This window comes from Furipterus horrens, unplaced genomic scaffold, assembly GCF_987537825.1.
Source record: "Furipterus horrens unplaced genomic scaffold, mFurHor1.1.pri manual_scaffold_10, whole genome shotgun sequence".
Lineage (NCBI taxonomy): Eukaryota > Metazoa > Chordata > Mammalia > Chiroptera > Furipteridae > Furipterus > Furipterus horrens.
Window position 1 is genome coordinate 581470 of NW_028327180.1, and position 114614 is coordinate 696083.

Below are 114614 nucleotides of genomic sequence, written 5' to 3' on the forward strand. Positions count from 1 at the left end.
AGTAAGTACCAGGAAAGCGTCAGTCCGCCTACCGTACACCCACTAGCAACAATGCCTACGGGACACGCCGTGAACACGGAGGTGCAACGAGACAGGGCTGCGCGTGGCGTTTCTGTGGGAAGTGCAGGCGTGGGGGCGTGTCGCTACGGGGGCAGCGAGAGGGGCCGGTGCGCCGCAGGGCGTTGGGGGCCGCACAGACACGGAGCGACGGCGGGTGAGGCCGCAGAGCGCCAGACCCCCAGCTGCCACAGAGATGGCAGAACCCTAACTCCTCGCGGGGACGGGATGTCGCTCTGATGAAAGGGTGCTGAAAAGACCAAGTCACAACCGTCAAGGTCAAAACATGATGCGAGTGGAAAGCCCACGGCTTCTCTTAACAAGGAAAGCAGCCGTGTGGGGGCGCCCTGCCCCGGTGGCCGGCACAAGCCCCTCACGGGACAGGGCTGGGCGCCACCGGTCCCCACAACGGGGCTCCGTGTGCCAGCTCGGGCCCCGGAAAAGGGGAGACCTCTACAATCCTGACAGCGCTGCTGGGGGCCTGGGCGGGGCGGGTGGTGGTCACGCAGTGGGCCAGCGACTGCCGGCAGCCTGGGGGCTGCCGCACCCCCACCATGCCTGCTGCCCTGCTCTCCCTCATGACCGGACAACGGGAGAAGAGTAAAGAGGGGAATGGGGAGAAGTTAGGAAAAAACGGGGGAAATGAAGAAAACAGCAGACTTGAGAAACACAAAACTCAGTCCACCGAGTTCCCCGCAAGTGACCCAACTCGGATGTGCTGTGAACCTGCCGTTTCGCTGGGCCAGGACGACGTGACGCTGGGGCCACTCCTTCCGTCTGTTGGAGGCTCTGCCGCCCCCGCCCCAGCCAGGGCCACACCAGGAAACAGGACGTGCGCAGCCCTTTTGTTAAACAAGCCAACACAGATAAACAGCAAAGAGTTTTTAAAAAATTTACATTTTTCTTATGAGCCGCCCTCGGGGGAGCGGCCGCGGGAGACGGTCTGATCTTGGCATCAGCAGAGACGACGAGCAGGCCGGAGGGCCGCGGGCCGGGCGGCCCCCGCGGTCTGTGGGACGTCCCGTGGCGAGGCGTGAACGTGGACAGGAGGGTGCCGGCGTCCGCAGGCACCAGGTCCGGCCTTCACGCCTCGCGCCCTCAAGCAGGCAGGATGGCCGGTCCCGTCCAGGAGCCCAGAGACGCGCTGCCGGCGTGGCGCTGTGGACGCTTAGCTGTGGACGAAGGGGGGACACCAGTCAGACACGTGAGGCCGCCGTGTGCAGGACAGCTCAGCCTGCAACCCTCGAAGGGGAGACATGACGCTCAGGGCGCCCTGGTGGGGAAGGGAGCCGGCAGGGGCTGTCTGTCCACCTTCCACGCGGCACTGAGCTGCCAGCAGACGGACCAGGCCCCACGCACAGTCACTACACAGCCCAGTGCACAGGGGAGCCCGCGGACCACGGACAGAGTGTCACGGGGGGACGCAGGCTAACGGTTTACGTTCAGCCCCAGCCCCGGCACCCCTGAGCTCCTGGGGGTCACGTGAGCAGGAACGTGGCCCTGGGCACGGGCAGCTTCTGCGGGAGAGGCTGACGACGGGCGCGCACACAGCCGGGCCTTCCCGTGGAGGGAGAAGCCGATCGACAGGCACAGGGACGCCCGGAACTGCAGCTACCGCTCCGGTCCCCGCACAGCTGCCCGCTCGGGACCCGGAGCCGCGGCCAGGGCGTGCTGGACCCTGCAGGCTACGGGGTGGGGGTGGGGGTCCCGGAGCCAGGCCCCGGGAGATCCAGACGACCAGAGCTGTCCGCGCAGCAGGGTGGCTCTGCCGTGCGGACGCCCACGCGGGCTGGAGCCCTTCTGCAAGGGCCGTGCGGCAGGCCCGACCTCACGCCACGATGCTGCCGGTTCGAAGCCCCGCTCCGGCCGCCAGGGCCGTGAAGGGCAGAACAGACGCTCGGGGGGAGGAGCAGCACGCGGCTCTCTGGTGGTCACCCCTCCGACCCCACGGTGCCGCGGGCACGGTGCTACTTACAAGACCACAGAGCAATGGTTTTCGCGCCTTAGATGTTTTGCCACAAAGAGGTGCTTCCTGAGAAGTTGTCTTTGCCATTGGGGGTACAGGGCGGCCTAGTGAAAGAAGCCCCACTTAGCCTCTGCCTCTGGGGTCCTGTGCACTGGGTCCGCCCCAGGGACCCTCGGGCCCTGTGGGACGCTGCCCTGGCCGCATCACGGGCCACTTGTCCTGCTCCTTTGCCCTCCTCTCGCGGCTCCGCTATTGTTTTCAGACCGAATTTCAACCTCTTGTTATTTCTGGGGCCCCGGAAACCACGCTAGTTACCGAGCCAGGAGACCTGGACGGCTCTCCGGAGGGAGCCAAAGGGCCGCTGTGGGCCCTCCACCCCGACCCTCCAGGTATCAAGGGGTGACCCTGGCAAGGTGGCCGGGCGTGAGGGCAGCAGCGGCCACACCTGTGCCCAGAGTCACCCTCACCAGCCATGGTCCTGGGGCCCCCGCCGCGCCCCGCCGCCTCTAGCCTTCCCGAGTGCAGCCCGCCTGCCCTGCATCTTTCTGCCTCGTCATCTAGGAGCTGCTCAGGAGTCCACGGGGACCACACATCACAGCACCACATGGCTACCCCCTCCCCCCACTGCACCCAGGCAGTGTGGGAGGTCACGAGCTTTCTAAACCAGAGCAGAGGCGCCTGGCACTTGGGCCAAGTTCACAGCTAGTGGGCAATGCATGTCTGTCCCCTGATGGGCTGGAGGGGGGCAGGGGGGCCCCGGGCCCAACTCCTGGCCTCACCTACTGTGCTCACACCTTCCTCCCGACACCTGGGACTGAGCTCGGCGGGGCGCCTGGGACCCAGGGCTCCTGACCTGCAATGACCATTTCAGAACCTGCCCCCTCTCTTTCCTCCCATGTCCCCTCCGACTGCAGAGCGTGACAGTGATGCCACAGTCTGCGCTCTTCCATGGACCCCGACTCAACCCCGGGAGCGCTCAGCCAGGCCGGGCCCCGCGAGCCCGTCTAGACTGCGGGGAACTGCTCTCGACAGACTTTGGCCCACAAGAGGCCGGTCCGGTCGACCTTCCCGGAGAACTATTGGCTGTCCTCACCGGGGCGACGGACCCCACGCGCCACGCTGGGAGCGGGGACTGCGGGGCCCAGGGACACCTACTTGGTGGGCACCGTGGGCGACCCCGAGCGGTGGAAGTGCACGTTCTGCCACTTGCCGTCCCGGCGGTGCCACACGCGGGTCTCCTCCGACTGCATGGTCCTGGGCAGGCCGCCGCCGTCCAGGTACTGCGTGAGCCGCACGTAAGCGATGCAGGCGGCGTCCTCGCCCAGCAGGTGCACGTGCGGGTTCAGGATGATGGTGTGCACCGGCTTGCTGCTCTTGGACAGCGCTGGCGGGAGAGAGCGGCACTGAGCACCCAGAGCCAGGACTCCCGCTTGGAGCCACAGACGAAATGCCCCCCCCAGCCCCCCAGCACCTGCACGAGCTGCATGCCCGGCACAGCCGCTGATCCCTTGGGTCCCTTGGGGAACAGGCCCTGGGAGACCGACTGACGGCAAAGCGGACGGACACCGTTCTCGTCCCCAGGAAGGGGCAGCACACAGGCCACAGCACACGGGCAGCCCCGTCTTTCCGACAAAGGAACCGTTGGGTGGCGGACAGGACCCCGGGGTCTTGCTGGGTCCTGGTGGTGACGGGTGTGGGACTGGGGGGGTGGGTACTGGGGACTGGGCATGACAACCACCGTCTGGAGAAGCGGCGGCCCCGCATGCGTGTGCCCCTCGCCCTGCCCTCAGCCCCTCCATTGGTGGGGCCGACTGCGTCAGTGTCTCACCCAGCGAGAACCCCAAGTCCTGCGCTGACCCTCAGTGTCGCCCTGGACAGGGCAAGCCCACAGGTCCAGCCCACGCTGCCCGTCCCTGTTCCTCCAGGACTAAGGGACGGCGAGTCTGAGCAGGGGCCGCAGGACGCTCTTCCAGGTTCCCCGGCGGCCGAGTGTGGGACCCGCTTCCCGTGTGCAGAGGTCTGAGCACGTTGCCAGGGCCAGGCTGGAGAGAACGCTCTGCACGGGGAGCGCGTGCTCATGCCGGGGGCGACCGCGGTGATGCTGCAGCCGGTCAGAGGACCGGGGGTTGGCTGTCAGCCCCTTCCCCGCAGACAGCCGCTGTCAGTGAGTGTGGAGCCTCCTGCGTGAGGACACCTGCCAACCCTTTGCTCAGGTCACCCGGCCACACGATGACCCTCCCTGCTGGCGGATGCCCAGTGCACGTGAGGAGAAGTAGTTCCCTTGACATCACTTAAGGCCCCACGGCAGGCACATGTTCCGGTCACCGCGGGCGCCACGGGGCGTGAGTCCGAGGACCCTGGTCACCGTGCCACCTCCTCACTCACTGAGCCCCACTATGGGCCACACTGCCCTTCCATCCATCTGTCTGTCCGTCCGTCCCCACGTCTGTCTGTGAGGAGAGGGTCGGGCCGATGGGTGGCTGGTCTGCACTGACTCGGGGCCCTGGGTGTTGCTGCAGCGGCTCCTTTCGCCACCTCCCCGGGGACGTGGCTGCTCCCCGTGCCTGCCCCTGGCTGAGCGCGGGCACGAGTGGCCGGCGAGCGCTCCGCTCTGCCTGGTTCCAGGGGCCGGGAGTTTTAATTTTCCCCATGCTTTAGGGGAACTTGAAATAACACTTCTCTTTGCAGCTTACATCACACCTTTACTGGGACTTCTTTGGGGTGTATTCAATCGACATTGCTTTTTATACAAAATCAGATATTTTTTCAAAACACACCAACACTTTTAACCCTGTCAATATTTTTCAATTCAAATATTAACAACTCTCACTGCATAAAAGAGCCAAAGAATCGGCAAACTGGGGAGAAATTCAAAGAGAAATTGGAAAAGGCACGTTACTAAATTTAGCATAAATGTACCATTTTCAAAGTAGAATCGATGGAAGTCCATTCCTTCCACCAAATTGCCCAGAGCTTCAGGTTCAAATGCAGTTAGACCTGGGTCACAGATTTTTCTGTAGGAAGAGAAATAACAAAAACGGTCAGTAAGCGCCCATGTGCTCTGCGGTCTCACGCATATCCAGGCCGGCTCACCCAACAGTCAGGGCGGAAAACGGCCCTAAAACCATGAAAAATACCCCGTTCCCATCACAGGCCTCGGCCGGGTGGGCTGAGGAGCAGGTCCCAGCCAGCAGTCCCCAGGGAACTGCGCGTCCGTGGCCACGGCGCACGCTCTGGCCTCCCCAGTTTCTCCCACTCGCACCTGGCGCTGACTCTGTTTTAGACGCTGTCCCAGGCCCAGTCCCTCCCTGAGCCCCGTGAAGCCAGCTTCGGCTCTGAAGCCAAACGCCTTGGCACGGTGTCCGCCACTCCGGCTACGACGGGCTGGTCAGCAGGAGCCACGCCCACAAGCTCGTCAGCCGCGGCTGCAGCTTATTTAACGTAAAATAAATGTGATGAGCAGATCAAAAGCACGGGTTTTCTTTTTAATCCTTGAAACAGGATTAAACAAAGAAATTCAGCATTTTAAACACACCTTCAGAGAAAGCAAATGGACTTCCTTTGTATAAATTTATTCAGCGAAGAAGCGCCCAGCACCTGTTTATGGCAAACAGTCTCTGAGACAAACCACTGCAACCCGACAGCTCGGACAGAGGAGGACGCTGAGCGCGCTGAGCGGGGGGCCTCAGTGCGAGGCGGGGAGACCCAGGGGGGGAAGGAGGTGGGGGCTGGGCTTCAGGCCTGCAGGGGTTTCCCTGGCTGTGTGTGCATGTGTGTGTGCATGTGTGTGCATGTGTGTGCGTGGGGGGGGAGGGGCGCGGCAGCCAGAGGCCCAGGCCGTGTGCTGCGGAGCGTGTGCGGGGACAGCAAGGGTGACCGCAGAGCCCCTGGGGACACAGGGTGGCAGGGCCTTGGGCCTGTGGGGTCACGGGAGGCTTCTCAGAGCAGGTGAGGTGAAGCCTGACGTCGAAGGTGGAAGAACAAGAGGTTCAGAGCAGGCAGAGGAGCACAAACGGACGGGTTTAACCTGCTGGGTCTACACCTAAGTCTCGTATGGAGTATGGAAACTCCCCGTCCGGACGGAGAAGCTTTTCAACTGTTCAAGAGAAAGTCTCCAAAGGCCGACTCACTGGTTCACAGAACGTGGAACGGAGGTTTTTCTAAAACCCTTTTTAAGGAGAACACGCTTTCAAAGGGAAGACTCTCAGTGGGTCCCGATGTGGGGAAGGAGGCGTTCAGGGCGGGCGGGAGGGGGGGCGCTTTAAACTTCGCCCCGGACTCTGCGGCGGCTGCTGGTTCCCGACTCCAGGCCAAACACAGCCGGCCTCCCGCAGGCACACACTGGGGACCCGCCGTTGGCGACGGGTGGACTCCGCCGGGGCTGGGCCCTCCCCCTCGACGTGACCTTGGTGGCGACGCTGGCACCTCCGTGTTGGTGTCCAGCATCGTGGGGCTGCGATGGAGCTGTTCACTCGGCCCCCAGGAGCCCCTGTGTCTGGAAGCCCGTCCATCTCTCCTGTCCCACGCGTGTCCCCAGTCAGCGAGTCCCCTCTGAGCGCCCCCTTCCTGTGTCTGTGCGGAGGCGCGGTGGCCACGCAGACAACCCCAGGCCACCCCGAGGGCCCCGGCTTGCTGAGATCTGGAGTATGTTCATGTCTGTCCTGGGGCACCTGAGTCCTTTATACCCTGAAATAAAGCTACTGCTGACCTGTCCACCCTGGGGTCAAACACACATGAACTCAGTGCACCGGAGGAGATACTCATGCGCACAACACCGCCACACGTGCCCGGCCGGTCACGGGCGTGCACTCACGTGTAGGCCTCGAAGTCTCCGTTGTTGATGGCTTCGATCAGCTGCTCAGTGACTTTGATGATCTCCTGCTTCCGCGCTGAAGGCAAAGCAGAGGCAGTGAGAACAGGGCCACACCGGGCGCAGCGTCGGGGAGTGACACGCCCAGCTCGGGGGCCGGCCTGGCCGCCGTCGCTGTCCCCCTTCCCCCGCGCGCCCCCAGAGGCCAGGACGGCCCACCTGAGCCTGTGGGGCCTGCACCGCCCCAGGCACTCCGGGGACCCCAGGACACGCAGCCCCGCGAAGCCCATGCTGGGCTCTGTTTCCCATCAGTGCTCGTCCCGGCGGCGGCAGCTTCACCTCAGTATCTGCCCGTCTTCCTGGTCACCCCCACCCGCAACGCAAGCGGACGCCACCCCGTCGCTGCCCTGGAGAGGCTCACTGGCCCCCCGTGAACCGGCCCCTGGCCCGGCGCGTGGCCGCAGCAGCCGCCCAGACGGCGCCCTGGCCAGACCGCCGGTTGCGAACAGGCGGCTTGCCCAGACCCCACCCGGGGCTGCACCCCCGACTGCTCCGCCAGCGTCCGTCCTGAGCCTGAGGGCCCGCGGCGGCCCTCACCCAGGCTGCGGCCCACGGCCGCGCTTCCTTCAGTGAAGGGCGCCGCTGCTTCAACTGTGATGGAGCTCTGCTCGCTGTGAGCCCGTCTCCCCCTCAGGGCACAAGCTCCCGGAGGGCGAGGGTGGGCAAACAGCGGGTTATTCCTGTGTGTCCTCCAACAGTTTCAGCCGACGTTTAATAAAACGGATGCTAGATAACCGCCCGTTCCATCGACTGACGTCTACAACCTTCCCTAGAGTTCAGAGCACTGTTCTCGTACGGAGGAAACTGAGGGATGCAGCGGCCCCTGGAGTTTGCCGTGAGAGCCCAGAGGGCTGGGGCCGCCCCACGTCTGCTCTGACGTCATCACCGTCAGTGCATCTGATCTTCGTTACGCAGACTTTTTCCCACAGACTGAAATGTTTCCATTCACTTTCAAAACTGCAGGAGCCCAGGTCTGGACGTTCCTTGTTTACAACCAACGTCTGTATCACTGACGTCACATGGGACACCTCACACGGTGGTGACGTCACGCAGCAGCGTCAGGGCTGATGACAAAGAACCATCGCCATGGAGCTCAGAGGAGAGGAAACCGCCCCGCTCGCTGCTGGACATGACGGCCGCCCGCTCGGGGCCGTGGGGCCATCCGAGGCCGGGCTGCGCTGTCCGGGCAGGCGGCTGTTGCCTGACCTGCGTGGCCTCGGAAGGGACCCTGGGCAGCAGCGCAGGACAGCCGGCCCAGTCCCCGGACACAGAGGACGCCTCGGGGCGCACAGTGGGGACACTGGGGTGCCCCAAACCGCCCCCCGGCGTTCAATCCCGTTCAAGCTGAACAGACGGCTGAGCTCGCTGTGCGGCGCTGAGTCAGCAGCGTCCGTCTGTCGCACAGACAAGTGAGCACGCGGCTGAGCCCTGGGGTCGCTCCGTGGGTTCAGGGCCCCTTCTCCTGGAACGGAGCGTATACACTCCCACCCCCACGTGCCTCTCTGCTCCGCAGGGGCCTCCAGCCTGCACAGTGGCAACGACCCCCATCCAGTGGCCCAGCCAGACGGAGCCCGGCATCGACTCCCTCGCCAGTCTCCCAAGTCCCGTGGCCCCCACCTTCCGGACGACACGTGGGTCTCCGTCCCTCCTTCGCCATCGGCACGAGCACAGCCTCTCCCGCTCGGAAGCGGACGGAGGAGGAGAGGCCCGGCCCCGCACCCGGCTCCTGCGGCGCAGCGGACACCCGGGAGGCACCCGAGCGACCCAGCCGCGTGCTCTCTGACCTCCAGCCCCCGGCCTTTGCCACAGGACACCACGTTACTTTGGTGATGGTCAGATCGCTGTTTAAAACTCTGCCCTGACAGATGGAAACGCCCGCCCAGCAGCCGGCCTTGTTCACGGACGATGACAGCAGACACTTCTGGCCGGCCGGGCCCTTCTCCTCCTGATGGTGTTTTCTAATGGAACCCCAATTTGAGCGGTTTGCTGGCTCTCAACCCCGAGTTCCGTCCGGACCCCACTCCCTCCTCCTGCGCCCGAGCCGTGGCCACACAGACGCTGGGCGAGGTGGGCGCAGACCCACTGAGCGCTCCACGCTCTTGCAGGCAGGCCAGCAGGCAGGGACACACCACTGAGGCCTCTTGTGGTGACAGCCGTCCTCGGTGACCAGAGGAGAGCCAGTCCGCGTGGCAGCCGGGTGACGGACAGGGGTCCACAGCCCTCCCGTTTCCCAAAGGGCCTCCCCGTCTCCCTGGCCCGACACCTCCAGGGTCTGTGCTCCGCGGCACCTGTGGCTGCTGCCCCGTGGGGGTCACACCCACGGCCACGCTGTCAGGAAGAGCGGCTCTCCCGGGAAGCCACCACGAACTGAAGGTCACTGACTCTGTCTGCCGCACACACCCCCTTTTCCTGCTCCTGCTCTGAACACCCCTGCGGCCCCTGTGCGTCCCCAGACTAGCTCGGAGGCAGGCCGCCAGCGGAGACGGTGGCTGCCACCCCGAGCTACGAACCGAGAACAGAAGTGCAGAGGGGGGCTGCCAGCGAGCCCCCACGAGGCCACGGGCGCACCCTCGGGGGGTTGGGGCTGCACGGAGACGGCCGCCGCGGGTGGCGGGGACGCCTCCACCGCTGAAGGACCTGGGCGTCCGCGCCCCTTGGGGCCGGGGAGGTGTGAGGCAAGCAGACGAAAGCCCAGGATGGAAACACTGCCACGTGCAACCCCCCCCCCCCACTGGGCCCCGTGACGGTCTGAAACTGTTGAGACTCTGCCCTTGAGGAGCAAGCGTTTTCTAGGAAGTTTTGTGAGTGGACGTAACACGCATCCAGTGCCCAGCTCCCCTGACCCCCACAGTGGCAGCGTGGTACCATGTTCCCAGACTGCCGTGCTAGTTTCAAGTCACAAGGTGCTGGAAGAGCCCACCTCGTCTACTGCTTAAAACACAGAAAAGAATGTGGTGTGAAAAAACCGGACAAAACCCACAGATACAATCAAAATACTAATCAAATACCAATAAAGGAAAATTCCGGCTGGGAGCCGGGGCCGGCATGGCCCCCGTCACTGCCTCCTGTAACACGCGCACCCCTGGGCACGGGGACGCCCGCGCGTACCTTTCACGTCCTCGTCCTCCATGGTGGTGTTGGAGCTCTCCGTGGACTCCTGCCGAGAAAAAACACGCTTCAGCGCAAGCGAGGGGCAGCGGGGCTCTGGTTCCGAAACCGGGCACGTGACGTCACATCATGCAGACCCTGCAGCGGGCCGCGTGCGCATCCGACATGCAGGTGGACAGAGACGCCGTGGCGGGCCGGTGAGGCTCCCTGCACCGCACGCGCAAGGGGCTCTGGCTGCCTGAGCGCTGAGCAGCCCGCAGGTGCCTCTTCTTTTGAGAACTGTCTAAGGACGCGCTGGGTCACAGTGTCCTGTGAGCTGTGCCTTTCTGTGTGTTTATGAGAGACTGACTCTAACAGCCGCACGAATTAGACCTTCAAAGAGCAGTTTCTTCTTCACCCAGTCAGCAAACCACCCCCTCTCTGTGGGAGGGGGTCCGCCGGGCACTGGACCGCGCGGCCTGTCCACCTGCCTCACCCTTCCCACAGCGAGAAAGCCCTTCCCGGCGCCGCCCCACGGGGAAGCGCGGCAGTGCGCTGAGTTCCGTGAAGGCGCCTTCAGGCACGTCCATGTCTGTGATCAGCACGGGAGTTTGTGAGTCACTGACGTCCAGGGACAGCGAGGGCTTTTCACTCCCTTCTACGCCTGAACTGTGCGTCCCTGAGAAGCGCGGCGGCTTCTGGAAAACGTGCCACGCGGCTGGTGGTCAGGAAGGACACCTGAGAGGACACTGTGACCCCGGCATCGAGACACGCTCCCTACAACGGCCCGATGAGGTTTTCCATCAAGAATGTACTTTCTAGCAAAGAAATTTATTAATATTCGTAGGACACAATTTTCTACTTAGAATGATTAAAGGCCAGAGGCAAAAAAGGTGGGGAACGAACTTCCAATCAACAACTATGCGCTCAGTGACGAGGGCCAGATTTGGAGCATGGTGCGAAGGCCAGCGGCCTTTTAGAGATTCAACGTTCAAAAAAGCCCTCAACGTATGGAACTATTACACGGAATGTTTAAACCAAAGGGACAAGTCAGTCACATGTCAGAGTCTCCGTCCACACAAAACCAGAGTCTTCATGCATTTAACACGGCCCAGAGTTCACTCTTCAACTCGCGATGAAGTGGCAGGCACTTACGGACCGACCGGTTCATGCCGGCCAGGGCTGCAGCCCCGGAGGGCCCCCCGACTCACACGGCGGATGCTCCTGGGGGCTACGCCTCCCTAGGTCAAGTCTTTAGGGACCTGTACCAGCGATTTCCAACCGATGTGCACAGTAATGTTTAAAACATGCAATGCCCGGCCCCTTCTCCTTAGATTGTCAAATGAAACACGACCGCAGTCGGCACAACGGCCGTCCGGTGTGAGAGAAGCAAGAGTACGCTGTTTTGTGTGCCAGACTGGCAGAAAAACACACTTGTTGGTATGCGGCAGAACTTTAGTCATTAGCTCACGTGGGCCGTGCGGTGGGAAAGGCTGAAAATCGCTGACTTGGCACATCTGAAGTGTCATGTCTATAAACCCTAAATACATCTCATAGTGAAGAATAAAACTAATGCTTTGTGCTTTTTACTTGAATGACTTTAATATCGGTCAGCTCAATGTTCAACCAGGGAACACGTGTTTCCTGACTGAAACACTGCTGATAACGGGAAGGAGAAGACAGACCTGGAACTTGCCCGTGGGTGTCTGGGAAGCGCCCCTCCGCCCACAGAACCACAGCGGCATGTGAGGGGCACACGGGGCACAGGCGTGTGCTCAGGGAGCGTCTCCGCCCCTGCAGACATGCACACAAGCCCCGCCGCTCAGTGGAAGTGCTGAGCGAACAGGCGACAACGGGCCGGGCATGCCACGGGCTCCCCACAGCGCCACTCGCTCAACGTCTGCTCCTGGAACGCGCGTCACTCAACAAGACCCTCGTCCACAGGAAGTGACGCTCCCTGTGGCCTCCCTGTTCATGCCAAACAGAGCAGCACCGACAACGGGATTGAAAGAAAAAACACGGTAACAACAGCATCAATCAACTCAACGCAACACGAACAGACGCCCCTGGGCTCCCGCTGGTGCCCTGGAGCCGGGGGGAGGGGTGGCGTGCGGCGGGCGCTCGGCCTCTGCGCGGGGCCCACGTGGGCGCAGGGAGCGGCGCTGCCTCTGGCTCTTGCCAGCAGCAGGACTCGTCTCCCCTCAGGCCCAGCCCCTTTGTTTGGAAGGTGCGCGAGGCCCAGCGTGTGCAAGGCCAGGGCGAGGGCGCGGCCCTGGGCTCCGGCCACGGCACGGGCGTGCGGTCCCGCGAGAGCCAGGCCGCGGCCCTTCTGCGTACCTTGTTTCCGTCAGGGTTGTGGATGACAGTGGTTTGGGGCTCCTGAGTGAGAGCAGATGGAGAAAGAAAGAGTTTGCACAGTAAGAACATTCTGGCTGGCGTGGGCAGAGCGGGGAGAACAGCTCGCGCACTGACAGGGACAGAGCGGAGGCCGTGGTGCCCACGGCAGAGGCCACAGCCGGCGGGTCCCGGACGGCGGCCCCTGGGGCCCCGAGCCGAGCAGCAGCATGCAAGGACCGTGTCCGACCCGCGCACAGACCCGGCTCTGGCGCCTGCAGACCTCGGAGGCAGCCCCTGCCTGGCGCCCGCCCGGCGCTGCCCGTGCCCCTCGGTGAGGCGCCTGCGCTCGCGGCCAAGGGCACTGGAGGTCGGGGCGCTGCGAGGGGACTCACGTTCTTCAGAGACACTGTTTCAGCCGCGGCGCCTTCAGAGTTGGTTATGGCGCCTCGCTATCGTTATTCACAGCACACGCCCGTGGGCCACGCCGACCCCCTGGGCCCTGCTTAGAAAGGGCTCTGAAGAAGGCACTTGGGAGTCCACGAGACACTCTAAGGAACGTTTAAGAGGTTCATTGGAAGGATTCGAGAACCAGCCCGAGTCACAGTGGTTTGCTGTCCGGTCCTGCGGTAATTCCTACCAGACAGGTCTCTGCTGCGGGGACTGTAACAGAAGGTCTGTTCGTAAGGCCCTGCTGTTCCATAAATAACTGTTGTTCCTATGTTTCCCACCGGAGAACTGAAGAAATATTCAATAAGTGACACGGAAAGGCAGGCAGTACCCGGCCCCGGTGGCCGCATCAGCTGGAGGCTGCGGTGGCTGCGAGCCCTTCCCAGCGAGGCTGCGGGGACCCTCCGAGCTCCCGCTCGGCCTGGGCTCTGCACTGTGACCAGGAGCTGGCCTGCCGCCCCGACGTGTCCGTCTGTCCTATACACATGTCCAAAGGGCCTTGCTGAGTAACTCCAGGGAAATAATCCCCGAGCCTCGAAGATGACAGCACGCAGCACAGTAAAAAGTCCCTTTTCTGAAAACCCAAACGTGGAGACCTTGGGGAAGACAGTGTGACACCCGGGGCACCCCGACCTCCGGGTCAGCAGTGCGGCTTCGCGGTGTGGAGCCGGCCGGGTGGCCGTGAGGCGGCAGAGAAGCGACAGCCCCGGGGCCGGGAGGGCGCGGCGCGGGGCCCCCCTCTCACGGGCAGGTCTGACAGAGCCGGGTGTCTGCGAGGGAGCGGGCGGGGCTCGGAAGAAGGTCTGCGCTCCGAGCTCGGCGACGGCCCGCAAAGCGCATTCGCGGCACGTCCCGGCACATGCAGGGGCCGGCGGCAGGGCCCCCAGCAGCCAGTGCGTGCTCAGCGGCAGAGCGAGCATCGCACGTGACACACGCAGCCTGGCAGCCGCCGCCACAGAACAGAAGACGACGACGAGCCCGTCGTGAGAGAGCAAACCGGACAGACAAAGCCCCACGGAAGCAGCGGGCGGCAGGGTCCGCACAGGCGAGCACACGGGCCAAGCAGAGGGCAGGGCAGCGCGGGGAGGGTTACAGAGTCCAGCTGTACCAGCGCCGGGGCAGGGACATTCTCTTTGGGGCTAGTTACCACGTTGGCTTTGCTGTTTATCTGTGGGTGTGCAGAAAACAGAGGGAGACACCTTAACGCCCTGGCGGACGTCTCTCCAGCGTGTCTGCCGGAGACCACGCCGCACACAGGCGGACCTGCGAAGGGCGAGGCGCGCGGTGCCCGGCTGCCGCGGAGCCCGGAGGCTCACACCCCCCGCGCGGCCCCCATCGCAGTCCCGGCCGCGGGAGCCCGAGCCTGCGTCCCCTGCTCCCCGGAGCATGAGCTCCCCGCTGCCCCGCTTCCCCGGGAGCAGCGCCCCTCTGTTCAACGGGCAGTCGATTAAAAGCTTAGCTCTTCCGAAGAAATGGCAGGCTTTATAATACGTTTTCAAAAATGGTAACTCCGGGTGCCTTTTAAAAAATATATTGTCAGATATAAATGGGCAAACTGACCTCATTACTACATTCTGGTTGCAAATAACTACTTTCCATTAGGTTTCCTGTCAAAGTACTGCCACTGTCACTGAGGGTCACACCTGGGCTCGCCGCCCCCACTCAGATGTAACTGGTCCGACCTCACAGAAGAGGTCGCTGTCCCTGTGGAAGCCCCACTGTGTGTGCGCCCGGGGCCGGGAAGTCCCCCTGGGCCCAGAGGAGACGGCACACAGCGGCCACCTGAGCCTGCACACTGCGTCTCGGCTCACAGAAGTGCAGACTGTCCTGGCGGCTCACGCTGCAGTTACCAAACAGGAACAGAACGGCACACGCACCTTCTTGCGCCCCGTTCCCCAGGCACGTTCTTTGCCTGTCAGTATCTATGGGAACACACCCCACACTTCTGGAGTAGATGCACATCAGGACTTAAGGGGAAAAACATGCCACCCTAAAAATGAACACCAAGGAGTATCGATGAGCAATTGCACCAAGGAACCGCTCGGACTCCGGGAATTCCTGCCCCACCTCTGCGCACCAGCGGCCACGCTGAAGCTGGACGGGAGGCTCTGGCCGGCGCGGTGTGAGGCCCCTGCATTACCGTGTCCCGTCCGTGTGACAAGACGGCTCAGTCACCCTGCGCTCCGTGACACGCAGGAAGAGGGAGAAGATTTCAGGGACTCTGCATGGAACACCTTTAACTCCCCATCTGCCTTTGGCAGGTATGTGCCTGATGCTTTTCTTTATAGAAGAGTGCACAGACTTTAACAGCAAGTTTGCACAGCAGCCAAAGCGAGAGAAAACCGAGTCTGTGAACAGGGGCGGCGCTCACGTCTCTGCGCGCGCAGAACACGGGGGAAGGGGTGCAGTCTCCCGCACCTGGTCGGAGGGCTCTGCACGTCACGTCAGCGGACGCAAGCCACGAGGGGGGTTCCGCGCTTTTGTTTCGAGATAAGAGAGTTCACCCCCCAGGACCTGGACGCCAAGAGCCGCTTTTGTTTGGTGGGAATGTCCCACGGGCACCCGTGCGTCCACAGCCGAGCACACGCTTACGCACACACTGTGTGACTGTGCACACGCTGCTTGGAAGCCCTGCCCTCGCCCCGGCCAAGGCCGGGGACTGCCCGGTGCGGCCCCTCCCTGGGTAGAGCCTGGCAGGCAGACCCTGGCCGCCCCTCCCACGGGCGAGCTGGACGTCCTCTCCTGCCCGGAGCGGCCGGAGGAAGGAACACACAGGCCGGCCAAGCGCTCGAGCTCGGCAGACGCTGCCTGGAGGGAGCCTGCTCTGGAAGAGTCTCTGCACAGGGGACGACGACGGTCAGCGCCTCAGTGGGAGCCGTGAGCCCCGTGTCTGAACCGCGCTGGGAGATGGGGACGCCACGCTCCCACCACTTTAGCTGGGAAAGAGGCAGGCGTCCCACGTGGTGCTGGGACTCAAACGGAGGCCCCGAGCAAAGGGAGGTGATCGCGACTGCAAACCCCGCCACGCAGATGGGCAGCGAGGAGCAGGCGGGCAAGGGCACGCGGGACCCACCGTGTCCTACGACCTATTTTCAAAATGAACTGAGTGCCCGGCTTTGGGCCAAGTTCAAATGTGAGAACAGTAACTAATCCCAAGAACGCTGACGTGTTCGTGAGGAATGTTTGCATCTGCCATCAGAAGAGAAAGAAAAGTATTAAAAGAAAACATTCCGGTAACACTCCGGAAAGATAAACGTGGTGCAAACATACGGTTACATTCAAGGTAAATTTCCATGAAACAAAATGGAATCGATAGAAAATCAGCTGGATTGTCCTGCTGGGAAACTCAAGGAAGTGAAAATATCCCATTTCTTGCTTGGGAATTCTGTAAAATGTGTTCTGAATATTCACCTAGAAGCATCTCAGCACCTCAGAGAGAGGCCCAGTGGCAACAGAGGCTCCAGAAACACGGCCCCGGCCGAGGGACCCGGCCACCGGGCACCGACCTCCAGACGCCACGTGTGACCCCCCGTCAGGCCGCACAGTCGGCAGCGTCCCTGTGCGTGAAGGGCTGGTGTCAGCTTCCGACGACCAGGATAGTTTGGGACTGGAAACCAGAGGGGATCCAGACATTCCGTTTTCATAGCAACTCCATGTAAAAGTATTATCTGTCACGATTGTTTCATATGTAATAAAACAAAAAATACAGCTGCTTTTGGTATAAATATGACTCATCTTTTGTGTGAGATCAGTTCACACTGCACCCTGACTCCCTGTGGGAACTAGAGACGTGAGCCGCAGAAACCTGGTGTTACGGGTAACAGTGTAAACACCAGAGGGGACGCCAGGAGCGCGCGCTGGACCTACCTTCACTCCGTCTGGTTTCTTCAGCAAACTCTTGGCTGCTGCAGAACGAGAGGGGGACCCTGTTAGTGAGGCACACAAGTGGCGGTCCCACGCCTCCCCCGGCTGTGCTGACTCGGGGCCGCGATGGCCGAGCTCCCTGGGCACAGGAATGCGGCACCGCCGCACACGGAAGCCAGAACCCAGCCCCGGCCCAGCTCTCTGCGCGGCGCCCGCGGTGGTCAGCCTGAGGGCCGGGGGCCGGGCCTGCCTGCGCCTCTGCGCCCCGTGTCAGCGTCCCCCTGGCGGCCCCTGCCACCCAGGACGGTGCCACGCGGGGCTGCAGCCACGTGAAAACTGGCTCTGGCTGAGGAACATCTTTTTAAAAATATATACTTTTGAAATAGGACCATTTCATTTTTACAAACGATATTAACAACTGACTTAAAATGAAATGGTATATCATTGGCCTGGAGCAAACACTTTAAACCCTCAGCATATGACCTTTAAGGAAATCAGGGCCACCAAGGCGTCCTAAACAGAAGCCTTTTACATTGAAAAACTAAGTCACGAAATTTGAGGTGAGATATAAAAAAATAAAATCTTCCACTCAAACCGAAGGACGGTTTCCTGAGAAGCTGCACCTCTGCTGCTGGGTCTCAGCATGCTGAGGGGGTGGGGCTGTCCTTCCGGGGGGTGCACGTGGTCACGCCGCCTGGTGGCGGGGGTGGGGGTGGGGCGGCAGGCCGGGCCCAGGGCCAAGCGCCCACGGGTGCACGGTGTCAGTGTCCGGAGCGGGACGTGGCACTGGGGACAGACACTGGCAGATCCGCGGGAACACGGAGTCCCGACAGCCTTTTGACTTGGGGTTGACGTTATTCTGATATTACGTTGGTGTAGGTTTAAATTTATTTAAGATACAAAACTTAACTTTACCTCATCCCTAGCAACACAGCTACTAATTTGGGATTATTGGTGGTAAGAAATCACTGACTCAGCGAGGAGGCTATCTGCCCGGAGCTGGAGCAACACGCAGCAAAGGCGGGCGCTCCCGGGCTGGACAGCAGCCTCTGCGCGTGGGAACGTGGCCGCAGGCGAGCGCGGCCGGGGCCGGGGCCGACACGCGGAGAGACGCCGGGTCCCGCTCGCCTCACCTCACAGCTGCGTTCCAGGTGAGGGGACAGGAGGGAGAACGGAAGCAGCTCTGAGGCCCAATGCCCGAGGGAGAATCGCTTTACGGGGCGCGTTTGGCGACAGGACAGAATGAGGGCAGCACTCATTACCAAACCTGAAGGCTTCAGGGACGTACAGAGCCCATGTGTGAGCTCACGGGTGAGTCCTGAGCGTCCCGCGTACACGATGCTCAGAGCGACACGCGAGGTAAGAAGCCGCGGTTGTTACATGTATTCTGGGCCCTAGCTGGGCCCTTCAAGACTTGAACAGAACCCACAGCCTCTATTCTGAAATTTTCTTGAGTGCGTCATTCACAATATTTGCTATATAAACGCTCCTACGTTGAATGATTCACTAGTTATTGAGCCGCCATGAAATAGTAATTTATCTGAATAAAGTCGGCATTAGGTAATATTTAATGAGGGGACTGAGCTCGCCCCTGTGACTGTCAACCATGAGAATCAACAGTTCACAGAAGAAGTCCCCTGCCGGGGCCGGACTGGGGCCTCCTGACCCCAAACACGTGGGTCAGACACACCGCGCGTCCCTGCCTCCGCCCTACACGGCTCTGGCTGCTCCTCAGCAGCCGGGATACACCTCTCAAGCCTCTGGGGGTCACACCGTGGACCCCTCACTGCGTGGGGCCAGCACTGCCCCTGCGGCCACCGCGGCTCCAGGCTCCGCAGGAAGCAGGCACGGAGCACGCAGCTCCCGGGCAGTCGGAGGCCACAGGCCCGTCCCGTGTGACCAGTGAGCCGAGGACAGCGGCCTGGAGTGGGCACAGCCGTCTGACAGCGGTGCCGAGTGTCCAGGGCACGGGACGCTGACCCAGCAGGTTCCGAAATCTGACTTGGAAAGCGGGTCCCCTGAGGCGACCAGGAAGGACAGGGGGCCTGAGGCAGCAGACACGTGTGTGTGTCCGGGGGCATGAGCCCTGCAGTCGGAGCCCCGCACCCCGTCTGCCTGCGTGTGCCCGACAGCTCCTCTCCCACGGCCCGGAGGCGAGCGTGCCGCCCAGAGCTGAGCCCCTGGGAGCCGGCTCCGCTTAAAACCCCACTGACTGGGGCTCCCTCTGCACGAGACACACACCTCATGGAACCGCGACGGACGGCCCCGGGACAGGGCCACACCCTTGGGCAAGCGCAGCACGGCTCACGTCCCGCAGCGCCCGATGGTGGTGGCGGCGGCGGCAGCTCCCGAGGGCTCCCCCCACGGCCGTCCCTGAAAGCGCAACGGCGTCTCCCTCGTTCCCACGCTCCCTCCACTCCAGAGACACGCGTACCTGAGAAGTTCCTCGTGGCCAGCATGGTTGTCAGGATGGCGCCCTGCGGGGCAGGAGAGCAGTGAGTGCCGCCTGCAGGCCCCGCCCCGCCCCGGCCCCCTCACCCCGCCCCCGGGAGCGCCCCTCCGCACCTTGAGCTTCCTGCGGGCGTTGAACTTCTTCAGGCAGTCCACGGTCTCCTGCCTGTGCATCATGGAGGCCACCGTGGAGCGTTGCTGTGGGGGGAGGGGGCGTTCACGTGGCGCGCAGCTCTGCTCCCCGCGAGAGGCAGCCGCGCCCGCCCCGCCCCGCTCCCTTCAGCCGGTAGGCGCGGCCTCGCATTTGCCCCCCACGTGGGACCCTCACCGCCACCGCTCATCCCCGTGCCCCGCGGCGCCCACGCGGGTCTCTGGCCATGTCTGGAGTCTGCTCAGCTGCCAAGCGCCCGTCTTCCCTGCAGGGAACCTCCGGCCTCCGAACCCCGGGTTTCCTGCTAGAGCTGCCTAAGGACCCGCAGTCACCACTGCCTGTTTGCTCCCAGGTCACAGCTAACCTGGCGCCACCTCCCTGGCCTCTGCTGGGACTGTCATCGGCCCTGGCCACCTGCCACCAGAGGCGTTTTCACCGTGACACAGTCAGCTCTGTCAACACCATGAGTCACAACGCACGCATGCACGTCAACTGTCCTGCAAGTGCCCCTGTAAACCCGGGACGAAGTTCACAGGTACATGTGCACAGGCGCGTGCCACTCACGCAGATCCACGGGTGCTTGAGCGCCTCCGAGGCCGTGATGCGCTTGGCGGGGTTGATGGTCAGCATCTTGTTGATGAGGTCCTTGGCTTCGGGCGTCACTGTGTCCCACTCAGGGGACGGAAACTTCAAAATACAAACGTATAAAGAGTTTTAAAATTAGATCCCCCAGTTGAACAGGGAAGAGCCAAATATGCGAATGACTTCCTTCAGCGGTGAATCTGCTTCTTCATAAAGTCACGGTCTCTGAGTCACGCTGTATTTAGACCAACTGACGCAGACAGAACACCTCCCACGCACAGATTTACAGACCGCATACGAAGAAGAGTAACCGGTAAGGGAGAGACACACGTACCAAGCTGCACAGTGTATGTACTGAGTAACTTTAGAGAAATAAACTTAAAAATCTTCTAGTCCTGAATGTGAAATCTCACACGCTCCTGCGCACGCTCAGCAGGCGGCCGCGGTGAGATGCATCCCAGCCAGCGGAGTTCAGGGAGGACCAGCTCCCACAGCTGCTACTGGCAACCCACCCGCCGCCAGCGACCTCACGGTGAGCGTCTAAGGCCCGCAGCCTCCTCTCACCCAAGCAGCACACTCGGCAGGAACACGCCAGGTGAGAGCTCAGGACTGACGTCTCATCCCTTCCTAGACAGCACCCAGGAGCCGGGCTCCTCCCCAGCGCGTGCGGTTTCACAGAACGTCTTGGAAAACGCTGTTGTAACTGTGCGCAGGCTTGTTACTTTTTGTACGAAGGGGGCAGTGGGTGACCCACTGGCAGACGGAACTTGAGAAAACACTAACTCTCCGACGCCAGCACATTCTGCCTGTTCAATGACTGTCGCTTATGCGGCCGTGAAAACTGGGGGTGGGGGGATTCAGAGTGATGGAGCTCCAGGCTGCTGGCCAACGGCAGCAGCAGAGGGGGGGCTCCCGCTGGCCTCCTGACCCTGGTCAGGCAGCGCGGGGGGCCCTCCCACTGGGGCCTCGATCCCGCCTGCAGGGACGGGCAGGGGCTGCTGTGGTGACTGAGGTAAGTCTGTCCAGTTATGCGTCTGCCCTGATGGAACACGTCAACACGGAAGAATCATTTTAAATTCCCGTGATACAAATGTCCATCTAACAGAAGGCACTGGGGAGTTCATGAGAAATGACAGAATATAATTCAGGCTTTAAAAACTATATACTTATTTATTTATTCTAGAGAGAGGGGAAGGGAGGGAGAAAGAGAGGGAGAGAAACATCGATCCGATGCCTCTCATTTGCGCCCCGCCAGGGACCAAACCCACAGACCAGGCATGTGCCGTGACCGGGAACCGAACCGGCGGCCTTCCGCTTTGCAGGACGCCGCCCAGCCCACTGCGCTGCAGTGCCCAGGGCTGATTCGGACTTTTTACGGTCGTCCTCCCACTTCAACACTGAGCTCTTACTCTGTGCAGAGAAAGTGGACCCTGTACCACCTGCTCCCCAGCCAGCCTCTCCCTGACACGGGCGGCACCTGCAGACCCCGAGCGCTGGGGGGGGGGGGGGGGGTGTGGCGTCCCCGACAGACACACCGAGCAGAGGAAAGAAACTGTCCCGATGAGCCGCGTTCTGCCGAGGAGGCACGAGAGGTCGGCCTGGCTCTCCAGGTTCAGAAGTCAACTCACGGGCACACGCATGGGCACATACACACGTGCCCGCTCTCCACGGTTCTAACCGTGAACAGGACGGACTGGGAGTGGGATGTTCAATTTCATTTCAACTGGGAAGCCTCTTCTTCAAAGTGAGAGCTCAGACGCCCCCGAGGTGAGTGAGACAAAGGCCACACGCCCGGGGACAACGGTCTTTCTGTCGCACGGACCACTGCAAAGTGCCGCTGGCGCATGATTTAGCGTCGGGCGACAGCACTGGAGGGTACGATTAAAGTCAATGGGCGGGAACCGTTTCTTAAGCATTTTTAGGTGTCAAAATGCCCTAAGATCCAAACGTTCCGAAAAGCCAAGGCCTTCCTCAGACCGCAGGCTGTCCTCCTTCTGGCCGCAGCAGGTGTGGGCCAGGAGGGCGCCGGGTCCCAGGCTGCACTCCTTCCTCCGCCCCTCCCTCCTCCCCTCCCTTTCCCTCCAAGAGGAAGACCCCCCCCAGAGCCCGTGCAGAGCTCTGAACCCCATTACGTACGTCGTAAGCACCGGCCTTGATCTGCTGATAAAGTCTGTGCTGGTCCTCGTCCCAGAAGGGGGGGTACCCCACCAGCAGGATGTACAGAATGACCCCTGCAGGGACAGGCACGTCAGCACAGCGTCAGGTGGCGGGGCTCGCGGGGCCACACCCACAGGGCACGCAGAGGACTGGGTGCGGGGCGTGCGTGGGAGCACGTGAGCGAGGTCAGTGTCCGGCCCTTGGACCGAAGCTGCTGACCAGGCCCAGCGTGTGCGGCCTGGCCCCTGAATGTTGCTCTGCGGGACCACGCTGCGAGGGCTGCGGGCCTCCCCGTTTTGTACGCACGGCCGAGCACCATGGCGGTATGTGCTGGGCCAGGGCTGCAGGGCTGGGGAGCTGGGCGGCTCCCCCCAACCACCAGGGGGCCCAGGGCAGGCGGGGAAGAGGAACCCAGGGACTTGGTGAGAAAGACAGGGCGGGTCAGGCAGGGCACAACCTCCGCCTCCAATGAACAGCCAGAACTGTGGGTCACTGCCCGCCTGCAGCCCTGTCCCCCCACTCCCCAGCACCCAGGCCCCCAGGGCCGTGCCCCAGCCACGCCCGACACCCGGCAGAGCACCCATCTGTCAGGGCCCGTTGGTTAACGCAGCGGCAGGGGCAGATCTGGTGGGGCTGGCTTGGCAAAGAGAATATCCGAGCTGTTGCGGCCAGCATGAGGATGCCAACGAGGACATCTAGGGACAGTGCACAGTGAGGGCCGGGCACGAACACCTGTCCCTGGCCTCAGTGCTGCTGCGCACCTGCAGGTGGCACTGCTGCCGCCCACGCAAAGGACAGCAGCCTGAGGTCGCGGAGCCTGCCCGTGGGAGGGTCCTTACCGCAGGCCCACATGTCCACGGGCTTCCCGTAGGGGTCTTTCCGTAGGACCTCCGGGGAGAGGTAGCCAGGCGTGCCCGCAAACCCTGTGGAGACAGGCCTGTGAGTGGGTGGGATAGCGGGCCCCTTTCTGGCTTCTTCCTCTGCGTGTCTGCCCCGTAGCCCCAGCCACAGAGGACGGCAGGGGCAGAGGGAGCCCCCTCGTCTGTGCACGGCACCGCCAGCCTGTCCTGCAGCGGCGAGCAGCAGCCCCTCTCTGCGGGGACTGGGACAGCGTATGGAGAGGTGAGGACGTGATGTGCCAGCACGCCACCAGGGCCCGTGGGCGTCTCTGAGGCAGGCAGCTGAGGAGCGGCCACTGCAGGCAGGACCCCCGTCTCCTGAGAGGCAGGCGGCCTCCCGGCAGCCGGAGGGGGGCCGCCCTCGTCCCCAGCGTGGGAAGCTGAGGCTGAGGTGAGCTCACACAGGCCTGTGGGCCGAACCAGCTCCGCGCTCCTGCACCCCATCGCCTTGTCACACCCCACTATGGGCGTCGGGCCCAGGCACCGCCAGGACCTGTGTGTGGTTGGGGCCATGAGGGCCTGGGCACAGGGAGCACAAGGTGCTGTTCATAGCGGCTCCGAGAAGAGCAGTACGAGTGAAGGGATTTAAAAATGTCACCTAATCCCAGAACGCTGCAAGTCAGGAAGGAAGGAAGACGGGCCTCAGGAAGTGGCCACGTTCCGCGCCAGCGTCTGAGAAGTGGGGGAGCCGTGGGGACCGGCAGCAAGTCAGTGGGTAAAATGATTTATTCAGGCCAAACGCTGAAGCAACGCATCAGCCTGGTGAGAAATACTGTAATTTAAACTTGTTTTGAAACAAAAATCTCATCATAGAGATATTTCAGAATGATCAAAATTGTAGAGGAAACCGGTATTGGAGGAAAGCTGTGTAAGGTGCAGCACAGAACGTAACCCTGTGTGTGTAAATACCAGTCACGAGGGCCTGTGAGACCGTCCGTGGTTCCTGCGTGCCGGCTGCTCTCACAGCTGTTCTGAGCGCTGAGCGAGGCTGTGCGTGAACAACCCACCTTCTCACGAATGAGACATGCGTGCGCGCCCTGGCCCTTGGTCGCACACAGCTCGTCACCTCGCTGTCCTTTTAGGAAAAGCCTGCGTGCCCCCTCCCCTCCCGTCACTGCTCCGCGCACCTCCTGAACGCCCTGCAGTGTGGGGGATGGGCTCGGAACCGACAGCCCACTGTCCCGTCAGGAGCGGGGATGGGCAGCGAGGGGCCACCTACTCACCAAACCACGCCTGCTGGTCTCCTTGAACTTCTATGGCCAGGCCAAAGTCCGCCAGCTTCACAGCCGCACCCTTGGATTTGCTGGCTAAAAGCAAATTCTCAGGCTTTATTTAGAAACGAGAAAAGAGGCTGGTGTGAGAATCTATTTTAAGTGACTCGTCAAGACTAATAACATTCTATAAGAAGAGGGCGAAGCCATGCACTGCCCTCTCTCCCGGAGGCTCATCCGCCAGGGAAGACAGGGTCAGAAACGTTAGTGCTGCCACCTGTGCAGTTCAGGCAGAGGCGGGAACACCCTGGACAGGCAGCGGGTGCACGGGGACAGGTCCAATGAACGGCCCCTGTCCTGAGCGGCTCACACGCTCCCCGGGGCCACCTGAGGTCCAGGCTTGGCCATGACAATGACTGAGAAGCACAGCCACTCTCAGCAGAAGGAAACCTGGCAAATGATAACAAGCGTTGGACTGACTTACAGGCATTTGGCAAATAAAACTGAGCAAATTAAATCCTAGTGGATTTCAAGAGTTTGGACCCAAATGTAGAGATTCTGATGCCTCAGTGTTTCCAAACAATTTCTGTACCAATTTTGGAGTCTTACGCTGAATTATGTATTAAAATTGCTGTCTTTAAGAATCTGTTTATCCTTAAAGGCAGGAAGAGTGCACTATTTGCCAAATGTGATTGTCAGCTTTTTCCTTTACAAGCCAGCTTTCTGCAACAGAATTTACGTGTCTTCAGAGTGCGATTCAAAGCTTTACTCCATCACGTCTTGGGACACACTGGGAAGAAGCCTTTTTTCTCCCGGGTCACCACTGTCACTCCGCGTTGGAATAAGGCTGTTCCTACCCCACCGCTTCCCAGCCAGAGCCCGAGACACTGGGCACTTGTGGAACACGCGCAGGCCACCCGCGGATTGGAGGGAGCGGTCAGCGGAAGGGCGGCCACGCCACACGCTCAGTGAGGGGGGCTCTCTCCCGCGTCCACAAATAGACACAGCTTGGGAGCGGCTCCATGTCTGCTCCCTTGGGGATAGGACCCAGCCAATTTAGAGGTGTGTCCCAGACTGAAAGCTGGGGAACAATGGACCGTACAAGAGCCAAAAGACTGTCTGAAAATCTAAAAATTCAGTCAAATTGGTTTTGTTTAAATATTGACCAATATAGCTCATTTCATATTTTTTCATAAAATTGGGTCCTTCTTTTTTTTTTTTTTTTTTTTTTAACTGAATTAGTCAATTCTGTTGGGTGTTTCTGACCTTGGATTAACACAGCCTAAACCAATATGGAGTTGATCAGCTAAGCAAGCCACGCAAGTCAGCACCAGCCCCCTAACCGCCCCGTGGAGAATTAGGGCAGAGCTGCGGGAGGCGGGGGCCCGTGAGCCCTCGGCTCAGCCCCGAACACGCGCTGGCGGCTGGAGGCAGACGCGGCAGTTTGGGGGCTGAGAGGACTCCGGATGACCACACCCCACACGGGACAGTGCGGTCTGGACGTTGGGATGAAGATGTCTCGAGGACACAAACGACCCCGCGCTGGAACAGCCGCTGGCAGGCCCGGCACCCCAGCCCGCCTGGAGCCCCGGCACCTGACCCAGAGGACAGCGTCGCACTGCACGGGCCGTCGGGTGTGTTATCCTCACAGCTGTCCCCAGGCCCCCAGTCAGCGACCGAGGGGACAGACGGCTGGGAGAGACATGCCACAGGTCACAGCAGTTGGGAGCACTGAGGTGCCAGGTCTGCGTGACCCATGCTGTCCTCACTCGGCACGGCACACCCGCCTCCGGGAAGACCCGGGACGGCTCTGGAAGTCGTGGCCGTGTCGGGTCTGCGAGGTCGAGAGGCACTGAAGTTTGCTGAGCAGGTGCCAGTGTCGCCATGAATCAACTTCTAAAACTTTGTGTCCTGGCAGGTGGGGCTCAGGGGATCGAGTGCCGGCAGCAGACCAAAGGGTCGCCGGTTCAATTCCCAGTCGGGGCCCAGGCCTGGGATGCGGGCCAGGTCCCCAAGTGGGGGTGTAGGAGAGGCAACCACACAATGATTTTCTGTCCCTCTTTCTCCCTCCTTTCCCCTCCCTCTAAAAATAAATAAAATCTTTAAAAAAATTAAAATTAAAAATATTTTTAAAATAAGTAAAAATGTACTGTGGTTTTACTCTTAGCACTCAGTCGAAACGCTCTGGGCAATGCTGTGCACTTTACGCTCTCAAACAGCAGCCCCCCCCCCCCCCAATGCAGCTGTGGCGCTGCCCTGGGCTTCATCGCACGGGGCCTCTGAGGGTCAGAACGTGCGCCCCGACAGACCCGGGGCTCCCCGCATGCTGTGGCCACACAGGCAGCCGCAGCCCCGTCCGCACGGGCCTTTACCCCAGCACCCACGACGACTGTCAGAGGCAGCCCCGTACAGGAAAGGCGGGGCAAACCTAAACTACAGAATCAGGGAATGCAACCCGGAAGATGAGGATGATTGCTGGCTTTATTAGGAGAGTGTTTGCTTCACACAGCGTTGCATCAGGAGACTGCTTCTGATTCACGGCCAGCTTCCACGAAGCATTAAGCTCGTCACACAAACCTGACTTAGACATCGGCTCTGGAACACGTCGGCCTGAACACTCCCTTGTCATGTCCCACCATTCACACAGCCTCCCCCTTGCAAATACACTGCACCCCCAGAGCTGAGCGGTGAGGCGGGGAGCGTGGACCCTGACTGATGACAGGATGGAGAGGGGTTACCTTCCAGGCCGAGCGGAGGCGGCGAGGCTCTCAGCTCACGCGTCCGAGGCTCAGGAAGGGCGCCCCCGCCCCCGTACATGCTGCTGCCCCACCACTTGGCTTTCCTAATGGGAAGAGTGAGCTCAGAAGCACCGGTCTCCCCGGCAGCTGTGGGTGAGTGCGGCCCGGCCCGTGGTGACCCAGACGAGGATGCGGGCCTGCGGGTGTCTCCTGGGCTTGTGACTAACGCACGGACTCCTGGAGCGGAGCGTTTGGTTCCTTCACCTCTCCAGCAGACTGTCTGAGTGGCACCGATGTCTCCTGACGCTGCACACGTGACCACGGCCCCTGGATCTCCCCCAGGACTGTCTGCTGGAGCGGGCGATGGAGCAGCAGCGATGACAGCCGCCATTTCAGTGTGCGGAAGGGGAACACCTGCGGGGGGGGGGGGTGGCGCGGGGAGGGGGGCCCGGGGCCTGCGGTCCTGAACGGCACGCACCCTCCTGTGTTGACCTGTGTGGCTTCTTACAGTGCAGTCCCCCTTCAGGTGGGTTTTTAAACAGATGCCCTGGATCACACCCAGGCTGCTTCCCCGCCGCGGCTCCCTCATGGCGCACGTTTGCCGGGACGCGGGTCTCGGTGCCAACACATCCGCTGGGCTGAGCAGCCTCTCGGCAAGTGCTGTCCTGTGCGTCCACATGGTCACAGCGGCCACTTCTCTCCGTGTGAGTTGAGGTTTTCCTGAAACTGGTCACGTGTGTCACTGCACCGGAGAGGGGGAGACACAACCACTCGGAGCCCAGAAAGACGAAGCAAAGGCTGAGCCTGACGTCTTGGTTCTCCTCCTAAGATGCCCTCGGAGGGTCTACAAACAGTTCATTTTCAAAAGGCGACCCGCTCAGCGGATGTTCGTAGAAGAGTCTGAAGTCCTCCAAACACGCACGTTCAGATGAAAGAGGGCGGCATCGTGAAAGACCACGTTTTGATGTCAAAGTCAGTGTGACTTTCACTCGGCCCCTGGCTCGGGCAGGGACCTGACTGCACGTGTGTGCCCACCATCCCCAACGACACCCATGCTGGGGACATGCATGTGCACGTGGGTTGTGGGTCCACCTTTTAATGCTTTTTTCTCCACAAGCATCATAAAAACAGCAAGTTAGTTCTATTATCCACGTGATTAATTCCCGCACACCCTCGAGTATCAGCTTTTAGGGGGTGAGCCTGTCTTTTTAGATTTGCTTACCCACCCCCCCCCGCCCCCGAGTCTCGGCATTTCAATGTGACGTGAGCCATACGGTGTGGTGTGTTTGCAGCCACTGTCCCTGTGCCCAAGACGCTGGGAACACGGCGCCCAGGGGCACAGAAGCCGGGAGCTCGCACACCAAGCTCACTCAGATGCGCGCAGAGGTTGTGCTGCTCCCACTTCCACAGCGGGGCGCCCACGTCCGTGCTCATGTCCTGTTCTGCCTGCGTGAGACCACAGCGTCCGCTGCCCTCACCATGCGCACCTGGCGGGTTCCAGCATCGCCCCGCCAGTCCTGCGTCCTGACTGGCTGGCACACTGTCAGCCCGTGTGGTCCACCAGCCGACAGGCCGACAGCCGGCGCCCCCACACTCGACACCCACAAGGTGCCCCACGAAGCAGCAGCGGAGCAACTGAGCGAGGTGTGGGGCTTACCGCGCACGTGGGCTGCTTCTGAAGTACCCAGACAGAAGCGGTACACGAATGACAGGCTCTTTAATGGTTTCACGTACGTGCGATTCCAAGCAAAGGGGAGCAACTGTGATTTCGGAATTGTTCAAAGTATGGAATTCACAAGTTGGTATGAGTAACACCGTAACCCTCCCCAGAAAACGAATCCCTTTCCTTTCTGGCTGGGCACAGAAAGCATGACAAGCCGGCCCGGAAGCTCACGCCTGTCCTCCCCTGAAGCCTTCGCACAGGACGGAGGGAGCAGAGGCGGTTCCCCTGGCAGGAACGTGCGTGCTGCCGCGGCCTGGCGGGCAGCCTCCCTGACGTGCCCTGCCTGAGTTTTTAACGAGTGACTTTAGCTCATGTGTCAGAAAATAGCTTTCCTCCCAGCGCCCAGCGGGGCCCGCTGCCATCTTGGATTAATGTCCGGGTCTGTGACGGCAGGCGGGGCGTCCGCGTCACGAGCCCGGAACACGTCATCCGAAGCCGCCGAGGAGAGCTCCTCTCCCCACGCCTGGCCCTTAGAGGACACCTGTGATTACATGACAAGCAGCGAAACACCTCAGACGGTGACCACATTCCACAGAGGACCTGGTAACTGGCACGGAGAGGGGCCTGTGCGTGTACGGTCACGGGAGGAGGGGCGAGCCCTGCGGGCTCTGAGAGGCAGCAGGGGGGCTCCATCCGTCCACGGCTTCAGTGGCGTTTCTGAGGCGATCACCGAAACACGGATTTCCAAGGAACACGTGGCTTCCCTTCATCCTGACGGGCCCACTCGGTGAGTGCCGGCCGGTGTGCGTGGTCCAGCGGGAACCTGTGCTTCCGACACGGAGCGCTCTCAGATCCAAATGGAGACAAGGACGATTCCAGAAAACGAAGGCAACGCTTTGCTTACGAATCGCAGCTGTGGAGCTTCAGCGATAACCCTTCCAGGACACGCTGAGCGAGCGGCCGCTATGGATTCACGCTAGTTACAACCAGAGCGTCTGCACGTGAGGAGCCCGCCGAGGCCCCCACAGGACGCACAGCGGGGCGCTCGAGCCCTCGCCACCGCGCGCAGACGCCGGGAAAGGCCGAGTCTGCAGACGAGGAGCCACAGCTGTGCGCGCGGCGCCCCTGCGCTCGGGCTGGCTCGCCGCCCTGGCTTCCTCTCGTTTACTATCCAGGCCTTCCCCGCTTCTCGGGGCCCCCAAGGGGAACAGACGCTGAGAGGGGTCTCCTAGTGCCTTTGCAAACGACCTGGACGCTGTTCACGGCCTACGGTATGAGAAGCTGAGTGAAGTCTTAAAGTCTGTCTCACTTCCCTCCATCGGATGTAAGAGGCACTCGGGCCACAGCCCCGAGGACGTCGGTGGAGAAGAAACCAGGAGGCCTCCGAGTTCCTGGGGCTTAGAGTCCAGCCCAGTGCAGGGATCTCTCGCGCCCACGCACACGGGCCGGAATCGACCTAATGACCGTATCTCCACGCGCCATGCACCGTGGGTGAACCGGTGACAGCGGGTTAGGCCCACAGAGCAGGTTCAGAAGGAGGGCATGTGGTGCGCTCCTGCAAGCCCCACCCAGGCTCTCTGCTCTGATTTAGGAAGCTATTTCTTGCTGAAGGAAGCGGGACGGAAGCCCCGCTGCAGAGGGAACGCGTTCTGTCCCAAGCAGAGCGAGCGCACACCGCTCTTGGGGTGGGGGTGGGGGGTGCCTGCCTCCCGGACGCTCCGCTCTGAGCAGGGTGCGGCTGGTCCCACCTGCCATCCCGGGACCACGCGCACCTGACGGCCGTGCAGGGCGGCCTCCAGGGGCTGCACGCGAACACCGGGGGCAGAGTGAGCCCCGCGCGGCGCGGAGACGGGAGCCCGCCGCGGCCGACTGCACGTGGTGCTGGGACGCCTGCCTCGAAATGGGCGGGGCCTGCCTGCCGTGACCCCAGCTCTGGGCCCACTTGTTCTGGAAAAGCCCTCAGAGACCCTCACGAACGCCGGAGCTCCCTTCCAGGCGCTCGGAGGCAATGAGCCGGGACACCAGCAGAATTTCAGAGCCGCTGTGCTCCGCCCCCAGCCCCGCCCGCGGTTTCCTGGGTGTCCCTCTGAAGCCACAGCTGAGCGGCCGGCACCGTGGGGTTAGGGCGGAGCGTCACGGGCTCTGCTGGCACGGGCATGGGGGCCCCGCCTGAGGGCTCGCAGCTCCGGAGCAGCGTGCAGCCAGCCTTTGTGCCTCGGCCACACGGCCCAGGACAGAAGCGGGGTGCAGTCTGCAGGCGACACACATCACAGGCCAGGTCTCCAGGCCAATGTGGGACGTCGGGGAAAACCTGCCCCCAGAGCGGCTCTTGGTTCAGCGCGTGGACAGACGTGTCCAGCATGCTCCCCTGTGGCCGTGATGTGCGTCTGGCCCGCAGACAAGCAGCGGAAGAGGCCTCATGCATCGCCACGTCACTAGCCAGTCAGTGCAGTGGGGGTTGGGAGCAGCGAGGGACCCCCTTCCAGGACCCGCCCTCCGCCCTCCCCGAAAACCACCCCCTTCGATTCAGACGTACGGGCTCCGATACTGACCTTCAGGTCCCTGTGAACTATGCCATTCAGGTGACAATGATTTACACTTTCTAGAATCTGCTGTATACAGTGACTGCAAAGATACAAGGGCAGAAGGAAGGGACGGTGTGAGGCACACGGTCACGCGTGACCTGGAGTCCCCCCAAAACAAACACAAAGTGACGTCTCCCCCACCGTTTAGCTTCACAATGGGCTTGGCATGACGCTGAGTAACACGGACCCTGGCGCCAACACAAGTGACGCCCAGCCCAGAGTCCACGAGGCGCTCACACAGGACACCCGAGCTGCGCTCCGTCCGTCACAGCCTGCAGCCCCTTCACGGGCGGACACAAGTCCAGATCTCCATCCTCACGGAGAAGCAGGGACACCTCTCCCACGCTGTCCTGGGAGAACTCCTGAGCTGTTTACGGCCTGAGCCCACAAATGAACGCAACGGCTGAGGCACCAGGATGAAGGGGTAGGAGGAACAGGGTCAGGCAGAGGGATGCGGCCCCTGCTGCCGCGTGTGTGGCGCGTTAGCAGGAAAGGTCACGTGGGTCCCCGGTAACGGAGAATTCCAAGTCCCCCACGATGTGAGCCGCCCCGCTGCAGGCAGGCTGGACTCTGGGGAAGGGCTAGGAACTGGGGGAGACGTGACGCTCAGGCTCCTGGAGCGCGGTTCATACACGCTTGCAGGTCGCCTGTCAAATGCACAATCCATGCTCTTCCTACTACAAGTCCCTGATGCCAAACAGACCGCGCATTGGCCTGGAGAGAGGCCCCTGCCTGGCAGCCCTGCCGTCCGCGTCAGCTGACAGCTGGCACGAGGGCGCCCGCCCCGCCGTCTGGCCGAGCTCCGCGCGCCCCCACTGAGGGTGCAGAGCAGCAGGACTCCAAAGTGAGCTCCTGCGTGACAGGGGAAATCACCTTCGGACTCATCGGCGCGCACACGCCACAGACTGATCGGGACGGGAGGCTCCCCGCAGGAGTCGCCGAGACACCCCCACATGGGCCCCTTACGGGCCGACTGCTGCTCAGCTCGTCTGCGAGCGGCAGGTACGTCCTTAAGTGACATGACACCTTCCCTCCCGCAAGCGCGCCACTGCTCTGCTTCAGGCATCTCACTCCCTCTTCTCCAGCCGCGGGCGCCGGTCCCTGGGCCTGAGGGACGGCAGGGAGCAGAGAAGCGAAGGCAGTTCGTGCTGAGGGACTGTCCCCCCGGCTCACGCGTGAGAGCGGACAGCGCGCTGCTCTCTGGGACAAACGCAGACCCTGGCAAATGTTTGCAGAGTGTGCTCTTGATGCGTGGGGTTGGGAAGAGAATGTTTTCTCCTTAATTTTGTGTGGGACGAACCCTAAAAACACCCTACTGTGAACTCCAAAACTTCCTGTAAACCCACCGGGTCCGCCCTGTTGTCTGTGGGCCTCTCCACAGGGAGAGTCTCCGCTCTCGTTCCAACAAAACTCTCGGCCGCAGGAACAGCCTGCAGGCGGCACTGTGAGCGACCCTGGCGGGGACCCCTCCCGAGAGCGCGCAGCGTTTCTCCCCGGGCTGCTCCGAAGCTCCTTCGGGGGCCCACGTGGGGACCTGCGGACCTGAGTTGGCGTCAGTTCACTCATCAGAATGTAAGTGACAAGGGACTTCCTACTTGACTTTGGCAGTAACAATTCCATTAAAAACGCAGAGCGTAGTCACGCACAGAGAAGATCCCCAGGATGCACAAACAACGCCTGAAACCAGAGCGTGAGCTGGAGGCTCCGAGGGAGCTGTGCAGGCGTGGGCGCCGCTGGGGGGAGCCGGGCCGCTGGGGGCAGGGCCGGCACGTGGGCTGCATGTGCCTGAGGAAGCCCTGGGAGCACCCGAGGCTCCTCTGAGGGTCCTGTTCTCGTGGCTAACAGCGAGCCTGGCTCCTGGCCAGAGCTTTCCGAGGAGGTGCTGACCACGGCCCTCGCAGCGGGTGCGCAGGAGAACCGGCGCTGCCCAGTCTCAGCACCACCCACGCCCGCCTGGGTGCAGCCCCGGCGGCTTCATGTCAGGCAAAGCGGGAGCCGCTCTGAACTTCGTGCAGCTCGGACCACTGACAAGACCGGAAAGTCCCCTGAAATACGCAAATAAGCATTTCTCCCCTGGGGGCTCCGGGCCGTAAGGAACCTCGGGCCAGGGGGGCCCTGGGGCCGGGCTCCTGCGTCTGCCTCTGTGGGAGGACGTGCTCAGGACCCGCTCCCCAGAACCAGCCCGCGGTCTCGCTCCTGCGCAGGGAACTGCAATGGGATCGGGAGCCGGTACGACAGCGGGCACCCTGGGCCGCCCGGCACCCAGGGACCAGAGGGGCCCGTCTTGGATCTCCACGTTTGCTAAGAAGGCCTGTTTCTTTAGTGGAAGCCACTCCAGTTTCGCTTTAATAAAATAAGACACGCACTCCCACTACAGACACTAGACCCTAACAAGGTTCAGACCAGATGCACAGGCTGCTTCTGAAGACGCAGAAGCGTCCGTCCCGGTGGGAGAAGCGGGGCGGGGCCGCGGGGCTGGCACTCACCTGGCGTCGGCCTCGCTGTAGTACTCCCGCGCCACGATGTCCTCAAACAGCTCGCCCCCGGTGACGCTGCGGAGGAAGCACAGTGAGACGCCCGTGGGTCTGTGCCGAACTCACGTGCAGCCTTTGCTCTCGGTTTATTTTAGAAATTGTTACGGAAACAAGAAGTGCTTTAAAACACCGGAAGAGCGACAGCCCGTAACAATCCGCCTACGGAAGGTAAGCGTCTGCATCTCGTCCACCCGCCCTTCTTCCGCCAGACGCGGGACACAGGGCTCCCTGCGCCCGGGGACCGTCCGGGACGGTCTCTGTGAGGGTCTCTGCTTCGGGGGCTGGGGGGGCGGGGGCGTGTTCTCAGCACGCGGAGCCCACGCGCGTGAAGGCAGCAGAGGGTGCACTGGCCGTGTTCCCCTGAGGCTCCTCGTCATCTGTCCCAGAGGCGGCCGCGCAGACCCAGGGCCCCGGCCTGAGAGCCTGTCTGTCCCGACAGCACCCAGGTGCCTTTGCGTCCCGTGGGCCTGCCAGGGAGCAAAGGCTCAGGGCTCTGGGCCATGTCCTGGGAGGCACGGGGACCCCGGCAGCCAGGAGGAGCGGGGCCGCCACGCCCGCCACTGGGCCCCGCTTCCCAGGACGCTCATCCACACCACGCGGTTGGGCCCTGACAGGACACGTGACTGGCGTGGGGTGCTGTCTCTTCTCCAAAAGGCAGTGCTTTGGGCTAGGATGCCCCAACCAGTGACGCTCTGGTTCAGGTTTTTTCTTCCCCCTAAAGTAACAGGTTTTTAAATGTCAAAGTAACACACTTCTGCAGTCAAAAGTAAAAGAATAAGGAAGTGTACCAAGTAGTCCCCGATCTGTCGACCTCGATCTGACTCTCGGGAACAAACGAAGTGTGCGGACCCTTCAACCTTCCGCACATCTTAAACATTCACGTGTTTCCCCTTGAAGAAACACACAAAAACACACCTTCCTCACAGCAGGGGCGCGCAGCACACGGGAGCCCCGGGCTGCAGTGAGGCCTGTCAGTTCACACTCGGCCTCGGGCACTGCCTCTCGCCAGAGCCATCGCCCCAGCTGAAGTAAGTGACCGGACACACGCGCGTGTGCGCCCACACACAGACATTTGCCGATTTCAGGGAGTTTCTAGAAGGTAAATTCTTAGGCGTAGGATTGCTGGGTCAAAGAGGACCCACGTTTGAAACCTGGGGGCAAACAAGCCTCCCCGTCGCCACGGTGCCGAAAGGCCCCATCACTGCTCGTGACGTCTCTTGGCAGCAGACACAGGGCCCACCTAACTGGGAGGAAGCTACCGCAGGTGACCGTGGATTCCCAGCGTCAGTGACGGGGCCGTTCCCTCTGCGGGGACGGTGTGCGCCCCGCTCCCGGGCCTCGGGGTCGCTGACTCTCTCTCTGTTGCTGACGCAGCGGTGAGACAGACGACAGAGCTGCGGCCCCTCGGCACGGGCCTGGCGCCCAGCAGGGTCCCCACATGTCACTTCTTGCTGCTGCTGTGCTGGAAAGGCTGGGCCCTGCGTCTCACCTCTGACCCTGGGGGCAGCACAGCGCACGCAGCGACCGGACCCCCGAGGCCCCCCCCCCCCAGCCTCATCCTTCCCGCGTGCAGGGGCCGCGCCGGTCCACGAGCCCAGGCAGGAGGCCGAGCGCATGACCCCGGGCACACAGCCATGGGCGCGGCCGCTCACGGCCCCCGTCCTGCACGTCACACACATCGAAGCTGCGTCTCGGTGTACGAGTGGGGGAGCTGCTTCTTCCTTTCCAACACCAAGCCGCTGTTAGGTGGTCCCTGACCGTGTGCCCTCACTGTGGGGAATCCGGGAAGCAAACAGGCTCCAAGCCTGGAGAGGCTCTGGCCAAGGGTGTCACAGACACTCACTGCGGACCCCAAGGGAAGACCTGCCGGCCCTCCACTCTGTCAAACGCTAACTGCGTGTTCTCAAACAGAGCACACTGTACACGAATCCAGCCACGCTTCCGTTCACCACGGTGGATGTGAGAATTCTGGAAGGTTCTCATTACCCCTTCCACCAGGAAGTCCTCCTTCAATTCATCAACTGCACGTGGCATGACCCACGGATGGGCCCAGCTGGAGAAACAAACGCAGCCCCGTAGGCTCGTGTCTCCCAGCTTTGGCAGCCGGTCAGGCTGCTTCCGCAGGACTCCCAGACGCACAGATTCAGGTCACAGGGGCAGCCGTCTCCTTCCGAGCACGCGGGCCGCTGACCGACACACGGAGGGGCCCTCGCGGTCCTCAGGCACTTACGTGCCACTCCGTCTCTGCGAGCACCTCCAAGACCACACACGCCTCGCTGGCCCCCCCGCCCGCCGCGCAGTCACCAGGCTCCTGGCCGCTTCGGGAACTAAGCCGTCACAGCGAATTGCAGGATGTAAGGCAAATACGGAAGTTTATGGATGTCCTGCATGCTATAAATATAAATAACCAAGTGAAATTAAAATAGAAAAACACTTAACCATTTACGTGACACCCCCAAAATGAGATACTCAGGGGCAAGTCTAACAAGACAGACAAAAGATCTACATGAAAAACGACAGGACTGATGGAAGGTCTCAGAGGAAAACCACATAAATGGGGAGATTTCCTCATCAATAAACAGGAAGTCTCGTTATTGTCAAGATGCCAGTCTTAACTCAACCTAGAGATTCGAACAATTCCCACCAAAACCTCAGCAAGGTGTCTGTGATCCTGAGGACCTGACCCTCAAGTTCTCACGGAGGCCCAGGCCCAGAACAGCCCGCCCCGTGCAGAGGCAGCGAGCAGGGCGAGGACGGACGCGGCCCGACGCCCGCCAACCACAGAGCGGCAGCACGGGGACAGCGCGGTGCTGCTGAGGGGACGGACGCGCAGGCCCCGGGGACAGACAGAGCCACACAAACGCGGTGGCTGCTCTCTGACCGGGGGGCCTGGCCGCACCCTGGAGCAGAGACAGTGTCGTCAGCACATGGTGCTGGAGCCGCTGGACCGTCACACACGAGAAAATGAACCCGCACAGTGAACTCAAGACCTAACGTAAGAACGCAGAGCTCCACGGCTTCTAGGAGGAGACACAGGAGCCAAGGTGCCCCCGGGCCGGCCGGCAACGGCGTGTGACATACGACAGCCTCGGCCCGTCCAGGAAGGCAGGGGCGCACAGGACGCGGCGTGAGACGTATGTCTGGTGCCACAACATGGTTTCAGGATGCGTAGAAATAAAAAATGCGCACAGTAAGTACAGAACACGCCCCTTGGCCCGGCCTCTGCGTGGAGGGGCGGGCGGCAGTCCCGGCGCCCCCAGTTCTTCTCTGAACTTATCCCAGTGGGACATCTGTTCAGCGAGTTAGTCTCAGAAACACTGCCTCGCCCCTGACCCCCGGGCACGGCGCCTCCCACAGACGCCCACGGCACGCGTGTAACAAACAGAGTGCCCTGCAGGGGAAAAGCACACACACTTCAGGGAAGAAAAGAAGTGCTTCATGTACCAAGGTGTGTTTTTGCTAAGGGAAAAAATGTTCTTTCTGGAGACGCAATAATAGCTTTTTTCTCTAATAGTTTAGAATCCTAAGAAGTTTTCTAATATTTAAAAATGACATTAGCCCTGGCGGGTGTGGCTCAGTGGGTCGAGCGCTGGCCCATGAACCAAAGGGTCGCTGGTTCGATCCCCAGTCAGGGCACAGGCCTGGGTTGCTGCCAGGTCCCCAGTTGGGGGCGTGTGAGAGGCAACCACACAGTGATGTTTCTCTCCCTCCCTTTCTCCCTCCCTTGCCCTCCCTCTAAAGATAAATAAGTAAAATCTTAAAGAAAAATTGCAAACATGACATCAGCAGCCTCGCCACTCCTACAGGAAACTCAAGCTGATGAGAACAGCATGCAGCCTCGGGGGATGGAGAAGGACCTGGGGGACAGCGACCGGGGCCGCTCGCCTCCCTCTGTGCAGACGGACGCTCAGAGACGGGCCGTGGGAGACGGGAGGCCCTGGCGGCTGGCGCTCAGGCCCCTCCTTCCAGGCAGCACTCTCCCCAGGAGGCCCCGTCTGCTCCGTCCGCCTCACCCCCCACCGGGATGACGGCCTTCGGCCGAGTGGCATGATGGCACACGTGTCCTTGGCGGGCATCACGCCCTGTGCCCAACCATTGACGGGCCAAACTGACAACGTCTAGTGCCCACTCACACCGCACGGCATGGCTTCTCCCCCTGTTACCAGAATGTCACTGGAAAACCGGAGACGAGTCCATTCTATGGATCCACTGTCATCACACGCAACTGCTTCTCTCTCAGGGGACCCCTAGGCTGGGCTGCAAACTGGAAAACGCATGTTTCATTCAGAACGGCCTCCCCACACGCGGGTGCAGTACTCACAGGTCGAACACCAGGTAGTGGAAGCCTTCTTCTGAGATGCTGTCGTGGAGCCGCACTGCAAGAGAGGACAGAGAAGACGTCTGGGTCACACGCGCGCCAGGGAGCCCCTCTGCACGCACGCCGGCCGCGCTTCCGGCCTCAGCCTCCTGGGCCGCGGGCTTGGGGGCGGAGATCCAGGGTTAGGGTCACGCCCTGACGACGACTGACTGTGTGATCGTCATCAAGTTAGTTAACTCGCAACGATCCCGGCACCACCAGGTCATAAGGGGTTGAGAAGGTTAAACGGGACAAAGAGAAACGGCCGGTGTCCTGTGGACCACGTGGGAGTGAAGACCCTGGCAGGGCCGGTGAGAGCGGTGCTGGGGGCCCAGACGCAGCCCCTGCCTGCCGTGGGGACAGCACGGTCGCAGCCCCGGACCCCCAGGGCGCATCAGACGGTTAGCTCTATGTCACAGCCGCCGCCACCGCTGGCCCTTCCGTGTCGTGGTCCTTGGCTGATTTGACAGACACTGGTGTTCATGGCCTCCACCGTGAGAGGCCGATGGCACCACCGAGAGGGAAAGGTCAGTCGCCACGCCTGCGGGCGCCTTTGTGCCAAAGCCGGTCACGTCCGGAGAGAAAACGCAGCCGAGTGAGACTGAGATTTTCAGGAGACGGGGCAGATCCGCGCGTGCGCTTTGCTGTTTCTACCAAGTCCCACAGGCGCGCAATGGCAGCAGTGTTCCCGCCAGGGCCACACACGCTCGTCAGGCTGTGCGCGTGTGCAGTGACCTCTGTTTCTCCGAGACACGGTGGACACACAGGCAGGCACATGGGGTCCCCCGGTTGTTGTACCGCTGCCACAGTCAGCAGTCACGCAGCCATCACACTTCCCTTCTCTTTGCTTGTTTTAACATAACATGTTTGGCATTTAAGCATAAAAACTTTGGGAATCTGGCTGAGCTGGGGAAGGCATGCACACGGGTCAGGCAAAGACACGACAGTCTGTTCTAATTTTAGACACGTGAACACAAATTCCTGAAGTGGCTTATGGGATAAGTCTTTCCACAAATACTTAGCCACTAGTTCCATTAATCAATGACAAATAAGCCGCTATTCAGTATTAAAAGTTAAAATAACTTTATTTATTTATTCATTTATTTTTCTATCCACCAACTTCTGCGGACGGCTTTCTCAGAGCGAGCACCGGGCCGGGACACTGAGCACTACAGAGACCCAGAAAGCAGGGTGTCTGCCCCTGACGCACCGGCAGAACAGAACACAGACCCAGAGAGAGAAACACTGAATAAAGCAATGGGTGCCGGTACCAGACGAGCTGTAAAAACAATATCTCATAGATGTGCAGATGCGAAGTAGATTTCTAAGAAGCGGTTTCCTGCACTGCTTTAATTTTATTGTCTGTCACAGGTGTCCCACTGTCCCCCTTTGCTCGCCCCCACCCACCCCTCTCCCTCAGTCGGTCCCACCGCGTTACCCCCTTGTCCGTGTCCACGGGTCCGTTGTACCTGGTCCTTGACAAAACCCTTCCCCTTCCTACCCCCCTTCTCCCCCCTCCCCCTCCCCCGTCACTGTCAGTCTGCTCCTTGTTTCCACGCTTCTGGTTCTGTTTTGCTTGTTTATGTTGTTCGTTAGTCTCCTGTATTAGGTGAGATCATACGGTATTTTTCTTCCTTTGCCTGGCTTATTTCACTAAGCATAATTCTCTCTAGTTCCATCCACGCTGTCGCAAATGGCAGGAGTTCTTCCTTTCTTTCTGCTGCATATTATTCCACTGTGTAAATGTACCACAGTTTGTGATCCACTCATCTACAGACGGGAACTTGGGCTGTTTCCAGCACTTGGCGATTGTAAACAGTGCTGCAATGAACATAGGGGTGCATAGGCTCTTCTGAATTGGGGTTTCAGGATTCTTCAGGTATAATCCCAGCAGTGGGATCACTGGATCAAAATGTTATCAGAAATAAAAACTTAAAAAAAAAATTTAAATGAATTGGGGGTAACATTGGTTAATAAAAGTTTACATATTTATTTTTTCCTTTAGTGTAGTGACAAGAAAACCTTCTTTTTAAACTTAATATTAATGAACATTAAATTATATTTAAAAGCAATTCATTGTTTATACTTAAGAAAAAGGAATTAAAATTAAGCGCTTTTTGAAAAAACAAATATAACTGTAACGTGAACACTCAGTAGGGAATGTCATCCGTATTCGTGCTGAAACTATCTCTAAGTACCCAAAGAAGAGTCTGCACCCCAAGATCGCAGGGTCCCCAGAGCAGGGCACAGCCTGGTCAGCGTATGTCTCTGGACTGGGATGCAGTCTGTCCCCAGGTACAAGGTCAGCGCCACAGATTCCTGAAGGCGACCGCGTGTCCCGCTGCCGCTCTGGACAGAGGACGGGGCTCGTGCGGTGGACCGGGCAGGGGCACAGGGACCTCAGCCCGAACGAGGACACGAAGTGCCGGCACCAGGGGGGGGCGTCCTGTGTCGGGAGTTCTCACCTTCCCCCTCGTTTGCCTGCGTCTGCCAGTTTTCTGGGCGACGGCCGAGAGGTGATCCCCGCCGGGCAGGTCTAGGTGTCCCCTCGAAGGCCATGTCATGGCAGCTGCACAGTCACGTCCTCTTGAAACGTACCTTCCGAGGACGTGCCTGCAACAGCCTAACACAGAGGCACTGGCAGCGCGGGAGGACACACAGGAGCATCGATGACAGCAGGTCCCGCACGGGCGGCCACAGCCCGTGTCACGTGCAGAAATCAGATACCCCCTCACGTTACCAAATGCAATCACATCACCCTTCCGGGGGGTAAATGTCATGGCACACTGGGTCACCACAACTGTCACTTCCAAGAGGATGAACAGCAATCCCAGCTGTCCCAGTGTCACCGAGGCCCGGCGGCTGTGGGCCGAGCTCAGTGCAGGCAGGGAGCAAGGCAGGACCCCCTCGACGGCATCCGTGTGGACAGACGTAACAGCGCGTCGGCCCCACGCACCATCACTGCCAACGGAAAGACACGCACCGGCCCTGCGGCATCGTGCTCAGCACGGGATGGGCACTCACCACATGCTGGGCAGTGGTCACCATGTTAAGAATCAGATGACAAACGCACAGCGACCTGCGTCAGACTGTGTCCGGACAGGCTCTGCCCCGCCTGCAGGACGGAAAGCACAGGCAGAGGGCAGAGGGCGATGCGCGGCAGGGCTTTCGGAGCGGCTCACAGAGCAGTGGTCCAGCGTCCCTGTCTGCCCCCCGTGCGCCGGCCCCAAGAGCCGCCACACTCCCACTGTGAGACCGGAGACAGTCATCCAGGCTCGCAGGACAGACTGGAAGAGAGGGACCTGAGATTCTGCCAAGAGGAGACAGCGAGGGGCAACCGACCCAGCCCCGGTAGAGAGATGTCTGGTCGGGAGAGGGGGGCAAGTCGGGGCCGTCGTTCCTATGAAGAGCGGGAAGGACAGCGGCACGGAGCACAAGAGGGCACCACTGCGGACCGGCAACGCGGCGCTGCCTTCAGAGGACGCCGCACCCAGGGAAGCACGTGGGGACCCGGGCGCAGCTTGTTTCCATGTAACAACCGAACAGACACTTTGGAGCAGGTGCCGGGAGCTTCCTAGACGGTCTGACCTCACTGTTCCATCCGGGGGCAGCCCGGCGACTCCCACGTGCCTGGAGCAGAGGCGCACTGATGACTGCGATGCAGGGGTTGTCTTCCAGGGTTCAGAGGCCTAACCGTCCCCTACTCGGCCCCCATGGCCTGCGAGTCTGGCCCTTGTGCAGGGCTGCAGAGCGCGGAGCCAAACACGCAGAGCCAGGGGATTTGGTCCTTGCAGGAGCGCACCGGCGGAGGGCTGGGCTCACCACCACTGCGAAGGAGTCTGCCGGCCACGGCTGCGGGAGGAAGCACTTTACCCTGGATCTCCAAGTCTGCTCGTGAGGAAGAACCGGCCCGGCCTGGGTCCCCTCAACGGCCCCTTACACGCCCCTGCTGAGGGCCTAAGCCCAACAGCTCTGCATGCAGACCAGACCCGAGGCCACGCAAGGGCTCAGCTGTTGTCGTGACAACCCGACTGCTAACTGTTGGAACACAAGAGAAGGTGAGGTCCCGTCAGGCCCTGGTCAACGGGCCTGTGAAGCAGAGCCCACGGCGACAGGTCCTCAGCCACGCCATGCCACACCATGCCACACAGCCCGCGTGCCGCTCCAGCTCAGCCCCCTGAGAGCCCCCCTGTGGCCAAGCCTGTGCCCGCACTTCCTGTGGGCCAGGTTGACTCCACATCCGAGCCCCCACCCACTGTCTCTGTCCCAGCCGCAGCCCCGGAGGAAAGGCAGCAGGAGGACAGGGTGGTGTCCTTTATACGCAGGTGTCTAGAGGACCCAGCGTGGCAGCTACTCAACAAACACGCGCTCACAGGTGAAGGAAGGAACGCGGTGGGTCTGTAGGTCATTTACACCTGCAGTGATTCCCTCCAATTCCTGAAACACTGCCGCATGCAAGCTGGAGCTGCCCTCGGCATTATGTTTTGTTTCTCAGAACAACATAAAATAAAACACATCAGGTAGAAAGAGAAAGTCGAGTGGGAGGGAGTCACAAAAGGGGTATTTACAGGCCAATGGCCAGGCATGAGCTCGGGAACCCTTATCTCTCTCCCCGTGGTTTCGTTCGCGTCTGGTTTCAGAATCCTCGCGGAAGCAGCTCAATGTGGTCCTTTGTTTTGCTCTGGGCACCCCAGGAAGACTCTGAGCAGCTCAGACACAAGGATGTGCCCGCCGGGGCAGGCTGGGGCTGGCAGGGCCCCCGTGTGGAGTGAGAGGCCGCATTCCGACCGCTGCCCTCCTGGGAGCTCGTGACCTGGGCCTCCCTGAGTCAGAAAAATGCGGACTAACATCAGGCTGCACGCTCAGTTGTGAGAGCCGTCCCTGTGGGCAGGTGCGGTTATTATGCCATGGTCCGGTGAATGGCCAGCGGGGACTGGTCCCCAAAGATCAAGTGTGAACCGAGTCCCCGAGACCGAGGAGCTCTGCTTGGGGCGCCGGGTGCGTAAACGGGTCCCACGGAGCCCCGGGCCCCTCCCACGTGACAGGAAGGCTGCGGGGCATCCGCAGAGATTACTCCCGAAAAGGTGAAGGCAGTGAGGGCCACTCCCCACCAAGGCTGTGACGGAAAGGCATGGAGCGAAGACGAAACCTGAACATGGGGGGAAGGAGGGGCTGGTGTGCAAGGCAGCGAGGAGAACAACCTGGAGCTGAACCGGAAGGAGTCTGCCGGGCCAGGGTTTCAGAACTCGGCCTGAGGGCTCAGAGGCCAGGCCAGCGTTTCAGGAGAGGGGTGACGGACCCCTCGGGCATTGTCAAAAGCCCGCCTCACAAGCAGAATTCCCGCAGTACCTGGACAGAGTAGGGGGTGCTTAAAAGCCATTAAGGCCACTGGCAGGGGAGGACCTGCTGGTGACTCTCTGCTGTCACGGGAACAGCGTGAGGGTGACACAGGCTCTGGCTGGGCCAGGCTATGGGGCCAGGCTGGGGAGGAGGCCCAGGAGCAGTTCTGGGTGGGACTGGGCTGGGGGTGGCCAAGGCCCATTCCTGCACGGAGCACACTGCACACTGAGGTGGGGCGACCGCCCCCGTGAGCACTGGGACAGGGGACTGCAGGGAAGGCAGGCGTGGGGACTGGGCGCACTCCTGATGCTCGGGGAGATTGCGAGAGAGGTGGAGGAGAGACTCAGCAAGGAGCCTCCCAGATGAAAGAGAAATCCAGAAAGACGGGTGTGACGAAGCCCAGGCAGGTGACTCACACAGTCTCTGCAGAGGCACCGTGAGACCGAGGAGTGGAGGTGCCAGTGAACTTAGCAGGAGGGGACGGTCCCCACGAGGCCAGCTGCACTGGCTCGGGAGCAGGAGGCTGAAGGCGGAGGCCGGGGCTGGGACGGGGCCTCCTCTCAGGGCTCAGGGACGGACACGGGAAAGCAGAACTGCTTACGCACTCACCTAGAAGGCTCAGAGCCTTTCAAATGGGGCGGGGGCGGTGATCGCCGAACGCTGTGCCCAGAGCCAGCTCATTTCAGTTTCCAAGATTGGGGCAGCACTGCCCCCCAAAAATACACAGCTCTGCCCAGCGTCCTGCACAAAACACCCGCAGGTGGCGTGAGGCTCCCCCTGCGTACCGAGCGTGACCTGGACGGCACCCACACAGCTGGGGACAGCGGGGCCTCTGCACGCAGTGGGTGCCCCTACGAACCGCGTGGGGGCCGTGCGGGCAGGAGGTGGAGGGAGGGAGGCCCCCGGGACCGACCTGAACTTCGGACTCAAACACGGGGAGGTGCGCCCTGGCCCGCCCTTCCGAAACTGTGGTCTCAGGCAAAGCAGCTCCCTGCTCCCCGGTGCAGAGTGCAGGGTGGGGCTCAGTGTTTGCCGTGCGACTGAGGCAGCGGAGGCGAGAGACGCCCCCAGAGCAGTTCTTGGGAGAAGGTGAGGCGGTGCCTGGGGTCAGCGTGTGGACACAACTACCCGAGAGCCTGCCTGCTGTCCTAGTGAGCCCCGCGCGCCCGTGGAGGGCAAGGGAGCCGCCGGGCCTGAGCCTGGGGCGTCTGCTCCCCAGCGCCCGTCTGTCCAGCTCCTGATCAGCAGCCCCTACGCCCACAGGCCCGGGAGTTGCCAGCCCCACGTTCACGTGACCACCTGGATACCGCGTGACATTAAAACGCTGAACCACTTCCACACACCCGCACGGTGCTTTTTAAAAAGAATGTTTTTTGAAAAATAAAACGCTGTGCAGAGTCTCCGGTGTTGGAAGGAAAGCGCTGAGGCAGTGAACTTGCTTTTGGCAGGAAGGACGTCCTGACGCAGGCTGCGCGGGGCTCGGGAGCAGCGACCCCCAGCCCCGGGGCCCCCAGCGCGGCCCCGGCGTGCAGAGCGAGCACGGGCAGGGCGAGACACGCGTGAGCAGGGGCGCGCGCAGTGCACGGCCGCAGGCACAGGGCGCCTCAGCCGCGTCTCAGCGCCGTGAAACACAGACCTGCAACCACGCTCTGCAGCTGCACACGCCGGGAGCTTCCTCGACGCTGTGACCGCGAGGACCAGACGTTAACCAGCGAGACGCGACGGCCGGTGCCCCTGGGGAGAGCGGCCACACCTCCCCGTCTGTCTGATGCGCAAGGAACTGACTTGGGGCTCCCGGGGCCGCAGGGCCTTGGGGTGCGGCCCTCGTGTTACACGGCCGGAGGCCCTCTGGGCAGGCCCCGTAGAGCAGTGTCGGAGAGCGAGAGCCGTGTCCGTAATGAAGACGGGCCACGAGGAACGCCTGGCGCTTGTCTTCACAACGGCCCCACACAGACTCGCCCGAGCCTGCAAAACCACCGGTGACTGGGGACGTCCCTGGAGGGGGCCGTTTCCCTAAGTGAGTTTCAGATTGTGTTTGTGAGGAAAACCCTTGAGCGGAAGACGGGGCATCCCTTCCTGCGACAGGGTGGGCTCTTGGGCCTGCAGCCTGCCCCGCATTTTTCTGACTCAGGGAGGCCCAGGTCACAAGCTCCCAGGAGGGCAGCGGTCGGAATGCGGCCTCTCACTCCGTGGGCTGTGGCCCGGTCTTCACTGGCCCAGCCTTGGGCTGAAGCACACAACAAACTCACTGCTGAAAACTGGACGCAACCCCTGAACAATGAACTATAAAAACCACTGGACTTCAATAGCATGAAGTTCCCAAATCTCCCAAATACGTTTTCTGTTATTTCATAGAAAACACAAGTTACAACTGAAGTACAAAATGTTAAAAAAAAATTTTTTTTTAACAGAAAAAGAATTCAAGTCATATTACCATATGTATCTATTCCCTTTCCTCTAACACAGGCTATTAATTAACCTTTTAAACTGAAATCAGCAAATTCATATACCAAACAATAATCTGATACAATCACCACCCCATACCGACTTCATCAGAGCTGGGGCTGTTTTTGTTAAGCAGATTCACTGCAAATGAAATTCAAAGAGCAAACTCTTTTACCTGTGGGTCATTTTTAAAGAAAACAGTTCTTGTTGCCAAAGTCACAAACAACGGGAACACAGGGCTACCTGTCCTCAAGTGGCACCTTTCTTCCCAAGTAAACCACAGCGAGTCCCATAAAATGCCGGAGATCAATGTGACCATTGAACTCTAAATCACACTTTCAAAAGTTGTCTCAAATGCTAAGCTGGTGTTCCTGTGTATATTCTATTAAAATCAGGCATAGTCAATGGTTAAAAAACATACGGACAGGCGAGCGCACACACAGGGCCTACCTGTGCTTAGAACTCACCCCCCAGGGCCCTACCCTGCTTCTTTGCCGACAGCTTCCAGGGCAGCTGCTAACACCTGCTTTGTCAGCTGTCACCCAGGACTGTTGCAGGTTTGGTTCCTGACCTTCACTGTTCAGTGGCAATTGTTCCATTCATTTTCCTGATCAACCGAAGAGAGTAAGAGACTGTCTTCCTAGCAGGTAAATAATTAACGCAGGGTTAATATGGCCACATAAAAGGCTTTCTCCACCAAGATCCTGGAGATCACTGCCATTAGGACAAAACCAGTCCCACAGCATCTGCATCTGCCGTGTTCCGACCTCCTCCGCCTGACACTCCCTGGAGAGAGGGCTCACACCCTGTGGCTTCTCTGGGAAGGGTCTCGGCGCACCGTATTTCATCCACTCTTCAGAAATGCCAGAGACTCTTCCCGACTTACTCAATCCCAGTGGGACCAGTGAGGGCCGTGCCTAGTCCCAGATGGGCTGTGGGGTACTGCCGGCATGTGGCCCTGGTGGGCGTGGCCTCTCTGGGCTCCCGTCTGCGGGTGGAGATGGGACAGCTCTGGCCTGCTGGGAGGATTCAGAGCCTTGGAGCTGGACGGCACGGGAAACACCCTGCTGGGTGCCTGGTGACCCAGCCCGCAGCCTGCTTGGTGATTCTACTGACAAACGTCACTCAGCCCACCTTCGGGTCTCAACACAAGCGCTCGCTGTGCATAATGTTCATTTTCATCACCCACATTATCAGAAGACAGGAGAACAGCAATGATTCTTAAGTGATAAGGAGGTGCCTTGGCTCTTTTCGGGGCTTCCTGGCTATGTAAGCTGTCCCTGAGGGGTGAGGCCTGGGAGAAGGAGGGGATTCTGTGTAACTCAAGCCCAAGATACAGATTAACAAGAAGCAAGGTACTGGCAATGGCTGTAAGTATTTTCCTTTAAAGTTCCCATTTAGGGCATAATTCTGAGCCCAAGAGACCGCTGTCGACTTCCAGGACTCTGCTGGGGACTCCAGCCTTAACACGGCACAGATGGGACAAGGTGCAAACAAGCAGAGTTAGTAGGGAAATGAGGAGATACATTTGAATGAATAGTATGCACTGGAAGAGCGAAGTGGCTTCCAATAAGGCGACTCACAAATGTCCTCCTTTCGTAACAGAAAGACCATTTTCCTGTGTAGTTTCACATAAAACCCAACTACATCTGACAAGCCAGCAGCAGACTTTTCACTGATACATGGAAAAATTATTTATTTACAAAGGAAGCAGTAACAGATGGACTCAGATCCAAATTCACCAATTAAAAGAATTTAAAATATTATCTTGAATCTACAGTTTTATATGCAAGCTTTACCTTTCTCCTGTATAAGTTACTAAAAAAACAATGAATTTGGAGGAGCAATGGTGGAAAAAGTGGGACAACTGTAGTAGAGAAAACAGTAAATAGACGAAAACAACACCCGTGAACTTAGCGTTCAGCCGAGAACTAGGGGGCCTTCGTCGCTGGCACCACAGGAAACGAACAAGAAGGAGCAGCGGGAGCAGACCGACCGTGAGAACGTGTGGAAGCCCGGGCTGCGCCTCGGAGGCCCTGCGGGCAGGAGACGCGCCGAGAGGTGCTATGGCCTTTGCCCCGAACGCTCACGCTTTCGCTGAGCACTTAAATCCACGGGGAGCGCTTCCTTACCGATATTGGGGTGCTTCAGCAGACGGCAGATTCTAGCTTCCCTTTCCAGTTTCTGATGATCTGTCAAAAAAACAAAAATAGGAAAATAAGTCACGACTTTGACCAAGAAGACGGAGAGACAGTAAACGGTGCCCCCGAACGGCACAGAGCCAGCACAGGGACTACCCTTTGGTTTCTCTTCAAAAACCAAATTTAAAGTCTGAATTTGGAATTTCGTGAACACAACGTGGCCTTTAACCATCTAATCAATCTTCTTTCTTCTTCACTGGCCCGAGGCTGGACCACAGGGAACGTGGCAGAAGACAAGCTCTGTGGCATCTCTGTGTGGAGCATGCGCTACCGCAGCACAGTGAGACGGGGGCCCCGGCGCGCGCCGCGTGGGGTGCGACCCGGCCACCAGTGCCGGCGGGCCCGGTGACCTGGATGCCACGGCCGGTCCCAGGCAGAGACACGTCCCTGGCTGCCCCGTTCCCGCCGGCCGCACTTCACACCGCTGTCCCCTCCTCTTCCTTACACCAGGCATGTGCCCAGGCCCAGCCTGCAGGCTCCCCTTTGCCCCCCTTCGCCCAAGCCATGTCTGGGGCGGGACGCGGGCCCTGGAAAGTGCACCTCAGGGACCACGTGATGCTCTCCGGCTCCCCCATCACGGGCCACGCAGACAACCCTAGCCAAAGCCGCAACCCGAGCACGAAGTAACAGCAGAGGCAAGAACAAAAAACTTGGAGAAAAAGAAATAAAAACATGTGTACACAACTGATCCAGATACAACTCTTCTTACTACCTCACCCATTTAATCAGTATCCTCTTTCCTCCCGTGTGCAATGCGTGTGCACACACGGATCTCATCGACACACATGCATATGTACAAACATGCACATGTCTATCTATGCCTAAAATCATTTTCTCTATCCCATTTGAGGTCGTGTAATTTAGGAAACTACTTTAAACGTATGTAGTGCTAATAATAGCACCAAGAGAAGCGTGTGAAGGACTTAGCACAGCCTCAGCCGTGTCCCCTCCTGGGGGAGCGGCCGCAGTCAGCGCTTCCTTACTGAGAGGACGTCCGTCACCATCCCTAGCACCGCTGCTGTCCCTCAGTGAGGCCCCGGGAGCAGTCTGCCCCCTGCCCGCCACACAGCACAGGCAAAGCCAGGGGGGTTGGGCAGTGGCGGGGGCGGGGGGGAGCTCCTGCCACGACTGGTCAGCCAGATGGCCCCGGACACACCTGCACAGGTGCAGGCACAGGGGAGCCTGAGGAAGGCCTGGGTGCCCCCACAGGCAGACGCCCACCTGGGACTCGCAGGGCGGTCCTGGAGCTGCGCCGGCCCGCGTGCAGGTGGGCGGGTGGCTGCGCCCCGGCCCTGCCCCAGCCCTCCTCAGCGCCCAGGCCCTGCGCCTGGCCTGACGTCAGCCCTCAGATCTGCAATGGCTGGGGGGCGGGTCCATCCTGCTCCTGTCACTTCTGCCGACAACCAGCCCGACCTGATCCTCAACCTGTTCACATCTGTTCAGTTTCTAAGAAACTCAGTCCCAGCGACACCCCGCCCCACCCAGGACCGGCCTGCCCGCGGGGCGTCTCCAGGGGAGAGAGCGCGCGGCCAAAACGTGTGTGTCAGCCCCCATGGACACACGGCCGCCCGTCCCTGAGTCACAAGGGCTGTGAACAGAACCGAGGAGGCCGAACCATGAGGGTGCCCCCTGCCCGGACCCCGAGCACTGCGGGGTGCTGGGGCCACATGCCACATGCATTTCCTTAGGGAAGGGGGCTCCCGCTCACCGCGGGCCAGGCCTAGGACCACCCTGGAGCTCAGAGGTGTCGCAGAGCCTGAGCACGAGGGCGGCGACCCCCGCCCCTGCTCCCAGCGTGCCTGCCCCTGCCCGGGCCCGTTCCTTCCCTCTGCAGTTTCCTGGACGCCCACCGTGCAGACTCGTCCTGTTCCCATCCCCGCCTCTGCGATCTTGGTTAAGAAATGAGTAACATAAAAAGGAAACAGTAAGTCATATCCCACAACCACGAAAAAGGGGAAGTCAAATTTTTTAAGTTACAACATTAAGTTTGACAATACTTATTTCAAAATAGTTCAAAAATCTAAGCCCAATCCTCTGAATGCAAACTGGAAATCAAGGCCCAGTAAGGAACGCCAGCCCCATCGCAGCAGGACCTCCGACGTCCCGGAGGCCGCAGCGGCGTCTGGCACCCCCTCCCCCAGGCAGAGGGACGAGGGAGGGGCGTCTCTGGGCCACAGCCACCGCGCTCCAGGACCCGCTCAGACCGTCCACGGGGGCGTCTCAGGTGCTCGCTGGGAACAGCGGCCGTTTTCCTTCCGCAGGCGAGACGGAGCCCGTTAACAACACGGCTGAAGCAGCCCCGCGGAGGACCAGACTGGCGGTGACGGTGAAGACAAGCTCCGTACAAACGCCACACACAGCACTGAGCACCCCGCCTGCAGCGGGAGCGTCCCCCGTCGCACACACTGTTCTGTCACAAACCTACCCGGGCCTGCAGAGTCCCCTCCGGTGTGCTCTGCTTCAGTATAAACGGTCGTTTCCAACGTAAAAGCTGCGGGCGTGACGGAGCCCGAGAGAGCCGGCTCCTCCGCGGTGTGAGGACCCCTCCCGCTGGCCCTGCTGTCGCCCTGGGTCTCAGCTTAGCCTGAGCTCGTCCACGCTGCAGACACAGGTGGCCAGCGTGGAGGGGCAGAGTCATGGGCGGACACCCGGAGCCCGCCTTCAGCCGGACCCTCCACTGAGATTTCACTGGCAACTGAAACGTGGAGGAATCTCCTGTTTAGGTAACTTTCGCTTAAACCAAGCCAAGCGACGCGCCCCGTCTGCAGCAGCCTGTCCCGGCTTCCACGCTGGCGGAGCAGTTTTGGGACTCCAGGGGCTGTGTCCCTAGGTCCGGGGCAGCTGCAGACGAAGGAGATGCTCTACCCAGGGGTGGAGCAGGGGGCCAGCGTGGGGGCCTGGGGAAGCCCCGCGTGGCCCGGACGCCCCAGGATAACGGCTCCACCTCCAGTGGGCTCACAGGACAGAGCCGCAGGGGCCGAATCATGTTCCAGACGGGGAAGCCTCCACCACAGACCCCGAGCGCAGGTTTGAGCTGCTTTGATACAGGAGGAAGAACAACATGTTGTTTTTTATGGATTAGGTTTCCTCTCAGTAATTTCTAGGTAGAAACTGCTCTAAAACCAGAATAGGGCATCTGAGGAAAAGTGCACTCAGATTTCTACAAACTTAAAAATACAGCTCCATTACTTTTGTTAAACTGCAGGTCACCACTCACTGTTCTGACTCGGGTTTAATTCGGATCCCTGGCTGACCTCAGGGGCTGGCCACGCGTGCCTCCCGCCTCCCTCATGGCCGGGCCCTCAGCCAGGGCCCCCGCCCCCCCCCCCCCATGTGGGCTGAGGTCAGAAGTCACCACCTCCGCGTTTAGTGCCGCACTCACCAGAAGAGTGCCCTCTACCGCTATTACTGAGCTACGAGTTAAACTCGAACCCTCTCCAGCTGCCGGCCGAGGGGGTCACCCAGCCACCCAGGGCCACAGCAGGGACGTCAGGCCGCCCTGAGGCACCGAGCGCCCCACTTCCTCCGTGTCAGCCCTCTGCCAGTTTCCCTGCACATTCGAGGCAGACGATCCACAGTCAGAAACCAGAATAAAGGGGGTGCTGGGGAACCAGCCCCTTGCTGCTCACCGACATGCGGAACTGATTCTCTCAACTAAGCCGAGCCCAGGGACGAGGAGCAGCGCACCGTAACCGCAGCCCGCCCCCGTCACTGCTCCTGCTCTGGGCATTCACTGGCAGCCGCGCCAGCAAACGGGCGGGGTGCACTCGCCCTCCGCCACCTGCTGTCACCTGCCATGAGAGAGACCGGCACACGTGAGCGGGGCGCCTGGTGTCCCTGCCCCACCTGCACAGGAAATGTGACCCGGACGTGGCCACGCGGGGCTCCCAGGGGAGGGCACGGGGCACCCTCTACACTCCTGCAGGTCTGCGTGTGCACTGATTCACTGGCGACTGCAGCAAGACGGGGGCGCTCTGTCACGCGTCGCCTGTGCCCGCTGTGCTCAGGGCCCAGCGGGGGTGGGGCGGGCCCCTGACCACAGACAAAGCCAGCCCAGAGGACAGCACCAGGACGAGAAGTGGCAGCAGGGAATCACACCTCAGGCACCGCGGGGACACGGTGCGAGAGGAGGACCATCTCACCACAGGGCGGGAAGGAGAGGGAGTCCGACCTGGCTTTGAAGACTGGCTGGGGTCTCCCGTCAGGCGACGAAAAGGACAGCCCAAGCAGCACTCGTGGGTCAGAACGCGCGCTGGGGCGCGTGGGGAGGGCAGAGTCCAGCGCGCCTGCCGAGGACGAGGACCTCAGCTGCAAGCCGGTCACTCCTGGGCTGGGAGGGCAGGGCTGCCTGCAGCAGAGCGCGTGGATCCCACGGGACAGCGGAAGGGACAGGCAGCACGCGGTGGGGGAGGGCACACACAGCCTGGGCTCCAGTATCAGCTCTGCCCCCCAGGTCTGTGCCCTGGGGCTGCGACCTCATTGCACAGTCTCTTCCATAAACTGGGAAATTAACAGTCTCGCTTTGCGGAGCGGTTAAGACTTTCACACATAAAAACAGACTACTGCCTGGCACACAGCGAGCAATACGAAAGTGCTGGCTAGTGTGTTAGTTTAGAGCAATGAAGTGGACAATAGTATGAGGACAGAACTGGAGAAGCTGCAGAAATAGTTACCAAAAATCCACTTAAAATGCCAAATCCTATTTGTCGGGAAAATAATGTCACTCTCCAGTCCAGAAATGCCATCCAGGCCCCAGCGTGCCATGCTGTCATTTCTTCTGAAAATAAACTGAGCAGATCCAAGCCTGGAGGTCAGGGTCAACCACGGCGCTGTGGGCATGGGGTCCCCGGAAGGACAGGCCTGCCCCTCCCGTCTGAGCCGCAGCGGAGCCAGCCCAGCTCAGGCACGCAGGCCTGCAGGCGGGAGAGGCCGTGCGGCTCCCCTTTGCCGGCGCCAGGCGAGCGGCCAGGGAGGGAGGGCTCTGCAGGTCCTTCCCAAAGCGCCCGTCCCCGTCCCCCAGGCCCCACAGGGACCTCCCGGGCCTGCGACACACGCGTCACCTGCCCAGGGGCCTGACAGGAAACCCACGCAAGTGCATGGAAGATACAACGTCTACAGAGTGGGAACCTGAGCAAAAACCAGTAATGCTGTAAAAAGGTTTGAGCAGGGACGTTTTAGTTTTACGTCAACATAGGCATGAAACCAATCCATTTTCTGGAATAAATAACAGATACCTTTGGAAACCCAGAGAGATAAACACTTAACTAAAACATGGCCCGTTATTGTCTTTCAAAATTATAATTTAAACTGATAAATTAATGAATAATGAATGAAGCCAAATCACTAAAATGCACTTGATGCTAGAGCATATCAACGTCTCTCCCCCTCCCCTCTCTCTGGTACCAGTAAAGCCCTCCAGCGAGGAGGAAGGGGCGGCGCCCGGCGCCCCTCCGCAATGTCAGCCTCCGCACCCTTCCCAGGCCTCTGGAGAAACATCCGCGGGCGCCGGTTCCAAGAAGAACACATACTCCTCCCTGTTTTGCTAATAACACAACAGCCAAGGTCTGAGGTTCCCTTTCTAAATGCCATCACGACGCCTATGCTTCTTTGGGACCAGACTCCAGTCGTCTTCACAGAGGGCATTTATCACACCTACCATGCGTTTACCGTTAGATTTAAGAAGGAAGGATAAAGGTCACTTCTGGAATCACTTTCTTCCTTGAGCAGATGAGAATTTTGACATAAACCTGCAAAGACCTTGAGCCCCGCCCCAGGCCCCCGCAGCCCCGCAGGGCTTACAGGGTCCCCGAGGGCACAGCGGCGGCCCGGACTCTTAGGACGAGAGCCTTTCAGTGTGACGCTGAGCAGACTTCCCGGGCCGCAGCCCCTCCAGGCCAGAGACGGTGCGCACACGGTCCTGAGCGGCAGAGACCCCAGGGCACCAGCCACACTGCACTGACCGCTCCGGGAGGTGTGGCCAGTGAGCAGGGCTCTGCTTTGCACTTTAATGAAATGCCTGTCCTGCATGAGATGATCACATAGGCAAGGCCTCAGAGGCTGCTCAGAGCCGCGGAACAACTGACGAGCCCTCGCTAAGTGTCCCAGTCCCGGACTCTCGTTCTCTAAGGAAAACCTGTCTCCAGCGCTGAGTTCTATGACTTCCTGCCAGGCGGCTGCCCAAGAGCCATCTGCTGGCCACGGGCCTTCCATTCCTACGAGACACCCGTTCAATCCTATCTGAGGACAAAAGTGTCCTCCATCCTCCTGATAAAATACAGTTAAAACAATTAAAATCAATTCAATGCTCTCACTCACGAACTACATGTCCACAGCCTTCTGCCTGAGAACGCTTGGAGCCACGCTAGATTCCGACGCTTTCCATCAGTCAGTGCCTGCCGTGCTCAGTACTTACAGGAAACACGCATGCACGCACCACCCCTGCACAACCGTGTGTGTATGAGATTTGCGCTGTTCTCAGGGAGACTGCCTACACTGACCATTGTTCAAAAGACTCTCACTTCAAGTCGCAGTAACAATTTGCAGAATGGCTCAAGATGGTTTTCCCGGAGTCACAGGGTTCATGACAACTTCCACTTCCTCGTTCAGGCAGGAACCACAGGAAAACCACAGGAAACCACGCGCGCCCTCTGACACACCGGAGACGTGGAAAACAAACAAAGCCCGTCTGCAGCGGCTGCGTGTGGGCTCTGCGCTGAGCCCGACGGCCACGCCGTCTGCCACGCAGCGGGCGGGCCAGGAAGGGCTCTGAGTAAGGGGCCCGAGGAGCAGCTCCATCCACTCAGCGTCCTGGGGCAGCAGGCCTCCTGAGAGCGCCCTTACTTCATGGTCGGAAGGAGCACCTGTACAGCTGGTGGGCTCCAAAGGCCCCACAGGAAATCCCTAGGAGACCAGCCACCTGCAGGTCAAGAAACCAAAGACAGATTTGGCTGGTTTGGCTAAATTCCAAAACGTTAACAGAGTTTTTGAGACTTTATTGGTGCAAGGTATTTGGAGAGGACCCAGAAAACCCTGCCTTGCCTCGGAAGCTTCAGGTAAGCCCTTGCACAGATCAGCAACTCACTTGCTCAGACGCAAACACTCCTCTGGTTCTGACCCAGAGCAAATGGAAGCACCAGCGAAGGAAGCAGGCGGCAGAGGAGGCAGCGTCAGCTCCTCCGGTCTCCGTTCCTGCTGCTCCTTGGGTTTCACCTGGGATGGGACCGTTGGGATTCAAGACGGTTAACGGGGTTTCGCTGGAAATTGCTGCTCAGGACCTAGGACTTGAAAAGCACGTTCTGCGAGTTGTGAGGTCGGATGTGGCTATAACCCAAAGAAGTACAGAAATAACAGTATCTCATTACCAGTAAAATGTTCTCACGGGTCTAAATTAAAGCTGTTGGGGACCATCCAAAGGGCATGTTTCAGACTTCCTTATACCGCCGATATACCCTCTTCTAATTTTAAGACCTGTGACAGGTATTTCTCCCAGGCGTGCTGCCAGAATTCTTGGGGCACGCAACGCCGGGCCGATCCGTCGGGGCACGGCCCTCTTCTCCCTCAGGCCGTCTAGCGACAGGGACCACAGCCAGCACAGCCACAGCCGTCCCCGCGGGAGCGACTCAAAATCACACCTGTTTTCTTTTTTTTTTTTGTCATAGTGGCAAAAAATGTATGTTTTGGTAAGCCACAGAACATCAGTAACCAGTTTACATCGGAGATGAAAGGGCTGAACCGCGGACCTACTACGACGCGCCCAGCGTGGAAGACGTCGCCTGCTACAAGAGCACACGGCGGAGCACGCCAGAGCCCACGCAGACGCGCTGTCCTGGCCCGCTCTCCCTGCCCCGGTCACGGCAGAGCAGCGTCCCCAGCAGAGGCCAAAGCCTCCCCGCTGTGCGCAAACCTCTCCTGTCTGTGGGCCTCTCAGACCCTGCGTGAGGATAACTGGTGTATTCACCACGCACGCCAGGTGGGCTCGTCCAGGGGTGTCCGAACCGGCCAGTCTGTCCGGAAAACGGAAGCACCACCTGATACCGTCTGACCTCGAACCTCAGTGGTTCCCTGACCCCGAGAACCATGGAGACACATTAAGGCCCTCAGGAAAAGGAAGATCTAGTTTCTGAGCCGCCGCTGATTTATTAATGAAGCATCAGTACACGCTTTCGTGAATGCTTTCCGCTCTTGCAGTTAAGGGCCCCGGTGCGCTTACGTTCTGAGAATCTAATAATTGAGAATAAGAGGCAGCCTGCCGCCCACTAAAAAAATGCTTATTTCCCCAAAAGCAGGTGTTTCTAGGAATGAGGTTCTGCCTCTGGGATGTGCGCGCCGCGCTCTCCGAGCTCAGTGAGGCGACGCCAGCGGCTCTGACTGGAGTGCGTGTCACCCGTATCCCCACAGCCGCGGGCGCCGCACGGACAGGCGGGCTCTGCCCAGCAGGGCCACGGGCGGGTTCTCACCAGCGTTCCCGCCTGCTGCCGAGCCGCACGGCCCACGCCACGGAACGCCAGCTGCCCCTGTGTGCTCACTGGTCCCGCAGCTGCGCGACCCTGTGCTGAACGGGGGTCACTGTTCTGAACGGCATTCAGAGCCCTGGCCCAGAGGCGACTGCTCTCCTTTCTGTGCCCGGATAACTGTTGCAAGAGAGAAAATCACTTGTTAGCGTCTCTCAACCCACCGATGATCCTGGAAAATATGAGAAGGACAGTTTCTTACTATCCTGGCCAGTTCTCAAGAGAAATGAGTCACATAATACCTCTGCTTTGAAGTACCTACAAAAACATGCCAAAGCACAGCTGACTTTTTCCCCTGGAAACGACTCCCTCAAATACGAGTCCTCGGAATTCATCGAACAGCCCATTCCTCCTTGAAAACTCCTAAGTCACAGGATGGAAGAACCACCTCCGCCTTCCTCCTGCTCACAGACGGCGAGCACAGTGCAGGGCCTCCTCGGTAAGTGGCCGCGCCCTCGGTGGGCCCCTGCCCCCACAGCGGGGACACGCAGCCACCATGCCACCTGCGCCTCCGAGTCACACCTGCAAAGCGGGGACCTCAGGGGCCTCCGCGGCCGGGCTTCTGCGATCACCTGGTGCGGAGCGCACGCCGCAGAGACACAGCCGTGCCTCCCTGTGAACGCTGCCTGTCAGGGTCACTGCTGTGCACGGCGTGTGTTCCCCGCCAGGGCTTCATGTTTAAATCTAAAACACTCCACAAATATACTTAGTGCAGAACCAAATCAAACAGTCCATAGACGGGAAAGCAAACGCGCATCCCCTCGTCTCCAGCCCATGCTCCCCATGGCCTAGCCAGCACGCCTGTCTGACGCCGCCCGAGACAGGAAGCAGCCCCACAGCCAGGCAGCTCCTTCTCTACCGAGGTAAACTGGCCACAGCGCCGAACTGCGCTGCGCTGCGCTCTTCTTCCACCTCAGACGTCTCGCACGGCTTCCCAGGTACATTCACGTCCCCTTCCGCGCGGCAGCCAGTAAATCAGGAGCACGTGCGCCATCACCCAGTCTGCACCCAGTGGGCGTGGGGTGTGCCAGCCCTTCCTATAAACAGGTGATGCTTCATGAGTATTTGGTACCCACGCACATGCCGCTGGGGATTATGTCATTCTAGACATGTGTCTGATGGGCCAGTGGCTGCGTCTACACGTGGCCCGATGAGGTCAGTATTACCAGCTGCGTCTAGGAAACGGCAAATGTCTGGTATGTTTTTAGTGCTAAAGGTTACACTAATCTAATAAGAACAGAAAGACAGGGACTCACCACCTGGGAGCACAGGTGCCGTGCTCCCGGGCCCGCCCGCTGGTGTGGGTCGGGGCAGGAGGCTGATGAAGAAACCAGCCTGAAGAGTCAGGGCTGAAGAGGGTGTTTTCCAGACTGAGGCAGAGGCAGAGCTCCCTCTCTCATGTGCGTGAGACTAAAGGTCCCCGCGCGACAGGCCGCTTTTCTCTGCCCACCTGACAGCCCTTCCTCATGTATTATCTACAGCAGCACGCAGGTGCCCGCAGGACAAAGACTCGCTTTCCGGACCGTGTGTTCTCAGAGAACCCCGCCGTTTAAGTACGTGTTGTGGACAACCCGGCACGCAGTCCACGGCTTATCAGGTGACTCGGACCTGTCCCAGCCCACAGGCCGCTCTGCTCCCGGCCCTGCGGCCCCGCTGTCCAGGCTCCCTCTGCGCCCCACAAGTGACTGCATGGCCAGTGATCATCTCGGTCCCATCCGGACGGGGACCCCGGGCTGATGGAAGGTAACAACGCACTGCAGGGACTCCGTACAGAGTATACACAGAGTATTTTGAATGTAGAGACCAAATTGCTGGAACAAAACCTTGTATTAAGAAGCTCATTCCTATGCAGCTGTCCTTACTATGGCTTCGCTTTCAGAAGTCACTCTCTCCGGCACCTTTCAGGCGCTTTTATACTGTGGCTGAGGCCTGGGACCTCAGGGCTGGGGCCAGCGGCCAGTTCTGTCTGCTATGCCGTTCCCACCGACTGTGTGCTGGGCATCCTCCGTTCCTGCCCGTCCACGACACCTCCATCTGCTCCTTTCCGCATACCGAATTTTACAAAATCGTTCTGTGGAAACACGGAGTATGATCCTCAATGAGCAGCTGAACTTGAATCTGCTTCAGAGAGACTGACCACGGCAACCACGACCAAGACTACTTTTTATAAAACACCCTAAGCAAACCTGCCAACTGGAAACAGGCCACCAGGTCCCTGCCCTGTCAAAGGTTCTCTTCCACAAGCTCGTAACTACCGGCTGCCCAGCGTCGCGTCTGCCGAGGACACTGAAGTGAATCCCACGGACGCACAGTGAGCCCCAGGGAGGAGAACCCCGCCGGGCTGAGAGTCAGCACACACAGAGAGCCTCTGTCCTGCGGGCTCTGGGTACGAGCAGGCTGGCTCAGCTCCGGGAGCGTGCCGGGACTGGCTGGATCCCCTCACCCGAAGCCCAGGCCCCCTCCCCACGCTCTCCAGCCCTGGGAACAAGGGCTTCCCCGCCTTAGCAGAAAATAACAAAATCAACTAACCAACTCCTTCAGATCCAGAAACAACGAAAATAAAAACACTTCCCTCCCAACCAGACAGACCCACATGAAACTCTGAAGGAAACAGAAGCGGCCCCAGGTCACCTCTGCCATCTACCTGTCCCCAGGAAGACCACCCAATGCAGCTTCCCTCCTGACTCCTGGTAGAAGTGGGCCACTCGCTCTCCCTGCTCAGAGGAGAAAGTGGCCTCAGCCAAGTCGCCGGGCCAGCAGCAGCTCAGCCGTGCCGCTGGCGCGTGGAGGCTGCGGAGTGGGGAGGGGCGCAGCCCTCCGGACGGACGGGCGGGACACCAGGAAGGACACTGCGCCTCCCCTGTGGGAGCGAGCGCAAGGCAGGGGCCCGGCCCAGCTCTCAGGAAGGGCCCAGGAGACTGAGCAGCTGCTGGACCATTTCAAGTCCTGGACTCCCAGCCCGACCACCATTTATGGGTCGCCCACAAAACCCAGCTCGTGACAAATGTGATGGACGTGACCATCTCTTTTCACAAACTTGTCCTAGCACCCACACTTCTCAGATGAAGTCCTCTAAAGCGCTGTCGTTTGGGTCACATCCCGGCTCAAAACCCTGCTGTTCTCTCCAGGGAATCTCTTTTTCAAAAGGTTTATCTTATTTTCATTTGAGAGACACGGACCGGCTGCCTCCTGCATATGCCCCGACCGGAGGGATCGAACCAGCAACCTTTCGGTTACGGGACAGTGAGCCCTGCAGGCCAGGGCTCTCCAGGGACCTAGAGCCTGTCATTTCAGACACACGCTGAACGAGCCAGGTAATTAATGTCACTGTCACCCATCAGAGCTTCTATTTATTCCTGCCTCCCAACAAAGGGAACACTGGGCACCCACCTGTCTGCCCCATGCAGGCCAGATTCTCTGGGGCCAGACTGAGGGGGTGGGGCCTGCCCCCCACTTACTAAGGAAGGCCCTGGGGTCACCCCTGAGGAAGGGGGAGGGAGGAGAGGCACAGGCGGCTGGAAGGAGAAGCCGAGCTAGGAGGGGTCAGGACCCCGCAGCCTGTCCTCTGAGTCAGCTCAGCTGGGCTGGACTGAGAGGCCCCCACTCCGCTGTGCCCACCTCCTGGGTGTGGCCCCCGGGAGGGCGGTGACCGTGGGCGGGGGCTCTGTAGAGGCTGACAACACTGCCAGCAGGCCAGACGACAAGACTTTCTTGGGGGGGATGTGGGAAGGACGTCACATGTCCACCATTCTTCCTGCCCAAGTGACCTCTTTCCTCGCGCCGCAGACCCGGCGCCTCCATCGCGAAGGGGACTCTGGTGACTTGGCCAGCGACTGGGCGTCACCTGTGCTAGTCGGCCCCTCACAGCTGTGCTTTCCGCGGAATGAGAAGCTGCTGGGGAGCGAGGGGCGTGACGGGACGGGGATGAGCGGCTTTTCAAAGTAAAGGCCACAGGGTCAGTGTCACAGCCTTGTTATCACAAACGGGCTCAGTTACAATACTTTTATTAACAACGCTTTAAAAACATGAAAATCATCTGTAACTCACCGGCCAGGTAAAAGCAGGGCAGACAGGGCCCACGGGCTATCACTTGCCAAAGTTTATGTCAGAACAGGACTGAGAGAGACATTTGACACACGCCACACGCGCAAACCACAGTAAAAAGCAGAGACCTGTGTGGGTCCATTCTCATGTTTTATTTAATCAAAAATATAGAAAATGTTCTCATTTCAACATGAATCCATATAAAAACAGTAATACGCTACCCTGTATGCCGTTTTTGAAACCTGGTGTGTGTCGTGCATTTACTTTCCGTTTCCACGGGGCAGGCACGTGCCGAGGGCTCATCAGCCACACAAGCCGGCAGCCACCCTCCGGGACCCCACAGCTGAGAACCCTGAGCACGGGGCCGGGGTGCCAGTCGCACCGACGGGCCCCAGCTCAGCCCACCAGCGTTCACGGAGCTCTAGCTGCTGCGGGCACAGCTCAGCATCAGGCGACTGAACGGGGTTCGGTTCTCCTCAGGCCGTCGGGGGCACCAACGAGAGGACGAGGTGCCGGCCGCCCTCAGTGGTTTGGAGAACTGGCCACGGGGCGATAAAGCGTGAGGTGGGCGTGACGGCCACCCAATCCGGGAGCACGCCAACGCACAGCAGAGCCACCCCACCACCTTCCAACCAACACCCTCTGCATGCGAGGCGGGGCCGGGGTGCGGCGGGGACACCGCCATCTGGACCGTGCACCACCGCCCAGCGGACCGCGCCGCCTTCACGGAGAGGGCAGCGCACTCCCCCGCCGCACCCCCAGCTCCTGCCTCTGGCGCGGCTTTCTCGCGCTCAGCACACCTGTTTTCCAAGGGTGGACGGTGCTTTCTGAAATCTCAACCGGATGAGAAACTTTTCCTGCTTTTGTGCAAATAAATTGTAAGGTTCCCCAGACAATGGAACTGATATAAGACAGCCTTGGAAGCCAGGGTTATTGAGAAAGAGAAGTCGGGCACACTGCCTCCCGGGAGGCGGCGGGCGCTAACCTGGGGCGGAGCGCCTCCCACCAACGGTGAAGACCAGCACTTCCATCCTTCTCCTGATAACCGGCCGTTTGCCCTGCACCTTCCCCGCAGGAAAGGAGCATCATCTGAAAGGCTTCTCCTGTGTGCCTCCTGAACCTCTACGGGGTAGCCTGTTTGATGGTCCTGGGAGGGTCCAGTCCACTTCGGTAAGTACAAAAATAAACTTTGCTGTTATAATAAAAGGGGAAAATTGATCTTCCTGACCAACAACTTAAATTTTACTGATCTAAACGTATCTGAAGCAAGTCCATGCTAAATTTCAGCACACGCGGATCCCCTGACAGAGACCAGATGCGCCCTGGAAACCCCGTCCGCCATGGGGAGAGCCAGCCCGACAGCAGGGCATCCCCACGCAGCCTCGCCGGCCAGGCAGCTGACGGCACACACTCAGGAAAGCCTCGCGGAACCCAGACAGACTCCCTCTTCCCAGGAAAACTCGGACTCCCACACGCACTGGAAAGCCTACAATAAACCCGTGCAAGCTCACGGACGCCCCAAACAGCAAATCAAGGTCATCAGTGAGCACCCACGAGGCTCCTGTCCGAGTGCGGGGTGATGAACATGCAGAGTGAGTGCCTCCCCAGGACAAGAACGTCCCACAGCCGCCGTGTCCCGCGCAGCAAACGAAGCTAAAGCCAGAGCGCTCTCCACGCGCAGAGGCTGCTACCACGCCCTTGGGGACCGGGGTGCACAAGGATCCCTTCCTTATTAACAGCGGGCCGTGGGGCCTCGTAGCCCCTCCCCCAGCCGCTTCCGAGGCCGCGAGTCCCTTCATCCCGCTGGGAGCGGGTGCCCCATCCCGGCACCCACAGACCCTTGGCTGCGCAGGCCCTGCCGGTCGGTGAGCAGGGGCGCCGCGAGCGGGGCGGCCTCCAGGGGTCTTAGCTGTGAACGGAGCGGCAGGCCCCCGGGGACAGGCTGGGCCACCCCCGCAGCTCTCGTAAGCGCAGGGTTATTGCAAACAGAGAGTTCCGGCCAAGGTGCGTTTCTGGGACGACTCAGTGACAGTTTCTGCCTTCTCTACAGCCCCGCCTCGACCAGAACTTGTTCTCTTACCCGTGGCTGGCGAAGGAGGAGAGGGCAGAGGCGCAGCCCCGCGGACCCCGGAGGAGGCCTCCTCGGGGGGGCAGGCCCTGCCCACGCCTCAGGGAGACTGCACACGCGCAGTGAGGTGGCCGGGGCGGGGGACACCTCACGGTGTGTCTCACGCAAAGGCCAAGGCTACGGAGAACGCCCTGCACTTTGAGACGCCTGGTGGTACTTGACTAGTAAGAAGAGATTCTGAAATGCTCGTCCATAACCACACTGCTGTCAGGGGCCCATTTCATAGAGACGGGACCTTCCGTCAGGGCCTTGAGTCAGTGCTGTCACCCCAGCCACGAGCGCCTCTCAGCACCACAGGGGCACGTGCCGAGGGAGAAGTTTTAACTAAGCTGCGAAAGCGTGCGTGAAGAACCGCAGTTCTCCATTCGCAAACGTACAGGGCTGGCGGAAGAAAGCGGCAGGTTCGGTAACGAACTACCCCTTTGACACTGGGTGAGACGAGGCGTTTCCTGCCCAAGTAAATGATGACGAGGGCCCCTCACCCAGAACAGAAAAGGTGACTTTGGGCATAAAATTAAGCGATAAAGTAAGGCAATCTGAAGTTGACCAAAAGTTACAGTAACCCCTCCCAAGGAGCAGGGATCCTGGGAACTGCGAGCGCTCTGAGCGGGAGGGACGAGGCGCGGGTCCCGCAACAGAGCGCAGCTGGGGGCGGGCTCTGAAGGGCGGGCAGGAAAGGCTCGGCTGGCACGCAGGCGTCAGGACAGCAGGTGACGTGACAGACAGACAGAAAGCCCCCGCCGGCCCCGTTAGCACACAGGCTGCACAACTTTGGTGGATCTGGGTAGCGTTCAACACGGGACTGGAATGTTAGAAACCCACACGTAATCAACGAAATGGTGCGTTATCACCTGTGGAGGGCCACAGGAGGTCATTCCAGGTCCCGCTGTATATAAAGAACAAGGCACTTTCAACATGCATCGCTATGAGGACATTAACATGTTTTAAAAGGTTTTTTTCCATCAAAATATTCTTCGTACTTGAGGCAGGCCTTTTCTGTCCCCTGGGAAATGACGTGTTCGGGAACGTCGGCCTGGCCGTGGGCACTGCCGCCGGGAGGCCGTCCTCACCGCAGCGGCCCCGCGGGTGGAACGCGAGAGCGCGCGCCGTTCCTGCGCTTCAAGCCGGCGCGACTGGGTTCATAAACAGAAAAGTAGCTTAGGAACTCGGAGGTAAGCTTCTTGTTTTCCTCTCCACCGCGGCTCCCAGCGCACATCCTGGCCCGGCTGTGACGTGCGCACCCGAGGGGCGCGGGCCTGCGGAAGGGAAGGGAGCCCACGGGGGAGGGGGCTGGGAAAGGAGAAGGTCAAAGGAGAGAAGTGTCGCGCTGTGAGGACAGGCGCTGATGTCCCTGAAATACATCTGGGCCGTCACCCCGGGAACGGTCGCCAGCTGCCCTCCGTCTGTATTTAGGACAAACCAGAAGAACGAGGCTTCGATCAAAGCGGCGACACACCGAGGCTGCTGAGGGACCACAGCAGCTTTTCCAGCTCCGGGAACCCAGACCTCGAGCCGACGTCGTGCATCCAGGCAGGTGAAGATGCAGAGAGGGAGCCGCGTGCGACTGCTGCACAGTCAGCTGCCCCGCAGGGTGGGCCACCGCGTGGCCCACGGGACAGCTCCATCCCCACCAGGAGCCACGGCCCAGTTCACCCTGTCAGGTGCTACGGAGACAGACCTGAGGCCCTCACTCCGTCACGGAGCCGCTGCGGCTTTCCAGACTTGCTAGTGGCTCCCCGCCGCGTGCCGCTCCCCGCCGCTTCCCACGGCTACAAGGCATGAGGCCTTCATTTTGCACGAGGAGCAGCGACACCACATGACCTCCCTGCCTCCTGGCTCTCCCTGTCCAGCCTTCCCTGGAACGTGCAGGTCTCAGCCTGACATTGAATGTCACCATGTTACTGCATCACAGGCAAGTTACGCAAAAACCAAACACGTTCCACATGTCCGGATCCGGGTCCTTGGAGTCACTGTGTAAGGGGCCCACAAGGTCAGAGCTGCCTCCGAAGGCTTCTGAGGGGTTTCCGCATTCAGACGACAACATCTGGGGACAGGTTCTCCCTCCAGCGGGAACTAATGCCACAGACCCCCTCCCGGCAGGGTGCAGGGCTGCAGAGCCCGACCCAGAAAGGCAAGAGCAGTCAGCAACCGGCTCCCGTTGACCCTGCGCCAACCACAGCGCGAGCCCACCCTGTCTCTCCACCGTCAGCCACCGCCACAGGCAGACTGGGGACTGAGCCTTCACGGCGCCACAGACGAGCTTCTAAAGGGTGCACGTCTCTCCCCACAAAACACGTAACCAAGTTCAGCATGTTTTATTCCCTTCCAAATGAAAGGATTTTGGGGGTTTTGTGTTCTTTTTAATGGACTCAAACTACATGAAGTTGAAGTATAGAAAAACATCAGTAGAGCAAACGGGTCTGCTGTAGAACAGGGAACTCTTTTCCTGCTTTTAAAAAAAGGCCACCCCCCCCCCCCCGCCCCAGCTCTGAAATGAGTCACAGGCTCCTACAATCACTTCGCTTCTCTGGGCACCTGTACTGCGACCTCATGTTTCTTTCAGAGAAACTTTATCTGTAATCAGAATTGCTTTTGCAATCCAGAGAAATGAAGATCAGTGATCACTTTCTGCTATTTAAGATTACATATTTTTAATTTAAATAAATGAATAGTCACTGAATTATATCAGGTTCAGAGCTGAAATAAGTCCAGCACCTCCCAAGTCAACCAGGACACAGGATGAGGCTGGTTCTGGATTTGGCGGGAGGTGTCTCAGAAGTCAAGGCACCGAGGGGCCGGTGTGACTTCAACACAGCAGGGGCTGCACCCTGGACCTGCTGTACCAGAGGTCACAGCCTCGGGCGGGGCCTGGACCCCGGTGGGGGTGGAGGGGCCCAGCCACGGCGCGCAGGAGTGGGCACAGAGCAGCCTGTCTGCCTTCCAGGAGGCCAACGCTGCGAGAAACAGGCACATCGAAGGGCGGCACTGCAGCCGAAAACCAACGCCCAGGACACGCCGGGCCTCAGGAGCGGCGCTGCCTGCACCCAGTGAGCAGGGGCAGCCCCTGGCGCTTGGAGGCCACATCGGGGGAGGGGCGAACTGCACTTTTACCTGTGACTCTTACAGCCAAATTGTTTGTTTGGTTTTTTAAGTAAAACTAAAAGACACATCTTTCATTTTCACCAATAACTTTACTGAACAACATATTCATCGTTTTGTTCCACTGCCTCTGCCATCCTTCAGGCCACTTCCTGGTTCCATCTTCCCAGAACTTTTATCTTTTTGAGCAAAGAGCTGGCCCAGGCGCCTTTTGCAGTCTTCCAGGGAATTGAAGTTTTTTCCATTAAGACAGTTTTGTAAAGACGGAAATAAACGGAAATCCGAAGGTGAGTGTCTGGTGAATGTGGTGGACGGATCAGAACTTCCCGCCAGGCTGTGGCAGGTCCTGCCTGGTCGTCAAAGAACGCGCGGTCTCGTGTTATCCTGAGGGGAGACCCTGCGTTTTCTGCTGACTAATTCCGGACGCTTCTCATCGAGCGCGGCTTTCAGGCGGTCTAACTGGGAGCCTACTTGTTGGAGGGAGTCATCCGGTTTCCCGGAAGGAGCTCATACAGAGGACTCCCTCCCAGCCCCACCGTGTACACAACGTCACCCTCTGTGGGTGAGGCCCGGCCTTTGGTGTGGCTGGTGGGGGTTCATTCCACTCGTCCCAGGACCCCTTCCGTTCCACATTATTGTCAAGCACCCACTTTTCAACATCCACCACAATTTGTTTTTTAAGTGGAATATTTGCATTACGTTCCAGTGAGAGAATCACATGTGAAAATACAGTCAAGGTTTTTTCTCTTAACGTGTGTGGAACCCAGACAGCAAAGCGATTAACATAACCAAGCTGGTGCCCATGACTCTCAGCACCTGATCTGATACTTTGAGAATGTCGGCTCTCTCCTGCCTGGTAGAATGTTCGTTGTTCTCAATGAGCGTCTCGAATTGATCGCTGTCAACCTCACCTGGTCTGCCCGACTGTGGGGCATCGTCCGGTGAGGAAGCTCCAGCACCGAACGTCACAGACCACTTCTGACACCTTTGATCAATCACAGCACCTTCTCTGTACACTGCACAGATCTCTTTTTTCTTTTCTGTTTCAGTTTCATTTTTACCTTTCTTGAAATAATAAAGCATAGTATCCTTTATTCTATCTTCAATATTAAAATGGCTACAAAAAATTCACCAATTTTGGTAAGTTTTGTTTTTTAAATGCACCTGATATGACAGCTGTCATGACACAATCTAACAAAACTGTTTTGAAAGAAGTTGAAGATAACTAAGCGCTAAGGGAAAACCAAACAAACTTCCCAGTCAACACAATAGGAAGAAATTAGGATACTTGGCAGGCAATAGTTTTAAAACTCCAACCACTCTGACTATACCAGATCTCCTAACTACAGATTTTCAGAGACACCTAGATTACAGGACACTTATTTTTTTAGATGGATGTCAGTTCTTTAAGGTTTATTTATTTCTTTATTTTTAGACAGAGGGGAAGGGAGGGAGGAAGAGAGGGAGAGAAACATCCATGTGTGATTGGTTGCCTCTCACATGCCCCCAACTGGGGACCTGGCCTACAACCCAGGCCTGTGCCCTGATTGGGAGTCGAACCGCCAACCCTTTGGTTCATAGGCTGGCGCTCAATCCACTGAGTCGCACCAGCCAGGACAAATTTCAGGGTATTTAAAAACCAGGACTTTGACAAGACTTATTCAGATATTTGTGAGCACACTGATGCCATTTTTGAAGGTCATACGGGATTAATGACATACATGTAGACTTCAGCAGGTGAAGCCATGGTTATTTACGAGGCTACAGGACAGAGGCTGAGACTTCTCACTAAGCAGCCTGATGAAGGAGGACAGTTCTAGAATTTACAGGCTGTGACTCCCACCTGATGTCTGGCACAAACCCCCCAGAGGCAGAGGGTCCTTTAAGGCTGCAGAAACTGAAGCTATAAATAAGGCTTCTCCGCTTCCAGGACATGCAAGGCCATGTTTCTGCCCCGGAAGACAACAAACACTTTGCTCTTTGTTGCTCACCTGGCATTGCTGCTCACACACACACACACACACACACACACACAGTCCCAACTGACAATCAGTTATGGCTTTTCCTCCTTTATTCAGGGAAGATGAAAATAGAGGGATTCCAAGGAAGGGACTAGCACTTCCTCTGACCCGGACAGCAAGCCTGAGACTGAGCTGCGTCCACCAGACCACTGACAGTCTCCGCACGGCGCGTGTGGCTGCAGCTCCGCCCTGCGGACTGTCCGGCCGACACAGTTGCTGTCCCAGCTACTGTGGCCACTGTGACCTGAGCAGCGAGGCAAGGCCGGCCCGCACTGGACGGCGGGCGACTGTGGAATTTCCAGAGAAAACACAGGATTACAGACTGCTGGCTGAAGGTAGGCTGAGCTCTCCCACGGGTGGGAAACTGCCTTCGCCAGCCCCCGCGCATGTGACCCGCTGTCTCCCTGAGGTGCTCACACAGGACACATGGTTAGCTGGCACCCACTGAATCTGAATCCTGCGGAATCATCAGAAAGCTTTGTCTGTAATAGTATTAACTTTTAGACTTTTAACGAGTTTACCCACAAATAAAATTTCTATTTAATGTAAGCATATGATATACAGATTTTCTATATCTAAACATATTCACAAATCTTACATACATATCTATGTTTTATTATCAATTTTATCATTATATAGACTTAAAGTTGAATATATATGTATAACATATGAGCACATTAGAATTTCCCAACTTATTCTTTTTAATAAATACTAGAATTACTAATAGCCGTGAATAATGCCATTAACGCCCCCATTTTCACACAAGGTGTCTCGATGGACACTGTCACAACCGAAAAGAGAAAACATTTAATACTGCGAAATTCAAAATCTATGTATACCAAAGCTAAAGCATCTGCTTGTATAGGTGTGAACATATTTTTTGAACTAAAGGAAAAGTTTCAATGAGCTCGTGAAGTGTGGCCCCTGGGCAACTGCGAAGCCACACTGAAAGCACAGTCCCGGTTTACAACGCGGTGCGCACTCCCTGGGGATGCCCGCCAGCGTGGAGCTAGCCTTCGTGCTGACCTGAGAAAACAACGCTCCGGAACTTCACTGGCGGCCCGTCGCGGTGGAACGGACCCTGCAGTCCGCGTGCGGGAAGCCTGTAACACGGCCGCCACTCACTCTCTACCCTGTCACCTCCTTCGCCTTCACCCAGTATGTAAAGACACCAGAACACGAGGTGCTTTTCAGGGTGAAGAGGCTGGGTGCTTCCTAATTTGTCTCCAATTTGCAACTGTTTTTAAACGACATTATCATTTCCGCTAAATAAACTTCCTGCTCATTTTATTCTAGTTCGAGGGTTCAATCGCCCCTTGGCACAGCCTGTACGTACTCACAAGGTGAGGGGCCTCAGGGGTCCCATGAAGGCCACCGCCAGATCCTCTACCCCAGTCTGCTGGCGGAACCCTTAACTTCCACTCCCAGAAATTCGTTATTTCGGTCCGAGTCTGTGACCTCCCTAAAATGCAAGTGCCTTTTGGAAATGAGACCGCGCACGTGTCCTCAGACACTCACACCGCACTGCGTGCGGACCGATGGGCTTGCGCGGCAGGTCTGGGAGGGGAGACCGCAGTCTCCAGCGCCTGGGGGGTCCGGGCGGCTGTGGGGGGCTGGGCGACCCAACCACGGGCTCCGACCACTGGGGGGGCCATGGGGGGCCCAGGAGCACGGCACTGGTCGCAGTTACTGCAGATCGCCGGTGGGAGAGCGGCTGCCCAGGCGGGACGCTAACGTGGAAGCCACGCACACGTCCCCCGAAGCACACAGGCCCCTGTGGCTACCCGTGGTGAAGATTGCGGAAGAGACAGGCCTTACTTCTCCCACCGCAAAGCAGACGGCCTGAAAGTTTCGGAGTGCGTCGAACATGCTGGGTGACAGTGACACTCACCACCTGGACAATCCAGAGAGTTTGTCCCAGCCGAGCAGGCGCCCCTGAAAGGCGCAGTTACACAGCCGCACGGAAGTTCCGCTCAGATGCCTAACCTCGGTCCAATAGGAAACGAAAAGAATTACATAGGAGAGCACAGCGAGCTGTACTGGTAATCCTCAACTGTTACGTCCGCCCGTGAGCTTCCGTTACCTTTCCTCAAGTCTTCGATAAAACTGAACTTGTGAAGGGGCGTCATCTGGAGAGGGCTCGTATTGTTACAGCAGATTGGAGGAACGATTTCTTAGGCAGAATGGGAACAGAAGGCAGATGTAACACAACTTTAGACAAAAGCACATAACACCAAATTATTTCTTTTTAAAAAGAAAACTAAACAACACTAAATATTAAGAAAAGCCAGTGAAGACTTAAAAGAAATAAAAGTTACTGGCAACAATTTAAGGAAGTGGCACACCAGCCTTTATTTTCAGGGACACAGCCCCCTGCTGAGCAGCGACCCCAGGGGCAGGCGGGAGCGGCCGGCCCAGCTGACACACCATTGGGGACAGGCCCTGGGGGGCCGCTAAGGGCCCGGTCCTCTTTATTTAACATCTAGTTCAACTCCTAAGTTTAGTCAGCACCATGACAGGTGTGCTTTTTATAACAGCTCTGGTCCCCGGAAATAGCCTCCTCCAGCCCTGCTGGTTCTAAGACACCCTTTACCTTTACCAGTGCCCCGTCCGCGCTGTCGGCTTTGCAGACCCTGACGCGTGCAGTCTGCCTTTCCCTTCGCTCCACTGCACGCTGCACTTGAAGATCGGGCTTCCCTCCGCAGGGCTCCTAACGTCTTAAAGACCCATTTTTGAGAAAACTGAATAGTAGGAATGAATTAAAGTCCTCTTTCATAAGCTTAAGATGTGGTTTAAGAAACGTTAAATGAAAATAAACCAGGTAAGAAGGGTGAAGACAGAAAATGGGAGCAGATTGAGTAGCATCAAAACTTTGCGTAGCTTTAACTGCTCTTTTTGTTAGAAAGTAGCGGCTGAAAAAGACAAATGCAAATCATAATTAGGCGAGATGCACAGGTAACTACTCACATTAACGTGACCATTTTTGCAACATGGAAACAAGGTTTGACGAAGAGTTTATACTTCCACTTTGTAACTCCAGCCTACAGAATTTTAGTCATAAAGATGAACTAATCTTAAGGATACGGAATATATTTTTAATTATGTATATCCCAACTCCTTGCTCTGCACCAAGTTTATTTTGCCTGGAAAGGCACAGGCCTCTGCCTAGGTCACTAACTGAAGCAAAGCTCTCTTGCCCCAAAATACCTCCCAAGTAGCTTCTCGTAGCTACTAATAGGTTTAATCTGCTTATAACAAATCACTTCGAAATTTATTACTGGCGAACGTGTCTAGAGTGGCAAAGCAGCACTAGAAGCAGTTTCAGCTCTTGCATCGCCGACACTGGTTTTCAGTGCTGGACCTGAACGCTCTGAAATGACTGAAGGGCGACCTCCGTACGCCCTGCCTCCTTCCTCCTCTCAGAAGGCAATTTAAACGATGACATAATCAGAACAGCACAGAGGTGCCCCCACCCATGGTTTTGCTTTTTGTGGTTTCGGTTAATCGTGGTCAACTGTGGCCGGAAAATATTAAATGGAAAATCCCAGAAATGAAGAACTCCTAAGTTTGAAGCGGCACCCTGTCCCAAGCAGCACACGGAGACCTCAGGCTGTCCCGCTCCGTCCCGCCGGGGCAGAGCGGGCACCCGCGCGGGGCACACTGCCCTCCCTACCACTCGCCACTTCAGTGCCCACCTCACTGTCACAACATCACGGGACCTGTGCCCGGGGACCCCCATCTCACTTAGCCAGGCCCCCAAACCCATTCACGTAACTCCACACAGGACTGTAAATCGTCCTTTTCCACGGCTTGCTGTTGCTGCTGTGCCTTGGTTTATACACTAAACTTCGTCCCAGGCCCGTATGGACAAGAAAACAGCCGTGCGTGCGCTGGTCCTACCCATGGTTTCAGGCACCGTGGGGGGTCTGGGAACATATCACCGGCGGGCAGAGGACCCGCTGCAGAGTTAAAAATTCAACTGGCTGGACAAGTATGAACTCCTCTATTTCCCTAAAGATTCCCATGGCTTCTGGCTTCAGAATACATCAAAACCCACCTATTTCTCTCTGCGGAATGACCACCCTACACAAATCCATTATTTCCTGTGTGGATGATTTTCATATGTTTCTTGGTTATGTCCTCGCCTGGCAGGATAGCCAGACGGATCTTAGAAAGGCATGTCAATCACAGAAAGCCCCACAATCAGTACAGCAAAATAAATCATATTTCCATGTGTCAGCAATGAAGACGTGGACACAGAATCTAAAACACAACACCATGTACATCCGCTAAAAAACGGGTCACCTGGTACAAATATAATAAAACATGCACAGGGCCTGTGCCAAGATTACCAGGCACCAATGGAATAAATCACAAATTCAAATAAAGGGGAAACTCAATGCAGATGTCAGCTCTCCCCAAACCGATCTACAAGTGCGATACAGTTTCCATCAAAACTCCGGTACGCTGCTTGTAGACACAGACATGATTATCCCAAAACTTACGTGGAAATGCAGAGGAGCTAGGAGAGCTAAGAGGGTTTTGAGAGATGATGGGGAAGACCCCCTGCACGTCACGTGGCCTGGAGAGGAGGGGACGCTCCATCAGGGCGGACAGAGAGCCCAGGGCCAGGGGCCCCCCAGGTGCTCTCAGAGGGGGTCGGCGGCCTCGCCTCCAGACCGGACACCCAAGGTGTGACCCATAGAGGAGAAACCGGTCACCCGAACCGCGACAGTCAGAAGCCTCTGCTCTGCGGAGCCCTCGGGAGGAACGGCAGCCTGCAGAGGTGGGAGGCGGCGTCTGCAGGTACCCGCGGGCCACCAATACCTGTGTCCCCACAGAACGGTTGGGTGCCTTTGCCAAGTCAATCGACCTGTGTGGGTCAGTTTCTGGACTGTTCTACTGTTTGCTCTTGACACGCAGGAATTCTTTATATATTCTGGATACAAGTTCTTTATCAGATAAATGAATTGTGAATATTTCCTCCTAGTCTGTGCATCACTTGTTCATTTTTCTAACTGTTTTGATGAGCAGAAGGGTCATATTTGGTAAAACCGAACTCTGCAAGCTTTCTCTTGTTGTATTTTCTGTGTCCTGGGAAATCTTGGTTCACTTGAAGTGCACAAGGATTTTCTCCTGGTTTTCTCCAGGAGGGGACAGATTTAACTTTTGTGTTTAGGTCTGTCATTGATTCCTGAGGTAATGTTTATGGAGTAAAGTCAAGTTCAAGGTCCATTACACACCACGAGCATCTTCAGTTACTCTGTCGCTGGTTTTGAAAACACGTTTTCTTCAGTGAATTATTCTGTCACCTCTGGTGGCAATCGACCCCCATGTGGTACGGCAGCTGGACTCCAACACGTACCCTGTTCCTCTGTCTGTCTTACGCGGATTCCGCACCGCCGTAACTGTAGCTACGCATAAGTCCCGGAGTCACGCAGCCTTCCGGGTTTGTTCTTCCTTTTCAAGACGGCCAGACACAGAAGGACACCTGGTGTCCGTTCCCATTCACATGAAGCCGAGGGGCAGCGGCAGACGTCCCGTGCTTTGTCTGGGGAGGTGGCTACAGCTGCCAAGGTCATCTGCCCCCTTCAGATCTGCGCATCGCACGACACGTAAGTTGCCTCCACAAGAGACATGCTCTTCTCTTCAGTGTTTCCGCTGTGGGGTCAGACAGAGCCAGGTCGCCTCCTGCCGCAGCGTTTCGGCTCTGTGCACGCAACCTCGGGAAAGTCCCTTCACTTATCAGCCCCCGGTGCCCTTATTTCCTAAGGGAGACACTGGAGACCCACCCGCAGGATACTGTGGGGGTGACGTGACAGACGGACTGGCACTGCACGCACGAGGTAAGAGCCAGCCCAGACGGCCCCGCCGTGGTCCCTCCGCTCCAACCCAGCCTCGCAGAGAGCTCGCCCCGCCCATCACGGGCAAGCGCAGGTGCAGTTCTCCACCGAAAACTGACTTCTCGCCACAGGAGGTTACAGCAAAGAGGCTCTCATGGTATTGCAGTTTTGATCAAAGACATGATTATTGTAAAATTGCTTTTCAATGGACAACGGAAGAGCACAGGATTAAGTCTGCAGCCATAAAAACTGCAGATTGTGGGAAAACAATAAAACAAAGCCCTCCAAGCTGCACGGAGCCCACTACCCACTCCTCCCCTGCACTAGGCTCAGGGGTCTCCTGATGCGACCCCCGCCTCCCTCCATCTGGACGCCAGACTGACTGTTTATACAGACAACTCAGCAGGTCAGGCCCCCGCCTAAGTCAGCTCACTGGCTCCACACCATCTGAAATGAAACCCCCACTTCTTGCCAGGGCGCGAGGCCCCCCAGGGCAGCTATGCCTCACCCGTGCCCAGGGCCCTGCCCCCAGGAACTGTGACGTCTCCTGGCTTCTGCGGGCGACTCCTGTGCCCTGGGTCTGTCCCCAGGGAAACCTCTCCTGGCCGCCCTGGGCACTTGTTACCCCCGCACCCACCAGTCTGTCTCCAGCCACGAGACCCAGCCTCACAAGGACAGAAGGGGTACCTCCAACTCTGTTCACGCAGCATCCTTGGTCCAAGACGGCCCGTGCTCAGTGCAGAGGTGTGTCAATGACCGAGCCCACAGGGTGAGTAAGTTTCTAACTTCTGAGCTGGTGTCGACAGCAAAGGCACTGCAGCCACGCACACACTCGTCGTCAGCCTTGCCCCTCAGCGCGCCCCCCGTCTTCCCTGTGCCTTCTAAGCGACCGGGCGAGTTCCAGCCACGAGGGCGGCCATGACGCAGGCTGGGACGAGGAAGCATTTCGTGCCAACGGCAGGAAGTTCTTCCAGCTCCGCAGAGGCACCTCCCGAAGGCACTTGTGAATGACAGCAGCCACAGGTGCTGTGACCCCACCGGCTGCAGAGACCTCCTCCGCTCAACAGTGCGCGCGGCGCGGCCCTGGGGCCAGGGGAGACGGCGGGCAGGGGCCGGCGGCCCAGGGGCTGGGGGTCCCTGCCGCAGAGGGCACTGGCTTGACCAGCTCCCCCAAGGCCCGGCTGCAGAGGGCCTGAAGCACTGGCCTTGCTGACGGCCAGGACGACGGTCGGGCCCCGTCCAGCACACACGTCCTCGCTCCCAACCATGGAGCTCGGGACTTCCTGTCGTTCGGTTCCCAATGGCATGTTACATGGCTGTCCACACGTCCCCGTGCTCACCCATGTGCATGAACAAAGGTCTCAAGTCGTGCAGGGACAGGGCCCGGGGCCTGCCGTCCGGGAACTTCTGCACTAGAGGAGTTGTCAGAACGCCCCCCTTGCCCTGTCCGCCTGACCAGTGTGGCTCAGTGGTGTGGTGTCGCCCTGCAAACCGAGAGGCCGTTGGTCTGGTTCCCAGTCAGGGCGCCTGCCGGGTTGGCGGCCTGCGCAGGAGGCGAGCAGCTGATGTTCTGCTCGCACATCGATGTTTCTCTCCCTGCCTGCCCCCCTTGCCCTCTCTAAAAGGAAATAAATAAAACCTTAAAAAAAAAAAAGACAGACCCGAAGTGCCTCCGTCACGATCTACACGGAGGTGTATGTGAGGTCACTGCGCTGTCTCCGAGGAACTCGTGTGCACACGTGTGAGGCTAACATGAAGACGCAGTGAGCAGAAGGAGAGGGCTGCCCAGGGGACACGGGTCGCGGTCTGCGGGGGGCCAGGCGGGACAGGGCAGGGAGGCAGTGGCAGCGGCGCGGGCAGAGGGACGGCGGTGGCGGGCGACGCGCCTTCAGCACCCAGCACCCGGGGGGCCACTTCGCGAGGCCTCACAGCCAGTTCAGGTGACACCCTTCCACAGACGCCTGCACCTGGACCGGCAGCTGCGTGTGTTCATGGAGGAGTCTGCACCCCGTACGCCTCCGCTGTGGCACCGGCACGTTCCTCCGGTTCTCTTAAGCTGACGCCTGCGCACGAGCGCCGCGAGGGGACGGCCAGAGCCGCCACGCATTGGCCGGACGCACTGCTGGGTCCGCACACGCTGACCCCTCTTTGACGGCTAAACCGAACATCTGTTTTACTCCCAGTTTTTCTCAGCCGCTTTTGTTTTCAGTGAGTTAAAAATCCCCAAATAAAGAGGAGAAAATACAAGCGATCAGGCCCGGGCATGAATTCAATGAAATGCCAATAATGTTGGAATTCTCAAAGACGAATGGCCACTCTACTGAAAGCTTGGCTTTCGCTCTAAAAGCAGAGCTGTGTAAAAATGTTGCTACATGTGTTTTCACAGAGAGGAAAAGGTCATTTCGCTTTTAAATGCAGCAACACAGGCTCTGCTCAGGCACGCAGCTCCGAGGTAGGAAGTCCCACACACAGGCGTCCTCATGCGTGAGCTGCGGCGTGCACGCCTGGCTATAATGGGCCTCTGGTAAGGGGCTGCCTGCCATCTGCCTTTCCATCGACACACACAGGGGCTCCGCCCTGAGTCACCAGGGCGGGCCAAAGGCAGGCCGTCGTGTGCCAGTGAGAACAAGCTGCCATTCCGCCTTTCAACAGAACCCACGGGAAAACCGGGGCTTGAGGCAAAAAGAGCTTCGTTTTTCAATACTGGAAAGCCTCTCACCTGACTTCCCAACTGAATGGAAGGACAGGAATGTTGTTGGCCAAGATCACATTACAACCTCCTTTGTAATAAGGACACTTGTGTTTTCAGTTTCGACCGTGGGTATAAAATAAAACCTTGCACAGAAAACCTCTAAGGAGCACATGAGGTCCAGGCTGGTGCCAACCCACATCCAGGCGCGGGTCACACAAGGCCAGCCGGCGGGCTGCGCTTCCCTGTCGCCCCCACGGCTCCTGCTGAGACGCACCGTGGCGTGGGCGTGGGGACGCACTTCCCACTGGATGTGGCTCAGGGCTGGAGGCTGGGGACAGAGGTCACAGCCACGCCCTGAGCCATGACTCACAAATGTCCAGAACGGCATTCGGCTCTGTCCTAACACAGGCCATTCCTGCTCTCCTTTCGCACGGCCCCAGTCATCTCTTGGATTTTCCAATTCAGGATAATTTTCCACACAGGTGGCATCTATCCAAACCACTGAACGGGCACTCAGGCCACACCGTTCCCGTCGCCAACAGCGGGGGCAGGAGGTCCGGCGCAAAGGCCACCGCAGGCCCACGCCAGCGGGAGCCGGCCGGCTGCCCGAGAGGCGGGCGGGGAACACGGCGGAGCTTCTGGACAAGACACAGCGCCTGTGAAGAGCTGACGGGAAGCTCCGTTTTGCTGTGAACTCGTCTACGTCTCTCTAAGCTCGTGTGTTTTAGTACAGAGGGCACGCGGGAGGAAAATGTGCACACGCCAATCAACCTTCAAAAAGCCTCGGAAATTTAACCAGTTTTACTCCTAACAGCTTCAGAAAAATAAATAAAAAGAGAAAAATCAACTTAAATGAGCCGGGATTTTAAAAATTACTTTACATGACAAACTTCTTAGTCTTCAATGTAGAGTCACCAAATTAACGATGCGGAGTCCAAAAAACGGTCCCTGACCCAGGAAGTAAAACACGACAAAACACGAAGACTCGCCGTCGGAGCGGCTGCAGCCCCGGCCGCACCGGGAGGCGGGAGAGCGGCGCGGGGGCCCGTGTGGGACTCTCTGCCTGGGCTGCTGCGCGGGACCCGGACTGCCTTCCCGTCTAAGGACGCAGAGCGAAGCTCGGACACATGAAGACAGACCGGCACTGACTTCGCAGACAGCAGTTTCCTAAGAAGCACCAGGGCAGCTGAGGCAGGTTTCGATTTCACGTAAAACACTCAGAAGGGAAAGGCAAAAAGGCAAGTCAGGTGAGACTGAAGCGAAATGACGTTAGAGGAAGTCCACACACACTCGTATCCTGGCACCTTCCTGCGAACGGCAGAGATAACGGTTCCCGGAACTTTCCAAGGAAGAAAGTAGCTAGTACTTTGAACATCAGTAAAAATGAAAATGAAAAATGTCCTTTCATCTTATTGGTTAGAGCATCAGAAAGACTTAAAAAGATTCCACCAGCTTCATGTGGCTCCTCAGCGCGGACCCGGGAGCGGGCGCTTGAGGAAGAAGGGTCCCCTCATCCACAGCCCCCGAGGCAGGAGCCTGCCTGACTCGTCCTGAGAAGAGCAAGAACCCCACCCACGAATGCCCCCCCGCGTCCTTGTATAAGAGTGGATTTGAGGTTCTGCCATCTTTGCATAAGAGCCGATGAAGTAGAGGCAGTAGGAGCTACAATCTGATTCGCTGATCAAATAAATCCTTGAAAAAGAACAAAGTTACCGTACCAAACAAAACAGACCTCAAGGAGATGGCTTTTCAAACAGGCCTTCTCTCCCACGCATGACTGTAATTTTACTTGGACGCAGTCACATACAATCAGGTCTTCCAAGTCATCCAACTTACTCCAAAGGCCTCTTGGATGCCACGCTCCAGTGCCCACGGCGCCTAGTGTAGCCGCTACGTGGACGTACCCCGCACGTTCACCCTAGTGAAACACGGCAAACCGTGACCTCTCCGCCTGGATTACCCGGAAGCCGGAGGTGCAAACCGCCCTGCCAGGTGCTCTAGCATTTAAAAGAAACGGATTTCTAATGGCAACTCAGTGCCAATGTTGATCCATTGAATTGAATCAAAGTTTACTTCAGTTTCACGTTTTGGCTTTAAAACGAATGAAGCGGGAAGAAGCAGGCGCGTTCCCCCAGCCCGGGCCTCTCTGAGTCACGGGAGGCTGCGGGGTCTGCAGACACGGGCAAGGCGAGGGGGCCGCGCTCGCCCAGCACTGAGGTCCTCAACGGGCCGGCGCTCCTCCCGCACAGTGCGGGGCGTTCTAGATGGCAGAGTCCGTCACTCACGTGAAAATTAAAATGGCCCTGGCCAGGTGCCTCTGTTGGTTGGAGTGTCGTCCCATAACGAAAAGGCTGAGGGTTCAGTCCCCGGTCAGGGCCCGTGCCTAGGCTGCAGGTTCAAGTCCCCGTTGAGGTGCGTATGGAGACAAGCAATTCATGTCTGCCTGCCTGTCTGTCTCTCTCTCCTTCCCCCTTCCTCTCTCTAAAATCAATAAGCATAACCTCTGATGAGGATTTAAAAAAATAATTAATGTGATCAAACTAGTCAAGTGAAAAGTAACTGAGAGCCAGACCAAGAGCAAAAGACCAAACACCCACTGCTAAGCTAAGGACTGAAAGGGCCCGACTACCCGACTCACACAGCACACACTAAACACGCCAGGGCGCCAATGAGCGTTCAGGGCGGCCCACCCCATGAGAACGGCCAACCGCGTGTAAAGAAGCGTCCACTTCCCTCCAGGAAGGGAAGACGTGCAGACACACGCAGCCCTCGGCGCACAGAGCAGAGCGGTTTACAAGTAAGAAAAGTGTCTCTGGGCAAAGGCCTCCGACCCCCCTAAGTACAGCGAAGAAGCCCACGCTACAAACTCGATCACTTCTGTTTTCCTCCCTCCCTCCCCCCTTTACTTCCACCCACTGGAGTGCCCGAGGGAACAGCCCCATCTAGCTTTGAGGTAAAACCCTTAAACCCCTACCTTTCATAGCAGCCAGAAGGAGAAAGCGACCAAGTGCACATCATGAGACGAAGGGAAGATCAACACCACGTGGTGCCCAGACAAGGAAGCATGCCCGGCCTCAGAGGAAGGGCCATGCGCATCATACAGACGAGGTCCACGGAACTGCACCCTTGACACATACGTAATCTTATTGACCGACGTCATCCCAATTAGCTTAACTTAGAAAAAGAGGGGAACTCGGACCCACACTACAAGATGCTGAACTTCGAGGTCAGTGAGACGAGCCGGCCTCCGAGGACAAACACTGTGGTGCCACACACGGGAGCCACCAAGGGATCAAACCGACAGACAGAACATGGAATGGGTGCGCCAGGGGCCGGGCGGCGGGGGGATGAGGAGTTTCAGTTTGGGAAGATGAGCGAATTCTAGCGACGGACGGTGGGGACGGCCACACAGCAGTGTGGATGCACTTCATGCCGACCCTGTGCCCTTGAAGATGGTGGCAATGGCAGGTTTTAGGACCGTGCGCCCTGCGGGTTCTCTCATTATTGGTCACAACTCTAAATTCAGCTTTCAAAGAACTAAATGTTCACCAAATTGCCTATGGCCAGCTTCCCGATGTGAGAGATCAAAGTTTCTAACTCTGTATTAAAAGAATTGATTTTAAAAAAAAAACCCTGATAAATCACAGCTTTTACTTATTGCAGACCAACCAGAATGACTGAAGAATTAAAATGTCGCTTTCAAAAGTGACTTTGTGAGGGGGATGGTTAAGTTACACAGAACAAGCGACGGAATTCCCATTCGTGAAATCGTTCCCCTTTGCTTCCTGAACATTCTGCCCGGCGGCGTGGGCCGGCCCCCTGCACAGCGCTGTGGCAGGGCCACGAGGGGACCCGTGTCGAACCACAGGGGACGCGTGTGCGGGGGCCAGCCAGTCCATTCTCCCAGCTTCCCCACCTGATTTCCTGCCGGGAAAGGCCACCGCGCGACCGGTGACACAGAAACAGGCCTCCCGAGTGCTGTCACCCTGCTTGGACCTCGGCAAGGCCTAAGCGGCACTTCCCGTAACCCTCCCTCTCCTTCGCAGGGGTCCTGTCTGCGTGGGTGGGTGTTCATCACTTTCATTTGCATGTCACGATATCTGAATGGAGATATAATACTGAAAACACAATGAACGAGCAAGGCGAGCGCTCCTGACACGGGTTTCTCCATGGCACCCGAAGTCGGTAAAGTCTGAGAGGCAGGCTGTCCACCCAGCCGAGCCCTTCTGTAAGGGCAGTTAGGGCGGCTGATGAAAATGTGGGGACGCTTGACTCCCTGGGAAACATACGTGAAACTGTAAGCAGACCCGACAGTAGAGAACCCACCCAGGAACGCCCCGCCCTTCGTGCAACGCGGGGGTTTTGAGGTTGTAAACAAACATTAACCTCGGGAAGAGCCGCTTTCTCCATTCTCCTCCGCTGCTCACGTGGCCGCAGCCCGCAGCGCGGGCAGGTCAAGAAAGTGCCAGGCGGCGGAGGGGAACCAAGGCTGCCGCTGGGCTTCCTGGGAGGAAGGCGGGGCGTGGCACCCGGAGGCTGCGGTGAACCTAAGTCCGCTCTTCTCTTTACAAGAGAGAAGCCTCTCGCTGATTACCCAGCTCACCCAGGGTTTCGATGGAAGGCTGCCACCTGCCTCCTCTCCTCGGCTCCCACCTCCAGTCACTGCCCAGAACAGCTCCTCGTCCGAGAGCAAGCAGCCCCACAGACCTTCCACCGGGGTCCACAGCCCGCGTGTCTCTGCCGCAGCCCAGCACCGGGCACACACCAGGCCCGCCTCTGACCAGGGGGACCGAAGGGGCAGGTCTCCCCCGAGAATATTTCCATACTTGCTATTCAATCAACAGAAAAGTACCCATATGCACCGATATTCTACAAATGCCGTGATGCAAACAGACCCCCCACACCAAATTCTTTCTCGAACAACTGACCCGAGTGAGGGGGTCACAGAGGAACAGACAGGTTGGACTGACGGTCCTTTGAAATGGAACAGATGTTCAACTCAGGGTACGGCTAATGTAAAACGATTAAATGAAGACTTTCCTGCTTGGTGCAAAGGCTCAATTCCTTACACACAAAGGGAAAACGGCCATGATCCATTTTCTTGTGCCGAAACCCCACTTCCATTTCTTTTACGCACAGCAAAGCCTCTCCACCACGACACGCGCTTGCCTGTCTGTTCTGTGCACACGAGTGACAACGCACTTCAGCCGCTGCGCTCTGCGGGACAGCGCCCTCCGTCCCCACTCTTCCCTGTGTCCTCAGTGCGCCCAGGGCTCCCTCCCCGATGCTCACGGGCCGGAGAAGTGAGAACAGAGACCCCCGCCTCCGCAAGGCACCTGCACACTCACCTTCCCGGCAGCCCGGTTTGTAAGACCCAAGGGTGGGAACTGCCCGAACGCCGTCCGCCGGCCCGCGGGTGAACAGAGTGCGGCCTCTGCACACGAGGGGACGTGGCGGGTCTGGGGAACTCGCAGGAGAGCAGCCCGTCAGGGGAGCGCGGCCCACGGAGAAGGAACGCAGATCCGGGCTTCCCGCCTGGGGAGAGGGGATGGGGAGCAGCAGCCAACACGCCAACGGGGGAGATGCCCTCACAGCGAACAGGCCGCCCGTCTGCACCCCTGATCCGCCCCCACCCCAGGCTGGGTGAGGGTGCCAGCCAGGGGGAGGCCCAGGCGTCAGCTGGCGGCTCTCCTCCCACGCGCCCCCTCCACGCGCCCCCTCCCCATTGGCGGGTCCTGTGCTTCCTCCTTCCAAAGTGGACCCTCCCCTCTCCCCCGGCCACCCTGCCCACTCCACAGAGGGCCGCCCAGGGTCCTCACGCAGGACAGGCTCCCCTCGCGTCCAGCCCTGCTCCACACCCGCCACGTGGCCCAGGCTGCTCTGAAAATCAGGCCGAGCCCCGACTCGGGCTACAGCCTCGCCCCCCGCCCCCCACCCCCACGCACAGCCCACGCCCCAGCGGCCCGACTCGCTTCCCACCCTGTGCAGACCCCTGTGTGCACGCCCCCCGCCTGCAGGGTCCTTCCCTCCTGTCTTCCCGTGGCTGCCTCGTCCCATCACCCTCGGAGGCCGACCGAAGGGACCCCGCAGCCCCCGGCGGCCAGAGCACCCCCGGCCCCCCCACGCCAGCCCCACCCCGCTGCCCCTGCAGAGCCTCGCACGGGGCCCGCACTGGCAGGCGCTCAAGAAGTACCTGCCAAACGAAGGGTGACGGATGATGAAACACGTGGAGAGAAGCCACGAGGCCACGTGGCACCTGGAGGGACCACGTCCAGGGCTAGAAAACGCCAGCACAGAGGACGCCAAGTCTGAACTTGCTGAAGACAGATGCTCACGCCGGCAAAGGTGCAGAGAAGACGTTTTCCTTCCTGGACCGTGCAGTCTGACCCGAGACCGAGCCTGCTTTGTGGGGACCCGGCGAGGAGTCGGGCGAACAGCAAGAGGGGCCCACAGCAGGGGGTGAGGTGGGGCTGAACAGGAGCAGGAAGCGCGCGCAGTGAGACGCCAGGCGCCCTGCCCACACCGGCGGGGGGTGCGGCCAGCCTTCGGGCCCCTCCCTGCTTCCCTCGGGGAGCAGAGCAGCCCTGTGTGGGGAACTACGACAAACACCACCGAGGCTCAGGAAGACTGCGGACACCGACGAGCTCGTGGGGAAATCCCTCATCGTCACAGCCAGCTGAGCGCAAGTGCGGGGACGGGAAAGCAGGTGATGACACGAGCCCTCGTGACGAGGGACCTACACACCCACCTGCAGTCACGCACCCGGACGGCCCGGCCTGCGACGGTGCCCCCAAATCGGCGCCCGCACGCGGCCCGCAGTCTTCTCCTTACGCGGAAACGGAACCAGCCTCCCAGGAGGGAGGGGGACTAATCTGGGCTGTGAACTGGAGACCCCCACGACCAGGCTCCAGGACGACACCACGCGGGCTGCCGGCCTGCACAGGGCGGTTTTCTTCCCGGCTCTCTGCTCTGTAACTGCCCTGCCCCCCCACGCACACGCATCCCACCGCCCGGACCCTCAGCGCTGCGGGCAAGGTCCTGGGTGCCCTCCCCAGCCACGTGTCCGCCACGCGGGGGCCACGGGTCCTGACCTGGAAGTCAGAACCTTTAGTGGTTTGAGCTCTTCCCTGATTCCCTCAGCTTCTCCATCTTTTGCCCAAAGAGGGATCCTGGCCCTTCCCGACGCCCACACCCTGTCCTTCCTTCCGTCCGCGCGAACCTCAGCCTCCGCATCATCTGCCTCGCTCCCGCAGCCCCGGGTCAGCACAGGGTACACTGGCCCACCACGCCGCGCCCCTCTGCTGCCCCCCTTCCCCCCGCTGCCGTTCTGCTGGCCTCCTGCCCCCCCGCCCCCCCAGCAGGCGCTGAGGCTTCTGTGGGAAGGAACGACCCTGCCCTCTCAGCCTGAGGCCCCCCAGCCTGCTCTGGAAGGGGCGATGCACACAGCTCAGTTCTAATCTCTTCAGGGACCACGCTGGCCTGCATCCTCCATCGCCCAGACCTGGCGCAGGCAGCCACGCTCCTCGAGGCTCCATGTGAGCTCCCAAAGGCACGTCTTCCCAGGGTTCACGTTCTTCCGGACAAAGCAGGTGACAAAATGGAAGAAAGATAAGCCCCTTAGGAACAGGGGCACTGACCCAGCCCAGGTACTTTACTCTGTGCTCCTAAAGCCCCTGCGATTTCGGCTGGGGACACTGCCTCGCCCCTTCCCTGGCCACGCAGGAAGGTGATGGGCTCCGTGAAGCAGCTGAAGCACGCCACTCGGGGGTGACAGGCCTCACGGCACCCACACAAACACACTAAACGCGCTGCAGGCCTCCCTTAGGTGCTGTGGACTCCCTTAGACAACGTCTCGGATCCGCGTGGTGGGCTAAGGGAGCGCCAGTGCGGGCTGCACGCGGCTCCCCGGGCTCACGCGGCCCCGCCGAGAGGGCGCTGCGGGCTGGGCGGGCCCCGTGGCTCCTGGAGCCCGGCGCCGCTGCTAGGGCTGACCCGCGGGTGTGCACTGTCTGCTTCCAACACCGGCGTCTCTGGATCTGGATTTTCTGTTTAGTTCAGATCATTCCCAAACATAGTAATACCGTGAGGTCTCCCACCTACAGTCATTTCTCCAAGTGCACAAACGATCAACAGCTGTTCACGGAAATAAAGTTATTCAAGTGGAGTCATCGCAGCCGCCCTCGACCACCCCGTTCGCCTCTCGGCGTCTCGCGGCGTCACGGACGGGTGCCACGGGCTGGAGGGAGGGCAGGGCTACAGGCACGCACCGGCTGGTTCTCATCGCAAACGTGCTACGTATATATTTCCCTTCCAAAGAGACCGAAGGTTAACAATTTTGTGTTCCCTTTTCCTGATCAAAGAGATCCATGGGGAAACCATCAACCCAAAGAATGGCTTTTCTTTTTTCCAAAAATAATTTCCAAGGCATGTAAATATTAGTAGGAAGGAAGCCTCAGTCCCATGCACGAGAGACAATTAGTTCTCTTTGATGGTGTTTTCCCGTCCCCAGTCCCACCGGAGCGAAAACTGGCCTGAAGTCAGGAGCCCTACTGAGAGAACGGGGGCTTGGGGGCTGAAGTTCTGCCTGATGCCTGAAATTAGGGTTCTTCCCAGCCTGCCCCCTACGGGCTGCAAGGCTCTGCTCTGCTCGCAATGCAGCGCCCCTGAGGCCACATGCACACCCCGAGCCAAAGCACTCTTCCCTTCAGACTACAGGTTTCTCAGCCCTCAGCACCAATAAAACGGGGAGCACCTCACACATTAATTTTTAGAGCCTCTAAGATCTCTTTAAACACGGGGCAATATTGCACGACAGAGCTTCCTAGCGAGGTTAAATACTGTTTAATTGAAGTGTCTTCAAGTGAATTAAGTAAAGAGAATAAAGGACTATTTTCCAACCACCAGCTTGTGCTAACTATACCACAACAGTCATCTATTACATTTTGAGCATTTCTTAAAAGAAAATTTTTCCAAAGCAACAGCTGGGAACCAAGTGTACAAGCCTTACTGCTAAAGGGTCCAGGTCCTGCCAGTGCTCATTTATCCAAAAAACATCGTCTGGGAGTCATTCTTCCACTCGTTCAATGAAAGCCTGGGGAAAGTGCCGGGCAGGACTCCAGACACTGGGGACCCGAGGACTCGGCGAGGGTCACCAAACCGCTCTCAGGCTCCTTCCTTTCGGTTCGGATGGGAACCCTACTGATGTTTTCTGCAGAAGTCACCGATCCAGTATGGCAGCCGAGGGACGTCGGGCTCCTCTCCCATAAACACAAGCCCATCCCTTGGTGCCTTGGGGCACTTCAGTGCTGGCGCATTTTCTAAAATCTCTCATTACCCGGTGCTTTATCTCCCTCTTAGTCACTCAGTTTGGTTTTTGGGTTGCCCCGAAGCCAAACACAGCAGAGCGTGAGGCTGATAAGAACCTGCCATTCCCCTCTTATCAGCTGTTTGCCCTAATGACTCAGGACCACAAAGCCGGGCAGCCACTTCCTGCCTCCCAACAGGTCTGGCTGCATCAGCAGGAGACACTGGGGGGCAGCCGGTGCTTTCAGGGGACTCATCTGGGGCGAGCGGATCCTCTGGGGTTTCAAGAGTATTTGTCTACTTTCGAGTTCTCTCTGGAACAAGATGAGCACATGGGATTTTTTTTGTTCTTCAACTGAAATCGAAAGTGAGAATCACTCCCCTTAAGTTCAGTTTCAATAGGTTACTTAAATGTCACTGGTGAAAATGTACAAAACCTGCCGGATGAAACCTGGCAACGTTTATCAAGAATTCTGAAACTTCAATCCTCTAACCTATGAACTCTCCTTTATGAATATTTCCTAAGAATCAGAAATCTGAGAACAGACTTTACTACTGTCATTTATCACAACTAAGAACAATTGAAAAACAAATCAGCAATACTAAACTGAGGTTTTACTCACTGAAGTATAATTCATAAAGAATGTTTAGTAACACAGGAAATTTTACAATATTAAGCAGTATACAAAACTACATTTTAGTCCAGTATTCTGACAAATTTAAAAAGAAAGAAGACAAAATGTTAACAGTGGTTGGGGACGCTCAGCTATGAATAATGTCGTCTTCTTTCCAATTCTCTGTTTTCCCCAGACTCTATATTTTTATGATGTAATTTTTAAATGTACTTATAAAAAGTAGTAACAAATAATCAAAAATATATTTCAGAGGTATGTCCAAACTGTAAAAGTTTCTCTGTACCTAACCAATATTTATGTAAAATCATTAATATAAAAGCATATGCAATTTGCTTAATTAAAATAATAAAACATTTATCATGGCTAAAGTTTCTACAAAATGGCCAAAATGCTCAGCTGAACTAATTTTCACAAATCACTTTTGCCACCATGATTACAGCCTTTAAATTGCCATTTAAAAATATAAATGGCGCCCTGGCTGGTGTGGCTCAGTGGATTGAGTGCCAGCCTGTGAACTGAAAGGTCGCCAGTTTGATTCCTAGTCAGGAGTCATGTCTGGGTTGAGTGTTTAGTCCCCAGTTGGGAGCGCGCGAGAGGCAACCAATCGATGTTTTTCTCCTCTTTCTCCTTCCATTCCCCTCTCTAAAAAAAAAAAAAAAAAAAAAAAAATACACACACATATATATATAAATGTATATATGTATATATGGCATATTTGGAATATGAAAAGAATAACATATTTTCTAAAATTCTGTGTGTGTGCAATGAAAGTCACAGATTTGAAAACCCCCTGTTTCCTGCAACATGTCACACAAGGAGGGGTCCCTTCAGGAGGGAACACAAATAAGTGTTTTCAAACGTGCACCTGCGCCAAGAGCCTTCCGTAGTAAAACCAGCCGCTTGCAGTCCCCTTACTAAGTTTCTGAACTGACAGGCACAGCAGCGGTAACAGCTGCCCCCTAACTGTCTTCACTGAAAAATCAGATAATCTCTGTAAGCAAATAACAGCCGTCACTTTTGCATCCAAAACTCTATAATAAAGTGTCACCAAAATGCTCATAAAAATGAATTTTACAATATAAGTGTAAAAGCAGAACGGCTCCACACGTGAGTGACAGTGAGTGGAGGCTTCGCGTCAAATGGGCGCACTAAGTCCCTCGATGAAGTGCTGATCCCCAGCTGTTTCACCCTTCCCTGCTGAGCACCGATTCTGTGCTGTGGCGCAGAGCCTCAGTTTCCCCTATTTAAAAACAGAGAGAACACTGTCTACCTGGAGGCGGATTCAATTAGACCGAGTGTCTTTAAGTATAACCTGTCACTTAGAAGGTTCTCTTTAAATAACGACTAGTCACATTTCTATTTTTTTCATTGTTGTTATTGATCTTGGCAGTAATCAAGTCCCAAGAAGAGGAAACTAGGGTTCCAGAAAAGGGCTCATCAAACTAAAAGAATCAGTGATGACATTGCTCTGTGTGTAACTATAACAATACTTAGGATATTTAGAGTCAAAACCAAACAACAAACCTACCAGTGTCCCCATCCCGGAGTGAGAGATGAAAGGTCTATGAATTTACCTCGAGAAGTACTGTTGTATCTGCCTTAAATGGAATCATAGGAATTTTGCCACTGAAAACATTGTCCTACTTCATTTAAAATTATTTTATTCTAAAAATAACTTCATACTGATAGTTGCAATAAATTTACCATATGAATAAAACAGTACTTTCATTATAATCAGCTATTTCAACTATTTTAAAGAATCTTTCCAAATCGCTTATTTACACTGGGTACTTGAACACCATCTGCATTATGGTTTTAAATTCTTGTTTAAATCCACATTATACAAAAGTCTTCCTTCGCCTCACCAGGCAGAAACAACCGTTCCCTCCTTTGAAAACCCACAGCACTTTGTTCACACCGGGCTGCAGCACCATCTGCCTTCCACAATGTCTGTTTCGTGGGCAAGCCTATTTCTCCTAAATCTTTATTTAATGCTTCCTAAATTTTTATTAAATAAAAATATTTCCTAAATATTTATGAAATAAAAAAACAAAAATAAGGTCACATATGCGAATGTGCTTAATAATCTATAAACTAGTATGAAATATAAGTGACTGTTATAAAGGTATTGTTTTAGGCTAAAATTATTGCTAGACTCTATTTAACGTATCACAGTAAAGTGATACTAAATGATACTATTATAACTTAAAAGATTAACACACCTCTTATGTACATAATCCTTAGTAAATAGCTGGTTTATAATTTACACACCTACACCCCAATAAATGGAGAGGGACAGACGTTAAAAATACCACGGGCCCGTGGACACGGTCAACAGTGTGGTGACCGGCGGTGGCAGGAGGGGGATGAGTGGTGATGGAAAGAATACAATAAAAAGAAGGACAAAAAAAGACTCTAAAAACATTTGAGAAGAAGTGTGGGCCAGGAGTTCTTAGTCATCTCTACCATGAACTGCAGTCTAAGTAGTTACATAAACTCTGTATGGATATATTGTCCAAAAACCCACCAACCCAGCCCTAGACACTAGCAGTCAGCCTGCCTCCCTATCAGCCCAAGGGAAAGACTTACAAAAGTTAATTCAAGTTCTAGTTAACAAAAGATGTTAAATGCCCAAGAAAATCGTAGTACATGCTTCATAGTAATCTACAATTAACATTAAAGGAACCCATAAAAAGTGATTAACTACTGAATTTTAACTTTTACACGGAGTTGATTCAGCACGTCACCAGAAAAGACAAGTACTGACCTACGTGCATAAACAATCACGGTTCTCAGGGTGTTTCACTGCTGTCACGGGCCCGGGCAGGTAGAAGCTGACCCAGTGCCCAATGTCACAACCAGGTGCCTGCTGCCCACGACCGTCGCTTTGTGTACTGATGCTGGGAGACAGGAAGGGCTTTTATTACGTCCTGGAAGTGTGGATATACTCTTTCATTTCTTTCTCCTAACTAGGTTTGAGTATCACTAACATTCTCTCTCACCCAGAGAAGAAAATAAATGTCGATTATCAAGAGCTGTGTAAGAATGTAAGTACAATTCAGCGTAACTGAAGAGCACAGAACGAGGAGGGTGATACAGGCCGCTCCGGGGCCCAATAACTGACAGTTGCAGAGATTCTATGTACAAAAATAAAAATGACTTACTAATTTTTCTTAAAACATTACTGGAGCCAATAAACTCCTAAAAATTAACATTAATTTGTCCAGTGAGTTCCAGCTTGTCAAACCAATAATGTACATTCAGAACAAGCTGCCTCTTCTGCACTGTCTCAGACCTATTTCTCCTGCAAGACAAGCAACCCAGAGGCGGAGAAGCGGCAGTGATCCCTGGACTGTCTAAACGCCAAAAAAGAGGAAGAGAAAAGCGGTAAAGATATTTATCTTAGCATATATTATTTCAAGCTTCTATTGTAATTCATTGTAGTTCACAAAAACAGTGACTTTTGACATGTCAGACTGCATGTAATTAGAAGTGGTTTCTAATGATCAAAAAATACACTGGGAGATAAACATCAAGTCACTGCGCCCATGAAAATTCTGTTACCACAGTGGGGTTTCACAGTGAAACCCCTCCCACATGCTGTCTCTAAAGGCGTCTGCCCTCAGAGCCGTTGGTCATGAGTTCTGAACCCCACCACAGCCTGCAGGGAGGGACCCTCCAGAGCCGGACGATACCTCAAGTACAACCATGCCAAAACGGACCAAGCAGCGAGGCAGCAGGCCAAGCGAGCACTAACTCCGCCCTAACCCGAATGCTGGGGATCAAAATGACATGACTTCTAATTCTCGTGGCGAAAGCATGAGATACACCCCAGTATCACGACCCAACCTTACCGAGCATGCCTTTCATTCCTGTCTAACCCAAAACTCCTTGCAAGACAAGTTTCATACAAAATACCTGAGACGTTTCTACAGCATCTATTTTTAAAACAAGCCACGTCAGATATGAGTGGCCTTCTCTAGCTGACCAGGCTTACGTAAGGAACGCGCCGGGCACACATGCGTTAACGCAAAAGGAAATAAATTCCTGCAGCCTCCGCGTCTCCCAAATATGGGACGTGGGACCAACAGCTGAGGGGAAGCGCCCGGGCAGCTGGAGGCCGAGGGGCGGGCACAGGAGTGTGCAGGGCAGTGTGACTGGGCCGGCCGATGCCCGCAGGAATGCAGCCGTATTTTTGGCAATTCCCTTCTGGTCTTGGATGACGATTACTGACAATGGCCTTTCTTTTCACTTGTAATCTTCCATTTAAAGAATATTATCTGAGTTGAAGGATGTGCCTGGTCTTTAAAACAAATAGACTTAAAGCTTGTATTCAAAAAGGCATGTGGCATTTCAAATAAAACCAAAATCTGCACAAAAAAATTGTACACTCCACAAAAACTGCTATATGCAGCAGTAAACAAACAAACAAAAAAGAACAAAAACCAGTACCTTAGGAAAAAACAAGCATGCTACTTTGCATTTCATTGTACATTTCCCTTTAAATACATTAATTAAAAATTTTTGCAAAACTAGGGTTTTAGGATCATTATATTTTGAATGGAGTGTTTTTAAAGGAGAAGTCACCCTTTACAGCACATGCTCTGAACACACTATTGCCAGAGAACTCCAGGCCCCGCATGTGCTTGCTCTTAAGAAGACACCAGGTCCCCAGCTCCTTCCCCAGCCACCTGGGGTCACACGTGATCCCGGTCACGGTACCCAGCCAGCCTGTGTCCCCTGCTGTGGAAGGTGAACTGCAGAATGGAGGTAATAACTTAATTTGGGTAAAGGCTAAACAAATGCATGCATTCCAAGGGGCACATAGTCCATAACCAGCTCTCATTGCATTGATGATATTGAATAAAGGGGACACTTGGGAGGAAAGGACTGTCCTGTCTTACAGGTGAGCAGTGATGACAGGTAAAGCGACACAGCACTTTGCTACGTAAGAAGCGATCCTCGTAAAATTCAATGAATCGTCACAACCACCAGGGCAGCTTCTGGGCACCGCCCGCCCTTTTCTCGATGAAGAACCCAAGGCCAAAACGGGGAGCCACGGGCGGTTTCACACGCTCGGCAGCAGCCAGGGCTCGGCCGCGCCACAGCCCCGAGGCCGCCCCTGCTCCACAGTCACCCCCGGTCCATAGGAGCCCCCGCACCAGCTGCGCCCCGGCCCCCGGAGGAGGTGGCGGCCACGAGCGCCCTTGGACGGGGTGGACTCCGTCTCTGCCGCTGCCCCCCAGGAGGAAGCGTTGTTCTACGCACCCCCACTCGCAAGGTGAGCAAACGGAGGGGGGCCTGCGGGGTTCCCGGGAAGCCGATGGGGGCCCGCACAGCCCAGGCCGCCGGAGGCCGGTCCCTGCGTCCCGCAGCCCGACCGCCTGTCCTGCACTCGGTGGGAAGAGCAGGAGCCTGCGCGCAGAAGGCCAGGGGCCGGGAGGGGCCCACAAGCTGCAGACGACCCTCCCGCAGAAACAGGGAGCCGTCGGGGCGGCCTGGCATGTGCGGTCCCAGCGCCGTAAACCCCGGGGAACCAGAGCAGGCAGCGCAGACCCGGGCGCGGGCCCACTCCAGCCCAAGTGTCCAGCGCAGGGCAGGGGCAGAGATGGCGGAAGGAGGTGGCCCGCTGACACTCTTCACCTGAAACGCCAGGCGCAGGTCGGCAGCCCCTCCTCCCCGCGGAAAGCCTTCCTTTGGGGGGAAGCCGCGGGCCTGGACCTGCCTGGACGGCGCTGCCCCTGGTCCTCTCCGGGCTCGGCCCTGCGCCTGCGTGAGCACGAGGCTCCCAGAATCACAACGTGCCCCCCCCCCCCCGCCAGTGGGAGCGCTGACGTGCCCATCGGAACCTCAGTCCACGTTCAAGTGGAAACTGCGAGGAGAGACAAACAGCCGGCCGCGACCCGACGCGGTGGTCCCGGGGCAGCTGCCTGTGCACAGGACGAACGCGGGCCTCCCCGGCTTCTGGCTTCCCCGGCCCTGCCGCGACACCTGGGGCCTCTTCACCTCGCTCCTCCTTCGCGTGACCGGACATTCCCGTGGACACACCTCAGACCCGTCCCGCAGGAACTGGGACGCCTGGCATTTGAGCAGAAGCGCTTTCACACGAGTTCAAAGCAGCCGGGAGGGTGCCCGGAGGCCTGCGGGCATCGGCTCTTGTCAACAGCTATTCCCCCAGCGTGAATTATCTGAGGCCCCGAGCCTGTGCGGGTCACAGGCCGGGCTGGGAGCCCCGGTGGCGCAGGCAGTCAGCTGACCTTCCTAGAATACAGCTGTCCAAGTTTGCCTCCCGAAGCCACGCGCTAAGGACACCTCCATGAATTAAGTCCAAGTGTAACTACAGCTGGAATACGTGGTTCACCCGAGCTCCGACCTATTTTCCTCTCGAAAGCAAAGGGAATGACAGTTCTGAGACTTACATTTTCCATTCCAGCGTTTTTCTGAGTTATTTCAGAGTAGAGCTAAAGGCAAAATGCACTTGGTGACATTTATTTGCCTTATAATTAGTTATTTATGTAACGGTAATTTCTGCTCATACGACAGAATTCTTACAACAATGTGTTAAACTGCATTTGCTCGTTTACTTTGAAACCGTACAGACCAGGAGGCACCCAGAAGGCGGGCATCCCCGTGGGTAACGCACTGCCCACGTCTGTCACGCGCTCACAGCCACCTCGCGTGCCCGCTCACAGGAGAACCCGGGGGGCAGGGGCAACCCAAGCTGACACACACGGCGCTGCAGGCACCTACCCCTGGCCGACAGCTTCTTGGTGTTGATGATTTTGGCAGCATATTCTTGACCGGTAGGGATTTTCATACATCTCCTCACCACTGAAAAAGCCCCCCTGAAAATAAAAGTTACCAGGTCATCAGTACAACCAGCTCTGATAGTCTATAAAAAATTACAACAATTTGAGCATTTTTATTGAATTTAGTATATTTCCAAGTAGTATCAGTGCCCTACAGTAAGATCCAGAAAATGACCAGCTCTTCCTGGAAACCCAGACCTTCCTTACTGCTGAGAAATAAATTTTATTTAACTGGGAGCACACATTATTAATCCACGAGATGAAAGGCACTGCCAATTACCAGGCTCTTGGTTGCCCATGAAATTTGAGAACCTTTTACAATTCACTCATAACAGCACCAAACGCTCGGAGAAAACCCCTGCGAAGAGCAGAGCTGAGGGAGAGCAGCGAAAGCCTGCTGCCGATTTATTTTGGTAGGAAAGAAAGAATGTGGCTCCCAGGCAGTAAACATGGCGATTGTTTCCATGAAAGTGTAAATACTGGGAACATTTGTGTGTTCAACAAACCCTGGAATGGTGGCTCCGCTGCGCCCCGTTTCGGGCTGGGGGAGGGACGTGAATGAAGCTGCTCTGCCGACAGTCTCCATGTTTTAACGGCAAATAATGCACAAACATGTAAGGATAGAAAGTTCCTGCCATTCGAGAGCTGTTTCCATTTCCTTTCATTCCGCTGCGCAAACCGCCACCCACCGCGCCCTTTCGGCGGCGACAGCGCGACCCGGCAGCGGAGGGTCCCGGTCCGACGCTGCGTAAGTCGTCCCCCGGCATCCCCGCCGCCCCGGGGTCCGCGCGCACCGCCCGACCCCCCGCCCCCCGCGCAGGGCCCCGGCAGGTCCCGGTCCCCCCCCGCACCCCGCCAGCGCTCCCGCCCGTCCGCGCGCCGCTAGGCCCCCCAGGGGGCTCCCCGGCGTCCTCAGGGCTCCCCCGCCGCGTGTCAGCTCTCCGGGGAAGAAGGGGACGCGCGCGAGCCCCGGGAGGGGATGGCGAGCGAGTCGCTCGGGCGCCGGGCGCCAGGGGCTCGGGGCAGGGTCGGGCTGGTCGGAGCGGCCGCGCTCTGGGCGTGGAACTCGGGGCGTCACTGGCACGGCAGCGCGGGGACAGCGCGGCCCGTCCGCGAGTGGTCGTTGCGCGGCTCCGGAGGCGTCTCCGCTTACACCGAAGGGACTGAGCTGCTCCGCACCGGCTCCCCGGGGGACGGATCGGGCGCGGGCGCGAGCAGGGCCCCTGGCCGCCCCCCCGCCCCCCACGGACGGCCCCCGCCTCTCCGGCGCCGCGCTTACTTTCCGAGCTCCTCGAAGAGCTGGTACTCGTCGGTGAACCGGGTGCAGGTGGTGGTGGAAGCCATCCTGGGGCCGGGCCGTCCCCGGGACAGCTCGCCGTCCGCGTCCGAGAGGGGCCGGCCGCGGGGATCGCGCGGGGCGGGGGTGGCCGCAGAGGGCGCGTGCTCCTGCGCTCGGCCGGGCTGCCCCTCCGGACGCCGCGCCGCTTCCTTCCCGCCCCGCGCGCGGACGTCGGGGCTGAACGCTCAGGGACAGGGCCGGGAAATGGCAAACAGCCGCGGGGCGAGCAGCGAGCAGCCGGCAGCTGCGAACGCTCCGCGGGCGGGCGGGCGGGGCGGAGGAGGCAGAGCCGGGCGGAGGCTTGGGGCCGAGGCGGGGCCGGGCAGGGGCGGGGCTCCGGCCCCGGGGGCGGGCCGAGGGGCGTGGCATGCCGCGGGGGCGGGGCCCGCGAGGCCGGCGGCGCTGGGCCGACCGCTCCGCGCCTCGCGGCCGCCCCCTCGGTCCCCAGCGACGTCGGCCCGTCCCTTCGCGGGTCTCAGGCGCACCCGCGCGGGGAGAGGCCGGAACGGGCCGACTGGGCAGAGGACTGAGCGGCACGGGACGGCCAGGGCTGCGGCCTCTCCGCGAGGGCGACCCCGCTGGGCCGCGCCTCCCTTCCGCAGGGCTGGCCCCGGTCTCCACCTGCCCGCCTCCTCCAGGGCGAGGTGCTCGCACTCGGGCAGCCCCCAAAGGCGTCGGCTGTGGCCGTCACGTTAAAAGTACGGAAACAAGAACGCCGCCCCTCGACCACACCTCCGCTCCTGAGGGACTCCCTGTCAGCTCGCGAGTTCCGAGAGGAAGGCGGTTCTCGCGAGATTTCCGCTGCCGGGGGCGGGGCCTCCGGGGAGGGGCGTGGTCTCGCGACCCGTGGGCTGACGTCAGTCGCACCCGTGCGCTCGCTCTGCCCCAAGGCCCTGGGGACCGGGGAGAAGCTCTGGGGCCCGGGCGGCCGGGCGGCGCGGTGCGTGCCCAGCGCGCCTCTGCTCACAGTGAAAACCAGAAAGAGAATCGCGCTACAAACACCCGGCACCGCACCCCCCGCCGTGCCCCTGTCCTGGGCGCGGGCCTTGCGCACTCGAGACCGAGCCCGAGAGCAGCCGCACAGGAGGGTCCGACCTCGAACGTGCTCAGCTCAAGGCCGTTCTCGGCGGGTAGCCGCGCCCTGGACGCTCTCTTATCTGGGCGGAGGCCGGTCTTGACCTTCACTGAGCCTGCCTCGCTGTCCTGCACCCAGGGTCGCGTCCCTCGGGGACCCCCGGGTCGCCCTGGTCACCGTTACCTGCCCTGTACCCATCTGTGCAAAAGAAGCACGTGCCTGTCCGTTCGTTTTACGTGTATCCGCTCCCGGAGGGTCCCTCCCGCCCACACGCACCCCCTTTGCTTCCCCCCGCGGGTCTAGAGTAGAAAACAAGCCCCCGAACTGCTCTCCTCTGCGTGTCTTCTCAGCCCAGCAGCGGTCCGTTTGGCTCAAATAAACTCGCAAACATTACCCACAGGTGTGAGTGTTCCTTTCCCTGATGTGCGCTGTAGAGAACTAGAACTCGGAAAGTTTAGGGACGGGCCCCAAACGAAAGTGTTAGGACCGGTCTCTGCCACGGCCTTTACAGCAGGACGGAGACATCCTGCAGCGCCATTGCTCGTCCGTTCATCGTGAGCGGTGGCATCAGGCGCTCCAAACCTCACAGTTGGGAGAGAAAAGACAACTTGGAGGTGTGACAGTCAATGAGTACCGAGGGGAAACAGAGGCAGGGCCCTCACCACTGCAGTCTAACTGGGACCGCCGCGGAGCAGGCCAGAAGCCGAGAGACGCCCGTCTCATCCGCTCACTCGGGGTCCTGGGCCTGGTCCGATCATGTCGCCAGCTGTCCCAGCTTCACGAGAAACACTATGCTGGCAGGGCAGGCGGGAAGTGCTTGAAATTCTTGTATCCTTTCCACTACCTGCGAGGGAAAGCCTTTGAAACGGTGCTTCCATCCCAAGGCCAGGAAGGCGGGAGAGGGTCCACGGTGCCCAAGGGGAAGAGACCCAGAAACCAACTCTGGTTAGTTGCCTACCTCGGGTCACTCTCTGTTTCCCCAGGGAGTCCCTGGTGCTCACAGAGGGAGCCCATGAATAGCTTTGGGTCACTGTGCCAACTTTAATTGATTGCCTCCCTTCACTTATGTGGTTTACAACAAGATGAACAAACGGAGTGAGTCTGCAGCAAGAGAGGGGTTTGGGTTCACAGACCCCCACACATACCCAAGTTTGGGTGGTCGTGTCCCCCTCACTTGGGAAAAACTGGCTCCACCTTTATCCGTCAATCAGAATGTTACTTCTGCATCCCCATCCCGCCAACTGTATATGTGCTCAGGGCAAAGGACTCACTCTCTTGGCTCGTGGCCCTCACGGCGCTCTTGGCCTTGGCCTCAGGGTCTCTGGCCACCCCAGGGCGAGCTTGCCACCCCGGCCCTTGGCCACCCTTGCTTTTGCCCTCCCATTCACTAATAAACTTTGTGTGCATGCTGATAGTTCGCTGATCTGTAATTCTTTACAGTGTGGGTTTCACTGATAACAGAGGCACAGAGAATCTAAGATGTAAAGGCATTGTTTGCACGCAGGGGCTGCTATTAAAAGGTAAATCGAGGGAGCATTTGAGATCTGCTCCCTGGAATATGTTACCAGTTTGACTCAAACTCATAAAAACTCAAAAATAAAAAGTAAATCAACCTTGTCCACATCACAACTAATCCTAATTCCATTATGCCCTGATTTGGGAATGCTAGACTGACAATAACTGAGCTTTTACTAAAGTTCTCAAGATGTTCACAATTTTTAACACTTGTTATAATAAAATTGAACTTTGTACATATTTTGATTACCAGCAGTAAAAAGCAAATTTAACACTTGTCAATGTAAGAAACATTCACACCTGTAGAGAATTTAGGGAGTTTATTTGAGCCAAACTGACCGTTGCTGGAAAGCAAAACATCAGCAGATCGAGGAAGCGCTCAGAGGATGGCAGTTCTGCAGCTTAATTCATGCACTACAGTCAAAGGAGGGGACAGTAGGTGGGTTACATGCAATCCAGTGGTGACAGATCAGGGAGGTGAGAAAGGGTAAACAGGGGAACCTGTAGAACTGGATAAAAAGTAAAATGATAGACACATAAGAGGTCTGTCCGGAAGGTATCCAGCCATGTAATATGGAAAACAGAGACATTTATTGAAGAAGATACAAGAAACATTGTACCCAGGACAATGAACCTCAGTCCCCTTCAAAGTAGGCACCTTGGGGCCTCACACAGGTCTCCCAGTCGCCATCAGCTGCTTTGTTGTAGTTTCCTGAATCTCATCAGTGGTCTGAAACCTTTTCCTTTTCAAAGGTGATTTTAGTTTCAGGAAAAGCCGGAAGCCACAGGGCACCCAATCTGGGATGTAGGGGGACTGAGTCACCTTGGTGATTTGATGGTTTGGCAAAAAACTCTTCAGGAGACGTGATGCATGAACAGGTGTGTTGGCATGATGAAGCTGCCAATCACCAGTTGCCCACAGCTGCAGCCTTCTGAATCATCCGAATGGTTTCTGTGGAGGAATGTTCAAGCTTCATGCAGATTCATTGCTCTACTGGCTCAGTCATTTTGAATGCAACGGCCACACAGCACACATGCTCACTCAACAACGTCTACTGTCCCCACTGACTAGTACAGTGAAGTCACCATTGTTCACGCGTGCGCGTTCTAGTCCTCTCTCCTTGGCTGCCAGGTTACATCAGTGTCACGCAAACCGTTCTTGTTATATTAACAATGGCTGGACTTTATCCAGACAATCCTCATATTTCTTTTACATAGGTGGGTACAGGAGCGTTAACAGTCAACAGTTAACAACACAACAATGATGATGAGGGGATCTGTGGTCTCCACTTTGGTGCTTTGGCGCAGTGTCTGTGCTTTGAGGGGCCCAGAAAAAGGAAATTATTTTTGCATTCCAAAGGTAAGTTATCAGATGCAAGGAGACAATAAACAGGCTCAACTAAGGTAAAGACTGGCTTTTGTCAGGAAAGGTCCTAGCCTAGGACACGACTACCTGCTATGAACTGCTTTTAGTAAGTTTTCACTTCAGACCATCCTTTGTGGTTACTTTAGGTCTCTGAGTGTGTGTGGCCACCACACAGGCCTCCCCTGGGCCTGTCAGTTTAGTTTGTGGCCCCTTTTTTGTCCGCTCATTGATCCAGAATAGGATGATACCAAAAGCTACATAAAGGAAAGAAAAACTTGTCTAAATATTAACAACTGGGCTATAAAATGGAAAACCCAATTTGGTCTAGGCTAAAAGTGTTTAATATATATCTCAAATATTTAGCAATATGGTTCCAAGTTATAATTTAATATTCTCTGAATCCAAAATTAAAACGGGAAAAGTAAAATTAAAACAATAAATAAAGTTAATATAAAATTTTACAACTCCAGGGAAGAAAATTGTTTTTTAAATATTCATGGAATGAGGCCTACATAATTACAGTATGCATCTCAGTTACTTAAATTACTGGTAATTGGAAATGGTTACGACAAGGAAGGAAACATAACTGAGTTTTAATGCTGATGTACTATCGGACAATGAATGTGTACTTTTGAAAGCAAACACTGTCTGCTTGGTGTGTATCTGCATGGTTCCTCGATCTGTTGTTAAGAGCAAGAACAGAGCTGACTTTTTGGACGCCTCTGACAACACAACAGGGAGTCACTGTCAGCCATGACAGTCATGTCAGGTGCTATGTCAAGGCTGAGGTAATGGGGTGTAAAGGGAACGCCAAAACCACAAGTCTGAACACTTGGGTAAAGACTCCACCTGGACGCCGATATGAGTGGGACCTCCACCCCTACTGGGCTGCGAGAACTCAGAGCTCTGACCACCCAGCACTCAGGCCGGACCTCCGCCCCCCTCCTGGCTGGAGACCGGTGCCCCCTCTCCGTCTGCGGGCGCCGCCAGTGACCCAGACTTCGCGCCCGCCACCCACCCTGCCTGCTGCTGCGGTGCAAGCTGCCCTCTCTGCGCGTAGTCCGCGCGTGACTGTGCTGGCTTCTCGGGGAGGTCTCCGCTAGCAAACCTGGCACCGTGGACGGCCACCGACGTGTGTGAGGGCCTCCCTCCAGGGACATGCCCCTGCTCACGACATCTGTATCTGGGACTCATTAAAACACTTCTCGTATTTGAACAAATATTGACAGTGAATTTTGAAGTCTGGACCTCCTTAATGCAGCACTCGACAGTTACAGAGAAATGTCTCCGTTGGGATCCGAGCCTGGGCCTCCTCCGTGCCCTCCTGCTGCGCCCTCGCTCCCCGCATTGCAGTCACAACCCAGCAGCCGGAACTATCCCCTCAAAAGCTCCGAACATTGTCCCCTTGCTCAAAGCCCTCCGAAGGCTTTCCATCCCGGTTAGACCAAAGTCCCAAACCCTAAACCTGCGTACGAGGCCCTCGGGCCTCTGCGCTCCACCCGGGCTCCGGGAGGCTTCTTCCCTCGGCGTGCGCCTGGCGCGGGTCCTGGCCTGACCCAACCCCCGCGCGCCACCGCTGTCCTCAGGTTCCCGCATGGTGGCAGGCCTACGATGCAGCCAGGGCCTCTGGTGCCCCCGCCTGAGCGACTCTTCCTTAGGAACAGCGCTGCCGTCCACCTGTCCCCGCGGCTCCCCACCTGAGACGTGAGCGTCCTGCCCTGGAGACACTGGGTCTCGAGAGCCCGGTTTGCTGCAGGAGGGGGGCCTGGCTGGCCCACGGGAATGGAGTGCGCGCGGGTCAGGTACAGCCACAGTCCTGTACCAACGTCAACTATCGCCGTGGCGCACAGTGCAGGATAGCAAGACAATAACGAATGCGTGGAAATAGATGGTTGGATTAGGTCCGTGTTGATTTTTCCACATTATTCCAGTTCCCCTGCGTGTGGGAGTCGAGCGTCAGCTATGTGTGCAATGACCGACCGCGTCGATGTGGTTCAAGACCAAACAACCAACGGGGAACCAGCCTCCCGTTTGCGCTCCGCGCACACGGTCTCCATCCTGCCCGGGAACCAGTGCGAGAGGGTCTGGAAGGCGCGGCACCACGCTAAGGGCGGCGCGCTTGCCTCCGGAACCTCCTGGGTTAATGCTGTTCTCTTTCGAGTACCAGTACGCTGCCTCTGGGGGGGAAGGCTTCAATTAGCAGCTTATTTGTGAGCAACACTTCTTTTTCACAACTTCCTGGCTGGTTTCACAAAGAATGTGTGCCCTCAAATTAAGAGTGAAAAGTTGTTTCTGAAGGTGAAGGCAATTAACCTGGGCGCATTATCAACATAGGAAACAAAACACCGAACCCCTGCGGCTTAACTGCGTAGGATCATGCCATTGATTTGGTAACATTAATGCTAGAAGCTGCGTTTGTGCACGAGGTCAGACACCCCGAGGATATGAAGCAGAACAGAACAGTTCCCCAACTTCATACAGCTGACTGTCGATGGGGGAGATAGGCATCAAATCCGTTATTCATAAAAGTGTAAACACTGTAAAGGAAGAATGTAGGGAGCTGTGAGAAGGTATTCTGTGTGACTTGGGGGGGCAGGCAAAGGTTGGTTTCTGAGAAAAGATGAGCAAATGAGATCTGAAGGGGGAGCAGGACTGAAACAGATGACAGAGTCCAGGGAGCTGCATTCTAGAAGACGGAGCATGGCCGCTCAGCAGACCGAGAGGCCCAACGTGGTGGGCGCCGTGAGCACGGTGAGGTACAGGGTGGTAACACAGAAGGGTTTAAGGATGGCCATGGCATCTGGACCATAAAGGTCATCTGGCTGCCTTGTGGAAAATGAAGCTCAGCCATCGAGAGTGGCCAGCTCACAGTGAGGTGGTTGAAAACAGAGATGAATGAATATTTAAAATATAGTTGGGGGGCCCTGGACACTGTGGCTCAGTTGGTTGGGTGTTGTCCTGCAAACCAAAACGTTGCTGGTTCTATTCCCGGTCAGGGCACATGTCTAGGTTGCAGGTTTTGTTCCAGTGGGGGTGCATATGAGAGGCATCCAATCGATGTTTCCTCTCTCTCACATCGATATTTCTCTCCCTCTCTTTCTATCTTCCTCTCTGTCTAAAACCAATAAACATGTCCTCTGGTGAGAATTAAAACACATGTATATTAAAATAATACAACTTTTGATAATTGAGACCATCTGTGTTAATATAAATTAGATAAACTATAAACTCTCTATGTTACCATGACTTAGAGTCTGCTTTCTGTTTTTAGGGAACCTCTGCCCAAGAAATACAGTGCAGCTGCGCGCTGCTTAGCGACCAGGGTGGGGGCACATCTGAGACATGCGTCGTCAGGTCACGTCTGCCGTGTAGATACCACAGAGGCCCTCACACGAACCCAGGAGGCATGGCCACGGGCAACCCCCTGCACAGCATGCTACTGCACCGAATACTGTGGGCACCTGTAACACGACAGGACATATCTGTGCACCTGCACACGCCTCAGCACAGGGAAGGCGGCATCAAGGAAAAAAATGGGACACCTGTGCGGGGCACTTATCATGACCGGTGCTTGCGGGGCACGAGAGTGGGTGACGTGAAGACCTAGGACACCACTGTACCCGACTGTGACTGTAAAGGAAGGATTCACGTGCGTATGGGTTCTCTAGACAGCTGCCCCTGCCACCTGCGTAGTTCCGTGCCCTCTGCTTCTGTCCCTCTACCACTGAGCACCCTCTAACGACCAAGGACTCCAGTGACCGAAGCCAGGCGACCTCATCCCTGCAGGAATCCACACCGACCTGCAGGCCGAGCACCTCCTCTTCTTGAATCCGGCTCCCTCTCAGTGCCGCAGCCCCTTGCCCCCTGGCCTTCCTCGCGCCGCGAATTGTTCTGTCCCTACTTGTTTTTATGTCTTGCTCTTCTTCCCGCTTTCTGCAAACTTAGGGTTTCCCACCCCTGCGGAGCAGATAGCGGTGCCCCGCCACAGCGGTGGGCCGCTGCCTGCGTGGGGGTCATGCCCGGAGCAGGAACCGGCTCCCAGAGCTCTCACGTGCTTCCTGCTTTGATGCCAAAGTGTACCAAAAATATCTGGGATGCTGCGAAACTCCACAGCCACGTGTGCCGGCGGCAGCGGGTTCGGGGGCGCACAAGGCTCCTTCCTCACTGCCGTCCACACTGCACACAAGGACCTCTTGCCTCGGGCACCAGTGTGCGCTCAGAACCCCAACTGCAAAGGACTCTGAGGGATGCAGCTTCCGGTTTCTAAGCCGAGAGAGGACAGAGCCGGGGCCGCAGGCAAGCAGCCCACTCTCCTGGCTGCTGTCTCCTCCGTCACCGTGCCTTGCCCTCTTCACGTGTGAATGCTCACTGGGAAACAGGACACTTCATGTCCGCGAGTCTGGACATGGTTTGCCTGAGATCCTCTGGAGTTTCAGTTACCCCACATATTTGTCACATAATTAATTGCCTACAACATTTAAAAGCTGCACTTGACATGCAGAGAGAAGTGAGCTACCGGGAGTCAGGAAGTTGGGGCTTGTGTGTGTTTTCCTTCCAGGCCCTCAATAACTGTGTCACCTTCAACAAGACGGCTAACCTCTCTGGGTTGTTCAGGGTCTCCTCTATAATAAGAATAACGGTTCTGTCACTTCCCTGTCCCAAGGGCTGTCGTCAGAACTAATGAGCCACCAGGTGAAAAGCTCCCTGCCCCCCCAAACGCTGAATGAGAATAAAAGTAGTATCTGTACTTTGTGAACAGTTTCCCTCTGGCAGGTCTTAAGAACGTTGAGAAAAGGATTTTTTTTTTTTTGAAGCAGCAGCAATTACCACAGGTATTACATGTAATAAAGAAGCTGTATCTGCCAGGAAAAACAGAGGAGGGAACCAGAGCATGAGTCAGAGCCTCTGCTCCTGGCTCCCATTTCAATGGCATCAGTGGGAGGCTGGGGCGACTGCAAGTAAAATATTGCTGCTCAGAGAGCGTGTGAAGGTGGGAGGAGAAACCAATTAAAGCCGTCGTCCTGAAAGCAGGGAGAAAAGAGATGCCAACCACCGCCATGTTCTCCGAATCCTGGAGAGAAAAGATGAGGCGGAGGCCCACACAGGTGTAGGCTGCAGGGTTGCAGTGCTCCAAGCACCGGGGACACCACTGCTCAGCACGGGCAACTGGAAGTAAAAATGTCCTCTGCAAGGGCTGATTAATCAGGCACTGACTGTCTGTCAACACAGGTAGCACGTGCTACAGCGATTCTGTCACTTCAGTGAAATACAGTCCCCTGGTTTTTATTGACGTTATGATGTCAAAAACACGATCTTAAAAAATCCATTCTTTTCCGTCTGGAGATGACAAATTTCTAAATAAAGCAATTCTTGGGGACAGAAAATTGCCAACCCCTCTGGTGACTACAGTACTGTCCATATTTATAGTAAAATTGCTTTCTTCATTTAGACTCCTTCATTTCTGTTCCTCAGTAAATGATATGGAACCTAAATGCTTATATTGAACAACGTTTCAAGGAGGTACACCGAGCGTAACTTAGTGTTGTTTTGGAGCTGTTTCCCTATTTTAATTTTTCCTATGCTTTTGAGAATGGAAAAAAAACCCTCTAAATGTCAATTATATTTTACAATATTAATTTGAAAGAAAGTATCTTTATTCATCATTCAAAAATCAAGTCATTTAAGAGGAAGCAAATGGAAATTAAATGCATGGGTTCTAATCACAGCACGGAAGGAGATTTCTGAGGTGGGCAGAGGATCGGTGACTGAACTCGGGAGAACAATTGTTCTCAAAAGGCAGTGGAAAGCATGGAGGGGGAGCAAGAGAGCTCTGGTGGCTTGATTCTGTCCCCTCCCTGCTGAGCAATCTCCTGCCTCTCCCAGTAAGACTTCCTGTTTCTCCTTCATCTTCTCTCTCTCCTCCCAACTGGCCACATTGCTTCAGGTGGCGGAACATGGATAAAGTTGGAGTCACGGGTGGAGCAAGAGGACAAGCCCGTTTCAGGTTATTTCTTCCTCCAGCTCCAACTAAGCATGCATGCGTGCACACACACACACACACACACACAACAAAAGCAAAACCTTTCATTAAGAAGAGGTTATTCAAGATGCCTGCACTGCACAGGAATAATGGTATTGACAGCAAAGCAATTGCTTTTAAGTTCTTTCCTTCCCTTCTAAACATGAGCATGATTCTGAGGTGCTGAGGGAGTAGCTGAGGGCCGAGCCCTTGGCCGAAGGAGAAGGAAGGATGCTGTGGGGGAGAGGCTTCGGGGTGAGAGGAGCAACGCCTGGCTTCCACACAGAGGACTGCATGCTAACCCACCCCTTTGTTCAAAGACACAGCTCACACATAATGACGGGATTAAGGGCTTCAAATGACAAAAAGTGGAATGGAGTCAAGTTCGTTGATATTTTCAGTGTCCTATTACTTCGAACTGGACGCCAATATGATGAAGCCCCCTGGGGACAGTACCAAGGTGAGCTTTGGAGCAGAACTAGGCAGGATGGGTGGGAGGGGCCACGTGGCAGCCCCCACTGCCCCGCTCTCTGGAACTTGGCCCGGCCAAGCCGGGAACGCTGTGCGCAGACACTGCGTGCCCACTTGTCCCTGCCAGAACGCCAGCGGGAGCCAGTTCCTGCAGCTGGGAGATGCTTCTCTCTAGTCACACATCTGTTTTCCATTGCCTGAGTAGGTTATCTGATGCAGGGTCACGGAAGATAACAAAGCAGCTGGCTGAGGAAAACCCAAACACTTTAGATAGATTGTATGTGGTCTTCCTAATAGTTAACCTCAGCGCACACACAGCTAATTACCTGTTCTTGATTAACCTGTAACCTCTCAATATTGCCATCATTTATCTTTCATACTTCATTCATTCAACACAGATCTACCAGAATACCTACTATGCATCAGACACTGTTCCCAGAGCCTAGATGTGATGGTAAGTGCCCAGGCCCCAGGGAACTATATCTTGTGGAGGGAGACAGACATTAATCAAATAGTCATATACATGAAAATCACAATTCCTCAAAGAACGCAAAGGAAGGCACATGGGTGGACTGCTCAGGGCACTGTTGGGGATTATGGGTTTTCCTATGACCACAGCCAGGTGGTAAGTCTTCACCTGCTGATGAAGGAGTCTCCTGGTGCCCATTCCTGACCCATTTCACCCCTCCCATCTCACACGGGCTCCGCGGGCTTGGCTTTCACCACCTCTTAACTCACTCTCTAGTCTGAGGTGCCTCCCCACCTTCCTAATTAGTCCCTCCCCTTCCATGGCTTCTGAATCATTCTGTTTCCAGGAGCAGAAGAAAATCAGCCTTCAACCATCTTCCAAATCCTTCTGTCTCAAACAGTGGTTAGTGGCTTCATTCTTTGGGTCTTTGGCTCATGGGGCCTTGGATGAGGGAAAACGCCCTCAGTGTACTATTTACAAAGCATTTGGGGAGACAAACACTCAGAAAATACACAAATTACTACTTTGAGGTATCGTTCTGCCACATTAGTAAAGTAGGCAGATATCTGGTACACACGAGGGCTGAATGGGTGGCAGTTAAGCACAAGACAAGATGAAGTTCAAAGCAAGAGCCAGAGAGGAGTGGGAGTGAGAGGTCGGGATAGCAGCAGGATGGGTCCATAACCACACCAATGGAACTGGAAGAGTATATGAAGTCCCAATGTGCCCTGGGGACACACGGGTGGTTTCTGGTGTCGGGAACACATCCCATTAGACAGCCCAGGCAGGGCAGGTGTTGCAGGTACGTGGCAGAGGCGGGAGAATGAGGAGATTCGGCAGCAATTTCTAATGAAGACTTTTCGTAACCATATGGTCCCGGATCTTGCCTAAGGCTTTTGAAAAAATTACATCTTTTAATGCTGAGCTATAAGTCTCGTCTTGAAGAGAGAAGGTGTGATGGCTGCAGTATTGAGAAACATCACGCCTATTGTTCAGGACTCCAGCGGCAGAGGCGGAATGGTCTCCAAGAAGAATGTCCTGGCAACGGACTAGGTGGCCTTGGTGGCCTTTTGTCACAGACAGGCAAACATCAGTGTATCAACCAGGGCCTTGGAACAACTCTAAGTCCCTCCTGCTCCAGTTTCTAGGTGAACATGCCCAACCAGAAAACCTCAAGAGCACATTGGTTTTGAAACATATTTGTGTGAGAGAATATGTTTTTGTAGCCACAACCAAAAAATACTGAAGAAATAATAACAGACCTCAATAAGGCACGCGATGCTTCCATGTTGAGAGTTAGGTTGCCATGACGCTTTACACGGAACACACGGGTGTGAGGCTGAATCAAAAGGAGGAGAATTGTGTATTTTAACATGTTCCCAATGATGTTTGGATTTGTTGAAACTTGAAGAGATTTAGTTCTTAACTCACTTGTGAGCCACAGATTCAACTTTCCATTTCACACAGGACATTTCCTTTTTCTTTTTTCCGTTTGGCACGAAGCACGGTTATAGCCGGTGCTGCGGAAACCCTGGGCAGCGACCGCTCCTCTTTCCTTCCAGGGTTGGCTGGACAGACCCAGCAAGAACCGTGAGAAGGACGCCTTCCCCAAGCAGACGCGCTCCGCCGGGGCCGCGGCTTCTGGGAGAGAAGCGGGTGACCCCGTCCCGACCAGGGCGGCCCCGAGAAACGGGTGCCGGGCGGCGCGGCCCTCGTGCGCCCCTCCGCGCGCAGACGCCCCGGACGGACGTGCCGCCCGAGCGCCGGGCAGCAGGACGGTGGCCCCGTCCGCACGGCAGGCGTCACCCCGCAGGTATGTGCGGAACAGCGGGGTGGCCCTGACGCGGTGCGGGCGCCCGACTTCCGCTTCCCCGGCCGAGGCCTCCCGTTCGCAGCCGGATCCGGAGTAAACAGCCGGCCGGACGCACGAGCAGGTGCCAGCCCGGCCGCCTCCCCGCGCGCGCTCGGACGTCACAGCCTCAGGACCTCTCGTCGCCACGACGTCACAGCCCCGGCGGTGGCCGAGCGCCATCACCGCCCCCGGGAGCCTGCGGGGACCAGCCGAGGCCTGTCCTCAGGGGCACCCGCCTGCGGCCCCTCCACGTGGCTCTGGCTTTCCCAGCGGGGAGCGGAGCTGGAGAGAAAGCCCCGAGGACGAGCATTCCCGGAGGCCGCGTGGGGCTCTGCAGCCTTTTATTCGCGTGGTGTCTGATCTGTCACAGGACAACCAAGGACCCGGGGGGGGGGTGCGGGGAGTTAGACGTCACTTCTCCATGGGGGGTGGTCTGAGGATGTGCAGCCTTTGTAAAGGCATCACCGAGAGGTAAAGTACGTGTCATTGTGGAAGGAAACGGATGTGCATTGCGGCCAAATCGCAGTTCATCCCATGAGACAAGGGCTGCCCCTGTGGCTCAGCTCCGCGGCTCCTCATTCGCCCCCGCAGGCCTTGCCCGGCACCCAGCCTGGAATGCAGGGCGCTTATTTTTATCCCTAGAGCACAAAAGGGGAAGAGAAACTCCGAGAGGAACCTGAGCTGACTGAGTACTGCCCCACTTAACGGACAGATCCTTAAATCTGTCTCCTGATGCTTCAGACTGCACCCTCCACCTTACCCTGGATTAAATGATACTGGATGCTCGCGGGTGAGGACGCCCTTCGGAGATGCGGTGGGTCCACACGGACACGAGCCCAGTCCCTTGTGAGCTGGGGGAGGGCAGCTTGTACACGGAAGAAAGCACAGGGACAAGCCTGTTGAGGGGACACTTGGTTCAGACCAGGGGACAGGGTTTAGGTTGGGCTTAGAGAATGAGAACAGCTTGGGGAGGTGAAGAGAGGTGGCCAGGCCGCGCCAGCACGGGCAGGACACAAACTGTGTCCGTACGTGGTCCGAGTTTATGCCACAGGAAGCATGGCTGGAGCACAGGGCCGCAGGGGAGGCGAGGGCTGCGCACACTGTACGTCAGAGTCCAGCCTCAGAGCAGCTCCGTCCTGTCTCAGGGCCGTGCAACAGAACGCATGAAGTGTTTCTCACATGTGGACCGGTTTTCAAAACTGGCGTTGGCTCATTGTCGCCGACCGCCCCATGGTCTCCTAAGGTTCTCCAAAATCCTCCTCCACCGAAGGCTTCGCATCTGGTTATGTAACAGAACCCCCGGGCTGCTCCGATGGAAACAAAACCCACAGGCTGTTTAGTCAGGGGCCCGATTCCCCGCCGCCAGAATTACAACTCTCGGTGCTAGAGTTCAGTGAAAAGAAAAGGAACTGTTTATTTAACAGTTATATAGATTTAGATTATTTGCGGATTTCTGCTGTTGAGTCTTAGGTTCTTTAAAACACCCACAAACACATAGCTCTGCCTCCCCTACCAAACCAGGCCAGCCTTAGAAAGGCGGAAACACGTTTCCCTACGTCCTAGGCACAGTCAGCTTTCCCGGCAGCTGCCAATCACTCAAACCTGATTGGGGAGGTCCTTTCTGCACGTGGTGCCCTCCAGCGCTCAATGCAGAACCGCGTGGATTCTCAGCCTCCTTGTAAACTGCCTTCTTCCTGCAAACCGCGTGGATCTCCTCTCCTTCTCAAAACCGCATGGCGAGAGCCTCTTAAAGCGGCCTGGAGAGCCCTCTCAGAACCGCACGGAGAAGTCAGCTTCTTTAATCGGCATGGAGAAGGCCCCTTCACCAAGCCGCATGGAGGGGGCGAGAGAGAGAGAGAGAGAGAGAGAGAGAGAGAGAGAGAGAGAGAGAGCGAGAGCCGCTAAAATGTCCGCAGCTGCTTATATACCCAACTGTGCTCTGACGCAGTGGGTGTGGCAACCAGTTCTGACCAGTCACAGAACCTTGCGCAGGCTCTGTAGGCTCCTTCCACACCATCCCATAGCTCAAGACTCCTCCCATCTTCTTGGGCCTTGGAAGTATCAAAGCCATTTTACATAACAAAGACGCTAACAACTAGCCCCAGGCATGCAAAGGCGTCTCAAAAGCTGCTTCCCTTTCCCCATCCCCCAGCCACAAACTCTGGGGTTTGTTTTTGGACACCCCTGTTGCTGTAACAGCTTCACACCGCTTTTCTTCCAGAAGAACCGTTACCTCCTCAGATAGAGTAGACCCACAGTTAATCATAATCTAGGTGGCCTTAAAACTTCCAAAAAACTTTCTTGAAGGAATAAGAGATAATTATTACAGGAACAGGTAGAGAATTACTAATTTTATGGAGTCACTATGGTCTAACTCTAAAATAACATTGAAAAAAGAAAGCAGCTTCCTTCTAGACTGGTTTTCAGAAGGATCTTTTCTAGTTCAGTTCTGAACACCCTTCTCTAGGCTGATTCCTCCTGCCCCCCACCTGCGTTTCTGCTCTCCTCTCCACCCTCAAATTACTCAAAATCCATTACCGATTTGTCGGTTTCCTGTCACCCACCATTAAATGCTCTTCTGGTTACAACAACAGGGATTAAAAGCTTTGCACTTACAGAAAAATATTATCTCACCAGGACTTTGCTGTGTAACTTTTCATGACCATCAGAAGATAGTAAGCCTGAAATGTTTAACTAGAAATGAGTCTGAACTACTGTTGCTAGGAGAGTTTAATTGAAAGTGTAATGGCAGTGAGCATCTGGGTCTGATGTCATTTTATGCTCTAAACAGGAAATGACTCTCCTGCCTGAAGGCACTTAAACCCTTATGAAGTCCCAGAAGTGTGGAGACGGATGCAGCCCTGCAGCGAGAACCCAGCAGTCAAGGCGGAAGACCTGACCTTGTCCCAAAGAATGGGCGTCACCCCACACGGCCAGCGCGTCGGAGCATGTATGATGGGTGCACACCCGTCTGCAGAACCCGGCGGCTCGGCGCCTGTCCCGTGACGGCACTGGATGAACGCCTGGTGGGAGGGAGGAGACCTGCGTTGGAAGGCTGTGTGCGGGGCAAGCACACAAGCATCATTAAAACGTGTTAATAGGAGCCCGAAAGGGACAGGAGCCCAGACCCAATTTAACAGAATAGCAAGTCACGGGCGTGACAGAGAAACAGAACGCAGCCAGCAACAGGAGTTTAAAAGGCACCCAGTCTTCAGGCAGTCTTCACGAGCGTGTACTGCTGCGTCCTGTCTGGGGTACATGGGAAGCTTGGGGTGCATGGGAAGCTTGGGGTGTCCCTCAAGGAGCGTGAGTTCTGTTAGTGCCCGTTGACGTCTTTGCAGTTTTCATTCCATTCACAATGAAATATCTTTAAGATATCAGTGACCCAGGCCTGGCCGTTCCAGATACGATTCTGGTGCTTTGTGTGCAAAACCAGGAGCGAGGAAAGCAGCCAAGTCAGGTCTCTAGGAAGCGGGCCGCAGGCGTCCTCAGCGCGGAGGTGCTGGAGGATAACCTGAGCCCCAGCAAGCGCGGTGACTTGACCAGCGTCCCCACAGTGCGGTAAGGGAAGACCCAGTCTCCAGGCTCCAATGGTCTGGCCCCAAAGCGTGACCCGTTCCACTGCTCGCTGCTGCTGCCAGTCTCGGGACACAAGTCCTGGGCCCCCGAGCCTGGCCTGTGTGGCAGGCGGCCCCACAGGGACTGTCCTGCTGGGTAGAAGCGGCTCCTGTGCTCCAGACATTGGCTTCTTTTGACCTTCAGTGGTCGTGCAAGTGCTACACTGTTCTTTTGTTTTGTTTATACACTAATGATGAGAGCCACAGGCATTTACAAGGAAGGTTGCTGAAAAAGACAATTCTTCTGAAAAATCTAAGGAAAAATGTGCAAAACTCCTATCTCTCTGCATTCTTCGATTTTGCACTTCTGGCCAAGTTGAAAGTCTTTTGCTAAATGTATGACCAAAAATAACATTCAGTGAAAATATTCAAAATGGTGAAAAATGTGACGAATTTTCCGAGAGGTCATTCCAGTTCAGAGGAGAGAGTCTTAGCTTATGAGCCCATAACTCTGACAACATATATCCGCAGGAACAAGCAGGCGACTGCTGCTCTGCCTTGAGAGTTACGACCTGAGCAAAACACAGCTTTCGGGGACTCTTAGGAGCTAAGAGAAATGCTTCCTTAGAACTGCAGACGTCAATAATGTCCAGTGGGAAATATATCTTCAACACTTAGGACTCTTAGAATTGGTGTCTGGCTTAACTGTTTTTAAACTGTTTGCAGAAAAGAAAATACACAATCAAATGCTCAAAGCAATGCCTTTTCTTTAACAAAGGCTTGCCCTGGGAGATGAGTAGACTCCAATTGAGGACACAGAGATGAACAGCCGCTCACCCGAGGGAACACGGCTTCTTCTGTTAAAAGTCTATTTTATCAATTATGCTATGAAGTTGTCCCAATTTCCCCCCTTTGCCGCCCTCTGCTGGGTACACCTCTTCCCTCCAGCAGCCGCCCCCTTAGTTCATGTCCGTGGGTCGTGCATGTAAGTTCTTTGGTGTCACCATTTCCTGTACTATTCTTAACTTCCCCCTGTCTGTCTTGTTCTTACCAATTAGCTTCTTAGTCCCTGCACCGTTTCCCCATTTCTCCCCCTCCCCCTCCCAGCTGATAGCCCTCCAAATGATCCCCATACCTAGGATTCATGTCTTAAAAGGAACAGGGCGCCTGGTTTTTTGTAGACATCTTTAGTATTATGTTAGCCCCTCACTCTTTTCCACAGACGTGCAGGAAAATCACGGGGTAACTAGTTTTAAAGGCATTTTGCTCTCCTGGGCCAAAATCTTGACAGACTGCTCTTAGAATAGTCCCAAGAGCAGCAAGAGGTGTCTGCTGTTTTCAGGGCAACTGGCCCTTTAGCAGCGGAACTGACATGGACAATTAAATCATTTCTAAGTCAGGCCCCCACTAAGATGGGCACAACTGGATTGCCTTGCAGACCTCACCGAGCTGATTCAAAACGCACTGTAAAGACTCAAGGAGAAACATAGGTTCTGTTCAGAATGCACGGAGCACTCCCTGGACCCAGGAAGGGCATCATTCAAGAGCAGCTGGACGTGTGGACAGACCTCACAGGACAGCAACAAGACCGATTGATATTCGCAAGTCCTTTCTCATACCAAATGTATTGCATTGCTAAATACAACACTAAAAATATTTTGGTTAACGTTTTTTAGGTTTATTTATTGAAATATATAAAATAAAATATAATTGATGTACCTCAGTGTATTCACACACATTGAACGATGGTAAATTGGGGGCATGCCCTGGTTATAGAGACTGGGGGAAGTGGAGCACAGGGATTCAGGTCCTCATGGCTCTAGCATGATGGCAGGAGGAAGGGGACCCGGCCAGGGTGGAGGAAATGAACTTGGCTCCTGTCTGGCATCCCAGCAGGGCGGTGGCCGGCATCCAGCGTGTGGTGTCCAAAGAGCGACGATGAACAGAGCTTGAGATCCTGATTGACGAGACAAGGCAGGAAGGGTCCGGGAGAAGTGATGCTGGTCAGCGTGGCTGGCTGCCCCCAGACGGCCTGTCCCCACACCAGCACGAGAGCACGAGGGAGCCCCGGAGCTGAGCCAGGCCCCGGGCCCCGCCGTCAGCAGGGCGCAGCGCCGCCGAGACTGGGCACGCAGGTGCTTCAGAGCGGCGCCGGGGCGGGGCGGTGGCCCTGGCACTCCCGCGCGCTCAGCTTGTTTGTCACCCCCTCAGCTTTACCTGCACGAACCCATTCTGTCGCCGGTACAGTGGGACTAGTGGTGGTGAGACCACAAAAGAGCGTCTGAGGCCTCGTGACTCAGAGTTGGCTCTGGCGGGTAAGAGTGCGAGAGGGAGAGGGTGGGGAAGAAAGGCTGCGACTTGTGGCATCTGCCTGGGTCCCTCACCACCACGAAAGGGACGCTGGCGCACCTGTTTCTTAAGGTTTGTGGTCAGAAGAGTGCCTGGTTCGTCCCAGTAGTCAGTGATGTTAATTACGAGTTTGCAGTGTCATAGAGGCATACAGAAGACGTTTTACTGCTCCCGTTATTCTTACTGATAGGCTAGGCGCACGGACAGGGGAACGCGGAGGTGTGCAGGGAAGGTGGGGGTCAGCAAGTGCCCAGAACTGAGGGCCACTCTCGGTTCAAACCACAGCTCGTCCCAGCCATGTGGGCGGAGTCTGCGTGTCCCTGTGCCATTTGCTGTCAGCGTCTCAGCCGGGCGGGCAGCTGCCAACGGAAGGTCCATAGCCGGGCCGAGCCGGGCCGGGGAAGAGAGGAAACAGACCACGTGGTCAGCATTACACGTTTCAGAAGAAAACCGTATGTGTCTGCTCAGGATGGTTACGTCTTCCTCAGAATCATGCCTCGTTTCTGGCTTGTCTGTTCTGCTGAGAAGCTCCTGAGGTGGCAGCAGGAGCCGGTCCTCACTGCGCCCATCGCTTTGACTGGGCTTTTCACAGTTACTCTGAGGCACGTCGTCAGACAGTTTCTCAGGGGCCTACGTGCCTCAGCTGTGGAATGGAGGGACTGGATGAGACATTGTGCAGTAGCCTTTCAGTCCACACATTACGTGATCTGTGATCACGTATGCCGTTTGGCGTTCCCTGGAGGGACACCCTCACAGACCAGGACGTATGGTAGTGTAACCACATTCCAGGGCAGTCCTTGTGGATCTTCATGTAACTAAAAACTACATTCTGTGGTATGGTGTGCTCCGTTCTGTAGAGATTTGGCTTCATAACACGTGTGCCTTAAATAAAGTGACTTATAATGAACTAAAGCCCGAGGGACAGCTATTTTTCAACACGTTCTGTCTTACCTTCTTCTATTAGAGGGTGGACTTGCCTAAAATGGATGTGGCCTTGAAAGGGACGCCAGAGGTTCCTGCTGGACGCTCACACCCCCGCATCTGTCGACTTCGGCGCCGATCTGAGTCCCGCGCACTTGGCTGTGCACGTGTGTCTCGGCTGCCTTCATTTTCCTTTTTCCTCCTGTGATGTGTTATATCACGATGACAATACAGTCGCTCACATCTGGGCGCATGGTGTGGGCCCCGCTCCATGCTCAGGGTATTTGCGTGTTTGTTGCATTTGATCTGCCTGGGACCCCTCCAAGGCAGCACAGCGATTGCGCCCATTTTATAGAAGAGCAGCGTAAGGCTTTGAGGTCCTGAGAGTCTCGCTCCCGTCACACGCAGCTTTCTAGATGAGCGTGAGGGAGGAGGGGCACGGGGACCGCGACGTCCTGAGTGCAGATGTGTGACCTGCGCTGGCGAAAGCCTGCGGGGTCGGCAGGCCTGCTGCGTTCGAGCATTATGCTCGCTGAGTGGGGTGTGGAAGTCGTTCTCATGGCAAGCATTTTGCTTTCTATAAGTCTGTTCACTGTATTTTTCTCAGATGGAGTTTAAAGCTATTTTTATCAAAACTAACAAGTCACTCATGCTT

The 114614-nt window shown here is 57.2% G+C and overlaps 1 protein-coding gene across 1 annotated transcript; it reads right to left on the reverse strand.

Moving 5' to 3' along the window:
* Positions 1–926: 926 nt before the first annotated feature.
* CAMK2D (calcium/calmodulin dependent protein kinase II delta) lies at positions 927–94632 on the reverse strand. Its single transcript, XM_090290343.1, has 21 exons — positions 94306–94632; positions 92968–93062; positions 47874–47933; positions 37921–37975; positions 33552–33617; positions 31033–31105; positions 24092–24194; positions 22809–22892; positions 21949–22043; positions 19795–19917; positions 19194–19277; positions 19063–19105; positions 16632–16669; positions 13873–13932; positions 12318–12359; positions 10002–10050; positions 6837–6912; positions 4943–5037; positions 3179–3407; positions 2033–2127; positions 927–1229 (listed from the first exon to the last, which is right to left on the reverse strand). Exons 1-20 carry the CDS (start codon positions 94368–94370, stop codon positions 2061–2063), a joined length of 1602 nt encoding a protein of 533 aa, XP_090146469.1. The 5' UTR covers positions 94371–94632; the 3' UTR covers positions 927–1229; positions 2033–2060.
* Between the last annotated feature and the right edge of the window lie 19982 nt (positions 94633–114614).

Excerpts from the sequence above, each read along its gene's own strand:
- CAMK2D (XM_090290343.1), bottom strand. The coding sequence starts at position 94,370 with ATGGCTTCCACCACCACCTGCACCCGGTTCACCGACGAGTACCAGCTC. Across the intron at positions 93,063-94,305 it reads CTCTTCGAGGAGCTCGGAAA|GGGGGCTTTTTCAGTGGTGA; the intron begins GTAAGCGCGGCG and ends TTTTATTTTCAG. Across the intron at positions 10,051-12,317 it reads ACAACCCTGACGGAAACAAG|GAGTCCACGGAGAGCTCCAA; the intron begins GTACGCAGAAGG and ends TTTTCTCGGCAG.